The sequence below is a fragment of the Spinacia oleracea genome, unplaced genomic scaffold (genome assembly GCF_020520425.1).
Source record: "Spinacia oleracea cultivar Varoflay unplaced genomic scaffold, BTI_SOV_V1 SOVchr0_001, whole genome shotgun sequence".
NCBI lineage: Eukaryota > Viridiplantae > Streptophyta > Magnoliopsida > Caryophyllales > Amaranthaceae > Spinacia > Spinacia oleracea.
This window is the reverse complement of record NW_026614329.1, coordinates 57,874-202,052: the sequence shown is the minus strand read 5'-3', so window position 1 is coordinate 202,052 and position 144,179 is coordinate 57,874. Positions and strand designations below refer to the sequence as shown.

Here is a 144,179-nt window from a genome sequence, read left to right as displayed (position 1 = left end):
GATCAAGCAAGATCCCTTTGGAGTTATCCATTGATAAGGACGAGCTATAGAGCATCGTGTTTTGAAATGGCAACATGGATTGGAGACCATGAGTTGTTGCGTGGGAAATTAAATATTAATTTCTATGTTCTAAGATACATATGGAAAGTCTTCCACATATCTGTGAACTGCTTGGATAAGTAAATCCAAACAAAGCATCACTAGCAACCTAAACAGTTGAAGTAAAAGTACTTATTGCCTAAGAAGCAATAAAACAGAGTTGTTTATATAAGTTCTTCATTGAACTTGGGAAGATCACATGTATGTTGACTTAATGGTTCTTCATTGCAAAATGCGTAGAACCACTAATGTAGCAAGAAAGACTACATCACAAAATAAACATACTCAAAAGATCTTATCATCATATCTCGAAGAACATTCGATGAAAAGGATGTTAAGATTGGCAAAGTGTGATAACTAAACCTATGCAACAAGTGAGAAGCAACACTCACGTTGTAGCACTGGAAATCAAGCATAGCTTTGAATTCCATGAAATGTTTTAAAGATGGGTTTGAGGCACATGTTTAATTTAGTGCAGACTGACAAGGGCATAACAGACACACTAGCACCTAGATCACACAAAACTTTATCAATAAAAACGGTGCCAATGTTACATGGGATGGAAAAACTCCCGGGGTCTTTAAGTTTAGTTGGAGACTTGTTTTACAATAAAGCACTACATTCCTCAGTAAAACCTATACCTCACAAAAACCACATTTCCTAGTCAAAATATCTTTCATAAACTTAGCATATGCAGGAACCTGTAAAATCAATTCAGTAAAAGGAACCGTTACCTGCAAGTTTTTTACCACATCCAAGAATTTCCAAACTGTTTGGCTAGCTTACTCTTGAGTTGCAAGTTTGGGAAGGGAAGTGCAATATGTGGTACTTGAATACTAGTTCCCTTCTTAACCTCAGGTGTAGCCTCTTTCTCACATACTACCTTCTTAACTACTTTCTCCATTGGACCACTGGTAGACACCCTAGAATCAACATCTACAGACATAGAAGGGCCTTCATGCCCATGCCCACTGCGCAAGGTGATAGCATTTGCAGTTTCTCTATTCTCGGGCAGTGAAGGAAGTTGCCCTTGGGTTCTCTTTGCAAGACTAGTGGCCATCTAGGCCAACTGGTTATCAATGATCTTGTTATGAGCGGCAAGAGCATCAATTTTAACATCCTTTTAATTTAGAGACTTTTGCATCTGGAGCATATATTACGCATATCCACCAACATAAGATCAGACTGAGTGACCTGAGGCTGTGATTGTTGAGGTTGTGTCTGTTGTCTAGAGAACCCAGGTGCTCAACCAGAATGTTGATTATAGTTACTCCATGGTTGGTATTATTGTTGTGGTGGTGGGGGATGTTGAACCTGATGTGGGTTGTGAATATTCATACTCTTGTAAGATAGTAGGGGATTATTTTTGTACCCCTCATTGTAGGAATTGGACTATGGATTATTCTGCTTGTAGGACTGAAATGCGTTACATTGCTCAATGGAGCTTCTACATTCCTGTGCATAATGGCCAAGCATCCCACAACTATCACAAACATTCACAGATTGGGCACTCATTGTAGCTACACTAGCAGGTTGGGCAGATTGAGATGTTGTTGCTTGCATATTATCAAATTTGTAATGTAAAGCAGTCAATTGGGCAGTTAGTTGTTCAATGGAATTTAACTCATGCTTACCACCCTTATTAGATAGACCTCTGGGATTCCCCTACTAGGCATTATGAATGGTCATCTCCTCAATTACTTCCATAGCCCTGGATACATGAAGTTGCATAAACCTCCCACTAGCAGCAGAATCCAGAATGAGCCTAGACTCGTCACCCAGACCATTATAAAACTGTTGGATCAAGAACCACGGTTGTAGACAATGGTGTGGAACTGTGGACACTATCTCTGAAGATCCTTGTGAAGGAAATAATGCCCTTGGTCCAAGTATGCATTCAATGATAAGTCTAATAAATGCGGTTCAGTATTATTTAACAAGTTAATAATTCAGTGAGATCAAGTGAGCTGAATGCCTAGCTAGAGGCCGCTTCAGTTCAAGTGGAATTAATGATATTAATCCACACCTTACTCTTGACTGAACCCGTAGGGTCACACAAATAGTACGTAAACGGATCAAGTATTTAATGGCATTAAATACTCTATGTATGGATATTCGGAATCGACGGATCTTGGTTTCAGTGGGAGCTGAGATCGTCACAGGCAAGTGGATACTCCGGAAACGATGATATTTCCGAAAACGGAAATATGGATCGTATCGGAAATATAAATATTATCCAAGTCGTGGATGTTGCCGGAAACAGAAACATGGTACGTATCGGAAAATATTATCGGAAATGGAAATATTGCCGGAATCGGAAATATTGCCGGAAACGAAAATATTGTCAGAATCGGAAATATTATCGGAATCGGAAAATAATTCCGGAAACGGAAATATTAAATATTTGTTCGAAACGGAAATTAATTCCGGAATCGGAAATATTAAATATTGTTCGTATCGGAAATGAATTCCGGAATCGGGAATTTAATCGGAAGCGTATCGTACGAATTAGCATCGGACGAGGCCCGCTAGACGAAGGCCCAGCACGAAGCCAGGCCATCGCCCAGCAAGCCACACGCACCATCGCACGCCAAGCCTCGACCAGGCCCAGCGCACAGCCAGGCCCAGCCAAGGACTGGGGGCGCGCGCGCGAGAAGCACAGCAGCAATGGGCCGAGCGTTGTGCGCCTAGCGTGGGCCGCAAGGCTTGCGCGGGTGTACGGTGGTCGTGCAATGCTCGTGCGGGAATCCTAAAGCAATCGGGATTCGAAATATGATTAAATCCTAAAACTATTAGATAATGTTTATTTAATAGAGTCCTAGCAGGATTCTAATTAAACTAATTAATATCCTAATAGGATTATAATTCCTTTTCCATACCTCTATAAATAAGTGCCTAGGGTCATAATTTATAGATACGATTGAAGTATTCAAAGGGTAAGTTTTTGAAAGAAAAATCAGCCATACACTTGCAAACACAATAGCCGAATTTCCTAGTAACCTTAAGGGCGATTCTAGTTGGTCTAACTTGAGGCGGATCCGGACGTATTGTGGACTATCTACTGAGGGACGACATTTGGAGTCCTAAAGACTTGTTCTTGTTCGGTTCGGGCGCAGCTAGGGAGGGCACGCTACAAAGTGTATGCTCCTAAATTATGCTAAATGATTATGTAATATTCCTAATATTTTATATTGTAAAATTTGGAATAAAACCTTTTTTATGTATATATATATTTTTTGTTTTTTTTAAGCTTTTGAAGCTATAGTCAAAAAAAAATTTCTAACTTTAAGTTTCGAGACGAAACTTCTTTTAAGGAGGGTAGATTGTAATACCCAAAATTTTATGATTTTATAAAATATACTTTTAGGCAGAATAAGGTTATAGTAGTATTTATCTATTAAGAATATTTTCCTAAATTAAATAGCATAATTATAACTTTTTTTATAAAACCTAGTTTAGTTTTAGTAAGACTCTTTTACTAGCATTATAAATACCCACTAACCCTAATTAGTTTATACGAAAGTAGTTCAATCGTATTATTATTTTTGCCGTCTACCTCTAGTGTAATTGTTGCGTGAGGTTTCATGGAATGGGAATCAAAGTAGCCAAACTTTGATTTATTATCTCCTATACGCATCATCATCAACATCAAACATTTGAGCGCATGGGACTGGAAGTTTTTACTACCCAAATCGTAATAGGCAGTCGTTTTTCTACTTTGTTCGTATGGTGTTAATTTCCGGAAAGGTAATCACACGTACTTAGTCTATTCGAATTATCTGTATATGTAAATTGTAATCACGCACATCTAGCTAGTCCTTTTGAGTTGTTCATATAGTGTAAATTATTATTACTATGTGTAATTATGCGCACGTTTATCTCTCGAAGTTGTATGATATTACGAGACTTTTTACTTTGTAATTGTATTTAAATAGATGATTGAGATTACATGTTTGTTAGTTGAACTCGATATACGAATGTTGTACGAATATATAAGTTGAGTTGATTGTTTGATTTATGTTGGGATCATTAAGAGTAATATTTGGGTATTAGATTCATGCGAGTAAATAGTAAAGTTGATTGTTTGTTGGGATCATTAAGAGTAGTATGTGGGTATCAGATTTATGCGAGCAACTAGTAGAGTTGAAGAAATATTTATGACGAATACTTTGTATTATGTTCAGAGCCACTGCCATTATTTAGAAGTATACAATGGGTTTTGATTATATTATGCGAAGATCAAGATTGAGTTTTATTATATTTTTGGTTTGAGGCTCAGCGTTATACACCTTAATCCTTGGCATGTTAAGTAATGAGATGATAACCATTAGTAGAGAAGCAAGATACAATCTTTATTTTTCTTAATCTTCCCCCAAAGTGGGATTTGGTCCAACAGTGGCCTTGACTCAGAGAGTCTTTCTAGTAGCTATTGAGAGTTTCAAGTTTTTATACTTGTTGGTTTATTTATTCGAATTACCCATGTCCAAGGCTAGGTATAGAACAAAGAGCAAATATGGCACCTATTGGTTTAAGTAAGTTTAGTAGAGGAAAAAGATTATATCAATATATTGAGGTTCAGTTGAAAGGAAGATCTAGAGTATCTATAGGCTATGGAGCTAAGTATTCTTTTGGGACTATACTTGAAATGTAGTTTCATACTACATTGTTTAAATGAGCATTTATTATTCTATATTGGTATGTTTTTATTTCAGGTGATTACTCAGCCTTTTGCTGACGTGTGTGTTTATTTGCTATGTGTGTTTGCGGCCATGTCTTTTTCTTATGGTGGCCCTGCGACGATCCTTTTGGAATTTGTCCTCTATGGTGAGCAGTCAAGATGACTGGAGCAGATTGATCGTGAAGGATTGCAGTTAGAAGTTAAAGGAGCTCAAAGTGTTACCGTTAGTCTTTTATAACAGTTACGTAGTTGTAAATAGATCACCTAGTAATTGAGTTGTAATAGTTTGAGTTTTGTAAGCCTTAGCACTTGACAATGTGGTCAAGTGTGGCGGTGATACCTCCGATTTAGTTATAAGCTTCCGCAAAATTTATTATAAAGCCTTTTATATTCTTATTTATTTATAGTTAGTATATCGGGGGTGTTACAAAATGGTATCAGAGCCTAATCGCTCTCTGGGTTAACACAGGGATCTTCATATCCCAGTGTTTGTTTGAGTTGTCTAGGATTAAAATGACTGATTAAGAGTTAAGTTAAAAGTTATAGGACAAACCGTTTAATTGAAGAGAGTATCTCTTTCTATGTGTTAGTTATGTGTTCCTTGTGATATGACTATGTGACTAGTTTTGAGTTCGGGGGCGAACTCCTTCCTTTTAAGGGGGATAGAATGTAATATTCCTAATATTTTATATTGTAAAATTTGGAATAAAACCTTTTTTATGTATATATATATTTTTTGTTTTTTTTAAGCTTTTGAAGCTATAGTCAAAAAAAAAATTCTAACTTTAAGTTTCGAGACGAAACTTCTTTTAAGGAGGGTAGATTGTAATACCCAAAATTTTATGATTTTATAAAATATACTTTTAGGCAGAATAAGGTTATAGTAGTATTTATCTATTAAGAATATTTTCCTAAATTAAATAGCATAATTATAACTTTTTTTATAAAACCTAGTTTAGTTTTAGTAAGACTCTTTTACTAGCATTATAAATACCCACTAACCCTAATTAGTTTATACGAAAGTAGTTCAATCGTATTATTATTTTTGCCGTCTACCTCTAGTGTAATTGTTGCGTGAGGTTTCATGGAATGGGAATCAAAGTAGCCAAACTTTGATTTATTATCTCCTATACGCATCATCATCAACATCAAACATTTGAGCGCATGGGACTGGAAGTTTTTACTACCCAAATCGTAATAGGCAGTCGTTTTTCTACTTTGTTCGTATGGTGTTAATTTCCGGAAAGGTAATCACACGTACTTAGTCTATTCGAATTATCTGTATATGTAAATTGTAATCACGCACATCTAGTCCTTTTGAGTTGTTCATATAGTGTAAATTATTATTACTATGTGTAATTATGCGCACGTTTATCTCTCGAAGTTGTATGATATTACGAGACTTTTTACTTTGTAATTGTATTTAAATAGATGATTGAGATTACATGTTTGTTAGTTGAACTCGATATACGAATGTTGTACGAATATATAAGTTGAGTTGATTGTTTGATTTATGTTGGGATCATTAAGAGTAATATTTGGGTATTAGATTCATGCGAGTAAATAGTAAAGTTGATTGTTTGTTGGGATCATTAAGAGTAGTATGTGGGTATCAGATTTATGCGAGCAACTAGTAGAGTTGAAGAAATATTTATGACGAATACTTTGTATTATGTTCAGAGCCACTGCCATTATTTAGAAGTATACAATGGGTTTTGATTATATTATGCGAAGATCAAGATTGAGTTTTATTATATTTTTGGTTTGAGGCTCAGCGTTATACACCTTAATCCTTGGCATGTTAAGTAATGAGATGATAACCATTAGTAGAGAAGCAAGATACAATCTTTATTTTTCTTAATCTTCCCCCAAAGTGGGATTTGGTCCAACAGTGGCCTTGACTCAGAGAGTCTTTCTAGTAGCTATTGAGAGTTTCAAGTTTTTATACTTGTTGGTTTATTTATTCGAATTACCCATGTCCAAGGCTAGGTATAGAACAAAGAGCAAATATGGCACCTATTGGTTTAAGTAAGTTTAGTAGAGGAAAAAGATTATATCAATATATTGAGGTTCAGTTGAAAGGAAGATCTAGAGTATCTATAGGCTATGGAGCTAAGTATTCTTTTGGGACTATACTTGAAATGTAGTTTCATACTACATTGTTTAAATGAGCATTTATTATTCTATATTGGTATGTTTTTATTTCAGGTGATTACTCAGCCTTTTGCTGACGTGTGTGTTTATTTGCTATGTGTGTTTGCGGCCATGTCTTTTTCTTATGGTGGCCCTGCGACGATCCTTTTGGAATTTGTCCTCTATGGTGAGCAGTCAAGATGACTGGAGCAGATTGATCGTGAAGGATTGCAGTTAGAAGTTAAAGGAGCTCAAAGTGTTACCGTTAGTCTTTTATAACAGTTACGTAGTTGTAAATAGATCACCTAGTAATTGAGTTGTAATAGTTTGAGTTTTGTAAGCCTTAGCACTTGACAATGTGGTCAAGTGTGGCGGTGATACCTCCGATTTAGTTATAAGCTTCCGCAAAATTTATTATAAAGCCTTTTATATTCTTATTTATTTATAGTTAGTATATCGGGGGTGTTACAGATTATGTGTAAATAATATGTTTCCTGGCATTAAGGTTTTCCACATGATTTATGTTTTGTCATATGTATCATAACCTAACACCTTGAACCTTTCCCAGGCCTCAAAAAAGCTCTCATCTACCAGTTGTGTGATAGCAATAATCTGGCTCCTTAGACGAGCAGTTTTCTCAGTTGGAAAATATTTTACATAGAATGCAAGAGCCAGAGATTCCCAATCAGTGATTTTCATAGCCTCTCGATTGAGCCCATTGATCCACAACTTTGCTTTTCCACTTAGAGAAAATGGGAAAAACATCTCTATGGTCTGCTCTGGTTACATTCTTCTGCTTAATAGTAAAGCAATATTGAATGAAGGACTAAATATGAAGATTAGGGTCCTCACCCTACTCCCCACCGAATTGGTGCCTCTCAATCATATTTATCAAAGCATGCTCAATTTTGAAGCTTTCAGCTGCAATAGAAGGCATAATCGCCTTAGGTAGCAAAGACAGACTTGGCTTGGAATAGTCTGTAAGCCTCGGTTCTACTACTTCCTCACCCATCTCTAATTCTGTATGAAATAGGTCACCAACAAGATGATCAGAGTCAGAGTCAGAATAGTCTCCCAACTATTCAATAAATCTACACCGTCTACGAAAGGTCCGTTCAGGTTCAGGATCTAACGGAGTAAGATCACTAGTATCTACGATCCTGAGCATAGACAAACAAAACTAACAAATAGTTGTGAGATCCGAACTCAAGGAATGGAAGTCCCTTGAGAAGCAACAATAATCTAGAACAAACAAGTAATAACAGAAAATAAAATTGTTTCCCCAGCAACGGCGCAAAAATTTAACAGGCTAAATCGCACTTTAATCAAAGATAAACCCAAAGTTCACCAACTAAAATATAGTAAGGGAAGTAGGGATCGTATCCTCAGGGAAACTGAAGTTCTTTCTACTATTAAAACAAAGGTCTAGACCATTGGGAAACAGGAAAAGTGGTTTGGTTTGAATAACTAAACTACGACAGTAATTAAATAGGAATAAATCAATTAAAAAAAGTCCTGGGTATAGGTTCACCGATGAACAATAATTCGGGATGATAAACAATAAATAATAGTCAATAAAACAGTTAATCAGACTTGCTATGTATTAACCCCAATTCTACCTATTGGCACAAGCCTAAACATCAAATTGCATTTCTCGAATCTTAACTTGATATTTCTAGACTAAAACAATCAAACCTGCGCACATCTAATCGTATAGTAAATAAAATCAATCAACAGGTAACCAACCAACAATACCAACAATTAGCAATAATAGTTCATCCCTTCATATTAGTTCATGGATTCCCAAAACACTAGATTAAAACTACTCACACATGCTAAACATAAATGGACCAAATAATATTAATGAAAGCATAATCAATCTAGAATAATTAGACAAAGAATGAATCAATACCGGAAATATGAACGACGAATTGAACAAAAGCTTTGAACTTTAATTGAAATAATAAATTGTATTTGGAACAAGTTTGAGAGTAAGAATATAACTAAGTAAAACTAAAGTGCTCAATAATAAGATAATAAGATGTCAAAATCTAAGGGCTTATATAGTCTTGCCCAAAAAAAAACGAAAACCGGAAATAAACTTACTGAAAAGTGATGTAATCAGTCCTCGCCCGATCGGGCGCTATGCCCCTGATCGGGCGCTAGGCCGCCCGACGGGCGTGCAGCTCGTAACCCGCCTGGAGGGCATCCATCCGGTGGATTTTCATCCTTCAGAAGTTTTGCGGTGTGGGCGCCTAATGGATATCGGGCGACGGGCGCCCGATCGGGCGCGTGCTGAAAGGGGATTTTTCTCTTTTTGCTCGCCCGATTGGTCTCCCTTCGCCCACCGGTCGTAGGCCGACCGGCTCAACGCATGATTCTTCAATAATAACACCAAGTATAACTCTTAGGGATCAAACATGGACATCCTAGGATGCCATGAGTCGACAATGATCGTCCCAAACCTACTCGGGATCGTGTAGTGGTCCGTAATATCACATAACAAGACTAAAAAGGCCAATTTCTCTTCAAACAACCTGAAATCTCAAGACAAGATACATAACACATATTAGTACTCAAATAGATCCTAAGAGCTCATTTAACGCAGAAAAGTAATAGAGACGGGGGTAAAGCTCTATATAAAATGCACATACCAGTTAGCAATAAAAGTTAAAGTATTCTTTTCCATTTTGAGAGTTTCATAATACTCCAAACTCTAAGTAGTACGCAAGGGATTATTTCTTTTATTATTTTCATACTCAATGTGAATTGTGGATCAATTTAATTGCCACAAAAATAGTAAGTGAGTTGAGTGCATAAAGGAAATGAGGGGCAATCTAGACCCTGATGACCAATATGATTCAAAATGTTATGCCTTATGTGCAGTATGTGGATATTCTTCATGGATGAGTGACAATGATTACTCTTATATTATTGTTGTACTTTCTTAAATAAGTGTTTGTTGATGTGATCTCTATGGTCAAATTAAATATTTCCTTAGTAGAGAATGTCATATAAGTTATGTATCGAACCTAAGGTAGAATCATTAATTTCAGGTCGCGCAATAGAATGGAAAACAACAACAATGAGTTAGCTGCTGCTATTCGCCTTTTGGCTGAAAGACTGACTCAGGAGAGAACTGAGCATCCCGATTCTGTTGGGGACATATTTGAAAGGCTAGATAAAGTCAAGCCACCATACTCTAAGGGGCAAGTAGATCATACTTTCCTACAAAACTATGTTATAGAGTTTGAGAAACTGTTTGGGGCTATAAATTGTCCTGAGAACATGAGAGTGGGCTAAGTTGTATTGTACTTGAAAGATGAAGTTGATTTATGATGGAGGGAAAATGGGGCTAGACTTAGCGCTGCTGAGGGATTCAATTGGGATTCTTTTGTTACTTCTTTAAGGGGGAAATTTTACCCTGCCTTTATGAGGAAACAGAAAGCCCATGAATTTATAAACCTTAGGATAAAGGGTATGACCATCTCATAATATAACAGCAAATTCATAACACTATCTAGGTTTGCACCCGAGGTAGTAGCCACTGTGGAGTTAAAAGCCCAAAGGTTTGAACAAGGGTTGATTGATGAAATCCAACTGGGGTTAGGTGGTGAAACTTTTTCATCATTAGATATCGTTTCTGGGAGAACCGCCCACATTTATGGCCTTCAGACTAGGCGTGATAAGAAGAATGTTGTAGTGGGTGAGAAAAGGAAATAGTTTAATGTTAGGGGAAATCAGGAAAATTTTAAGAGAAACCGGAATGGGAATGGGAATTTCCAAGGGAGAAACAATCAGGGCAACAACTACAACAATAAGAACCAGTATGAGAGGGTGTACCATTGCAAGAGGTGCAAAAATAACCATCCTAGTAAGAAATGCAAGGGAGACTTAGTGAAATGTAACTACTTCCAAAAGAAGGGCCATGTAGAGTATGAGTGCTTCACTAAGAAAAAGGAGGAGCAGGATGTCAATGGGAGTGGTAACCAGGGAAAGTCAGGATTTAAGCATTCTGGGAATCAGGGTTCTAAGCCTGTAGGGGCGCAGAACAATAAGAGAAACCACAATAAGTCTGCTAATGAGAATAACAACCACAACAAAGCTCCGGGTAAACTGTTCGTGATGAATTGAAATGAAGCTGGACGCATTGCAGGCATAGTTTCGGGTACTTTTTCTATTAACTTAGTGCTAGTTAAAAGGTTATTTGATTCGAGGGCGACTTGTTTCCTTTGTTTCGTCATCTGTTGTTAAAACTCTGAAGTTAGTATATTTTCAAGTGATAGATTTTCCTGTTAGTATGCCTACTGGTGTAACCATAAGGTGTATCAAATTGTTTAAGAACCTACCTTTGAAGATAAAAGACTAAAATTTTCCTTCTGATTTGATAGAGTTTAATCTGAGAACCTAGATGTAATTCTGGGGATGAACTGTATAAGTGTGTACAAGGCTAAGTTAGACTGTGAAATTCAGAAAGTAAGTTTAAGGAACCCTATTGGAAATTTGACCTTATATAGACGTTTGAGAAGTCCTAGAACTTTGGGGTTATTTCTACAATGCAAGTGAGGAAATTGATGAAGAAGGAACTATTTTTCTGTAATGTGCTAGATGTGAGTAAAGAAGTCGTAGTGAAGATCGAGGATGTCCCAATTGTGAATGAATTCATGGATGTGTTTCCTAGTGAGATTGCGGTTATGCCACCTGCTAGAGCCGTTTAGTTCACTATAGAATTAAATTCTGGAACGACACTTATTCCTAAAGCACCTTATAGAATGGCACCTCCTGAAATGAGAAAATTGAAGCCACAACCACAATTGCAAGAGTTATTCGACAAGGGTTATATTATGCCTAGTGCATCATCGTGGGGAGCTCTTGTGTTGTTTGTTAAGAAGAGAGATGGGAGTATGATATTGTGTATCGGTTATAGGGAGCTAAACAGTGTAACTATCAAGAACAAGTATCCTTCGCCTAGGATAGATGTTATTTGATCAATTGAATAGGGCAAGTGTATTCTCGAAGATCGATTGGCGTTTGGGGTATCACCAATTGAGGGTAGATGATAAGGATATAACTAAGACCTCATTTAGGGCTCGTTATGGTCATTATATGTTTACAATAATGCCTTTTTGGTTAACCAATGCACCTGCCATATTTATTGATTGGACGAATAGAATTCTCCACAAATTCCTAGATAAGTTTGTTGTTGTATTCATTGATGGTATCCTGATTTATTCAGAGAATGAGAAAGAGTATGAGAACACTTGAGGATTATTTTGGACACGCTTAGGAATAATCAATGGTATGCCAAGTTCTCTAAGTGTAGGTTTCGTTTGGAGAAAGTAGTATTTTTGGGTCACTATGTGTCAAAGGAAGGAGTCTTTGTAGATCTTGCTAAGATCCAAGCTGTGAGTGAGTGGCCTACTCCAAAGAATATGTCTGATATCTGAAGTTTCCTAGGCCTAGCTGGCTATTATAGGAGGTTTGTGAGAGACTTTTCGAAGATAGCAAGACCAATGACCAACCTGATGAAAATGAAATCAAAATTTGAGTGGAGCGAGAAATGTGAGAAAGCTTTCCAGATTTTAAAAGAGCACTTGACCTCCGCACCTGTTGTTGCGTCAGTTGAAATCTTATGAGACTAATTACCCTACCCATGACCTGGAGCTAGCTGCTATTGTGTTCGTTCTGAAGATTTGTAGACATTGCTTTTATGGGGCAAAATGTAAGATCCTTACCGACCATAAAAGTCTGAATATTGGCAAAAGGTCTAGTTGAATCTTGGGGATAACATTGAAAATGAGTATTTCCACCCAACCTACAACAGATGGTCAACCTAAGAGGAATAACCAAACAATGGAAGATATGTTGAGAGCATGTGCTATTGACCTTAAGGGTAGTTGGGAAGACCACCTAGATTTGATTGAATTTTCTTACAACAATAGTTACCATGCGAGCATTAAGATGACACCTTTTGAGGCATTGTATGGAAAGAAGTGTAGAAGTCCCACTTGATGAAATGATTTTAGTGAAAATATAGTATTGGGGACATAATTCGTTGAATGATAAATATTCATAGTTATTCCCTGAGATGAGTTACAAGGGTGTAACTCGTTTTCTCTAGGGGGTAGATTGTGATACAATTTCGCGTTTTTTACTTATTTTTATGGTAATTTTATGCTTATTTTGTAAAATTATACATGTTGATACAAAGTAAATAGATTTTCCGCATAAGAAAATGTGTTCATGAGTAACATAAACAACTTTAAGTTGGGAAAATGTTGCACATGAGTGGCACAAGTACTTCTCCAGTAAGAATGAGTTAAAAGACTTTTGAAAAATGTGTGAGTTCTCGTGTCAAATTTTGGAACGAAACTTCTTTTAAGAGGGGTAGATTGTAATCCTCCGTAAAATTATAAATTTTATTAATATAATTTTGGAAAAATTGATATTATCGGTCCCAACTATGGCCGATTTACTTTAAAAGGTCCCAACTTTTGATTATGTCAGGGTGGTCCCAACTATAGAGAGTGTTTTCCAAAAATGGTCCCTTAGTTAAAATTAAGTGCTAAATAACTTAATTAACACTCATATCTCTCGTACAATAATCATATTTTTTAATTAAATGAAGTAAATGGAACAGTATGATATGCTTAAATCAACTTAATTAATAGTTTAATAAACCAAAGGACCATTCTTGGAAAACACACCTTAAAGTTGAGACCACTCTAGAATAATCAAAAGTTGGGACCTTTAAAAGTTAAACGGCCATAGTTGGAACTGTCAATATCAATTTTTCCTATATTTTAACATATAGTTATTTATATTTGAATAAAACTTATTGAATTCTATATATATATATATATATATATATATATATATATATATATATATATATATATATATATATATATATATATATATATATATATATATATATATATATAATCAGGATCTGGTGAGAACCATCCCTTAAGATGAGAACTGAGAACTAATCTCATCCCTCAATCAATTCAATCCAACGGCCGAGAATCTACCCGACCAAATGAAAATATTAAGGGTAGCATGGTTGTAACACCCTAATAATTCCTTGCTTTTATAAAACCATTTTCCAACTTAAAATAAAGGAATTACTAAAGCATTACCGCCACCGTGATAACGGTTAAGGCTATTACCAGAATTACGCAGCGGGATTAAATGTCAACTAACTTTTAAAAACCATAATTAATGAAATATTGAGGCCTCCTACAATTTGGAACCATAATGGCCCAAAACCCAAAGTATAAATAATTCATACATTTCAAACATGATTAAAATATTAATTAAAATAGTTTCAAAGAACGAAAGCATGCAACTCTCCCAATCATCCCAAGCCACATGATTTCGATCGTACTTGATCTACCAACCTGCTATATAAATCTACTCCACAACAATGCAAGTGCAAATGATGGATCATCATAGGGTCATTAAGGCAAAGGCCATGACCAGAAACACACAAAGCACGTAGTCAGTAAAAGCTGAGTACTTACAAGCATAGAGTAAATGAAACTAAAACATGCATCACTCACTAAGTACTAATCAACATGCAAAAGCCATATAATAACAAATCAAACAATCATGAGATACAAGACTCGACTCTTGACTCGACTCTTGACTCACAATTTAATTAGAATAAGCTTCGAACGGGCCAAAAGAATAATCCACAAAGGGAAAAGGTGATGGGAGCCAACCAAACACCAAATATAATAATAATAATAAAATCGGGCCATACCGAGTGTCGGGCCATACCGACGGAATTCCTGCGCATAATATAAATGAAACGTCTTGTATCATTAGTAGGAGTACGAGCTTCCAGCAAGACTCCCCCCATTGTTCATACTCAAGGTATATACCTTCCAAGAGTTTTGAAGCTTGTTCCGGTTGCACTTTACGTTTATTAATATTTTAATAAAGGCGAACTCAAGACTCGACAACATGCATACATACAATTAATAAACAACAACCAAAATAATCTTATTTTAATGCTTTAAGACTTGTGATCAACCAAGAAAGACACTTGTGATATTACTACCATGTTCCTCCTCACTAAAGTGAGACTCCACATCATGCATATTAACATGAGGGTTGTGCCCTTGCACGACAAATCCTAATTCATTTCATACATAACATTGCCAACTGAACCCTACATGTGTGGTGGCTTACGTGAGCTAACCCTTCACATGTGGTAAAATAAATAGTACAACGAGGTACAAATAAATGGCTCAAAGTATGCTAGACATCCCGTACAATAGCATACAAATAATTAATCCATCCCTTGCATGTGAATCGAACCATACATGCATAAATATTGAACAACATGATTGACAATGAAATCCATACTCATAATAATTTCAACATGCTTTATCAACAATTAATTCAATAAATCCAACATCACAAATCACATGCTCGTTCACCAAAATAAACATGATTCCACATAATGTAATTCACATCATCAACAATCATGTAATATCATTGACAAAAAGGTGTGGTCGCCCTAGACTTGTACGTACCTTGAATACCTAAGCGTAGCGGCCACTTTGCAATAACGAGCACTCAACTAGAAATCACCTCCTACCATCAAAATAATGAAACTTAAATTATTTCCATGTTCATTAAATTTCCAGCAACTTTATAAAAATTAAGACTTCCTTTAGACTTTAGAATTCAATCATTTTTCAATAATAAAGTCTTCTCAATTTGCAAAATCAATCCCTAGTACGAAAACATACTTTTTCCGCCTTTAAAATCAATAAAAATTGACACTTTAAACCTTTATTCAAATCTGAAAATATAATTGATTATCATAATTAAAATCATCACCTAATTATGCTAATCAATTGACTCATTAGGTCTAGGTTAAAATCCTAACTTGAAAATCCCAATAACACTAGTTTAATATCATAAAAATCAATGCTTTATTAAATAAACAAATCTGAAAATTCATCATTTAATAATTAAAACAACCCTAATGAATCACAACACACAAATCCTCAAACCACGGTATTCATAACCGGTTCCCAGCATTTTAATTACTCAAAACATTATTAACATAATAATTTAAAATACGGAATTTAAATAGAATAGGTAAGGAAGAAGATGAAGGAAATAATGCCCTTGGTCCAAGTATGCATTCTATGATAAGTCTAATAAATGCGGTTCAGTATTAATTAACAAGTTAATAATTCAGTGAGATCAAGTGAGCTGAATGCCTAGCTAGAGGCCGCTTCAGTTCAAGTGGAATTAATGATATTAATCCACAGCTTACTCTTGACTGAACCCGTAGGGTCACACAAATAGTACGTAAACGGATCAAGTATTTAATGGCATTAAATACTCTATCTATGGATATTCGGAATCGACGGATCTTGGTTTCAGTGGGAGCTGAGATCGTCACAGGCAAGAAATGAATACTCCGGAAACGATGATATTACCGGAAACGGAAATATGGATCGTATCGGAAATATAAATATTATCCAAGTCGTAGATGTTGCCGGAAACGGAAACATGGTACGTATCGGAAAATATTATCGGAAATGGAAATATTACCAGAATCGGAAATATTGCCGGAAACGGAAATATTGTCAGAATCGGAAATATTACCGGAATCGGAAAATAATTCCGGAAACGGAAATATTAAATATTTGTTCGAAACGGAAATTAATTCCGGAATCGGAAATGTTAAATATTGTTCGTATCGGAAATGAATTCCGGAATCGGAAATTTAATCGGAAGCGTATCGTACGAATAAGCATCGGACGAGGCCTGCCGGACGAGGGCCCAGCACGAAGCCAGGCCATCGCCCAGCAAGCCAAGCGCGCCACACAAACAGCCACGCCAGGCCCAGCGCAAGGCCAGGCCCAGCAGGCCGTGGCAGCGCGCACAGCGCGCGCGGGTGCTTGCGTGGGCTTGTGGCTCGCGCAGGCCTCGCTGCGTGGGCTGCTGCTCGCACGCACGCATGGGCGGCCCATCGAGGCTGCCGTGTGTGTGTGCGTAAGTGTTTGTGTTCGTGCACGTTTCCTAAAACGTGCAGAGTTCGGTTAATGATTAAATTCCTAATTCTATTTGATAAATTAATTAAATTAGAGTTCTTGTAGGATTCTAGGTTTAATTAATTTGTATCTGAATAGGATTCCAATTCCCTTTCCATAACCCTATAAATATGTGGCCTGGGTTCACAATTTATAACGAGTTTCAAAGTATTCAAAGTGAGTTTTTGAGAGAAAAATTCAGCCACACATCTTGCTCAAAAGTGCCGAAAATTCTAGTACCTTAAGGGCGATTCTAGTTGGTCAATCTTAAGGCGGATCCGGACGTGCTGTGGACTATCTACGGAGGGACGACACTTGGAGTCCTAAAGACTTGTTCTTGTTCGGTTCGGGCGCAGCTAGGGAGGGCACGCAACAAAGAGTATGCATCTAAATTATGCTATATGATTATGTGTAAATAATATGTATTCCTGGGTTAATGGTTGTTTCCGCATGATTTATGTAATATCATATGTATCATAACCTAACAGTGGTATCACGAGCCCCTTATTATTTTCATAATCTAAATTGCATAAACATGGTTAAATATTACAAATTTGCAAGAATTAAAAGGGGTGATTAATTTTCGTAATTGTTAATTAATTGCAAATTGCGTTTATTTAATTATACGTACGCAGTTTTTCGGCAGTTTCTTCGTTACTCATCCAAATCGAGTGATTTTTCTGCCGAACCCAGAATTCTCAAATTCGAAGCCTAACTATGACTTTTCGAAGGTTTTAGTTTTTCGAATGCAAAATTTCGTAAATTTAAGATGTTAAATTAAATATTTGCGATTCTTGTTGATAAATCTTGAATTTTTGATTGACCTACTGCATATGTTTAACAAGTTTGAATGCCTAGTCTTGTTAATTATGCAATCTAATTTGTAATTATGATTAATTTGTTGAAAATTAGAATAATTTAGAATTAATTTGATTTTCATAATTAATTGTAATTTAATTAGAAACCTATGATTAAAAACCACCATAAAAATTGTAAATTTATGATAAATTTTAAATTTTTATGACCTAGACTTGAATCCATAACAATCGGAAATCAATTGGATAATAAATTTTCGATTTTTTCGCCCTAAAATTATGAAATTAATAATATTTATTAATTTGTCATTAATTTTATAAATTTTAAATTTTTTATGCGATTCGTTCATATAACTTGCACGCACAAAGCAATGGACGCTTCGTGTTACCCTTAAGGGGTGTTGTATAATGCGGGCATGCGGCGACGAGCAAGGGAGCTCGTCGCCCGTGCGGCACGAATGCAATGAGCAAGGGCGTAGTGCACGAGCACAAGGCAGCAGCCCTGCCTAGTGTCGTGGGCCACGAGCAATGGACGAATGGGCATGGGCGAAGGGCGAGCCAAGGCAGTCGCGTGTGGGCAGCAAGCGAGCTGCGCCACAACGCGCACTGCCTCGCGCAAGAGCGCGCAGCCTCGCGCGCAGCGAGCAGAAGCTCGCGTGCCACGAGCGCTGCGCCCAGCGTTGCTCGCGCGCACAACGAGCGATGTCGCGCGCCCAGCGAGCGATGTCGCGCGCACAGCGAGCGATGGCTCGCGCGCACAGCGAGCTATGGAGCGCGCACAGCGAGCGCTGGCGAGCGCGCACTGCGAGCGATGGCGAGCGTGCGACGAGCGCTGGCGCGCGCGCAGCGAGCACCACAGCGTGCGATGGCTTGCGATGGGAGATGCAGCAGCTATGCGACGAGCGCATGGGCTGCGCGCACATGGCCAGCAATGGCTGTGTGCGTGCGGCCCATGGGCGTGCAATGCGTAGGGTGTTTGCGTTACGATTAGATCGTTTTGAATGTTTAAATTGAAAATTTCAGTTTGCGTAATTTTAATTAATTTTAAAATTAATAATTTAAATTATTTTCTTGGATTTTAATTTTGAATATTGTAATTATAATAAATTTAATTTATTCTAATTATTTTACTAAAATTAAAATCATGAATTAATTTAAATACGACTGAAATTAAATTAAACTTTTTGGATTCAATTATAAATTTATATGAGCTTTAAATTTTAATTAAATTTGTATGTTTCCGGTTAGACTTGAAATACATTTTTATGTTTAAAATTAGTAAAGCATATGAATTTATTGGTTTAAGTGGGAGCGCTTTTTAGTCATAAACTCTTGATTAGGTCTACAAATCCTTAAGGTTAAAACAACTTGATTAGAATTAATAAGGACTGAATAATTGGTAGATTATTGGTGCCCTTGATTAATTGCTGCAAATGTTTACGTGATGCATAATGTGTTTTACTAACCAGCTATGTGGGCCATTCATGATAATGAATTGGTGAATGGTATATATTGTATATGTACTGTTTTGCAGGTTATGAAGTGACTAGTATGGCCCAAATAGGATAGATAATATGGTCTGCGTACCATTAATTTGAATGTAATTGGTCTAAAGTACCAAAGTTATTTTTCAATTCAAATATGGTCTGCGAACCATCAAATAGTTGTAATTAGTTATAGCTTATCCTATTTGAAGAAAATGGTGCCTCCCACGGAGATTTTCAAGACGGACTTTGAAGTCAAAGCTTCAAGATGAAGTCGGGCCATACTAGATCACATTTATCTTATGCATGTTTAAGTTATTTATTGCTTTTAAATATGTCTTAAGATGCATGAGATCAAAAGCTTGATTATGTTGCATGATTAAGGATTTTAGTTCACTTAAAATCTAACCAACATAGTAAGAGCCTTAAGTTCCAAACTTAAAAATTGAGTTAAAAGGTGCCATGCCAAAATATACACTTGCTTGGATATCCTTTACATCAATCTAGTAATAGTTTTCGCTCAGCGAGGTGTTACTTATTGGTCCTAAAGGGGCAAGGTACACAAATAATTGTGAGTACATGTTAGTTTTGGTGAAACTCAACGATATAAGTAAGGAGTCCTTTTATGTCGTGGCAAAATCGATAGGTTTACCTAATAAGTTCTTAGACGTACCTATCAACCAAGAGTAGTTTCTAGACTATTAGCAAAAGGCTTTTGCTTACCTAAAATGTTTTAGAATTGAGTCGACAAACTGTGCTTAATTCTTCAATGGTTTTAGGGTCTTGGAATCATTTTATTCACACCTGCCGGAACAATAAAATCGAATAAAATGCTAATAACTTGATTGAATTACATGGTTGCTTTAATTTCAAGTTATTATTCATGATAAATGTTTAGACTTTGCATGCTTCAATGTATGTTTTAATTATTGTTTATAATTAAATATCTTGCACTGCAGTAAATCCTTTTAGAAAGGTAACAGTAAATTTCCTCGATTGGTAGTCAATCCAAGAACGATTCACGGAAATGAGAGAAAGTGAGCAATTTAAAATGTACGTTTCTTTTAGCGACTTTTATGGTTGTTTTCGAATATCAAAATCGAATGGCAAACCAATTGGTGCTTGTGAATTCAAAATACAATGTAGTTTTGAGATCATAAAGCATTGAGTTTAATACGCTCAGCTTTACCAATGGTTAACAACCTAATATCTTTGTCCATTTAATTCTCGAATGAGTCTAGTCCCTAGACATTCGAATAGATCGATGCTTAGAGAACTTTAGAAGCTTCTGGTAAGATCATCTAGTTGAAACAAAATATTCAACATAAATTAAAATGGTAAAGGACCTTGTTGGTGACATTGGACATGTCTAACAAAGTATAAAAGTCAACACTAAAGACTATAAGAAAGGGTACAAGAAATAGGAAAACGAGGAACAAATGAAAGGAATTTACGATTCCGTTTCTACCTATAAGTTTATGTTTAAAGAGAAGTGACCTAGCAATCAAACTTCCTTGGTATCATATACCACTTGAGGTTCTTACTTCGGTAATAACTCAAACAATGAAAGCTAGGATACACTAATGACCTACAAGTGGGAAATGAAGCATGGCAATGCTACATTAATTGTAGGGTCATCTAAGTTTGTTTTAAGTCCTTTCAAAGGCTGGAACTAAATGGCTATTTTGTTCCATAATCAGCATACCTAAATTTCTGCTTCAAACACAGAAAGACTCACATTCAGAAGAACAAAAACAATGCTTGTTTGTTTGTTTATTTGAATGAAATGGTCAATTACAGGTTGAGTCAATGTGCTTGATTAAAACAAACAACTCTTTAAAGAACTTTACTAGGTTCAAATCAACCCCTTGATTTGAGTTCCACTAATCTTTGGCGTTGTTGCTTAGACCATATCAACAAGTTAACATTCATAAGCTCTATTTTGATGGACTTTTGAAAGTTGGTTGATTTCTAGATCAACTTAAGACAAGCTAGTCTTACTTGTTGAAAGAAACAAAGAATATGAACTATTGTTAGAACGCCTAGACGATAGAGTTCAAAGCTAAAGAAAAGTTTTATGACTTTATTATTTCACATGGATTTGAGTGAATATAGGTTTACTTACTCAAATGTGATATAAGTTGAATCTGTTTGGCTAGTTCAAAGATTCAGAAGTATAAAATCCACTTGGCAAGAAATTATAAAGATCTAGGTTAGATCATGTTGATGATTACTTGAGACCAAATATGATCATCAATGATTGTGTGTTGTAATTTCACAATCTAGCTCCATAAGATATGGCATATCTTAGTTGGAATAATCGAAGTCAATTGGTACTTGATTCGATTAATGATGAATCATAAAAACTTTTCCTATAATTTCTAAAACAAAATGCTCAACTACCACCAAACTAAACCAAATTCGTCAAAGCTATTGAAAAGTAATTTCAGGATATCTTTTCAATTATATATATCTAAAGAGTTGCTAAACTCAGTGGGAGCTTAGTGTTTGTTATTCAACAAACTAAGGCCCAAGTCTAGATATATGTTTCATTGTGATTTATTCAAATGAGACACAAGGGTATTGTTTCTACCACGAATTTTTGAGAACATAATGTTTGTTTGCTCGAAATAATGTCCTTTTGGAGATTCGTTTCCAAAATGACAAGTGGGAGAAAATAGACCTCGAAAGTCTTCGAGGCGAACAACAAACATAAACGGACATTCCGGAGGCTTTTCGAAGTGCTTCAGAAAATCCGAACTTATTCTTTAAGGACTTTAGAAGTGGCTTTAAAGAATAGACATCTCTTAGAAAACTTTACAAGTGCTTCAAGGAGAACAGAATATTCAAAGGACTTTCAAGTGGCTATTGATATTCTATTGTTTGATGTTCTATACCCTAGTAGGCATAGAGTTCAAGTCACTGGAACTATGAGATTCTTCTATTAGATAGTGAAGAAACATGGAGTTCAGGTCACTGAAACTATGCAATTCTTCCATTAGATAGTGAAGAAACCTACAACTTGCAGTCAAACTATTATCATGTAGATTAATGAGTTTGTGACTTGTAAGAAAGCTATGACGAAACCTAGATTCCCTAAAATGGTTAGAGGCCATATATAGACTCAAATGTTTTAAATGGTTAGAGGCCATAAAACATACTCAATGTTTTGATGACAAAATTGAAATTTTGTTGATTTGCAAGAATAGGTTCACACCTATTGGTTGCAAGTTTGTTTTAAGGATAAAAACCATCAAACATGAAATTGTGTTCACACACAAATCTAGATTAGTTGCTAAAGGTTACAAGCAAATTCACGATATGGATTGTGTTGAAACCTCATGCAAAATCGTAATGCTTAAGTCTATAATTCAAGCAATGATTGCATATTGGTACATATGGCAATTGGATGACAAAACATCTTCCTCAGTCAAATATTGGAAGAAACTATGTACATGGCATGTCATAGGATTTGTGGATCCAAATAAATGCTTGAAAAGGAATGCTAACTTATGAAATCTAAGTACAGATTTAAGCAAGCAATTGGGAATTGGAACTGTATTTTAGTGAAGCTAATAAGAATTTTAGTTTCATAAAATGTACATAATTCTTATAGATATATAAGAAGTTTAGTGGGAGTACGTAAAACTTAATTGGTCCTGTGTGTATCACACATATCTCTCTATTGTGAAATAACATTCAAATGCTAATGACTTAGATTTGAAATTATTCATCAATGATGGACCATGGCGAAACTTAGTACATATTGGGTATTAAGATCTATTTACAAAGATCTTATAATATTGTTTTAGATTAAGTAATGGCATTTACTAAATCAAACACGAAAGTCTCCATTGGAGATATTCGACCCATGTGAATAAATCTAAGTAAAGGATGTTTGAACTATGTATAAGCATTTACTAAGTTAAACATCAAAGGATCTAAATAAGATTCTTAACCTATATTATATGTCAAAAGAATTTAGCTGAATTTAGTATCTACTGAAACTAGATAAGCTAAAGTTACATGAATAGAATTCAATTGGGAATTATTCTGCAAAAGAATTTATCATGTATGATATAATATGAGGATCGCCAAAAACGTATCGTATGACTTTAGGCATGACGAACATATACCAATCTCTATTGATCTAAGTGAAGATCAACTAGATTGAGATCAAGAATACTTATGGTACTTGAAAAGGTACATAAGATTAGTTCTTGATTCAAGGAAATAAAGATATGCTAAATATTGATGCTACACGCATAAACACTGGCAAAGGATCAAGCAAGACCCTTTGGAGTTAACCATTGATAAGGACGAGCTATAGAGCATCGTGTTTTGAAATGGCAACATGGATTGGAGACCATGAGTTGTTGCGTGGGAAATTAAAATAATAATTTCTATGTTCTAAGATATAGTTGGAGAGTCTTCCACATATCTATGAACTGCTTGGATAGGTAAAACCAAACAAAGCATCACTAGCAACCTATACAGTTGAAGTAAAAGTAATTATTGCCTAAGAAGCAATAAAACAGGGTTGTTTAAAGTTCTTCACTGAACTTGGGTAGATCACCTATCTGCTGGCTTGATGATTCTTCATTGAAAAATGCGTAGAACCACTCTTGAAGCAAGAAAAACGTCTGCTAACTTGATGGCTCTTCATTGCAAAATGCGTAGAACCACTATCGAAGTAAGAAAGACTAGATCACATAATAAACAAACTCGAAAAGATCTTATCATCATATCTCGAAGAACATTCGATGAAAAGGATATTAAGATTGGCAAAGCATGATAACTAAACCTATGCAACAAGTGAGAAGCAACACTCACATTGTAGCACTGGAAATCAAGCATAGCTTTGAATTCCATGAACTGTTTTAGAAGATGGGTTTGAGGCCCATGGTTGTAAAACATTGGGGTTGAACATTTATCATATATGAAATGTATTTTCATATTCCATTTAATCTTGGTTTAGTATTAAATGATGAGTCCCTTCAATTTGACGATATATTCAAGATAGACTGTCAGGACCAGTCCTGTGACTAAGAAATGTCTATCAAGTGAACTTGAATGTCAAAAGTTGAAAATGGTCCCTAGTTGGAGTTTTCTATAAAATTGGACGCATAGAAAACGTTAGACGATTAGAATGCAAGATGACTAGTAGTTCTGTTTCTTGAACTATGTGGACATGGCAATGTCATAATCATTTGCATAGATACTTACTTTGGGAAGACTAGTATCGGACAAGACCTATGAAACTTTACTGTAAGAGATGAGAATCTGTCATAAGTAAATTTCATTAAAATTATTAGACACTAAATCCTCAATACCTGAGTGATTTGAGATTACTTGTTTGAGAACTGGTTGCTTTGACGTTGACCAACCGTCGCACCGTAAAAGGAGGCTATAAAGGCAACGCTCAGGTAATCGCCTATCAAACGAAGTCTAATCTCAAGATCGCAAGATTGGGATTGTCCTCCCATAAATCGGGATGAGATGCTTAAAAGTTGTACAAGGCCACTCGGAGAGCTAGAAACTGTGAAATGCATGGCCGTGCTCGGATGAATCATAGGCTATGATTATCTGTTTATTTAATCAGTTGAACTCTGAAGCCGAGGAACACCTCTGGACATAATAAGGATGACAACTCTTACCTTATGTTCAAGAGCAAGCATCGAGCGACAAAGGAATTAGGAAATACACACTTGTCCCTAAGGACAAGTGGGAGACTGAAGGAAATAATGCCCTTGGTCCAAGTATGCATTCTATGATAAGTCTAATAAATGCGGTTCAGTATTAATTAACAAGTTAATAATTCAGTGAGATCAAGTGAGCTGAATGCCTAGCTAGCGGCCGCTTCAGTTCAAGTGGAATTAATGATATTAATCCACAGCTTACTCTTGACTGAACCCGTAGGGTCACACAAATAGTACGTAAACGGATCAAGTATTTAATGGCATTAAATACTCTATCTATGGATATTCGGAATCGACGGATCTTGGTTTCAGTGGGAGCTGAGATCGTCACAGGCAAGAAATGAATACTCCGGAAATGATGATATTACCGGAAACGGAAATATGGATCGTATCGGAAATATAAATATTATCCAAGTCGTAGATGTTGCCGGAAACGGAAACATGTTACGTATCGGAAAATATTATCGGAAATGGAAATATTACCAGAATCGGAAATATTGCCGGAAACGGAAATATTGTCAGAATCGGAAATATTACCGGAATCGGAAAATAATTCCGGAAACGGAAATATTAAATATTTGTTCGAAACGGAAATTAATTCCGGAATCGGAAATGTTAAATATTGTTCGTATCGGAAATGAATTCCGGAATCGGAAATTTAATCGGAAGCGTATCGTACGAATAAGCATCGGACGAGGCCTGCCGGACGAGGGCCCAGCACGAAGCCAGGCCATCGCCCAGCAAGCCAAGCGCGCCACACAAACAGCCACGCCAGGCCCAGCGCAAGGCCAGGCCCAGCAGGCCGTGGCAGCGCGCACAGCGCGCGCGGGTGCTTGCGTGGGCTTGTGGCTCGCGCAGGCCTCGCTGCGTGGGCTGCTGCTCGCACGCACGCATGGGCGGCCCATCGAGGCTGCCGTGTGTGTGCGGAAGTGTTTGTGTTCGTGCACGTTTCCTAAAACGTGCAGAGTTCGGTTAATGATTAAATTCCTAATTCTATTTGATAAATTAATTAAATTAGAGTTCTTGTAGGATTCTAGGTTTAATTAATTTGTATCTGAATAGGATTCCAATTCCCTTTCCATAATCCTATAAATATGTGGCCTGGGTTCACAATTTAAAACGAGTTTCAAAGTATTCAAAGTGAGTTTTTGAGAGAAAAATTCAGCCACACATCTTGCTCAAAAGTGCCGAAAATTCTAGTACCTTAAGGGCGATTCTAGTTGGTCAATCTTAAGGCGGATCCGGACGTGCTGTGGACTATCTACGGAGGGACGACACTTGGAGTCCTAAAGACTTGTTCTTGTTCGGTTCGGGCGCAGCTAGGGAGGGCACGCAACAAAGAGTATGCATCTAAATTATGCTATATGATTATGTGTAAATAATATGTATTCCTGGGTTAATAGTTGTTTCCGCATGATTTATGTAATATCATATGTATCATAACCTAACAGAAGAGAATTATACCAATCCGGCCTATAGCACGGAACAACCACGAATTAATTGTGATTGGGCGAAAAGAGATTGGAAAACGAACACGAACAACAACACACACACACACGCGATCATGTGTGTGCGCGCAGCAGCGAAGGGATGAGGCACGGGGCGCGCGCTGCGACGAGGGGACGAGGGCAGCAGGGGCGCGCGCTGTGCGCGAGGAGAGAGCGAGAGAAGGCAAGAGTGTTGCTGGGCGTTGTGCGTGCAGGCACGAGCGAGAGAGCGAGGGAGGTGTGGGCTGGGCGAGGGCAGGCACGAGGGCACGAGGCCGTGCGGGCGTGCGGGCGCAGCACGAGGGCACGAGCCTTGAGGGCGTGCGGGTTCCGAGCAAAAGAGAGAGGAGAGATGGAGTGAGGGGCAAGCAAAGCAAAAAGGGGCTTTATGAAATTTTAGGGGTTCATTTAATGATGGGGGAGCCTATTTATAGGCTCCCTAATCACTTGATGGGCTAGGCTTAGGGTATTTGAATTGGGCTTAGGAATTAAATGAATTGGGCTAGCTTAGGATTTAAATTAAACTGTTTGGATTGGGCTTGATTAATAAAACGAACTGGACTTTTTATTTAAAACCCGAAGCTTTAAAAATCATTTGCAACTCATTTAATTTCCCGACTCAAGAATTAAATTCGTTTCGTAATTAATTAAAATAATAAATATTCTAATTAATTAAAATACATTAAATGAAATACATTTAAATATTATTTAAATGAAAATAAATCGTAAAATGCTTTATAAATATAATAAAATATATTTATAAATAATATAAAAATACGAGGTATTACAATGGTAAATTTACATTGCTGAATGACCTTCCTAACTCAACCCAATTTTCAGATTTTCTTTCTCTCTCTTCCCTCCGATTTCTCTCTCCTCCTCCAAATCCTGTCTATTGCTTCTCTCTTCTTGGAAAATTTCGCTCCCCACGGTCCTCTCACATCTTCAATCGAAGATTCAGCTCAAAATTCAATTCATCAATGGATTTTTCGAATAATTTGGAAGTTTTATCTTTCTCCTTCTACATTTTCTCTTCACAAACCTCAAATTAGGGTTTCCAAATCCCTAATTTTTTGCCCTTTTTCGTTAATCTTCGATTCTACCTTTTGTTTCTAACTTTCGTTACTTAGGTTATCAATTGAATTTTATGCCTTTTTATTTGATTTTTTCGTTTTGATTTTACTAGAATTAGGTTTTGCTTTTGATTTGCTGAAATTCTGTAAATTTATCGAGTTCAGTTAATTTCAACCTACTAAGTTTTTATTTTGTTTTATTTGAATCAGTCTTTAAAGAAATTTCCGCTGTTCTTTCCTTTCGATGAATATGCAAGCAGTTTACAATTGCTAAGTTTCGATTACATGTGTCATTCTCTTGCTATTTTCATATTACAATTGGCGATTACTACCATTCATTTGATTCTAATTGTGACACCATTTCCAGATTATAATTGTGATTACTACCATTCAATCGATTCAACTTCTAACGGGTTTGACAATATTTGTTATTGACAATATTGCTTCAAACTAGGGATTTCCTGTTCTGGGTTTCTGAGTATTCCATTTGAATATATTATATTGGAATATTAGTTATAGATGTTTACCTTAGTGTGGCGTTTCGATTGTGTTTTCGAGCGTTATCCATTGGCCAATTTGGTTTGAATATAACTTGAGGTTTTCAGTTATCAGCACTTGCTTCTGTTGCTTCTGTTGGTTACTGCCTATTGCTTCTGTTGGACTCTTAGAAGAGTTACCTTGAGTGTGGTGTCCTGGTCGTGCATTCGAGCGTTATATAGGTGCATTTGGTTGGGAAAAGCTGCTTTCATTTATTTAGGTCGATTTGTTTTTACACATGAAATATTACGCTTTATGGGTGATGGTAAATTGAGTTAATTTTTATGTTGTTGTTGGTGAAGGAGATGGTGAATACTGAATAGGGCTCATTGACTTCCTTTTGCCTTTACCTAGAAAGGAAGGAAAGATTTTTTTTTTTGCTAGTTTGGGGGTATTCTTTTTTTTCATAAATGGCAATTGAAAAAGACGTAACATGTAGCTTTTCTGACGGCCGAATCTCTGATTTCTTGTGCACATATTCATGTTTATCTATCTCAAAGAGTTCCCTCCAGATGCAAAGCAGTCTTATTTGCCAGAATCCGGGTGCATCGGAAGGTATATGGGAATTTTTTGCCTACTGGAGCCTATGATGTGATCATTGCATTGGAGAAACTATGTAGAATGGCAACAACTGATAGAAAGAATAAGTTGCAATGTTTTGGTTCCGATTCGACAAGGGCAGAATTCCTAGTCGAAGGTCCAAAGTAAGTGGCAGGCGTGTTTGTTTTGGCTCCCGAGCAACCAAAAACTTCTCTTTGCCGCTTGATCATACCAGGGATGCAGAGCAAATACCTCTGGCAAAGAATATGGATTGTGTTGATACTATTTCTCTAAATACTAATACTAATACTTTGTCTTGGTGTTTGCAGACATGTAATAAATCTATTTATGGCGGAGAGACTACTAATTCTGATGTGTTAAATACACCATCCAATTTTGGCTCCTGGGGTTGCTCTATCTTCTCCTCCTCGTTGGATACATCCATTGCCAGTCCAGCGATTCACGTGACCTCCGGTGAGATGTTGAGTGAGGATTTCAAAAAAACAAATCAACCTTTTGTAACACAGAGCTTGTTTACCTCCAAGGCCATTTCACTTCCTGAAAGTCATAAAAACAATTCAAACCCAGGTATTTCAGTTTCATTAGGTATTAAGTCATTTTCTTAGAAAACTGTATTACTGTCAAAGCAGGTTAAGACTACAATGTCCATTTCAAGTTCCATGATTTGACAGACAAGGAAAGTTCTAACTCGTGCGTGAACAAATCCTCTTATATCGATCTTGTTACTAATTTTAAGCTGAAACACAATTGCGGATATCATTAATTCATAGTAAAATGTAAGTAATTTTAACAGGTAGTGTCCGGAGTTGGGGAAGGAAGAACTCGGTCATAAGTCATAACAATGGCATAGATGGGAAGTTAGCTTTTGCTTGCCTGATCTAAAAAATCAGCCTACACAGCTTAAAGAATTTAGTTCACTTTTACAGAAATTTAGTTTACTTTTATAGAAATTTAGTCTACTTTAAGATAAATAGGAATTACAGGAAGTCAAGGTAGCGTTTTGGTTTTTTCTTTACTTTTATTTATTCTATTTAAAAACATTAGCCTACTAGCTCAATTGGCAGAGCATTGTGCAAATGCACAAAAGATGTGGGTTCGAATTCCACGTAGGTTCGTCTTTACTTTTTGTTTTACTTTATTTACTTTTAACTAGAAAACCTTTACTTATGATTTTGATTGATTTTCTTTCACTAAACTTGTGTCTACTTTTAAAAATATGAGGAAAATAATATAAAATAATGTCCAAAAAGCTAACTACGAAAATAATGACAGTTTAGTTTGTGACTACTAGCTTAATATGTTTAGCATTGCGCAAATGCTCACAAGATGTGCATTCGCATTCCGTATAGGTTCGTCTTTGTATGAGTTGGCTAATTAGTTTTCTACCTTTATTATTTATTTTCTATATTGTTTTGTGTATTTTAAATTTAAAAACTTTACTTGTGAATTTACTTTACTTGTTGTACATGTATTCAGAGATACATTTACTTTTTAGTTATTATTATTTACTTTTGAGGTACTTTGATTTATTTTTAGTTTCTTATATTAACTTTCAAGTTTTATTTTTTAATTTAATTTAGACACAACCTATGTAGGAATCGAACCTACATCCCCTATGCATATGCATAGTGCTCTACCATTTGAGCTAATAGGTTTAAGCGAAGAAAAATATTGACGCTTCATTAATATTATTAAGTTTACTTTTAGAGAGATTTAATTAACATTTAGATTACTTTAGTTTACTTTTGGAAAACAAAAGAGGAAATAATAAACTTTGGCCAGGCTACCAAATTTGAATTCAAAACCGAACCACCAGCCCTACACAACAATCCAGAACCCTACTGTTATGATCCATATTCCACCTTCAATGAAGACTTACTGTGTCCCCAAATCTGACAACCAACACCCCCGGCAAGCCAAAACTGACTGCAACAGATCAGCACCGTTAATGCAACAGATCAGCACCGTCAATGCACGCAGAACACAACCACCAAAACTGACCAGCGAGACAATCAACCTAAGTCAACTAATATCAAAAGCATCATGCAATTTCTGCCGTATAAAGAAACCAGCAGCAAATAAGTCATCGGACACCATGCTAGTACGATTTTATTTACTTTTGAGTTTACTTTATTTACTTTTGAGTTTATATTATTTACTTTTTAGATTTTTTTGAATTACTTCTTAACATTTTCATCTACTTATAAATGTCAATGTTTCCAAGAAGTTTCTGGTTCTGTTTGCTTAAGCTTTCATCGTCCTTCAAAACAGCAACACATAAGTAGCAAAATATTCAGTTGCGAGCATTACTAAATTATGCATTCGCATATTAGAAAATCCAATTATAAACAATTACTATTACTATTATGACGATAAATAAAAGATGAGGAGAAACATTTAAACCTTATCATTCTTTTCAAGCTGCTCGTCTTCCTTCCTGTCTTCAGACTTCAAACAGTTTTCTTCATTACTTTATTTACTTTTGAGTTTATATTATTTACTTTTTAGATTTTTTTGAATTACTTCTTAACATTTTCAGCTACTTTTGAATCAGTTATATTTATTTTTACTAGTTTTTTATTTACTTTTAAATTGAACAAAAGGAAAATTACACAAACCTATTTTTCCACGTCTCCTCCCAGGTTTGTGCTACCCATTCTTCAGACCAGATTTCCCAAGCTCCTTAATGCCTTGCCCTTCACTTCCATTATCAAACTCGTCAACTATCTAAGAATCATCAATGTTATCATCCCTAACATTAGAATGGGACATATTCATGGCATCATAACTTTTTCAATCGTCTTCCTAGATCATCTGCTGGAGAAGTTCCTGCCCTGACATTTTCTATCACCTAACCATCTTCCAACTCCTGCCTTTTCTATCACCTAATCATCTCGTGACTCCTGTCCATAACCCGACCAGATAAACATTTACTTTTGAATTGAATTAATTTACCTTTTCTACATTTCTATCTACTTTTAAAACTAAGAGGAAAAAAACACTTCGGATTAAGTATACTTTCATCAAACCCTTTGAACCACTGATTTTTGAAGAAAACAACATAATTACTAGATAATGATATGAAAAATTGTAAAATAAACCTAAGCAAGACTGCAAACTTAGCACCTGAACCCTGTAGTTTGAACAGAATGCAGACAACAACAACATCACCCTCAATTAACAGCTTAAGAAGGAGCTCGAGCAAGCCTAAAAGCAGCAAAAACCATTTAAGTAATTTGATTTTCTAGAGATCTAGGTTTACCTTTAGAGAGATTTAGTTTACTTTTATAGAGATTTAGTTTACTTTTGAGCAGTTTTGAAGATTGAAGGAACACCGCCAATCAACTACCCCAACAACAACATGAGAGTAAAACCTAAAGGTCCACCAACGGTAAATTAAACAGATGGAAAAACAGAAACTGTAGCACAATCAAGCACAGCAAGCAAGCTTTGAACAGACACTATTGACAATTGCCACACCAGCAAGAAGCAACTCCCAATTTTCCCCCTCCAACATAAACCACACACATGATACTACTGACAGTGGCCACACATATTAGATTAACTTCCTAGCAGGAAAAGTAGGTCAACAATGGCAGCAAACCACCCTGGCCTGACCAGCAACAGACTACCAGCCAAACTCAACCCTACAAAAACAACAAGCCACGACAGCTCTAGCCATTTCAGACAACTATAAGATTGTGCACCACCCCCCTAGTCAACTAAGGCAACAATTAGCAGGTAGTGAAACCAACATCACAAAGTCAACCTTGGTCAGCTGACCATAACCCCTCGATCCATAGACTCAAAAGAAAAGAAGACTAGGGAAGTTCAAGCCTATAAAAAGAATTAACTTGTAGGTAAATCTCCATCACCCTCATTCATTTTAGAACACAGATTAAGACTATCAGCAAAAGTAAACACAATATCATCGAAAGTAAACACAACATCGACAAAAAGTAAACAAAAAATCAGCAAAAGTAAACACAACATCAACAAACAAATAAGGTTAGAAAACCTAAATTAACTTGTTCGAAAATAGCTGAGTACCGGATTTTGATCTCGATTTTACAGTGTCGCACAAAAATCTGAAGTAGTTTCCCCAACTTAAACAGTTAGTCTTTGATTTCGCCCCAAAACGTTGACGAACCCCTAAATTGAAGATGGAAATACATGTAAAACGTTAGAAATTTTGAATTTGCGAAGAAATCAAGTGTAATTGCAGCTTTTAGTTGATAGATTATAACTAAATTTGAGACAAATGTTTCGGAAATTCGAAGAAAGCTGGAGCGCGTAAAAATCTCATATTTTTAGAGAGAGAAACAGTCATAACAGTAGTTTTTTTGGGGAGAGAAAGAAGTCAGCATGTTTTGGAGGATTTAGATTAGATTGAATCTCAGCCGTTCGTTTCATCTCAATCTAACGGTTGTTAGAGGTTCTCATCTCAAGGGAGGTTCTCACCAGAACCTATATATATATATATATATATATATATATATATATATATATATATATATATATATGGTTAGGATCCGGTGAGAAGTACTCTTAAGATGAGAAAGGTGAGAAGCATTATGGGCCGTTGGATTGATAAACTTACGGTCAAGATTAAGTACCAAATTTAAGCAAATTCTTTTCACCTCCCACGCCACCTCTTGATGCACACATCAGCATCTTCTTCTTCCCCCTTCTCTCATCCTCCCTTCAACCAACCTCCATTAATACATACTTTAGAATTGTAATACAGATACATTTGATTTTTCCTATAGATACATCAATAATGTATTAGAGGTTCATTGGTGACCTTCCATGGAGGTAATGTAGCACGCTTAATTGTTCCCAGAAATTGTTACCGTTGGTTGACAAGCGATTATCGCGTCGTTATACGAATATCACCTAATCAAACAAAATTTATAAAAACACCTAACTAACCAACTATATTGATTATAGCGGTAAGTTCGGGATCGTCCCAAGAGAACGGTGAGAGCGAGTTTAACAAAACCAAGCTAGCTTAGAAAAGGAGAGTAAATTGGATTATACTATATATCTAGCAATCCTACGCTAATTAACAAGTTGATCAATAGGGAAAGAGCTAGGGGAATTGGGGTTCCGCTTGGGTTCATTAGGGGAGGACAAAGATTCAATCACTAAGATGTTGCAAAGACATGATAATTAGGGGAAAAACTAAAAATGTTGCATTCACCACCTCTCGTATAGAAAGCATTGAGTTGCCTAATCCGAGGGAGAGCTTTCGCATGACCCTTAGACTAGGTGACTACCAATTAGAACTAGTTCATCCACATGCTCACACTAATTCACAATTTCTTGCCAAACTAACATGAAGCATTCCAATCAACCAACTAGAAATAGCATTCGCGACTACTAATCTAACTAGACATGGAAATCCTTATCATCAAATCACAATTTAATCACAACATCAACATGAATTCTCTTCTAAAGTCCCCTAATTCATTCCCAAGCTTCCCCCCTAACCCTAGCAAGTAACTACTCACAAGCCATAAAAAGGATCAACAAGCTAAATTTGAAATTCAAACTAAGAACCATCACAATTGAGCAAAATTCAAAGAAATTTACCAAAATCAAACAAGCATGAAGTGGGAATTATGGGTATGAAAAAGAAAACATCAATAAAAAAAACAAAGAGAAACAAGTTGAAGAACGAAATTCAAAGGACAAGAGTAAAGAGGAAAGAAATTACTTGAAGCTTCAAAGAATTCTACAAATTGAAGTTGGATACCAAAGCAATAAGATTATCTAAGTGTTTCTCTCTCTAAAAACCCTAAAAACTGAAAAACTAAGAGCAATAAATTGAATTCTCTAAAGGTGGGGAAGAGGGGGTATTTATACCCTTTCCCGAAAAAGAACAAAAGAAAAGTAAATACTTCGAATCCGGACAGGGGTGCGGGCGCGCCAAAAAGGTGCGGGCGCACAAACGAGGGTCTTCAAGGGCGCACCCTCATTGGGTGTGGACACACCGATGAGTGAGAGAAAATGGGCACAAAACCAGATCTGACTTGGGTGCGGGCGCACCACATTTTGCGCGGGCGCGCGCCTCTGAGGCGTTTGAGGCGAAGGGAGGCTCAACATGAAGTTGGTTGTGCAAATTTGGTGAAGGTGCAGGCGCAGCCCTTTCTGGTGTGGGCGCACCTTCACAGAAACGTCATTTCACACCTTAGGCAGAATGTCTTGAAAATCTGCTGAAATAGAGCTTCCCTTCAGGTGCGGGCGCGGCTGTTTTTGCGCGGGCGCACCACTCTGTGCGTGCGCGTCTTCATTTGGCGCGGGCGCACCTTTCTGCATTCGTGCTCAACTTGCTTTTTTTCCATTCTCAACTCCATCAAATCCTAGAAAAATCAAACAAAAACGAAATAAAACCAGAGAAAAGTGAACTAAACTAATATACACTACAAATTCAATTAAAACTAAAAAGTAAGCGAAATCATGAAAAAAAAGGGAAAATAAGAACGGAAATTATAAGAAAATAAAGGTTTAGAGCGACATAAATGTCGCTCATCAAACTCCCCCAAGCTAAGCCTTTGCTAGTCCTCTAGCAAATCAATCAAGGAACGGGAGGAGAGTGACGTTATTAAGGGACTAAAGGAATGAACACTAACTCACTGTCGTAGGAATCACGGTTGCATTTAAGCACATGCAACAAGCTCTTTGAACCGCACAATCGCTCATGAGGGCGAGTGGGATCTCGCAAGGGTTTCCAAAGAGTTCAACCCATAACTCTCAAAATGAATCAAGGCAAGGCCTAAAAAAAAAGGAAAGAAAAGAAAAGGAAAGAAAGTAAAATTAAACTACAAAATTCAAGAAGAGGGCCTTTATATTGGAACGAGCACAAAAGAATTCTAATATTACTAACCGATAAACGAATGCACGCTAACAAATATCCTAAGTCGATTGAAGGATTCAAGTGTGAAGCGTAGAGAACTAAGGGTGTTCACTTGCCTATCCCCTTTCAACCGGTCTTACCGCGTCTACTCTCTAGATCCCATCCACCCTCAAAGGTAGCTTCTCAAGACACCGCGAAGGCGACGAAAAATAAGAATTGCAAGAGAGAAGAGAAGGTTACTCGACATCTTGGCATGACAATCCATTCCATAAATTTGCCCAATTCCTCCCTCCACCGACAATGACTCAACTCAAAAGGGTCAAGAGGGCTTTGTGGTGTAACGTAGGCTAGGGGTAAGGTGTGGAACAAATTTGGTGATTGGTGCTCATACCTAAAGTGAAGCGTAATGAGTGGACTCAATCCAAGAAAATCGAACCAAAACAAACTTATACCACTTATTTGGGGCACCCCCAAGCTTATTCAACAACAAAACTAAACTAAAACTCTTTTTGAACTTTTCTTGATTTGATTTTTTTTTTTTTTTTTGTGTTTCAATTGAAACTTTTCTCATGCCTTGTTTTTCTCTATTTTTGGCTTTTTCAAAACTTTACTTTCTCATTTTGTTTTTGCTTCATTTATTCGCTATATACAATATATTTCCCAAACTTTGTCATTCATACCAACAACAATCATTCCTCAACATTGCGTAATCATTCAAAACCATCAAGCATCATGACTCAAAGCTTCACTATCACTTCTAAGGGTGAAAATAAAACAAAGGCTATTAGGCTTGTAATGTGCTCATAAGAAATGAAGGGGCAAGGCTCAAATGGCTAGCAAGGGGGGCAAATGCAAACAAAAATATCAATTAAAAATAAAAATAAAGATGTCCTAAAAATAAAAATAAATAGTCGCCGAAAGAAATGCCTCTATCGTCCCCTAAAGTAGTTCGGTCGCGGTCTCGGGAAGGAAGTAGTCAAATTCGGGAGATAAGAAAGTCAATGCCAAGGATCCATAACACTCAATATATGTATATGTGTTTGGGCTAATTTGAACATGAACCTCACATGGGAGCAAATACTACCCTCTCCGGTTTCAAGTCACTAGAGAGAACGACACCTTCTTACCACAAACCAAGGGTTCAAGGTTAATGCTACCCAAAGTTCTAACCGACTACCTTAACACCCAAATCCTAGACTCGAACTAAGACATTCAAAACCGTGCAAACATCTACCACTTAGGAATAAGAGCATTCTAGTCTACAAGTTCCAATTTTATTATGCCCGAATCAAGAATAAATCCTAAAGAAAGAAATGAAAAAGAAAAAGAAAAAGAAAAAGAAGGAAAAGAAAAAGAAGGAAAAGAAAAGGAAATAAAATTATAAAAAGGAAATAAAGAAACTAAAGAAAATCAATGAAACTTAAACAAGAAATATGCACGAAAATCACAAAATATTCACAAAATCAAGCAATCCATCACATGGAGATCAAAGTAGCAATCCAAACAATAAAATCTCCCCCCAAGCTTGAATTAGGCCATGTCCTCAAGGCCTAAAACGAAACAAGGAGGGGCACAACTACCCATCCAACCAATGCCCCGCAAGAATTATGCCCGATCCCAAAGAATGCATGAGAGTTAGAATGATATTACCGGGAATGACGTGGGAGCAAGTCCCGCAAAGAACCGTAATAAAGAACGAATTCACCAATAAGAGTAGTCGGGCATGGTAGAGGCGGATGCAAAGAGTCCCACATCAAGAAAGCTCGAGGCACAAAACTCAAAATCAAGAAATGTTAGTATACATGGGCCAAATGGCCAAAACCACGGGTTGCCTCCCGGAAGCGCTTCTTTAACGTCACTAGCTTGACGGGTCTCACCCCATATCGAGGGGACACGAGGCAAGGACACACCAGAAACAAAAAAAAATAAAAAAAATTATGGAACAAAGCCACCATGGCCAAAAATAATGTTGAATGTCAAGAAATCATCAAAATTATATACAATTCCACACAATGTGGTCAAGGAAGCATCAACCAAAAGGGAAATGGCGCATCAGACAAACAACTCCCCCAAGCTAGGCATGAAGCAACAAGCAAGCAAAACAAACCTAGTCCCCACGGCGCACTTCTCCCCCAAGCTAATGAAAAGCATACCATCACAATGAAAATGATGGGGGAGAAGTGGAGTGGCTCCTAAGAATCACTCGAGCCGGCTTCCTTCCTTGCCCGATCAAACTCCCTCCAATATTCATCCCGTTCACGGCGAAAGGGCTTGCTCATCGGTGAAAGGGGTGAAGTTGAAGGTGGGGTCCACATCGGGACCCAAGGCATCGGTGTAGGGGGGCCATGAATAAACGGGCTCTAGGGGGTAATTTCCTTGGGGAGGCTCTCCACGAGGACCGTCCCAACCGCCGGTGTAATCCTTGGGCCACCCACCGGTGTAACCCACGGGCCAATCACTAGGCCGCGCATCCGGCATGACCGTGGGATACATGAGGTCTCCGCGATAGTCACTCCCCCCCCCCCCCATTTGGGTGTAATCATAGGGAGGGAACGCGGGGGGAGTGGTACCGGGTTGGGAAGGTCCAGTCCAATATGGGTAGGTGGGTGTATGCGCTTTGTTCCAACTAGGGATGGGCCCTTGTTGGGGTGGATGGTAGGGATAATTGACATAAGGCTCAATATCCCCCTTATCCACGTGGAAGTCATACACTCGCCTACCATAATAGGACGAGTCGAAATCATCATAAGAACCCACCTCGCGGCTCCCTTGAGGGGCAAGAGAAGCCAAAGTACGGGCTTGCTCGGTTTGCCCTTGCAAGATAGCCGCGAGGGTGGATTGCATGGCGTTAAAATCAAACATGGGAGAGGAAGAAGACGTACCACCCTCTTGGAGGGGAGTGGAAACCGGCGGAGCATCAACGGGGAGAGAGTGGCGGGCTTTCCGCTTATGAGCCTTAGCACGAATGGAATCCGGGAAGGAGGCCTGGGGCATGAGCCATGCATCATTGTGGTTGGGGGTCACCTTGGTGATGGTGGGGTTAGGGAGGAGGCACCACTCCTCCTCACTTGGTCCAACGCACCAAATGAATCGAGTCGGATCGTCGGTCCGGTGCAACCACTTGTATCCCTTCATTTCTTGCACGGTGAGGCGAAAGTCCCCCATGGAAGGTAGAGCCAATAGCTCTTCCGTATAATCCTTGTTGAGCCCTTTGACAATCAAGGTGAGCATCCCACCAAGTAATATGTCACCACTAAGAGGGTTTCCATCTCGGGTGTCTACTATGCGGTGCATGAGCAAGGCCCCAAAGTTAAGAGTCCCCTTTTGTCCTCCATTATGGGCCAACCATGTAGCACCCAATTCCAAACTCGAGAGAGCCCCCGCACTATGCTTTGAGAACACGGCAAATACAAGGAGGCGGGAGAGAACTCTCATACCCGGGTGGATGTAGGAGGTAGCCTTGGCGGAGTTTGTGGCAAAGGACGGTAACCCCGTCAAACTCCTCCACCATTGTTGCTCACTATACCCCGGACAAGATGTGTAAAGTTCCGAGTGGTGAGAATATACCACCTCCTTACGGAACCCAAAAATATCATTGACTTGGGATACCGTAAGGGTGTGTGAATCCCCGAACACTTGGAATGACATTTCAAGCACATCATTGACGGTGTTCAAACGGGCCGAGGAAAGGAATTCCAAGGTCAAAGCACGATAAGTTTCGGCCCGCATGCCCATGAATTGCTCCCACCACAAACTCCGGAGCAAATACTCCACTTCCGGTCGGATACCCAATTTATCATCCTCCGGGGCATCATAGAATCTCGTGGGCCGAATTGTTCGGTCTTTGAGACCCATAAAATAGTCCCACGAGGCTTGATCAGAAAATTCGATCCCCAAAGTATCCACATTAGGTGGGTTAACCACCCTCCTCCTTGACCCCGAGGGAGCTTTGGAAGTCTTAGATTTCTTTCGACTCAACATTTTTATGGCAAGGCAACAACAAAACTACAACCAACAAATTCACTCAACAACTTCCACTTCAATCACCCAAGAATCCAACAAACTAACTCCACACTACTCCTCCAAAGATATCAATCACCCAACAACACAAATGAACAAGTAAAAACCAATTTCAAAACACCACAATAATACTACAACAATCCACAACCAACCACTAAACCACCAAAATTTCAATCACCAACAACTAAAAATTGAAATTTCAAAAACAAGGAGCAAAATAGTTAAAGGAGTCGAAGTATACCACCCAATTGATGAATAAACGGCCCTAAGAACAATGTCTAGCTCCCAAATGCTTCCAAAATCCCAAAATGTAGAATTTGAGAAATATGGGTTTCAAACCCTAACCTTGAAAATTTCTGAAAATTTGAGTGGAGAGGTGGTTTTTTTGTGAAAATGGAGTATGGATTATGTATGTGGAGATGGAGGAAAGGTGAATGTTGTGCTTGATTTGAGGTTAAATGGTGAATAAGTGGAGATTTGAGAAGGTGAGAGAGCCAAAAATGGTGAATGAAGAGGTTTTGGGGGTGGGTTTTTTTTTCTGATTTTCGTGGGGGTTTTTGTTTGAGTGAAAGTGAGGAGAGAGAAAACGGACATTCCAAGAAAACCGAAAAAAATATAAGGTGCGGGCGCACCACAATGACGCGGGCGCACCAGCACTGTTACCCCGCGGGCGCACCAAGTCCTGACGCGGGCGCACCTTCACGGAAATGCCAAAAATTTGGGAGATCAGAATGTTTTCTAATTTGATTTCGGCGAGGGTGCGGGCGCGCATAATTTGACCGCGGGCGCACCTTTGCAGAAAATGCCTTTTCCCCTTTTGTAAAAGTATCAGCTATTTTGGCCCATTTGGCGGGGGGTGCGGGCGCAACAAACTGACCGCGGGCGCACCATCATCCAAATTCCGATTTTTTTATTGAAAACATCACACACAAGAGCTACGAAAAACACAACAAAACAAAAGGTTAGTAGCACAATGAAATGAAATAAAGAAAATGTTAGAAACACGGGTTGCCTCCCGGGAGCGCTTCTTTAACGTCACTAGCTTGACGGGTCTCCCCAAATTCATGGGGGGTCAACTAATCCCAAGACGGCAAACGTGCCGCGAGAGTCACCCTCGAAATATTGTTTCAACTTGTGCCCGTTCACTTTGAGGTTCCCGGTTTCCTCACTCCAAATCTCAATGGCACCATGAGGAAAAACCTTCAACACAACAAATGGGCCACTCCATCTTGACTTGAGCTTACCCGGAAATAACTTGAGCCTAGAATTATAGAGGAGCACCTTGTCCTCTTCTTTGAAGTCTCATTTCTCAAGTCGGGCGTCATGATACTTTTTGGACCGTGCCTTGTAGATGCTAGCGGAGTCATAGGCATTCATGCGGAGCTCCTCAAGCTCGTGAAGGTCAAGTAGGCGTTGCTCACCCTCACTAGTGAGCTCAAAATTCAAAGTTTTGATAGCCCACATGGCCTTGTGTTCAAGCTCAGCCGGCAAGTGACAATTCTTACCATAGACTAGCTTGTAAGGAGTCATTCCGATAGGCATTTTGAAGGCCGTCCTATACGCCCGCAGGGCATCGTCAAGCTTGATTGCCCAATCTTTCCGGTTCTTAGCAACCGTCTTTTCAAGAATTGACTTAATCTCCCTATTGGTGACCTCCACTTGGCCACTAGTTTGAGGGTGATAAGCCAACCCGACTTTGTGATGCACTCCATATTTCCGCAAGAGGGCCTCGAACTTCCCATGAGCAAAGTGGGATCCCCCATCACTTATAACGGCTCTAGGAACCCCTAAACGCGGAAAAATGATCTTCTTGAAGAGATTGATAACCACCTTGTGATCATTAGTGGGCGAGGCAATAGCTTCCGCCCACTTTGAAACATAATCAACCGCCACAAGAATATAGAGATTGCCATAAGAAGAAGGGAACGGTCCCATGAAGTCGATACCCCACACATCAAACACCTCTAACTCCAAGATAGGAGTTTGGGGCATCTCGTGCCTCTTAGAAATATTCCCCGTCCTTTGACAACGATCACAAGACTTGACGAATGCCCAAGCATCACGGAAAAGAGTAGGCCACCAAAGTAAACTTTGCAATTGAGGCGGTCTTATCTCCTCCCATGTGCCCTCCACAAGGAGATGAGTGGCACATATGAAGGACACTACCGACCTCATCATTTGGAACGCATTTCCGTAATAGTCCATCGGCTCCTCTCCTATACAAGAGTGGCTCATCCCACACATACTTCTTTGCATCATGCTTCAATTTTCTCTTTTGTTGTGTGGAGAAATCATTGGGAATTTCCCCACAAGCTAAATAGTTCACAAGGTCGGCAAACCAAGGCAAGGAAGTACTTGCAATCGCGTACAAAACATCATCACGTAAGGCATCCTCAATGGGCACATCATCCACCTCCATGTCACAACCCTCAATTCGGGAAAGGTGATCGGCTACAACATTTTCGGCACCCTCCTTGTCCCGAATCTCAATATCAAATTCTTGAAGTAGGAGGACCCATCGGATAAGTCTTGGCTTGGCCTCCTTCTTGGCCATGAGATAGCGGATGGCCGCATGATCGGTGTAGACGATGGTTTTCGAACCAACCAAGTAGGGACGGAACTTCTCAAATGCATGAACTATGGCAAGAAACTCCTTTTCCGTAGTGGTGTAGTTAGATTGAGCTTGATTTAGGGTCTTGGACATGTAATAAATGACATGAAGCTTCTTGTCTTTCCTTTGACCCAAAACTCCCCCAACGGAATAGTCGCTTGCATCACACATGAGTTCAAAAGGGAGGGACCAATCCGGAGCTTGCACAATAGGAGTGGAGATCAAGGCCGATTTGAGCTTGTTGAAAGCATCATGGCAAGCATCATCAAAGTGGAAGTCACACTCCTTTTGAAGGAGGTTAGTAAGAGGCCGAGCAATCAAGGAAAAGTCCTTGATAAACCTCCTATAGAATCTCGCATGCCCAAGAAAAGAACGAACTCCCTTCACATTGACCGGAGGAGGTAGCTTCTCAATCACCTCAATCTTTGCCTTGTCAACCTCAATCCCGAGATTCGAAACCTTGTGCCCAAGAACAATACCCTCTTGTACCATGAAGTGACACTTCTCCCAATTTAAGACCAAGTGAACCTTCTCACACCGCTCAAGACATTTCTCCAAGTTGAGAAGGAACTCATCATATGAGCCACCACCGACCGAGAAGTCATCCATGAAAACCTCCATTTCTTCTTCAAGCATATCTCCGAAAATACTCATCATGCATCGTTGAAACGTCCCCGGAGCATTGCATAGCCCAAACGGCATCCTCCTATAAGCATAAGTTCCATATGGACAAGTGAAAGTGGTTTTCTCTTGGTCTTCCGGGTTTATGGGGATTTGGAAAAACCCGGAATAACCATCAAGAAAACTAAAGTACTTATGCTTAGTAAGTCGTTCAAGCATTTGGTCAATGAAAGGCAATGGAAAATGGTCCTTTTTGGTAGAGGAGTTGAGTTGACGGTAGTCAATACACATTCTCCACCCGGTCACCGTCCGGGTAGAGGTAAGCTCTCCACGACATTAGTTACTACCGTCATCCCACCCTTCTTTGGGACAACATGGACCGGAGACACCCACCTACTATTAGAAATAGGATAGATGATTCCAGCCGCCAAAAGTTTCACAATTTCCTTCTTAACCACCTCATCCATAGGTGGATTAAGTTTTCGTTGCCTTTCACGATGGGGGACGGCATTGTCCTCAAGCTCAATATGATGCATACAAAGTGTTGGGCTAACACCTTTCAAATCACAAATGGTGTAGCCCAAAGCACTTTGATGACGTTTCAAAACATTAGTGAGCTTGAGGACTTGCTCATCATCCAAACAAGAGTTAATAATAACGGGATAAGAAGAATTCGGACCAAGAAAAACATACCTCAAGCTCGAAGGTAGAGGTTTGAGCTCTACCTTGGGAGCTTCCTTACCAGTTCGGCGTTCATGGTCATCCGAAGCTTCTTCCCGATCGAGCACGATGAAACATTGCTCCGATTGAGCAAAAAGTGGGGTGGAATCCAAAAGCTCCTTGTAGTTGGCCGTTTCAACCCCTACATCTCCTAAGCCTTCTCTATTCAAAATAGCAAGCTCAAGCGGATCATTAGTAGTGAGCAAGTGCTCATGCATATCACGCACTAGGGGATCAAAAGAGTCAACCAAGAAACATTTCTCATTAGTAGAACTAGGATAACTCATGGTTTTATTCAAGTCAAAAACCAAACTATCCTTCCCAACTTTCAAAGTGATTTTCCCTTGTTTAACATCAATAATGGCCCCCGCCGTGGCCAAGAAAGGCCGACCAAGAATAATAGGGACATGCACGTCCTCATCTATATCTAGCACCACAAAATGGACGGGGATCACAAATTTACCAACTCTCAAGGGTACATCCTCAATCTTGCCAATAGGATATTTGACCGAACGGTCGGCAAGTTGCAATGTAATGTTGGTTGGGACAAGATCACCAACTTCGAGCTTGGTGAACACCGAATAAGGCATTAAACTAACACTAGCACCCAAATCACATAAGGCATTGCTTATTTCAAGCTTTTTAATAGCACAAGGGATAGAGAAACTACCCGGGTCCTTGAGTTTGGGTGGCATTTGGTTGAGAATAATAGCACTACAATTCTTGGTGAGGTTCACCGTCTCCTTTACGTCACAATCCCTTTTTCCACTTAAGATTTCCTTAAGAAATCGAGAGTAGGTAGGCATTTTCTTGATTGCGTCCGTAAAGGGGATGGTGACATGCAACTTGCTTATCATTTCTAGGAACTTAGCAAAATGAGCATCCATTCTTTGTCTAGCAAATCTTTGAGGAAAGGGGAGCTTAGGAATAATAGGTTGGAGAGGGGTGGCCTCCCTTGGCCTCAAATCACCCATCTCAACCTCCCTTGGGGACATAACATGTTCTTCCTCATTTTCACCTAGGTCCTCAACTACCCTTTTATCACCCACATTAGACTTAGGGATTTCGCTAGACGTAGCACCATCATTCATACCCTTCCCACTTCTTGTCACAATTGCATTCATTTGCTTTTTAGAGTCATGACCTTGAGATGGAAGATTTGGGTATGTTTGATTTTGATTAATGGAGCTAGCTAGTTGAGCCAATTGAGTCTCAATCATTTTTAAATGGGTGTTAGATTGCTTGATTCCATCCTCAAACTCCACATTCTTCTTAGCTTGCGCCCCCACAAACGACTCCATGAGAGTCTCAAGATTAGACTTGGGAGGTAGGAGCGGTGAGGGAGCATTGCCAAGGGAAGAGTTGAGTGGGAGTTGAGTGCCATGTGGCCTAGGTCCATTGAATCCGGGAGGAGGATATTGGGAATTGCCATATTGGTTTCCCGGATTCATTTGATACCCCCCACTAGAGGTTCCTCTATTATGCCCATATCCGTAGTTATAGCCCTCACCACCTTGGTGGTTTGACCCATAACTACCTTGGTTGTATTGCGATTGATGACCATAACCATAGGGTTGACCATAGGAAGCTTGGCCTTGATAGCCTTGTCCCCTATAGTTACCCAGGTTTTGGTGATCAAACCCACCCCCTTGGAAGGTAGGACCTTGATAAGCATTAGTAGAGGGACCTCTAGGACCTTGTTGTCTATTAAAATTAGGATTTTGGGGTCCATCATACCTAGACCTTTCATTCAAGGCATTAGCATACTCAACATCAAATTCATTCTCACAAGAAGGGTCATGTTCAACATAGGACACATTTTGCAACAAATGACACATATTGGGGAGATGATCATGCCCACCACAAACATCACAAAAAGAGGTATTAGGAGGCATAGTGTTGTAGGAACTTACCTTGCCCTTCCCTTTGGTTAGAAAGGTGGCCGATTGTGGAGGCATTGTTGATGGAGATGGCGGTGGAGAGGGAGCATTTTCGAGTTTTTCAAGTCGAGAGGCAAGCCTTTCTATGATATGAGCTTGCTCCAATGCATAAGCCGACCCCCTTCCATCATCTTGACGACCTCTACCTTCGTTGTTCCTTGTCCCCACATGCCAAGCTTGGTAATTTTGTACCACATCTTCTATTATCTCCTCTATTTGGTCCTCCGTCTTGTTCATAATCGGACCCCCCGCTCCCGCATCAAGACTAGTCTTGGAAGCCGGGCTAAGTCCCAAATAGAATGTTTGAAGAAGGAGCCACTTTTGGATGCCGTGATGTGGGCATTCCCTTTGATATTCTTTAAATCGGTCCCATGCCTCAAACAAAGACTCATCTCTCTTTTGCTCGAATGATTGGATCTTGTTTCTATACTCGGCCGTTTTTCCGTGGGAGTAAAATTTGCTTAGAAAAGCGCTTGTAACCTCATTCCACGTCTTAAGAGAGTTGGGTTTGACATCCTTGTCGAGCTAATCACTTGCTCTCCCAAGCAAAGAGAATCGGAACAACTTAAGGCGAACATATTCGGAGCTAACACCTTGGTGCTTAACCGTGTCGCAATAGTTTTCGAATTGCTTAAGGTGTTCATGAGGTGACTCACTCGCTTTGCCACAAAAGGGGTGGCTTTGAACAAGAGTGATCAATGCCGGCCGGATTTCGAAGTTGTTGGCATCCGTTCTTGGAGGGTCGATACCACTAGTGGCTTCAAAGCCTACCGGAATACCAAAGTTCTTGACCGGTTGCGCCATGTCTTCACGAGTGGGGCTAGTAGAATACGAGGGACTTGAAAGGGTTTGATCGGGTGAATTCACCCCACTAGTGGTGTATCCAATGTCACCCAAGGAACGAGTTCGAGTTCTCCGCAAGCCCCTCAATGCTCTTTCTAACTCGTCGTCCAAAGGAAGGAGAGGTCGATGGCGAGTACGGCCCCGGATTGGCATGCAACAACTCAAATGAAAACGTTAGCAATGACAATCCTAACTAAAGCAGGAATGTAAAATGGTAAAACTAGACTTGATAATAAAGCTAAACTCAAAAACAACAACCGCTCCCCGGCAACGGCGCCATTTTGACAAGCGATTTTCGCGTCGTTATACGAATATCACCTAATCAAACAAAATTTATAGAAACACCTAACTAACCAACTATATTGATTATAGCGGTAAGTTCGGGATCGTCCCAAGAGAACGGTGAGAGCGAGTTTAACAAAACCAAGCTAGCTTAGAAAAGGAGAGTAAATTGGATTATACTATCTAGCAATCCTACGCTAATTAACAAGTTGATCAATAGGGAAAGAGCTAGGGGAATTGGGGTTCCGCTTGGGTTCATTAGGGGACGAAAAAGATTCAATCACTAAGATGTTGCAAAGACATGATAATTAGGGGAAAAACTGAAAATGTTGCATTCACCACCTCTCGGATAGAAAGCGTTGAGTTGCCTAATCCGAGGGAGAGCTTTCGCATGACCCTTAGACTAGGTGACTATAAATTAGAACTAGTTCATCCACATGCTCACACTAATTCACAATTTCTTGCCAAACTAACATGAAGCATTCCAATCAACCAACTAGAAATAGCATTCGCGACTACTAATCTAACTAGACATGGAAATCCTTATCATCAAATCAATATTTAATCACAACATCAACATGAATTCTCTTCTAAAGTCCCCTAATTCATTCCCAAGCTTCCCCCCTAACCCTAGCAAGTAACTACTCACAAGCCATAAAAAGGGTCAACAAGCTAAATTTGAAATTCAAACTAAGAACCATCACAATTGAGAAAAATTCAAAGAAATTACCAAAATCAAACAAGCATGAAGTAGGAATTATGGGTATGAAAAAGAAAACATCAATAAAAATAACAAAGAGAAACAAGTTGAAGAACGAAATTCAAAGGACAAGAGTAAAGAGGAAAGAAATTACTTGAAGCTCAAAGAATTCTACAAATTGAAGTTGGATACCAAAGCAATAAGATTATCTAAGTGTTTCTCTCTCTAAAAACCCTAAAAACTTAAAAACTAAGAGCAATAAATTGAATTCTCTAAAGGTGGGGAAGAGGGGGTATTTATACCCTTTCCCGAAAAAGAACAAAAGAAAAGTAAATACTTCGAATCCGGACAGGGGTGCGGGCGCGCCAAAAAGGTGCGGGCGCACAAACGAGGGTCTTCAAGGGCGTACCCTCATTGGGTGTGGACGCACCGATGAGTGAGAGAAAATGGGCACAAAACCAGATCTGACTTGGGTGCGGGCGCACCACATTTTGCGCGGGCGCGCGCCTCTGAGGCGTTTGAGGCGAAGGGAGGCTCAACATGAAGTTGGTTGTGCAAATTTGGTGAAGGTGCGGGCGCAGCCCTTTCTGGTGCGGGCGCACCTTCATAGAAACGTCATTTCACACCTTAGGCAGAATGTCTTGAAAATCTGCTGAAATAGAGCTTCCCTTCAGGTGCGGGCGCGGCTGTTTTTGCGCGGGCGCACCACTCTGTGCGGGCGCGTCTTCATTTGGCGCGGGCGCACCTTTCTACATTCATGCTCAACTTGCTTTTTTCCATTCTCAACTCCATCAAATCCTAGAAAAATCAAACAAAAACGAAATAAAACCAAAGAAAAGTGAACTAAACTAATATACACTACAAATTCAATTAAAACTAAAAAGTAAGCGAAATCATGAAAAAAAAGGGAAAATAAGAACGGAAATTATAAGAAAATAAAGGTTTAGAGCGACATAAATGTCGCTCATCATTGGTCCACAAAAACCAACAACGACTTCAAATTCTAATAAAATGAAGACAAACCGGTATATTACAACCGTGTCATCTCTGTCAATTCCATAATTTTTTTATTGAAATTTATAGGTTGTGGTCTTTGTGTTCATCGCCAGTTCGACCGAGCTCTACAATTTTCAATTTGATTGAAAAATCGAATTCAATAGGCTCGTTTAATTTAAATTTCATTGACAATTTTGTTGTGAGCTCCAGTATTTTTCTCTCCATATTCTTTGTTGTCCTCAAGCTATTATCCATGGCTGTCATGTAGAGGTCATTTAAAGGAAGTATCTAGTGTAGACTATTGATGTATCTGTACTTGTCAATCAATGTATCTCGAATGGAAACTGAATGTATCTCTAACATAAACTTAATGTATATCTTATTTTTAGGTATATTGTAGAGGTGAGAGAAAGAGAAATAAATAACAACAATGGAAGATCAGAAATTAGAGTTGTAAAAACTAATGAACAACAATATTTGTGCTGCTACACCGTAGTGACGGATTTATGGCTTGTTTAGAATCGTGCTCCACATTACCAATTTTGCATTATAGCAACATGAAGTTTACAAGGAATACAGGGGAAGGAGATAGAAAATTGATGCGAGTAGTTTGTAGAGTAGTTGACAGTATATGGGCCAACATGGCCACGTGAGACAGTGAGAGTGAGACTGGTTGATGGGCCGATAATTAATGTTTCCAAATATACAAACACTGCCATTAACGAGACAAGTGTATTATCGCCCGTCGGATTTAGTTAATCCAAGGTTCAAGAATACTTCTCACGCTTCTCACCTTATACATACTTCTCACGTGAGCCTAAACCTATATATATATATATATATATATATATATATATATATATATATATATATATATATATATATATATATATATATATATATTTATATATATATATTTACACTCAAATGAGAAGGGAGCTTAAAATGAGAAGAATGAGAAGAGATCACATGCGTTCGCTCATATTAGATCTAACAGCTCTTGAGAGTTCACCTAGCACATCTCAGTAATGGCAAAATCGTAATATTGCAATAAAAAATCTGGCACTTCTATTTTTCTTTCGCATGACTTCCAGAAACTAATTACTCCATTTTCTCTCTCCTGTCAAGCACTCATCCATTGGAGCACCATCACCCTCCTCATTCTCTCTGCGCCCTCGTCGCTCCGTCTCCTCGCCTGCTGCGAGCCTGCGACCACCGCGCCGCCACCATTTACACGCTGCCATCATCTGCGCGTCGCCTCCTTGTTGTAATTGGTGAGTGAATCTTTGCTGATTTATGTAAATTGTAGGGTTATAATTTGAGTTTTGTTGCAACTTTGTTGAGATTTATGGTTCGTTTCATGATTTATTGTTGTTCGTTCAATTGATCTTTCTCCCTCTAATTGTTTTCTTCGAATTTTAGATACTAAGTTAACTTAGGTCAAATTGCATTTTCCGTCGAATTTTTTGCTGCAATTGAGTAGGTGTTGTGATTGATATTTGTAGTATATTTGAATAATTATGTTTAACTCGAATTGGATAGTAAATTCAAAGTTGTTTTAGATTTATATGATTATAAAGATTTATATTTTTTTTATTTTGTTCAATTTTTGCTCATTTTGAATCAAGGTGTGCCTCAGTGTTGTTTAGTTTAATTGATAATTAAACTACAAACATCATTTTATTTCCTCTTGCTCATTTCGGACTGTTGAATCAAATGAGCAAATAACTTTAAAGTTCAGTTGCTCATTTAGAGAATTGACATAACTGATCCAAACATTTTTGAACTCACTAACTACATCGTACTATCGTTGACAGGAGTTGAGGATGATGTTGAAGCTGACATGTAGAATAAGTTGTCTGGTGAAGAGTTTCGGTACTTTTATGGCTGTTGAGAGTCTGAACGTCAGTGTTGCAGCTGGTGTTCTTTTGCATCATTTGATTGGAGACAATTGCAGTAACCATCAAGTTGTCATGGATACAGATACTTTTGATCAAACTTATTAGCGTCTGACTGTAAGTCATATCAGTTCAATCTTAGCCAAAATTTGTTATTAGGTAGTAGTAGTTCCATGCTGTGCATATACCAAGAAAGCTTCGTGCACAGCAGCAAGTTTCACCTGCAGGACAAGATGAGAAGAGACTACATCTAGTAGTTCCTGGAGGTGGTGGGCCGGGGGTGGTGGATTAGGGCTAGTTTTAGTTGGATATGACGGCATCACGTTGATGCCACAGATTCCACTAACTCCACTGTTACGCTGCATGTGTACAAACCCCTTCATACCCCATGAAGTTCCCCATGAATTCTTAACTATCCAGTAATCAACTCCATTTTCTGAACCATAACCAACAATTAGAACAACATGATCTACAGAGGTGGAACATGGGCCAGTAAAGATTCCCTGCAAGAATTAACACTACACGAGTAAAACTTTCATGTCAAAAAACAAAGCTTTGTAATTGGAAAAGCCAAGAGTATTGAAATCAACCTTAGAGTATAATTGGAATGATCTCTCACTGCCGCATATGCCTACACTTACTGGTTGAGTTGCGACAGCTTTTAGGAGTTCTTTTTCGTTATTAGGAGGGACATCAACATAACCATCAATGGTTACCACATGTCTTGCAAGCTGCAATAGTCAAGAAACAGATTCTTTTGTGTTAATAACTCCAAAATCAGCAACTTCGTTTATAAAAGACAGAAGTTGAAACAGGAAGCATTAGAACAAATATAGAGATTCCGTCATGCCCTTTACCATTAGATTAATCCACACATGCAGAACATTTTAGATTCTGTAGATTTTTTCTTAGACAAAATGTGTAGCAACATTTTTCTCTTTTAACCCAAAGACGAAGTTGTCAAGCTGAACAACTCTTTAGGTAAGAAACGTAAACAAAAATAGCTTCTTCCTCTCATCACTTTTGTTTGTTGTCAACTTGGACCAGCGTTGACTTCTGGCCTTGTTGGTTCTTATGTTGTTGTTGTTGTAAGTTTTCGAATTATTTTGATTTACTTTTTTTGGTTTTTGTTTTACTTTTGTTGATTCTATTTAAAAACACTAGCCTACTAGCTCAATAGGTAGAGCATTGTGCAAATGCACAAAAGATGTGGGTTCGAATCCCACGTAGGTTAATCTTTACTTTTTGCTCATTTTTTATAGTTTTAACAAATAAGAAAATATTTTTGCTCATTTTTAAAATTTTAAAGTCCGGATTTGTTAATATTGAAGACTTTTGCTCGTCGTGTAAGAATGAGAAAATAAATTTGCTCATTTTTTATAGTGTACCCAAATGAGCAAATATTTTTGCTCATTTTTAAAATTTTAAAGTTTGTGTTTGTTAATGTTCAAAACTTTTGTTAATGTTCATAGACTTTACATGTGCTAAAGAGAGGTTATTGAAGGATGATCATGTCGCAGCATCTCAAATTCAAACAATAAAGAGGTCCCTGCAAGTTATAAAAATGCTAGCAAGTACAACAGGTAGCACAGGGAAACAGCTTCGTAAAGAAATTTCAGAGATTGTTTTCACATTCAACAACATCAGAGGCATACTAAGGCATGGAGAGAAGTATCCTGATCTGCAAAACCTCGGGATTAAAATACTGACAAGTTTAGCAATGGAAGATGACGCGATAGAAAGGATCGGAGGCACAGGAGGAATTCTTAAGGAGTTGCTCAATATATTCTTCAAAGATGGGATGCCTATAGCTCAGGTACATGTTAGAACTGCAGCTGTTGAAGCATTAGTCATGCTCGCATTGGAGAACAAGCAAAACTGTAACTATATCTTGAAACTATGCGCACTAAAGAAGTTGTCAAAGAACTAGAAATTCGATCACTGGGAGTTTCTGCAGCAGTACCCTCAGTAAGTTTTATTAATCTAGTCGTCAGAGTTTCTATTAAGTTATGAAGCACCAAACTGAACTTATTTGAGCTTATCAGAACTTAATCAAGCGATATGAATTTATTGAAACTTCATCTCAAATTTTTCATGAAACTTAATTTTTAAGCCTAAAGAAGAAAACAGAACACACAAGAACAAAGACTGATGGGTTCTCTATTAGGATTTGCAAGTTCTTAAGGAAATCCTTTCGACAGAGGACAAGCTACGTGAAGTGATGGTTGGATTAGCAGCACGAGCTTTCAAGTTCACGACTTACTCCGAATCAAACATCATGTTTGAACAAGCTGGAATCATAGAAACTGAAATAGCACACGTGCTAGTACAGATTCTGAAGAAATACACATAGGATACACAGGTTTACAATTGAAAGACAACGAATCAAATGTTCAAGTTTTCAGAAATTAGGGACTCAAAAAGGAGCTGGAGAATGTTTTAGATACAACCTCAGAGCTAGAAAGCTTCAACATATTTTCAGGAACAGTGGGATTAAACAGGTTCAAGACATCAATGCGGTCATTGGTTCAAACTGCACAAAATCTGCTGTCAAATGACTGAGACCATGCATAAGATCGATTTCACATTAGTTTTCTTTTTGTGATTAGTTATGGTAAACTAGATAGGTTCATTATTTTACATCTTTGGTATTGGAATTATACAGATCAACATTCATATACTTCGTACTTATTTATTTGTAAATTGTAATATTTAACGACCTCTTTTATCATTTTGTGAATCTCTCTACACCAAAAACTTTCAAGGTAGGCCAGTTTTAGTCCAACTTTAAATATTAGCTTAACTTTCTTACATACATCCCCCAATTATTTTTTCGGTGAAAAAGGATGCATTGAAAGTTCGAATTGGTCAATATTGAAAACTTTTGCTCATCGTTTCTAAATGAGCAAATAAATTTGCTCATTTCTTATAGTTTACCCAAATGAGCAAATATTTTTGCTCATTTTTAAAATTTTAAAGTTTGTGTTTGTTAATGTTCAAAACTTTTTCTCATTGTGTCTAAATAAGCAAATATTTTAAAATCTCAGATTAATTAACATTCAAAAAATTTGCTCATTTTTTATAGTTTACACAAATGAGCAAATGTTTTTGCTCATTTTTTATAGTTTACACAAATGAGCAAATATTTTTGCTCATTTTTAAAATTTTAAAGTTCGGGTTTGTTAATATTTAAAACTTTTGCTCATTTTGTCTAAATGAGCAAATATTTTAAAATTTCAGATTACTTAACATCCAAATATTTGCTCATTTTTTATACTTTACATAAATGAGCAAATGTTTTTGCTCATTTCTTAAGTTCACACAAAAGAGCGAATACTTTTGCTCATTTTTAGAATTTTAAAGTTCGGATTTGTTAATATTGAAAACTTTTGCTCATTGTGTCTAAATGAGCAAATATTTAAAAATCTCATATTACTTAACATTCAAAAAAAATTCTCATTTTTTATATTTTACTCAAATGAGCAAATATTTTTGCTCATTATTTATAGTTTACACAAATGAGAAAAAATACTTTTGCTCATTTTTTAAATCTTAAAGTTCAGATTTGCTAATATAGAAAACTTTTGCTTATCGTGTCTAAATGAGCAAATAAATTTACTCATTTTTTATAGTTTACACAAATGAGAAAATATTTTTGCTCATTTTATAGTTTACACAAATGAGCAAATGTTTTTGCTCATTTTTTATAGTTTACATAAATGAGCAAATATTTTTGCTCATTTTTGAAATTTTAGAGTTCAAGTTTGTTAATATGCAAAAATTTTGCTCATTAAATCCGAAACAATAATATTTGCTCATTTAAATGCGAACTTTAATATTTGCTCATTTAGACACAATGAGCAAAAATTTCAAATCGAAACTATAATATTTGCTCATTTAGACACAATGAGCAAACGTTTAAAGTTCTGAATTTATTATTTGCTCATTTAGATACAATGAACAAAAGTTTAAAATCCGAACTTTAATATTTGCTCATTTAGACACAATGAGCAAAAATTTAAAATCAAAACTATAATATTTGCTCATTTAAAAACAATGAGCAAATGTTTAAAATCCGAACTTTCATATTTGCTCATTTAGACATAATGAGCAAAAAATTTAAAATCTGAACTTTAATATTTGCTCATTTAGAAACAATGAGCAAAAACTTAAAATCCGAACTTTAATATTTGCTCATTTAGACACAATGAGAAAAAATTTAAAATCGAATCTATAATATTTTCTCATTTAAAAACAATGAGCAAATATTTAAAATCCGAAATTTAATATTTGCTCTTTTAGACACAATGAGAAAAATTTTAAAATCTGAACTTTAATATTTGCTCATTTAGAAATAATGAGAAAAAGTTTAAAGTTCGATTTTTAATATTTACTCATTTAGACACAATGAGCAAAACTTAAAAATCCGAACTTTAATATTTACTCATTTAGACACAATGAGCAAAAATTTAAAATCGAAACTATAATATTTGCTCATTTAGACACAATGAGCACAAATTTAAAATTGAACATTAATATTTGCTCATTTAAAAACAATGAGCAAAAGTTTAAAATCGAACTTTAATATTTGCCCATTTAGACACATTAAGCAAAAATTTAAAATCTAAACTTTAATATTTGTTCATTTAGAAATTTTAAAATCGAAAATATAATATTTTCTCATTTAGAGACAATGAGCAAAATTTTAAAATCGAACTTTAATATTTGCTCATTTAAAAACAATGAGCAAAATTTTAAAATCCGAACTTTAATATTTACTCATTTAGACACAATGAGCAAAAATTTAAAATCGAAACTATAATAGTTGCTCATTTAGACACAATGAGCAATAGTTTAAAGTTCGGATTTTAATATTTACTCATTTAGACACAATGACCAAAACTATCCGAACTTTAATATTTACTAATTTAGACACAATGAGCAAAAATTTAAAATTGAAACTATAATATTTTGTTAATATTCAAAACTTTGCTCAATGAGCAAATATTTTAAAATCTCACATTACTCAACATTCAAAAAATTTGCTCATTTTTATAATTAACACAAATGAGCAAATAATTTTTTAATTGTTTTTTTTGCTCATTTAAGTTTTTTTTGGCTCATTTTTTGTACTTTTTTTTCCCTGATTTGCACAAAATGAGCAAAGTTTTCCTAACCTTTATAATTTTTTTGCTCATTAAAACTTATTTTACCCATTAAATTTTTTTCTCATTTAAATATGAAAAAATTTATTATATTTTGAGTGTAGTAATGTAGTTCAGCCATGGTCATGAACATTTGATTAACCTTCAAAGCTAGATTGACTTATACTCCATTTATGCGCACTTGCTAACTAAATAACTAATTGATTGCAAAGACAAAAATAATAATCTAATGGTTTTGCTTGCTTGAATATAATGTTTCAAAGGAGCCCCCATAAAAACCCCAATTGAATTGAATAGAAATAATGGGCATCTTCTTCACAATATTCAGCTTGTTTCTGCCATTGATGCTACCTTCACACTCTCACCATCTTCCTCCACCATATGCACTGCTTCGCCGTCGTCGCCATTTTCGTTCTCCTCCACCAAACCTGCGAATCAACCTCAATTTGGCCCACGAGAGCCAAACGCCGCCACCACCGGCGACGACCTTACATTCAATAATACAGTCTCACCACAACTCAACACGGCGGTGGCTTTCTTACCGGAACTCATCACACACTCCCTAACCACATCACCGACCTTCAGGCTTAATCCCAACCGCCACTGCCGGAATCATTGACTATCCGCCACCAATTCCTCCCCGCTCGCGGCGGTATTTGCCTGTATCATCCCAACCCGAAATAGTTACAGAGAAGAGGGATGAGAGAGATGAGGAGAGAGAAAGAGTAGTTGAGCATTGAGGGAGTGGGATGAAAGATGGAGGAGAGAGAAATAGTTGGGTGGTGGACTGGTGTCAATTATTATGTGGTTCAATTGGTTTTAAACATTACTCGGTATGTAGTTGTAGTTTTGCGTTAAACATCAACCGTCAGATTAAATGGGTTGGAGGGTCACAATTCCTTCTCATTCTTCTCATTTTAGTGATCTTCTCATATATATATATATATATATATATATATATATATATATATATATATATATATATATATATATATATATATATATATAATATATATATATATATATATATATATATATAATATATATATATATATATATATATATACACACTCAAATGAGAAGACAACTTATAATGGGAAGATTGAGAAGAAATCTGAACCACCCAAATCAATGGTCAAGATAATCTGAGATTTCTTTAATTTTTATTTATGATTTTCGATCTTTTCCTCCCAGCTCCCAACTTTGGTAACATCAATTTTCTCTCTCTTAATTATTCAACCATGGAACCAACAACCCCAACCTCTTTCATTTTTCTCTCTCCTCCCCTCCACTCAACCAACCACCGCACCGCCGCCACCATCACCGCAATTTCGTGAACTTACAAATTTCCATTGAGCTCCTAGCTACTTTCTCTCTCCTATGCCTATCCACACTTAGCTAGCTCTTTATGCGCCACCACCGGTATCTGGTTGTGCGCCACCAACTATTTCGTCATCTGCCCCGCTGTGTTGGCCTTCTACGTACGTAGTTAGTTGGAGCCCTTGTTGTTGTTGTGCGTTGTTGGTGTGTTGACATTGAGCTGCATGTCTAGCTTTATATTCGTTGATTTAATTTGGTGTGAGATATCCAAGATCAAGTTTTGGTTTTCTTTTCCTAAGTATCTAAAGTTTAATTATCTCCCTCAGTTTGAGTTGTAAGTCCAAATAAGTGTTAAAATTTTACATTTGTCCATCTTATTTTAAGAAAGCCTTTCAATTTTTATTTTTTTAATAATAGGCCTCTACGATTATAAGTGTTAGTAATGGGTTAGACTTGAAAGATTTTAATTGGATTATACAATCATTTTACTTATGTTGTTACTGAGCGAGGAAAGGATGAAGAAGATGTGTTTAGGCGATTTAATTTGCTCATTTTAACAAATGAGGAAAACAAATTTGCTCATTTCAACAAAAGAGCAAAAAAAAATTTGCTCATTTGTTAAAATGAGCAAAACAAATTTGCTCATTTCAACAAATGAGCAAAAAAAAAAATTGATCATTTGTCACAAATTTGCTTATTTTAACAAATGAGCAAAACAAATTTGCTCATTTCAACAAATGAGCCAAAAATAATTGCTCATTTGTCACAAATTTGCTTAAAATGAGCAAAAAGATTTTGTTCGTTTGAGAAAAAAATAGGAGAAATGTTGGTCGTTGGATCAGTATATCAACACTACCACCATGTCCCTTTTTTCTACAAGACTACAACCCACCAGGGAAAATGAATCCACCACAACCAAAAAAAATAATGAAAATAGTGAGAGGATTCAGCTACACAAGATCATACACAAAATGACTATTTAGTTACACAATATCATAAATTAACCAAAATGAGCAATTTTTTTGGTTCATTTACACGGAATGAGCACATTGTTTCCTATCTTTTCTCCTTCCTCCTTCCTCTCCCTTTCCTAATTTTATACAAAAATTTCACCCATTTAACATCAACCCAACAACAATAATAATACCATTGCTCAAATAAAATAACAACATTACAATGAAAATGCAGAGAAAATGACAGCGTTAGAGCGAGAAAATCCAGAAAGTGCAGAGAAACAGAGAAAAGAAGAGGAAAGAGAAAATTCATTAGACTGAGAAAAGAGATATCATTGATGAAGCTAAGATCGGTATATTTTGTTGTTGAATCTAAAATTGATGAGGTCTCCTTTTTAAAGAATTGAAGTATTATTTTTGTTTGCTGTTGAATACTAGTATTAAGGAGTAAGGAGCACTGAGACATTAAATATGGAGGAGAGAGAAAGGAGGTGGGGGTATGATTATTGGCTTTTTCAGTCGGTTTGATTGTTGGTACTATGTACACAGGTATTATGTTTTGTAGTGTTTTCACGCGCGAAATATGGGTCGTTGGATCAACTTAATTGCACGGTCGAGATCGTTTCTCATTATTCTTATTATAAGGATCTTCTCATTGGAGGGGGACCCTATATATATATATATATATATATATATATATATATATATATATATATATATATATATATATATATATATATATATATACACATTCTAAGTATTTTAATGTCATTAAACACCTTAAAAAAACAACTTTTGTAATTAAACACCTTATTTATTTTAAATTATATATAAACACCTTAAAAAATACAAAATTTAGAATTCAACACCGGTTGACGGTTTCCGTTCGAAAAAAACGGAGGTGGGGCCCACACTTCATATACCCATCCAAATTTAACCTATATTCCATGATTTAGTTTCCCGCTTCTTATTTCTTCCCTTCCCCTGCTCCCAGTTGTGTGTACTGCTCATGCTTCTCAATCAATTCTCACCCACAATTATTTTTTATATTCGATCTAATTCAAAGCAAAATTCAAAGATTGCCTTTTTCTATTGTGGAAATTCAACTTCAAAATCATTGAAGCTGGTAGACCAACAAGGTATTGGAGGCATCATCATCTCCATCAATGAGGGGACCATAAATTTTGTATTTTCTGACTAGATAAGGTACTTTAATGAACTTTTGCATCTTTTTGGTCCATAATTGTTAAAAGTAGTTGCCCTGTTATAATGTTAATTTTGTCAGTTTTATGGAGAATCTTTAAACCCTATATTCTGATAATTGGGGGAATGTGTCTGTGATTGTGCAATTAATAATAAATTAGGTTAGCAGTAATTGGGATAATCAATAATTGATTAATTAATCTCTTAATTTATTTTTGATTATTCATGCTTATTGTTTAACTGGGGTTGTTTTACACTGTCTGATATAGGGTTAGTTCTTGAATATGATTTATTTGAGTGTTTTTACTTTGATTATTGAACCTTTTCTTGTTTTGTTTACGTTTTTCAACAGGATGGAGAGTGAAGAACATGGTTATATTGATATTCTGATTAGGTTAGGGGGTGGGTTTAAACCTAAAAAATTCAAGAACAGGGAGTTAATTGTGTATGATGGTGGGTGGTATTATTGGAAAAAGAAAGCTAAAAGTTCAGAAATGTGTGTTCAATATCTTAGGGAAGCAGTTATTCACGGGTTTGTGAAGTATAATGTGTCGGTGCCTAGGAAGTTTAACATTTGGTATAAGAAAAAGGGTCTGACTTTTACTACTGGTAAGAGGGAGGTAGTAAATGAGGATGAAGTGCAGGGGTTTTTAGAGACAAAAAATAAAGAGGGATATCTTGAATTGTATTGCACTAGTGAGACAGACCCTTCACCATTAAAAGTACTACCACCACATACGCGAACAAAACAGAAAAACCGTACCCAAAATAATCGAAAACAGCACCCAGAACATAGAACGTGCCCTAGATTGAGTCAATCCATTAGTCCACCACATAGAAGGAGCCATAGGTTGAATGACAACTTTGCTACACCACTGAAAACTCCTAGGGTGAAATCAGTTGCCAGAAAAGGAAGTTCAAAGGGGAAGCGGAAAGAAAAGGTGAAGGAGGTGGGTGAGGGAGAAGGGAAAAGTAAAGCCAAAAAGGTGTTATTTAGGGATGAGGAAAGTGAATTTGGTTCCTCAAGTACGGAGTTCAGCGATCTTGAAATAGATTGGGAAGTAGGTGAAGAAGAGGGCTATTATGATGATGAAGAACAATGGTTTATGCAGTCGAAGCAAGACATTCTGAATGAGGTGAAAGATAGCTTTGTTATTGATGACGAGGGTAACAAAAACCAGAAAAAAATCAGGAACTTGATGAAGACCTAGGCTGCAAGGAAGTACAGATTCAAGAAGAAATCGAAGGAGATTCTGATGAGCTTAAGAGTTTGGATGGATCTGACAGAGATGAGGACAAGAGTCCATGGTTTAATCCAGTTGCTGATTTTACGAAGCCCGTGAAGTTAGCTGAAAAACTGAAATTCACATCTGTTAGTGTTCTTAGGAAGGCTCTAAGAAATCATGCAATAGAGAATAGGTGCGAGTCTTATTTTTTACACAATGACGGTGATAGGATAACCACTTTTTGCAAGAATAGATGCGGGCGTGTGTGGGATCATAAGAGAAGTAAAATGCCTAAGTGTACTTGTGACGAGGGATATATGAAGTGCAAATTTAAGGTTCATGCTAAGAGGTTGCGAAATCAACAAACATGGCAGATTAAGTCTCTTATTCTACAACATCGTTGTATGAGGTCCAAGATTAATTCAATGGTGACGGCAGAATACCTATCTGAAAGGTATTTGGAGGATTGGAGAAGCCAACCTGGAATGAAAATCTCTGACTTCCAGGAGATGGTTTTGAAAGATACCGGGATTCATATTAGTTACACTCTAGCATGGCTAGCTAGAGGAAGGGCAAAGCTCACAATTTATGGTAGTGCAACCGAGCAATATGCTAGGGTATGGGATTATGGGAAGGCAGTTTGGAAATACAACCCTGATAGTCGTTGTATCGTTTTAGTTGATGGTGTTGAGCAACCAGAACCACCATTATTTATGAGGATGTTCGTCAGCCTTGGTCCTCTTAGAGATGGGTTTGTAAGAGGTTGTAGGCCTCTCATAGGTGTGGATGGATGCCACCTTAAAGGGGAACACCCGGGTCAAATCCTTGTGGCAGTTGGCAAGGACGGAAATAACAACTTTTTTCCATTTGCATGGGCCATAGTTGAGATTGAGAACAAGGAGACTTGGGTTTGGTTCTTGGACATTCTAATGATGGACTTAGGAACTGATAAAGGTGCTGGATTCACATTTATGTCTGACCGGCAAAAGGTATTTTTTTTACTTTGTATGCTGCTGTTATGTGTGTGTTATGTTACAAATTTGTTGATGAATCTGTAATTTTTGTGTAAATGTGTCAGGGTTTGTTGGAAGCTTTCAAAGAAGTGGTTCCGAAGGCCGAGACAAGATATTGTGTGAGGCATATTTGGGCTAACTTTAAGCTTCAATATTGTGGGTCAACTTTCAAGGAGTTATTTTGGAGTGCAGCTAGGGCTACTACTTTGGTTAGTTTTCTTGTTTTTTTTGTTTTTCTTCTGTTTTTATTCTACTATTTTTTTTTTGTGATTCTACTTCTTTTGACATTCTTCTGTTTTTATTCTACTGTTTGTTTTGTGTGATTCTACTGCTATTTTTATTCTACTGTTTTTCGTCTACTGTTTTTCTTCTGTTTTGACCACCAACTGGAGTTTATTTTTAGTAACATCCACAACTGCTTTCAAATACCTTAGTTTTGTTCTTGTTGTCGTGTCTAACTTAGTATATACGTTGTATGATCAGCTTGACTTTGAGGTAGCAATGGAGTGCATCAAATTCTTATCAGAAGATGCATATTATTACCTTGATGATATCCCCCCGAAACATTGGTCTAGACATGCTTTTACCCCTAATTGCAAGTCCAACATGTTGTTGAACAATGTGTGCGAGACTTTCAACGCTGTTATTAAAGAAGCTAGGGATAAACCTATTATTACCCAAATGGAGTGGATGAGAAGATACATGATGAAAAGAAACCAGGAGAAATGGGAATCTGGCCAGAAAATGCAAGGGAAGTTAGTCCCTTTTGTGAGCACAGTGTTCGATGGATTGGAAAAAACGGCTAGGTCTTGTAAAGTAGTTGCATCAAGAGGGGACACTTATGAGGTGCAGTTGAAGGATGATCAGGTTGTTGTTGACTTGGATGAAAAGACTTGTAGTTGTTATCAATGGGAGCTAACTGGAATACCTTGTGTACATGCCTTTGCATGTATTCTAGACAAAAGAGTTGACCCCGAGTTGTTTGTTCACCCTTATTACTTCACCTCCACCTATCGGTTAGCTTATGAAGCTCATATTAAGCCTATGCCTGGACCTAAACATTGGGAAAAGATGAATTTGAGAGAGCCACACCCACCAGCCTACAAAGTACAACCTGGAAGACCCAAATCCACGAAGAGGAAGCTTGAAAAGGGAGAGGGTACTTCACATGGAGGTGATCAGCAACCCAAGAAACAAAAAAGGAAGAATCAATGCAAAAATTGTGCTGGCTTTGGCATTATGCCAAAACTTGTGGGCTCCAACCAACAACAATGAAGGGGGAAGCAGCCACAAAATCTGCAGGCAGACCTCCACTACAAACACCATGGGTTTGTACGCAGAGGAAGAAAAAGGAAGAGAGGAATGCGAGAAAGGTTAGTGCAATTCTATTATATTTTGTGTGCACTGTTGTTTTGTTTTACACCTTAACCGATAACTTGCTTTCATTTATGAAAGGCTTCAGCAAGGGCAGGCCCTAATAGCATTGCGAATAGGACATTTCCTCAAGAAAGGAATCAAACCCAACCAACAGAAGAAACAACACCTTCATGGAGCCAAGCTTCCACAAGCAATGCACCTCCCCGCAAAAAGTTGTCAGTTTCTAGGAAAAACAACCTGACTCAGTGATTAGGTTCTAATTTGTGTACATTGGAATCATTATGATTCAACAAGTTGCACTTTTGTAAGACTTGTTTGCAAAAACTTAGGATTTTTTGTGAAAAACTTATTTTGGTGTCCGGTTGTAAGTGTCTATTTAACACAACTTACGATATTTGAACTACGATGTAAGTGCCTATTTAAGAGGCATTTTATATTAATTAATCCATTTATGGAAGTCTTTATTTGGGGCATATTTCTATTTGTGTTGTTCCCTGTAATTCTGGTCTGCTGCATGACTGCATCATCAGTATACATTAGTTACTGCGTTCAATTATTCTGTAAGATGTAGTAGGAGTGAAGTAGATAGAATGTACTTTCTGATGCAGCTTCTAGAGTCCAAGCAATGGGAGATTGTCGTCATACGGAAGAGCCTCTGCTGATTCTTTACAGGCGATCACGAACCAGTGACTATTAATATCAGCTGTCACAGGAGTTTGTAGCTGGACACAAGAAGACCTGCTAAGTAACAAAAGCCAAAACTACTAACTATTTCTTACTCATGTTGACTTTGTTAGTTATGTTGTGGAGACACAATAGGTTTTTCTTTTACAACCTATGTAGGATTCGAACCTACATCTATGTGCAATCGCACATTGCTCTACCATTGAGCTAATAGGCTTCCAAAAACTATTATAGTAGTATTGTTTTTGTTTTTGAGTAACAACCAGACAAAATCATAATCATTGACTATGGTTCATAAGGATATGTAAATGGCATAAAGGTAAGAGTCCCAACAATGTCTTCAACTAGCTTATTCTTTGAAAGGAGTTGTGAGCACAATCATGTCCTGTCACGAACACTGAAGTGCAAAAGAAAAACAGGGATCCAAAAACATAATAGAATATAATTGTGCAAGTAAAGTAATATACAATAATGATAATTTACACAGAAACTCAAAGAGTTGAGTTAAAGGGGAACTGACCCCTGTGATTAAACCGTGAGTAGCGGCATTTTTTCTCTTTGAGCTGAACTTATGAATTGCATATTCCCTACAATTGTCAAATAAAACGGTATGTATTAGGTGATAATCAAGGTAATTACCACTCAATAAGCTTAATTTGACAAACCAACTAACATTCAAAAAATCCCAAATTCGATTTTCATATGAACCCTAATTTTTCACTAATTCAAATTAGGGGTTATTTCACCAATTACAATAGAATTTCAGCAACTCAAGCATTATAAATCATAAATTCGGAAGAATTATACAAAAAAAGCCGTTTAATTTTCACTGAATAACACCTCAATTTCATTTTCAATTTCCAAATTATCAATATTTATAAGCAATTGATAACTAGATACTCTTAAATCATACCTGACTGTAGCTTGATTATTCTCTTTCTTCCCTTGATTGATTTGAAACGTAATCCCCTCTTTCAATTTCAGGAACTTGAAGGCAACTATTTTATGGAGATGTTGAAACAGGAGAGTGAAGGAGCATAAAGAAGCGCAGGAGAAGAAATTAGAAAAAGAGGACGAAAATAAAATAAGAATCGTGGAAGGAAACTAAAGTTGGATTGGGTATATGAAGTGTGGGCCCCACCTCCGTTTTTCTCTAACGGAAATCGTTAACCGGTGTTGAATTCTAAATTTTGTATTTTTTAAGGTGTTTATATATAATTTAAAATAAGTAAGGTGTTTAATTACAAAAGTTGTTTTTTTAAGGTGTTTAATGACAAAAAAATCCTTTTTAGAATCATACTTTAAAAATGATTTGAAATATGGAAACACTTTTGGATTTGAAAAATACATCTAATCGAGTTTGGACTAAAACACTCCAAAATTAGAAAAAAAAAATTCTAATTCTAATCCAAATATTAAATCCCACAAAGTATATAAACCCCATAAACCCCAAAAATAACCCACACAATTAATTCTCTCTCCTTCTTCAAAGACCCACAACATTTTTCTTCTTTCTTTCACATAATTCCTTCTTCTGTTCTTTCTCTTTCACGTGCATCCCTTTCCTCCTCTTTTCTTTTCTCTCAAACACCAGGCACCACCACCTAATCCACGTTGTTGATGCGCCACCTCCTTGCCGCGCCACCGCCGTCCACCGCCCGCACTAGCCGTCGTTATTTCCCAGTCAGGTCGGCACCCTTCTTCCTCCCTCTCGTTCTTTCCATCTCTTTTTCCTCCTCTTTACTCCCTGCGCAAGTCAGCCACCACCACCACCAGAGCACGCCACCACCTCTGCGCCACCCGCCGCACCGTGCCACCAGCCGTCGACCGCCCTGCTGCTGCGCCTCCCTGCCCGCCGGCCAGCACTTCTCCCCCTCTTTTTTTGGTTATTTCTTAAACCCTTAAACTAATTAATTTTTTAATTATGTTTTAATTATATAATTCATGTTTTATAGTTTTTATGATTTAATTGTGAATTTCAGATTACATGTTGTGCATAATTAAGTTATTAATTTCTAGATTCTATAATTTGATTGAAATAAGGCTTTAATTATTAAAGCATGAATTTTTAAGGTTTTAATAGTTTTAAATCATGGTAGGATGACTATAAGTTATTGAATGTAAATGGCATATTTTATTGGAGTTTATGGTGATTTGTGATCATAAGTATAGTAATCACTATGCTAGGAGGCTTAGTAATTAAGTTTGGACATTGGGGAATGGTCTAAATATGTTTAGAAGGGTTTAAAGTACCCTAATGTTGCTGTAAATTTATGGAGATTTGATAGGAATTTATATTGATTGTTTTTAGGTGGAGAATTAGCTATAGGCGACTTTTGAGATTGTGAAAGTGGCCTCCCAATTTGTTTACACAAGGTACGTACATACCTATGTGTTTGTGGATGTGGTACTATGAGTAGAAACCATGTTGAATTTATTCATGAACTTGACTATTTAGAAAATTGCATGTTGATGCCTTTGAATAAACATGTTGAGCATGAGAATTATATTATGAGATTTATATTATGTTGGCGTGATTGATTTATGCAAGAATGTTGGTTGGGAACTTATATTATTTATATATTGGCATGGATCATGATTGATCGTTGTTGTGATCCCCCGTAAATTTAAAAGTTTATTATTATATTTCAACATATAGTTAATTATATTTAAATGAAATTGGTGAATTTTAGTAATACATATTTAACGTATATTAATTTTATTTAAATGTATTTTAAATATTTAAATGATTTGAAATCAAACATTTTTAGAATCATAATTCAAAAAGATTTGAAACATAGAGACATTTCAGTTTTGGAAAAGTATTTCTAATCGGGTTTGAACTCAAACACTCTCAAATTGGAAAGGGAATCCTAATCCTAACCTAATTATTAAATCCCACAAAGTAAATAAACCCCCTAAACCCCAAAGTTTACCCACACAACAAATTCTCTCTCCTCACTCCTCTCAAGTTCATGTGAAAACCTCCCTCCTACTTTCTGTACTTCTCCTCCCTCTTTCACGACACTTTGCTACTCCCTCTTCTTGCTGCAGCCACCGTCGACCAGCCACCACCCTTACTGCATCTCTGCCGCCGACCAACCAGCACAAGTCGGTGCCCTTCTTCCTCTATTTCCCTCGCCCGTGGAACCCTTTCCTCTTCGATTCTTTCCTGCTCGCTCGCGCCGCCCAGCCGCATGACCACCTGCCGCCTCCAGCCGCGTCGCCCATCCCCACAACCACCTGCACGCTGCCGTGCCACCCCTATCCACCGGCCAACCTCCCTCCTCTCTTGTTTTTGGTTAATTCTTAAACCCTAAACTAATTAATATATTAATTACGTTTTATTAATCTAATTCATATTTTCTTGAATTAAATTTATAATTTTTATGATTAAATTATGAATTTCAAATTACATGTTTTGCATAACTAAATTACTAATTTTCAGATTCTACGAGTTGATTGAAATAAGGGTTTTAAATTATTAAAGCATGAATTTTTAAGGTTTTAATAGTTTCAAATCATGGTAGGATGATTATAGATTATTAAAGTTATTGTTTTTATGATTTTAAGCATCTATTACTATATACTAAAAGAGACACCAGGAATGACACGTGTCATTTCCTGCTGCGATTTTTTCTCGCCAAAATGTTTTTTTATTTTTTTGCTTTAAAATAAATAAATTACATTACGTTTTTTTAGGAAACTAAGATAAAAATGTTTTTAAATACCATAGATGTGTACTGCATAATATATTATTGGAGGAAAGCTAAATCAATATTATTTTTTCCTTTATGATATAATTTTATTCATGTATTTTTATTACTTTTTAATCTGATAAGAAATATAAAAAATATTGATAAATGAACCTCTAATGTTAATCTACTATTAATTATATAATACATGGTAACTGACTAACTGGTAAGTAAGAATGTTAATTAAAATAATAATACATGGTAAGTAGACTAACATATAAGTTTGTTTATCAAGATTTTACTCAATTCAAAATATGTTGTATTTGACTAACTCGCTTATGCTCAGATCTTTTCGAAAATTAGTCTTGAGTCATTTGGGTTTGGTTAACGTTGTTAGATCGTTCTACATACAAGTAAACGACTATAATTTTTAACTTTGCATAGTAATATGCAAATTTAGTTCATTTGAATGTTTTTCTTACACAACTTTGAATTTATACTTTTTCATATATCCTTTTTACTCTCATGTTTTCCTAATATCACAAGTCTTTTAGTTACTATTAAAATAATAAATTGTTTTAGTAGTAGCCGTGCGTTGCACGGGCCCTAAACTAGTGTTGAATATATTTTGGAGTAGTTTTAAATTATCTTATATTGCTGGAAATTTGTAAAGGCAATGTTTATTGGAGTTTATGATGATTTGTGACCATTAGTGTAGTAATCACTATGCTAGGAGGTTTAGTGATTAAGTTTTGATATTGGGGAATGTTCTAAATATGTTTAGGAAGGGTTTTGAATTACTCTAATGTTGTTGTAAATTCAAGGAGAATTGATATGAATTTGTATTGGTTGTTTTTAGGTGGAGAATTCTCCGTAGGCGACTTTTGAGTTGTTATAGTGGCCTCGCAATTTGTTTACACAAAGTACGTACATACCTATGTGATTTATGGAATTAGTATCATGTATAGAAACTATGTTAAACCTCTATGTTTACTATTATGTTGGATATTGCATGATGGATGTGGATTGCAAATTTGTTAAGTATGGAATTTATATTATTGAGAATTATATTATGTTTATATGGAGGATTGGTGCAAGCATGTTGGTTGGGAACTTTATATTATTAATTCACATGGGGAAATTATTATATATGTGTTAGTATTTTTTTGCTAAGCAAGTGAAAATAATATTAAAGCTCAAACAATTACAATCTAGAACAACTTCAAGAGAAATAAACCAACTATAGGTTGGACCATTTCAACAAGAAGCTAGCTAACACATCACACCAACTAGGCTTACAAAGCTTACAAATTCACAAACCAACTACTATCACTTCTGTTTACATATTTAGGCAAATCTGCCTGTCTTCTACTCTTCACATTTTGCTTCAGAGTACCAATTGTAGTCTTAACAGCAGGAATGGAATACTCCCACAAACTTGTATTCCTTCATCTCCAGATCAGATACACCATTGCCACTATTGCTGCATAATACACCCGCTTCCTGAATTTAGTGAGTCTGCCATGCTTGATACTTCTGTATAGATGGTGCAAATCAACAACAGTAGTGTTGATCCCCAACCATAATAGCACTCAAAGAAGAGATGATGATGATTTTCATCACCCTGACCACAAATTAAGAAACTTGCAGAGTTACGTACTGATGCCAATTTTAGCCAGCTTGGCTGTAGTTTGCAATCTGGATTGAATTGCAAGCCAAGAGATAAACCTATGCTTTGGGGGTGTTAAGCCTATTCCACACTAATTTATCCCAATGAACCTTAGGTCTGCTACCAGCCAGTTTGTTATAGACTTGCTTCACAGAATACTTAGGCATTGCTCTTAATTCTGCTTCAGTATACACCATTTTCAGCTTCTCTTTAGTTAGTACTACAGACCTGCTTCCAATACCAGCTAGCTGTAATACTAGGCTAATAATCCCACCTGACCCCATCCTTTAGATACACAGAAGTAACCCATTTGATCCAAACATTTTCTTGCTTATTGACCAAGGCCCACACATATTTGCCTATATTGGCAATATTCCATTATAGGACATCTCTAAATCCCAATCCACCACTTATCACAACAAGTCCTCTCCCATGAAATGCTACTTGGCCTATTACTATAAGCATGCCCACTACAAAGAAAGGCCCTACAATTCTTCACAATATCCTGAAGAACACTCTTTGGAAGCACATAAATATGAGCCCAGTACATATGTAAGCTAAGCAAGACAAAGTTAACTAATTGCATTCTAGCTATGTAAGAGAGATTCCTAGAACTCCACACTTTAATCATATCAGTCATCTTATCTACCAACACCGCACATTGAGCTGTAGATATCTTTTTGGAACAAATGGGAACTCCTAGATATCTAAATGGTAAAGTACTTCTGATAAAACCAGAAGCATCCACCACCTTTGAACATCACTATCAGACATTCCATGACAATAAATGTAAGATTTCTGGTGATTGGCTTTCAAACCTGAAGAGTTAGAGAACAAATTGAAGGCTTGCAGTAAGAGATAAATTGAGGGATATTCACCTTTACAGCAGAGAATCAAGTCATCAACAAAACATAAATGAGTGAGCCTAATATCTTTGTATCTTGGATGGAACTGAAACTGTGATAAATCACTCATCTTATGCAGAGTCCTTGACAAATACTCCATGCATATGACTAAAAGAAGAGGAGAAATGGGGTCACCCTGCCTCAAACCTCTATGAGATTTAAAAAATCCATGCATTGAGCCATTGATCATCAAATAAAACATTGGTGTAGTGACACATTCCATAACTATACTCACAAACTGCACTGGGAATTCCAGATACTCCATCGTTTCTCTCAGAAACTGCCAATCCACAGTATCATAGGCTTTCTGCAAATCTATTTTCATCGGGCAGCTAGGCTTCACTCCCGTCCTCCCATAATGCCTCACTAGATCTTGTACCACCATTATATTGTCAACAATATATCTACCATGAACAAAACCTCCTTGGTTCTCCAGAATAAGATCAGGAAGCACCTGTCTCAATCTGCCACATAGAACTTTAGTAATACACTTATATAGAATGTTACAGCAAGATATTGGCCTGAAATTACTGACATTCCTTGGACACTAGCTTGGTCTTAGGAATTAGAGTGACAACTGTGTGATTCACTTCCTTTAGCAGCTTACCATGTTTTAAGACATCTAAGACAACAACAATAATTTCCTCACCAACAATATGCCAAGCATCCTTGTAAAAGTAAGAACCAAACCCATCAGGTCCTGGTGCCTTAACACCTGGAATAGAAAAGAGAGCTGCCTTCACCTCATCTACAGTATATGGTGCAGTAAGAATTTCCTTGTGATTCTCCTGACAGACAGGTCCGGTTTGAACAAACTGGAGTTCTAGACTCTTGAACACTTCCCAACAATAGCTTATAATATTCAATAAATGCCTCTGAAACATCAGTGGGCTTGTCTCTCCATCTCCTCCCCATATCATGAATGATATACACCTGATTTTGAATATTCCTGCTTTTAATACTTTGATGGGAATGAGCTGTATTCTTATCACCAGCTTTAATCCATGCCAGCTTGGCCTTCTAACTCAAAAAATCCAAATATGCCTTATGTTTGATCTTATAATCCAGAATAGCTTCTAACTCCTTATCAGCAAGGCCCTGATCATTAGGGTTAGAATGCATGACCTCTTGAGAAACAATCATAGCATGATAGGCACACAGGTCAGCAGCTTGAACATCAGAAAATCCATTTTTATTAAGGTCCTTAAGAGCAACCTTAACTTTCTTCAGTTTACTAACCATCAGAAACATTTTATTCCCACTTATTTGAGCATTCCAAGCTTCCTGGATAGTATCATTGAAAGCAGGAGAACTCTTGCACATTGTAAAGTACTTAAAAGGCTTCCTTCCTCCACTAGTTCCAGGGTACACAGTCAGCAAACCAGGGGAGTGATCAAACTGACCTTCAGGCATAAAGCAAGCTTCTGCTGTTGGATAACACCCCTTCCAAGCTTGATTATCTAGAACTATATATAGCTTTGAGAAGACCCTATCAGACCCCTATTGTTTATTATTCCAAGTGTACAGATTACCCACACACTTAACATCCTCCATTCCACACAAATGCATACAGTTGTTGATGTCAACAATATCTGCATGCCTAACAGGAGACCCTATCCTTTTATCCACAGCCATACCACAATTGAAATCCCCACATAGAATCCAAGGGCCCTGAGTATTAAGAACACCCAAATCTCTTCATAACTCCTTTCTCATACCATGATCATTGAAGGCATAAATGAAAGTGCAATGAAAACTAGGCATATCACTAATAGGAGTGATATGACAATGAAGAAACTGACCAGATGTAACAACAACATTCACTGTAAAACAACCAGATTTCCAAGCAACAACAATCCTCCCCCCAGAATGATAACTAGAGTTACTAGTAAAACATCATTTTGTAAACACCTTTTGATAACGCTTACCTAAGTTGGGAAGCTTTACCTTATGTTCTAGAAGTCCCACCAGGCCCACCTCATACTTATGAATGAAATGCTTGACTTCATTCTGCTTTTGAAGTGAGTTGAGACCCCTGAAATTCCATGCCAAGATCCTATCTATTAGGGTGGGAAGAGTCCTCCCTTCCAGCTGCATTTCTCCCATGATCTCTACCAATATCTCCATTAGCTCCAATTTCACCTCTTCTCTCAGTCTAACCTTCAATCCCCAATATCTGGAAAGCATTGATAGTTCGAGTTGGGATCACTAATGAAGGCCTTACTCTAATTGGCCTAAGTGATATTTGAAATCATTCTGTATCCAAGTTTGACTCATTCTCAACAAGTACAAACTCAGTTGCAGCACTCTCAGTGTGTGCCACACTTGGTTGTTTCCTGACCCATACCCTCTTAGTGTTCCCCAACCTACACTCAGTAGACATATGACCAACCATTCTGCAGTTTGCACACACAGTTCGCCTCCATTCATAGTGCACCATGACCCTAGTCATTTCTCCATTCTCATTTCTGAAAGATATTTCCTTAGGAAACTTCTATGACATTGGAACATCCACCATGACCCTTGCATATTGTAATTGATCTCTTCATGATGTGGCAAAATCCCTCTTGATAGGCTTACCTATCTGGCTCACAACAATTTTAAACAGGGATTTCTCTCCCCAATATTTAAAATTGAGCTTCAATTGCACCCATATAGGCACAAGTTTCACATCTTCTCTCTCCATGTCCATATCAACAATCCAAGGCTTAAGAATCAAGGGCTTGCTATCAAAGAAGTAGGGTCCTGCTAAAACTTTATCCCTTGAATCCATAGTCTTAAATCGAACTAGGAAAATACCGTTTTTTCACCATGACTACCTTATCTACGTTCAATTGCTTCCATATCCTCCTAATAAATCCTTCCATGACATTAATAGGGGGGTTAGCTCCCACAACATAGCATACAACAACAGAATTCCAGAAATCAACCTCCTCTTGAATATCATCAAAATCAATTTCAATAGGAAAAACAGAGTTATCAGGCAATTCAGTCGACTCCATTATCGGTTCTAATTCATGTTCAATCAAATCATTAGTATCCACAATATGATTAGACTCATCATCAGATTCATTATCAGTTACATTATCATCTTCGTCATTCATCTGATGCAAAATAGGAATTGTACCCACTTCCAAATTGTTTCGGGTTTGAGTTCTACCTGCATTTCCTATTAATTTGTGAATATGCTGCGTAAATTCATTGAACGAATGCCTCATTTCGGATCGAACTTGAAGATGTTGCAAACCCGATTTTGGAGTGAGAATCTCATTCTCATTCCCAAAATCTAATGCCTCCACGCCAAGAACTTCATCAATCGATCGAGTTTTAAGCGCTTGCGAATCCGATGAAGGTCCCCGAGGTTTCGATGCTCCATTTCCATGCTTACTTCCCTGAGTTTTTGACCTACACTTCCTTGCCATGGCGAAGGTGCACGGTAAGTTACCATACACCCGAGATAAAACGTAGAGAGAAAGTCAGGAGAGTTTTTTAATGCACGAAATATTTTATATATATGTTAGTATGGATCGTGATTGATCATTGTTGCCATTTTAGTATTTCACTACTACTTTATGAGGACCGTGGGCCTTATTTGGTAAGTTGATATTTTATGCCTATGAAAGGTAGTTTGACAATTGGTTAAGGAAAGGCTAAACTAAAGTTGAAATTAATCTTCGATTGAATGTTGCGTGATCATTTATTTAATCCTAAGATAAAAAAGGTTGCGATTATTTGTTGATGTTGTTACTTATGTTGTTGGTGTGTCATAACATAGTAATAATGGGTAAATCATGTAAAGTAAAACCGGATAACAATAGCTTTAGACTGTGCACGTCTGAAGTAACGGGCAATTAGGAGTTGAAGTTCATGGTGGTAGCCCATAGCTTTTTCTGGGACCAGATTGATCACAGTGTTCTATTTTAATTAAAAGTTTCCTCGATATCGTAGGTCATACGAATACAGAGTCGCGCCCGTATTCTGTCTTCCAAAAGCGAGGTTATTTTAGTTAGACATCTCAGTCCATTGACTAATCCTTTAAAGTGAACCGTTAAATCTTGTCTAGTAAAAGTTAGATGTGAGTCTTTATTTGTTAATTATTATGGTTTATTATTTATTAGTATCATGTTAGGTTTGTTCATTTATTAGTATCATGTTAGGATCATTATTTAGTATGTAGTACTCAGCTTTGCTGATTACGTGCTTTTGTTTGTGTGGGTTGATCATGGCTATGCCTTATTGATCATGTGATGACCAATTTCGGTGAGCAGTCTCTAGGGATCAATAAGCATTGTCCATTTACAAGTTTGAAGATGATGTATCATTGGGTTCGGGATTGGAGAGTTTGTGTAGTTATTTATAATTTTCTAAGTTGACCTTGGTTTTGATTTTCTAAGTTGACATTGGTTTTGATTTATTTAAGTTGACTTTGGTTTGTTCTAAGTTGACCTTCGTTTGTTAAGTTGACTTTAGATTTTATTGGTTGGTTTTGAAAGTTAAATTATGATGGACTATTTATTCTATAAGCTTATTTATTATATTTTGCGCTGCAAAATTCTGAATAAGCCGATACGTTTTCACACAGGAGATAATGCTTTGATAATTATCTATATTTATATTAAAAATTTATTTTAGAAAAGAGAGAATTGTCGGGGTGTTACAGGGGGAGTTGATTGCTGTGATAACATTGTTGTTCTCCATCAAAGTAGGAGAAGTTGTTTCTTTTACATGGTAGTTTCTTTTACGTGTGTTTCATTAAGTTTTTTGATCCTGTATAAAAATCCATTTGAATTTTTGGATATTAGGGTGATTTGATTGGATTTGGCGGGAGTGCATGAGGTTGTTGGATTGGAGTTTTAGGGGCCTCACAATAGCCACTGACATCTAATAAATAATAATAAATGATTAGTGTGAAAGTCAAACGGTTACAATTAACTTCGAATAGATTCACAAAGTTTAGCCCTCAAAAAATAATGATCCAATTGTTATTTTGTAAAGATTATCTTCGAAAAGAATTAAAGTCAACAGTAATGAATGTTTTCTCAAATTTTTACTCCCTCCGTCCCTTAATACTCGCACCGTTTTGACTGGACACGCTTGTCAATGCACAACTTTGACCACCAATATCTTTAACTACATATTATAAAAACTTATAAAAATATTAATATTTTGAAAATATATATTATGATGAAGCCATCAATATGTTATATACTAATATTTGTCTTCATATACTAGAAATAAAATAGGGTTAAAGTGAATTATGTAAATAGTGTAAAAAGACAAAACGGTGCGAGTACTAAGGGATTACTGCATGAAGACCGCGAGTCCGGAATCAGAACCTATAATGTCATGCATTCCATAAAATGACAAAAATAAACAACTCGTAAATCCTACCGAATTTTTGAAAACTCTTTAATGCAAATTAGGGTAATTATTCTTGATTATACGGAGTAAAAAGAAATAAATTCGTATAAGAGAGGTTTAACAGAGGTTTTTGCAGTTGCGCACACCCGCCCAGAAATACCAGAAGAGATTCTCACTTTCGCAGTTCCGAAGGTTTTTGATTCACGCAAGTTTTCCGTACAATCATGGGGTTAACTCGTGATTCTAAACAAGACCATAAGTAATCATTTTTCTTTGATTAATTTTTGATTAACCATGTTGTTTTTCCCTCAAATTTTATCATTGTTCAAGGAAGAGTTTTGATTTTGTTGCAATTTTCTGTGATTGGTATATTATGCAATTCAGGATGGACAAGGAATTTCTGGCAAGCCCAATAAAATCAACTGTTAATAAATTTCAACTCATTCCTGAGTTTTTGAAGGTATACTTTTTAATTTTTATTTTGATGATTAATTAGACATTTTTGTTGAATGTGGTGTTTAAGGTTTTTGAATTTTGGATGATTACATCGACATTAATTCGACATTTTTTTTGAGTTGTTGATAAATGAATGTGCTTTTTTGGGTTTTTGATGATTAATTCGACATTTTTGTTGAGTTGTTGATAAATGAATGTGGTGTTTTTGGTTTTTGAGTTTTTGATGATTAATTCGACATTTCTGTTGATTTGAATGAATGTGGTTTTTGAGTTTTCTGTTTTTAGAGCTTGATGAGTATTTTTTTCTTCTTCTTTTGTTGGTATTTTTGTACTGTATAGATGAGAGGGTTAGTGAAGGAACATTTGGATTCTTACAATTACTTTTTGAATACCGGGATGAAGAAGATGGTTCGAGTTAACAATGAAATTCGGTCATCTGTTGACCGTGGTATCTATCTCAAGTACTTATCTCAACTTCTTGGTTTTTTATTATGCTATGTGTTTTTACATATTATGTAACTGCTAAAATCTATACTATTTTGGAGTAGACCAAGTATTATTTCTTTCATGTATTTGTTTGATCACTTTAATGAAACGTGTGCTGTTCTTTGGTTTATTTTATCTTTACAGGTTTATTGATATAAAAGTTGGTGAACCATCTGTTGTGTTGGACGGTGTCGCTGAGAAGATCAACCCTCAGTCGTGCAGACTATCATCTATGACGTTCGTAACTGTACCCTTTCTACCTTATTGGTTTTAGATCATGTTCATCCTTAGGGTAGCGTAGTTGCCATTGCTTTTTACTTTACTTGCTGCAATTATACTATGTACATACATAACATTCTTTGTTGGCTTACCTTACACTGGTTATGCGCGTATGATCCATTTTTATATTTTATCAAGTTATCAACTCATATGACGGAGTTCCGGAACTATCTTGAATCATTTGGCTACAATTTTTGCATGTTACCTACATTTCCATTTCCATTTCCATTTCCTTATCCGTGCTTTGTGTGATGGTGGTGGTGGGGGGTCTTTGACTCTCTATCAGTCTTGGAAGTTTGTTATTAGAGAGCAACAGTAAGATGAACCATACAACCCTCTTTGTAGATTATGTTTGATTCCCTTTTAACTAATGCCTATGCAAGTGCATAAGTGGTATCTTTGACATATCTTTTAGGAGTCTTCATGGCATTCCACCTCCTCATTCTTGGCTGTCGCTTTTAGGTAAGATTTTTGGATAGATTCTTGAATGCTAGGGGTGAGGGCCGTGAGGCTACAAGCCTACAACAGAAGATGTTTATATTCCAGAACTCTTTTGATGGAAATATTTGCATTGTATTGTTGATGCAGTACATTATCCAATGTTTCATCTTGGAGTAATTTGCACTTGAAAATTGTGGTCAATGCCCGTTTTCCGACAAAAGGTCCCAGTAAAAAGAAGTTGTCATTTTGCTTATAAAAGGTCCTTTCTCAAAGATCCTTTTTCACAAAGTCGACCTTATAAATGGCCATTTCTACAAATTTTCCTTTTTTTGCGCGTGTGTGTATGTGTGTTTTATTTATTTATTAAAAGCAGTTTAGCATTTCAACATCCATCTATTCTATTGAGTGTCTTGACGTGTAAAGGTGGGATCTATATGGTGGTTGTATTAGAAGGTTACTTGACAAAAAAGCCCAAACTTCACATTGGAAATGGGATAAGGAGGAGAAGATCCTTCCCTGAGATATTATCTGAATTGTTGTCTCCATAATGTGGCAGGTATGCAGCACCTATAGAAGCTCATATAGAGTATGTCACTGAAAGTGCTGGTCAAAAGGAATTACGTACTAAGGTATGTATGTGTTATTGGGCATGAGTGTTACATAAGCAAATACAAATTATTACATCGCCTCTCACGTCTATATATTCCATAATTGGCAGAAAGATGTAATTATAGGAAAAATGCCTATCATGTTACGAAGTCATCGCTGTGTGTTATATGGGAAGGATGAGACAGAGCTAGCCAAACCTGGTTTGTCACTGCCCTACCTGAAGCATATTCTTTCATTTTCTACCTCAGTGACTCTTGTAATACTGATTTTTTTTTTTCATCAAGTGAATGCCCCCTTGATCCTGGAGGGTATTTTGTCGTGAAAGGAAATGAAAAGGTGCTTTTTAGGCTGCTTTATCTTCAGCATTCATTCAGTTAATACATACTTAGTAAACTTAGTCTTTCTTTTTTCTGCTGCTTCATCTTTGTCCATCTTATGCATGGTGCGATAGCTATATAGTTGGTTTCTTTTCTTTTAGAGGGTGTTGCATAGCTAGAGTCCAGTGATGAAATTTATATTTGAGTGGAAGTTTCTCTTGATTTTGTTAACAACATTACGCTTCATTAGCCAAGGGCCCTTCTTTACATAGAAGAAACCCCCTTACTGCTGTCAACACTATCCCAATGAATCTAGAGAGATTCCCGTCCCAAACGAGGCAAGGGAGGTTGTATGTACCTAGCTTTTATCCCTATGATAAGAGAGAGGCTTCTTAATTTGGAGAAAAGAGATTGGGTTCGTGCAGCAAAAAAAAACTCTTAGCCTCATGGCGTTGGTGTATGGAAAGATATTTTATGAATTTCACCAGGTTTAGATGTTTAAGTGCATGACTCTGTGGTGGGTTTTAGGGTAAAGAGTGGCTTAAGAGTATTCTTTCGGAATGAGGTTTGGTCAGATGAATGACCCTTGAATACTAAATCTATACTAATATATTAAAAGGTGTTTATGAAAGCGTATATGTGTCACGTATGCCTCATCCTTACTACGCCACGTCATCACTAATATGCATCATGGCATGTTATTGACAACCAAAAAAATCATGTAGCATGGATCGAACATCAAACCTCATGGATTAAAGTTTCACTTCCTACCATCTTAACTAGCTACAATTTATGTTATATTTTCCCATATAAATGTAAAATACAGTCTTTAAAAATGGGCACATTTTTACAAAAAGTAAACCCCACTAAAAGTAAAATCCGGAGCAACGCCCGGGCCACACACTAGTTTCCAGATCTTTAAAGGGTGGCAGACATCCACGAAAGACGCTACGCCGCTACGGTGAATGGCGTAGTGTCATGGAATGACTCTCAAATGTCTTGGTACTTGTCCTTCTCCATGCGTAATGACTAGAAGATGCTATCTGCAGTTTCTCGAGTCCTGAATTAGCTATCTAGTGGAGCATATTGAACCTAGTGGAGCATATTTTATGATTTGTCTGCGTGGTGTAGGATTTTAGAAGTGTTTTCTTATAAATTTCTGCAATATGCTTAAGGAGCTGATAATTAAATTTCTGAGGCTGTCTGAGGTCCGAGGCTCCTCTAAAAGCATGTCTCAATTCACTGGAAAGATCTTACTGAGAAAATGTGCTCAAATGGAGGATTTTCAGTCTTCCAAGCATCTGGAATTTCCACTGGTACACAACGTGTAGTTAGTCGCAGTTTGAATTTCATTGGATCCAAAAATGGAAAGGCGTTCTTATAAGTTGGAAGAGGAGGTCGGAGGAAAATTTTATTTCGGATTTGTGTATGCTAGTTTTGTTGGCTTTTTGATTTTGTACTTTAAAGGAAAAGAATCAGCAGAATTTTTATGGGGAAAACCTTACCACTTTGCCCTCCTTTGTGCACAGGGTTGACACTTCCTTTCTGTCTTGTTTAATACTATTCTAGGTTAATGAAAAGTTTCTGTATCAAAATGTTGATCATAGAATGCTAATCCAATAAGCTAAAATTTTTCTTTTGCCTTACTTTTTATTTGCAGGTGATTCAGATTCAAGAGCAACTGTTGAATAACAGAATAATCATAGAAGTTGATAAGAAGGGAAAGTGAGTTTAGTACTTGACTTTGTTTCTTTATCATTTTCTAAGCTTTTCCGGCTCCCAATTTGACCTTAATGGATATACATTACTGCATTAGGAATTTGGAGCCCCTTAGCTGTACATGCACCTCCAACTGTTTTTTCAGACAGAAGAAAAAATGAAAGAGGCTGAACCTCTGAAGTGGGTGCTTCATCATGTCCCTCCCACAATAGCAGACTGGACTAATTGCAACACCCAAGAATTAATTCAACTATCTAACTTAAAATATAAATAATAAAATAAATAATTTATAATATAATCATCAACAAAATCACTAAAACTATTTATAACATTTTGAGGAACTATAGTGTACACCATGCATCATATATCAATGCAGGGAGGTAGGTAGAGAATACTTGGGCGAACGACAAGAAACAAGCAAAAAAAGTGGATAATCCTTGCAATGGTACCTATATAGCATGTGGATTGTGATAAAGGAAAATGATTGTATGAAAATCATACACCTCCGGTTCCCGTCAATAAATTTCGATGTCAATAGCTCGAACATTTTGTGTGATGTTAGGATCTTAGGAACCATCGTTTGAGGACGCAGGTTGAACATATCAACCACAGTATTCTTGATGCATTTTTATTATGTTACTGTTTGAATCAGTATTACAGATGCTATTAGTAGACAAACATCCACTAATTTCATTCCTAAGTGAACTCTTTGTTTAACATAGTATCAAGTATAGGTGCTTTACATGCTCTAACTAATGAAAGCTTTTTTTTTAAATGTAAATGATTAAGCCATTCTCCTGAACATAAAGATTGCTTGCTTTTGAAAATCAGGCCTTCGATTTTGTTTGGGGATTTGTTTGACTGGTTGAGTAAATTGTAAATAGTGTTTATCAAGCACTCTGCATATTATTAAATTACCAAAGCAGAAAAAGGGAAGAGCCTTGAGTGAAGGATGCTGTGTCTAACATATCTCAATTCGACCTGTATGAGTTATAACAATAAGTAACTTGTAGATCAAATGTAGAATGACGCTGTGAAGTTGGACTGCCAATCATACGTCATCAATCTTTGCTGATACTTTGGTAAAATCTGGACATCCATCGTTACTTTTCAATCTCCCCCAAGTTTTGAATATAATTAGAAAGATGTGGTTTACCTTCTCACCGCATTTCTCTGATCTGCTGATTATTTCATTATTCTGACATTGCCTAATAACTAAAGATTATTGGCCTATTAGGTTGAGCAGCCTTTCTAATTTCAATTTTGTGTTTCAGTTTGGTTGCATCTGTCACATGCAGCACTGCAACATTAAGGACCAAAAGTATCATAGTGATGGAAAAAGAGAAAATATATCTACAACTCAATTCATTTCAGACTAAGGTATTGTTTTCATGTTACACGAGTCTTACATTTAATAGTTATTGTTTTCTCATTATTTGATGTTAATTGGAAGTAGCTTTTGCCTTCTACTTTCAGGTTCCCATTATGGTGGTGATGAAGGCAATGGGAATGCAGAGTGACCAAGAAGTTGTGCAAATGATTGGACGAGATCCACGCTACAGTTCTTTACTCTTGCCTTCTATTGAGGTAACTTACATAGTACTCCCTTCTGCATTATTTCTTTTTACCTGTTTTCCTTATCAGGATGCGAAGTATTTTATATCTTATCTACGGAGTACTGAAACACACTTATTTGGACATAATTTTATCCCACTGTTACTCTACTTTGCCTAGGTGTGCCCATCTTTTAATCATTGGCGCAGGAAGAATTTTTATCTGGTTATTGACATTATAATTACATGCTGCAAAGAGGATATTTTTAAGGATTGTTTTTCTTTGGGGGTGTCGGTGGGCACCCATTCACCTCATTGGCGCCACTACTGCTTTTAGACAAATCTACCCATCCAATTTATTGGACCCACATCCACCTTTTCAAATCCAGATTCTCTCTCTTGTTGAGTTGTTGGCCAACAAATCACCCTCTTGTGTTAATCTATTCTTCTCTTACTCTCTCCTTTTCTTAGTTCTTATGCCATATACCAAAGGGGTATGTAGTAGACAAATTAAATACAGAGGGAGTATAAAATAACATACCGACATAATGTTTGATCCGAGGGATGAAAGCATCCTTAACTCCATAAAAATAACCCAGATTCATCCAATAGTCTACTTGATTAAATAAGAAGTGGATCTGTGAAGTAAACTTTGGTTATGTGTTAGTCTTAAAATCCTACACACACGTAGCCCACATGCACCCACGCACAAGCACACGAGGGTACACATTCACAACCACACACACACACACATAGCCTTACTGCCATAGCACAATATCAATGTAGATTATATGTTTGCTGGGCCAAGGGAGACCAGGTTTGTTTCTCATTTTAGTTACGAACAATGATTACTTTGTCCAACGACACCAATTACTATCAATACTATCAAATGAAGCTACGGATTTTTTTGGAGTGGGAAAATAATATTGAGTATTGAATAGTCATGTAAAGTTGTAAACTATGGGTAAGGAACTTTTTTTCTTTCGATAGGTAATAAGTCAGTACACTTTTTAGGCATGAAAGGGATGTCATCTTTATATTAAAAAAATTGTATAAAATTTTCTCTTCCTTTAGCTTGTCATGTATCAATTTATACCCAATTTCAAGGATGAGAAGTCCAACACAAATTCTTATTTAAAGGTGGTGTAAAACAAATATTGTACATCGGAGTAAAAGTTAAGTTTAAATTCTTATTTAAAGGTGGTGTAAAACAAATATTGTACATCGGAGTAAAAGTTAAGTCAAAATGTTGAAAACTTATTTATTTTTTAGTAATAAATTTTTTCTCTTTAATAAAATTTATCCTTCAAAATCATTAATAATGTAGAAAAGTAACTATATAACCCTTTAAAATGTTTATCCATCAAAAATTAATTGATAATATAAAAGTTAATCAAAACATGTTAAAAGATACCAAAAACTGGGTACCTCGATGTACAATAAATTTATTGTGCACCTAGCGCATGCAAGACCTTTTGGAAGTCCAATTTCTATTCTTTAGTACCTTTTTCATCTTATATATGTTCACTCTTTGGCTGGTGAATGGTTAGATTTTGATGCCTATTTGGTAGTTGCTTATGGGTTAGAGACTGGTTTCAAATTGTTTATTGTTTTTGATGTTAAATTGATATCTGGCTAGTCATTTGTTACAAAAGGGAATTTCTCATGATAGGTGTTCAGCCTAGGGATGATTGATGATGACCAGTTCCTCCTTGACTCTTGTATTAAATTGATATCTGGCTAGTCATTTGTTACAAAAGGGAATTTCTCATGATAGGTGTTCAGCCTAGGGATGATCGATGATGACCAGTTCCTCCTTGACTCTTGTACATATCTTATGGATGTTCTGTTGTCTTCTTAAGCTGGCTAGCTGATGATCTTAGCTTGTAGGTCTTGAGATGGCGTGATGGTAGTTCCTAGCTGGATGTGTTATCATACTGAATATTTATAGACTTATAGCTCATAGTACTCACAATGTTTGCCCCCCTCCATCCCCAAATAAATAGGCAAACCGATTTTTTCATTCTTACATAGTTACATGTATGTCCCCTTCAACCTCTCTCAGGAAACTTGCTTAGAAGTTAGAAATGAGGAGCGCTTGAAGTCCACTCCTCTTTACTAGAAGTCTGGAGCACACAAGTTTTTTAATCACGAGTTCTTTGTAATGACAATTGTTCTCATCAAATATTATTTGAAGTTGCAGATTGTTTTAAACTCCTCTAGCTCCTGTTTGTTTGTGTTTTTTACTGTTTGATAATTCAATTTTGAAAAGTTTAAATTTGTGTTTTTAGGAATGTGCAACTCTTGGTGTGCACTCAAAACAACAGGCGCTTGAATTTCTAGATAACAAGGTATGCAACATGTTTGTACTTGAATAACCTGATTCTTTTTCTTGCATTTTTTTTATATTCTGGGAGTTTCCCTTAGAAGTTACAAAATCTTGCGTTGAATGGTTCATTTTCTTACACTATCTTGTGACTGACACTACAGTGAATGTGTGAGGAGTCGATGATGCTGATTAGCACTCATCTTGTGTGTTTTTATTAGTTTAGTTATTGGTTTTAGTTGAGCTTGTTTGTTTATCCTTTTGCAGAGTGCTTGTTACGCACAGCATTTGTGCAGGGCTTTGTATAGCCATAGGAAATGAAAAAGGATGATTTCAGATTTAAAACGTTATATTTTGAAGAAGTTAAATATTGTATTCAGTTGCTTTCTTAATTATTTATTCTGAAATCTAGGCTACTAATTGATATGACTATAAACACGTCTACGTCACGTCGTCAACGCCTAAATTTGTTCAGTGTACTTAACTACCCTCTGTTGCATATTTTTTGTTTTACCTTTTGCCAACAAGTTTCCCCATTGTCGCCATGTTTGTAACATGGTTTTGAACTTTGCTATATCAGCTTGACTGCTTGAGTCATGTGGTTGACTGCACCAGGATCGGACCTTATACGAAAACTCGAAAAGAATGTTATTGTTGCATTGCAACGCATGCTTTATTTTTTAACCACAGAGTGCAATTATATTATCTGATTGAGATTTGAGCAATTGGGCGTTGTGCGAGTTGGTTAAATATATCTTTATTAAGCCTCTTGAGTATACTATTCTGACCCAAGCATCTATGATGCCATGACGGTATGACCCCATTATCTTGGATCTTAATTTAGCTAATTGCTTGTTTCAGGTAAAAAAATCACAATTTGCAAGTGCTCAACCTGAAAAGGTGTTGTTCTGTCTCTCTTAACCAGTTAACTGTTTGAATTATGACATCCTTCTGCACTATTCCTGACAAAGAGTAAATATTTTTTCAGGAAGATAGAGCTTTGCCAATACTGCGTGATGTATTTCTTGCGCATGTTCCGGTTAGTTAAGCTTATTTTTATGTTCAAGATATGCATTTCTTCTCAGCTTCACCTTCACCTTCAGGATGATTTTTCGGTTGAGAGGTTTAAAGGAAAATTTCAAAACTTCATATATTAACCTCTAGTCCTGGCTTTGCAGGTGCGTGAGAACAACTTTCGTGCCAAGTGTATATATGCTGCTGTGATGTTGAGGCGCTTGTTGGAGGCATTCTTAAATAAAGCTGCAGTAGATGACAAGGTTTACTAATTTACTTTAACATACATTTGTTACTACTGAAGTGTGAACTTCTTTCTTGTTTGTTGTAAGAATATCGAGTCTGATGTATTAAGTCTAATTGACATACCATATTGTTGTGATATGTGCTAGGATTATGTGGGAAACAAGCGGTTTGAACTCTCTGGACAGTTACTCTCACTCCTTTTTGAGGTACTGTTTAATATGCATTTTACAGTCTTTCTTATGAACTTTATAAAGTTCCTATCTTTTTTCTGTTTCAAATTACAATGTGATGATAAATTTAGGACTTGTTCAAGACGATGATCACTGAAGTCAAAAGAAAGGTGGATGCTATATTAATTAAAAAAAGTCGATCTAGCAGATTCGATTTTTCTCAGGTAAAAGCTCATGGACAGTTAAGCTCGACCTTTTCTTAACTATTTTTTCTCATGGACTGTTAAGTATGGACTGTGATAACTAGTGTGTAGACCCGGGGCATCCTCGGGTCTTTACTTTGAATAATATAATGAGTTTGGCTTGAACAATGATTACTTTGAACTATTTACTCTCCTTAAACGTTTTTTGGTACCAAAATTATAATGTCTTGTCATCAATACCTTAGTAAAAGTATATGAATAATTGAAAAAGTTAGTACACAATAAGCATTCGTTGTTCCAAGTTAATAATATATTTATGTGGAGTAAAGATCATATCAAGTAGTTGACTAAGATGGCAAAACTTCTACCTTACATCTTGTTGGTCTCGTGTTCGAGTCTTACTATGCGAAGTTTTTGTACGAGAGTTCCACGCATGGCGCATATACATTGTCATGAACGCTTTTTAATATGTTAGTGTAGATTTAAATTGGACCACTGTTGAGACAGCAGGGCGTCATCGTGGAAAAAGAGTTTCTTCCAAGGGGGATTAGCTCTTCAAGTAGGTGTGATGAAAACTAATTTTAGATTAGTGGTGTTTGCAGTATCTGCGCCATTCGGCAGGGTGTGAGATCAATAGGATCAAGGGCATGCTTTAACTTTTAACTTATTCTTTCAGACTTTCACCAATTCGTCTCACGAGATGTAGATCTAGAGGTAGTGATGTCATTATAGGGAAGAACTTTCGAATATCACATATCGTGAAGGTAATTTAAGCTGTGCGAGTGAGGAAAAGCTTGTGAGAATACAATTCTTTTGGAAAGCGATTTTTCAAAATAGCTCTTTGTTTGGATGCCCATTTTGTATTTTACAATTTTTATCCATAGATCCACTTGACATTAGAGCTCCCTATGTTGTAGGGACCTGTTTCAAAGGCATTAATTCCTGGTGTAGTATCCCACCCATTGGGATGCCCTCATGTTTGATAAGTAAGGTGCTTAAGGGTATCTGCTTATACGAAAATGATAAAGGTCGCAACATGCGACCTTTAAGCCGTGTCACAATGATGACATGTCATGCTTATGTGTCATGATTTAAATTGGAATCTAAAATATTTAACTTATATATCCTATTATACATGTTTAAAATAAAGGTAGGAAAATCTTAATATTCTAATTTGTTTCTTTCTTTATATCGATTACCTTATTTACATGTTTTCATACTAAAAATTTTGCATTGATAGTAAAAATATTATGATGACTCATAGCCTACGTGGCGCCTATATGTACCAATTAAACTCCGACACGTGAAATTGCGACAACTAAATGTTGTCACAACTTGCGACCTCTATCATCACCCCTGCTTATAATGGAAATTGACACAACCATTTCCCCATTATGGCATGTTTTTGACCCGATTTGCATGACCCAGACAACTTTTTTCCCAGCCTACAACTATTCTTCCAACCTATCAAGTGCTGGGCCGTAGAATTTTCAGGTCCAACAGTGGTTTGACCAGTCTTTCACTTGGGCCTTCAGGTTTCTAGTAATCCTACAATTGCATAATCAGAGAAGCATAGAACTCCTAGACATTGAGCAACGCATGTTTATTGTTCAGGGTTTCTGAAAGCCAAGGATTTCCTCCGTTTTTTCAGTGCCTTATACATGTTTAGGAATTTAAAATTTGAGGGGATTCACCATGTCTTTACATCTATCTTCAAAGGTTGTTATTTGTGTTATTGGAAACTACGTGCATCCACAGAAGACCACATTTCTCTAAACTTTTCATGCACTCAGTGGTGACTGCATTTTTGGTTAATGTCCTTTTACATCTTTTTGGCGGCATGGCTCTTATTGCAGATCTAAAGAAAATTTAGTTGTATGTTGATCAACCACTTTCTGGTGTGAATGGAGGACATGCTATTATATTATGCATTCAACTTTGTTTGATGCAGACTCTTTTATGGATCTAATCTTCTGTATTTTTGTGATGTAAAGTTCAGTGTGCATCACTTTTATATTTATGTCTTTCTTAAGCATCTTCATAACATTTGATAAAAGAACACATCTTCATAGCGAATAGTTCTTTTTTTTCTGATGTTGCTCGATTAATACCTAATATTTTGTCTTATTTGAGTGACTATGTTGGTATGTCCCCCTGCTTGAGTTCCTGTTCATCTTTTCAGCACATAATTGCCGATACTATTAGCTTTGGTTTAGAAAGAGTTCTTTCAACTGGCAACTGGTTAATCAAACGTTTCAAGGTGGACAGGAAAGGTGTAACACAGGTTTACATTCTCTTTCTCAACTTCTTCATTTATTTTTTAATATTACAGTACTTTCTACTCTTTGCATATGTTGAAGCTAGCTTTTAGTGATTTAACCATTGGATATGGCAGGTACTTGGCAGGCTTTCTTACATTCAAGCATTGGGCTTTCTTACAAAAATTCAACCCCAGTTTGAGAAATCGAGGAAAGTTAGTGGACCCAGAGCTTTGCAACCTAGCCAGGTCATGCACTGTTTCTTTGAGGTTTTTAGTTCTGCAAGCCTTTTCATGTTCCAGATCTTGATTTGAAAAAGTATTTTCCTGTTGCAGTGGGGAATGCTTTGCCCATGTGATACACCAGAAGGTGAATCTTGTGGATTGGTAAAGAACTTGGCACTGATGACTCATGTTACTACCGATGAGGAGGAAGGCCCATTAATATCTTTGGTATGTATTTATTCTGTGGAAATCCATAACCTTTCACTGATACTGTAGTCTAGACCACTCTCTCAATGTCAAACACACAAGTTGGTCAGGTTGAGTTCAGATAACTTTCAGTTTGGGTTATTTACGGGCGTTGACATTTTTGTTCAGGTAAGGAAATGGTTGTTTTTGACCCTAGCTCATTTGTTTCAGGTTGACCGAACATGCTAAGAGCATCTTTTTACTTATATTACAAATACATACAATAATTTGTTTTAATCCTTTATTATACCCTTCGTTCTTTTTTGTTCTACCCAATTAATGTAGATTCAAAGACTAAGGAATATAAGAGGCAGGGACCATCCATTTGGGGTATTTCTACTTTTTGAAGAGCCGAGTATTCTTAAAAGGTATAAATGGGTCTCATGTAGTGGGCTAAAGGAGGGAACACAAGGGATATTAGTTTACTAAATAAAAATATCAAGTCAAAGTGGGTAGAACTTAGAAGAACAGATGAAAATGGAAAGTGGGTAGAACAAAAAGAACAGAGGGAGACATGGAGTATTATGGTACTACAATTAATAAAAATCAGTTTTAGAAGCACCGTAAGGTCATGTTTTATTTTTGTTTCAAATGGGATTACATTTTATGGAAGAGGCAACAATAAGTACTCCCTCCGTCCCAGATTTGTTTTTACATTTTCCATTTTCATTCGTCCCAGATTAGTTTTTACATTTCTATTTTAGGAAATACCCCCTCAATTATTTTAATACCTCTCTCTTTCCACTACCAAACACTGGCGGACCCAGTGTATTACCAGGGGTTGCACGTGCCCCCCCCCCCCAAAAAAAAAAAAAATTGTTCTGCTTTTTTAAAAAAATCCCGCTGTTATTAGGTATAAGTATATTACCATACACCAGACATCACAAATAAATGTGTGCTCTAGTGGTCAATGCTTGCCTTGAGATTTACTTCTTCAGACCTAATGGTCACAGGTTCGAGCTTGTCTAGGTGCAATTTTGCTTCCGTAGTCTTTTCTTTTTAATTTTTCAACGATAATATTAAAACATCATTACAAATTAAATTACAAAATATTTATTGTATTTCTTTTATTCATTACATGGGGTAGTACCAAATTTTGGATAACTTTGCTTCATTTTTTAATAAATTATTTCCTTTGTAAACAATATTTAGCTTAAATTAAAGTATATAAGTGGTTGTAGGTGTCTTGATGATTTGAAAAACAACAGTAGCTTTTTTTTTTCAAAGAATGTTGTGTGCTTTAACGTTGTTTAATGATTGGTGACCCCCCTGACTGAAAATCCTGGGTCCGCCACTGCTACCAAAAAGTAAGGGTCCCACACCCTCTCACATTCAATTAAAAAAAATACCCCATTATATTCTATCACATCTATTTTCCAATAAAAATACCCCAATATCTCATTTCACATCTACTTTTCCAATAAATTAATATTTAATAACCAAACAACAACTTCTAACCTAAAACTGTGTCATGATAAGTGTGAAGACTAATTTGGAACGGAGGGAGTAATAGGTTTATCTAATTGAAAAGAGAGAAAAATCTCAACCAAAAGACTGCAACAAGAGAAAGAGTACAAGACGGTAGAGGGAGTATATAAGGAAAAAGGGGAAAAAAATCTGAGGTTCTTGAAGTTTTTCCTAATTCACTGAGGTGCCCTCTGACAAGTGTTAATGTCTAGTGAAGCTGTAGGATAAGCAATCTCATTGTAACTTGATGCGGGTTTAAAGTGTCTACTGAAGATTAGTTTCCAAATCATTCTTTATTTATAATATTTGAGTTTTAATTTCAAATAAATAAAACAATGGGTTATTTCATCTGTTTATTATAAAGTTCAAAGCTAGAATTATATTTGCAATTTTTTGGGACATTAATTAATATATAGAATGTTGTCATATGCATTAACTGAGATTAACTAGATTGTGTGTTATGATATTTTTACTTAAAAAAATTTTGTTAGGATATCTATTCGGTTTACTGAGAAGATATTTAACATGTAAATTAGGGTAATTATATTTTAAGTATATAATAGAGTTTAATAATGCCTACAAGGGGCTAGTTGGTACTTTAATTTTAATGAAAAGTTGAGTAAATTGAGTTTTGAGTTTTTGTAAGAACTTGCGTGAGCTTGTGGGACGCATGTTCATGAATCATTAGAATTATAGTAAGATATGTTCTTATTCACCCCAAATTAGGAGAGTAAACAAATTGGTTGCATAGTTTTAGTTGATTACGAGATAAGATAAGCTAATTTCTTTGTTATTAGAAACTGAGGCCACCTTAAATAGGGAAAACTTCAAGACAACTCTTTGAAAAATTTCCAAGAAGAAAAATGACAGGTTCAAGGATTTTGTCAACCAACTATTCTAATGAATATATGCCAATATTGAAGGCCTCTACCCAATAGGTAGAGCAGATGAGGTTCACCTTTACTAGGTTATGTTTAAGACTTTTTCCATGTCTAACTAGTAACTACTATCGACGCAATTTCCATTCAAATTGGCATTCCAAAACAAAGAACAGAAGTATATGCATGGAACAACTACAACTCTCTTTTGCTAAGTTTTTCTCTTACCTTTTTTTAAATTTTTTCCCTTTTTGACCCCGACAAAACAAATTAATTGTGGGCAAGAAAAGAAATATAGAGTACAAAGCAGAAGGCATGATTTAACAATCTACTAGATTTTAAAAATCATATCCTATAGAAAAAATGTTGCCGTGTACTTTCCCGCTCATTATATTTTAGGTGTTAACTATTAAGTCCTTTACTCACTTTTGTGGTTCTTTTTCCTAGAATAAACTTGACATTATTCTTAATTTTTTCTCTTTGTATAAATCATATTCAAGCTCCATTTATTTTTCCCCTTTTTTGTTATATGATTGCCTATATTTTTCTGTTGCTTATCTGAAATTTTGTGTTCAGTGTTACTGTCTGGGTGTTGAGGATCTGGAACTACTCTCTGGAGAAGAACTGCACTCGCCAAATTCATTCCTTGTGATTTTTAATGGGCTCATTCTTGGCAAGCACAGAATGCCACAGGTAACTATGAGTACTAATATGATAGAATGATAAGACACTAAACACTGTTAATGTGCGAGAGGCTGAGCATATGTGGAACTATGATTAGTGAACATCACTTCTGTAGTATTTCAGCTGCTATTAATGTGTAGCTAGAATTGACTCTTTTTTTTTTCTCTTTTTGGGATCAGCATTTTGCCACTTCGCTGAGAAGATTGCGGAGATCTGGAAAGATTGGCGAGTTTGTCAGTGTGTTCGTGAATGAGAAGCAGGTACTTCTGTTTCTAGACAGATGATATTTACACTATGATCAGCCTCTTTTAACCATTGAACTTATTATTATTCGGTTCACGTCATATAAGGTTGGCTTGGGTTAGTAATATAACACTAAGTAATCACTATTCCTTCTTATATAAAGTAATCAACTAATTACTACAGTATTCCTTTTTGTATGATGTAGTGTTTGCCTTCAGCTTGTGTCTAAAAAATCAACTTTGTATGCTTATCATTTAAAAGCATCTAGGTGAACTATCAATTACTGCATATGGCTTCTTGTCAGATGTGCTAAGCATCTATATGCGAAATAGACCCCGTAAACTAAATGCAGCAGCCATATGCTTACCGTTTGTAGATAACTAGACATCTTGAAGATATTAGCATTTCGGCTGCAAATGACTCAACTCCTTGTGAATTGAATTGTATTATAAATTACGAAAGAGAAACTTTACTTCATTACTTGAATCTATCATAGGCAATAGAGGGTTCTTCATTGTTACAGTTATTTTATGGACAAATTATTCTTGAAATATTTACATTTTATGTAGTTTGTTCGTTCTGGTGTGTTGTTATTTGCTTTAATCATGTACCTTGTGCTTTGTAAACCTAGTATTCTTTATCATTTTTGCAGCGTTGTGTGTATATTGCATCTGATGGAGGTCGTGTCTGCCGCCCTCTTGTTATCGCTGATAAAGGTGTATCAAGGATCAAACAACATCATATGAAGGAGTTACAAGTAAGTAAGTTGCAATGTTAACATGGCACTGAAGGAATCAGTTTTATGATAACCAATTGATCATGTTTCTGTAGGATGGAGTGCGCACCTTTGATGACTTTTTGCGTGAGGGTTTGATTGAGTATCTTGATGTTAATGAGGAAAACAATACCCTGGTTAGTCTCTTTTTACTTAGTTGCATTATGTGCCTGTTTGGCTTTTCCATGCAATGCAGAACTGATATGCTTGTGGATGCTTGTTAGATCGCATTGTACGAAGACCAAGCCCAACTGCAGACAACTCACATCGAAATTGAGCCTTTTACAATCTTGGGTGTTATTTCTGGCTTAATCCCTTTTCCCCATCACAACCAGTCACCTCGAAATACTTATCAGGCATTGATATCTTCTTTTCTTATTGTAGCTCGTATTTTTTCCTGGAAATTTGAGTAGTACCTGCTCACTTCCTTTTCTCTTCTTTTGCTGAAATATGTACTTTATTTTTGCTCTCTAGTGTGCGATGGGAAAGCAAGCCATGGGGAATATTGCTTATAATCAGGCAAGTGTTCATCTCATCATGTTCTGTCCATTGCAGACCTGATCAACATGAGTACGGCTGGGCAGAAACTTTTAAGCCCGAAATTTTTTGAAAATTTAACGGGTTTTGGCAACATAAAAACTACACTTTTAGTTATAAATTTGGCCCGAACCGAAAGTGGCCCGAAATAGCAGGGTTGGGCACAAAGAAACCGACCCAAATCTTGGCCCAACCCGGCCCGACACACGAACCGATTTTTATGATTCGACCTGAACCCGGCCCTGCCTGCCTTTTGATCAGGTCTAGTCCAATAGTCCATTGTTAAATCATTATTTTGTGATACAGATTCTTCTTCTACTCTTCTGTGGTCAATAATTGTTTATATTGTTTTATCTCTGAGCTGGTACGCTAATCTTATGTTAGCCAGTTGGCATGCAGTAATTTATTGTCAAGACTGACCAAATGCGTGGCAACCTTGAGACTTTTATGTACGAGTGTGATTGTTGTGATGAGTATTCCCTACTCCATCAACAAGATATCCATTGAGTTGTCATTTTAAGTGTATTACGGCAACATTTGTTTGAATGTGGTACTGATTGAATCATGTGTGATGATAGTCATACTATAACTTGTATTTGAAGGGTGATATGGAACTTAACTGAATTACTAGTAGTCGGTTTTAGGAAGTGCACTAAGTATTTGAGAGTAATGTTACTCCTCTTTGGATACCCGATTTTAATTTGGTTTACTTTTTTGAAAAGAGTAATTTAAGTGCTGTGTTGTACTCTCTTTTTTAAGAAATTCTATATCCTACATTTTTACTGCCTATAATAAACTGATATTGTGATAGACCCGATTTTTTTTAATTGCATTAATTTCTCTTGTAACTGTCAAAGACGGCCTGGGACAAATTGGTAAGATACTAGATGCTGAATATTTGCACCATGCTGCTTTTACATGGTTGATCAACTTTTCATTTATCATTCATCATCATTATCATTACCCCATTGCCTCAAAGAGGCTCCCGCAAGAAGCGGGGTAAGGGGGGGTCCGGTGTACGCAACCTTACCCTTGCAATTGCAGAGAGGTTGTTTCCAATTGACCCAAAAGCGATAACTGGACGACAAGGGGACGACCATCTTCTACTTCATGGAAAGGAAGTTAAGAGGTTTTAAGAGCCATTTTGATTTATGTCTATATAAATTAAAATATATAAAGTTTGTAAACAAAACATTTAATAAAAATTATTTTCAAGTCGATTACTGAAGCCCTGGTTTCAACGTTTCCATGAGTGATCTTCTATGTAGCCATGTTTCCTTGTTTACATAAAGTTGTAATCTTTATTTTAAGATACAACCTTACTTTTTGGCTCTTTCTTATTTTATTTTTGACTTTTCTACAATCTGGAGTTTCTCAATTAAATTCTTTTGCTTTTATTGGTTTATTATAAGCTAATTGTACATTATGTTAATTTGTTGTCAATGCTTTAGCTTTTCCGCATGGACACATTACTGTATCTCTTAGTATATCCTCAAAGGCCTCTGCTGACGACAAAAACAATCGAATTGGTACGCTACTGTTTTTTTTGTTTTCCCGTTGTCCTTTTTCTGTTCCTTATTCCTGAGAGGAGGGTTCATCATAGTGTGAGCTATGAATGAGAAAGAATCCACTTTCTAACCTTTTATTTGCCTTTGAACATGAATAAGATGATAATTCACCAAATGGTGATTGATAATTGGAAAAGCTAAATAGACGCAACCTTGTTTGTTAAAACTATAGCCTTTTTCTGAGCATGGGTCTTCGTACTTCTTTTACAGGTGAAGTACGACAAGCTTGGTGTTGGGCAGAATGCAACGGTTGCTGTAATGAGCTATAGTGGATACGATATAGAGGATGCTATAGTCATGAATAAATCATCATTAGACCGTGGTTTTGGACGTTGTATAGTGATGAAGAAGTATTTTTCAATTCTTAGGACGTGACTAATTTATTTTCCTCATCTTTGTACTATTGCTGATATCTTGGCTTCTGTCTGCAACTTGATAGGAAGAATGCAATCATGCAGAGGTATGAGAATAATGCATCTGAAAGAATAGTTCCACCAATAAGAGAAGGATTTTCTGCAGAAAGAATGCAGGTAGTATCTTTTTGTTCCATGTGCCACATTGTGGAAGGCCTATTGTTCGTGATACCTAGTATTGCATTTTGTCTATATGTTTAAGGGTGTGTGCATGCTTGTGTGCCCTTGACAGGGGCGATGTGGGGTTAGGGAAGGAATAATTTCATAGGCAATGGATGAACCAGTATTCTGTGTCTTAAAGTTATTTTTTCCCACTTATCTATTCTACAAAATGCGACTATGTCCCCATGGTTTGCATAGGTAAACAAAAAATGCCTATCAATAGTAGTGGTCGGTTCCCCTCGTGCGGAGGGTTCCTAAGCTTTTCTTCTTACCTTATTAAAAAAAAAAAATAGTAGTAACCTTCAAAATTTTGAGGTAATTAAAGATTTGCGATAACTTAAAACCATTTCTGCATACCCTTAATTTTAATAGCATTGGAAATGTATATACGAATTATTTTGTTTGTTTTACATTACACTAAACGTGAATTCAGTTTATGTTTTACGGAGATATGGTATGATTATGACAGGCACTATGTGAAAACAAATTATTTGATGGTATAAATGTAGAGCGATTAACGTTTCAGGGAATCACAAGAACTGGTATAACGAATAACTAACATATGTTATAGGATTGACTGATGGAGTAACATATGTTAAGGGATGATGTTTGTGTTTCTGATTATTTTTGTCCTCTTTTACTAATGTGGTCACGAAATTGTAAGATTAGAGTATCCCGTATTGTTGGCGTGGGTCCTCTTCCCTCGAAAATGAAGGCAACAAGTGTGCAACAACTCTTTTTTATTGTCCAACAATGTAGTTTGCTGAAAGCAAGGGACACAATTGGGCAGGAAGGGCATGTTCAATACTTCAATTGTTGGATTTGCTTTTGTCGATTGTGAAAAATGTCAACATGGTGTGGCTATGTGCTATATGTCAAATTCCTTTCAATGCGAGACTTTTTGGCAGAAACCTGATTATAAATTGGGATAAATAGTAGCATCGTTTCTCACCCCTCAGTTGAAAGTAACGGAGAATAGCTACTTCTGCGGTCCTTCTATTTCACTGTTTTTGTTTAGAGTGGGTATACTATTTTTAGGTCCCTATATTGGTGAGAATGGGAAAGTTTGCGGAATTCGCAAATTAAGCGGGAGTGTGATATATCCATTTCTTGTTGTATTCTTCATATGTGATCAGTATTAATTAATTCTATATTTTATTTCTTGATCTCATTATTAGTGCAACACAATAGACCGGGAACCGCCATTGCATGAGATTTTGGTTATATGTTTGGATTCGGGAGCAACCTTTTTTTGTCCATTTCCCTCCGTTATATACGTTTTCCACTGTTCTTGACACTCCCATTTTTTCATTCCAGCTTGCACTGTTTGGGACCTTCGTTTATGGAGGCATCCCCATGACAGGGATATAGATGAGTTCACCTTGATTTTCAAGGTTATGTTTCCCCAATTGTTGTCCGTAGACTCGTAGAGGATTCTAGGAGGTGGTTGGGAAATTCATCGGGGAACTTTACTTGCAAGTTATTTTTTTGTTTTTTTTTTTTTTTTTTAACTTCCAAGGTACCCCCTCTTCCTTGTTGACAAATAATTTGTTTGATATCATGCTGTCAATTGCCAACAGCGCATCTTGCTCGCATGTGTTCCTTCATTGTGAGATGGCTAGTAATATTTTGAGGCAGCTGTTTGCTGTGTATGGAGAGTCCTAGGTTTTTCCTCGTACTGTTTTCGAACTTTTGCAAGTTTGTTTCGTGGGCTTTGGAAGGACAAAGCAGAAGATATTGTGGCGTAATGCTTTTGTGTCAATTATTTGGTGCCTGTGTCTAGAATGGATTGCACAAATCTTCCTGGGACGTTTTAACTAGTGATCTACTGTGGAATAGAATAACTTATTTACTATATTTGTGGGCTAAGAAACCACTTAACTAGGCTAATTTATAATCTGTTTCTGCTTCTATGTGGACAACTTTTCCTCTGTTTGTATTTTCTGATTGCTAGTATATGTAAAAGTTTCTTTCTCAAAATAACTGATACAGCTTGTATAGTATTTTACGCTAAGCTATTTGTGTGACTTGTTTAGGCATTGGATGACGATGGTATCGCTGCTCCAGGGCAAATTATTCGACAAGATGACTTCTTAGTTAACAAGCACACACCAACGGTTACGAGGGGACCAATCCCATCAGAGAGGTTGTTTAAACTTTCTTGTATGGCCTCTAGATTCACTTTCTGTCTCTGTCCCAAAATGATGTGCGACTTGGTTAATGGTTCATTTTTTCAGAGAAACTATCTCCTGGAAATAAGTTTTGGATGGTTTAGGTATAGAGTGGTGAGCAAGCGCTTGGTTTTAATTTATCACTTGCTCTTCTTTCTCTTTACCCACTCTTAAATCTTCTTATGCCAAAATTTGTCCTATGTTAACTAAGTGGAGCATCATTATGGGACACCTAAAATGTGTAAGTAGTCTCTGGAGTCTGGTTATGGTAACATTCTGAAGTAACTTCGTATTGATCCTCCAGTCAATATAGGCCTACGCCTTTCAAACTAAGTGGTCTTGCTGGAGATAATTCAGTGATAGATCGAGTGGCACTCTTCTCTGACAAGAATAGTAATCTGTGTATAAATTTCATAATTCGCCAAACTCGTCGTCCAGAGGTAATTGCAATTATGCTCATCTTTTCAATACCATGAGTCCACATTAATTGGTCAATTTAAACAATTGACTCATTATGTGTTGCAGGTTGGCGACAAGTTTAGCAGCAGACATGGGCAGAAAGGTGTATGTGGTACCATTGTTCAGCAGGAGGATTTCGTTTTCTCTGAGCGTGGCATTTGTCCAGATCTGATTATGAATCCTCATGGGTTTCCAAGGTCTTCTTATGTGCTTTTTAACTTTTTATTTTATAATCACCTCTTAGATCAGTTGAATGCTGTTAATAATTGATACTAATTAACATAGCTTGATCACCATTAATAGCAGAAAATAGGGAAGAAGAGGATGATTTTTGATTAATAAACTGGTTTACAGCACAATTTAAAGGTACTCAAAATTTCAAGAGGCTTGATTGTCTCCCAATGAACTCTTAAAAGCTCACTAAATACTGATATTGAACATAACGTTCTCTCTCTAATATGCTCTATATTGTAGTGATAAACTGCCTAACTTATTCCCCAAGCTACCAATAATTAAGATATCACCTAGAGTGCCCCTGCCCTTATATCAGTTCATTGCAATCATCTGGCTTAGTGCGATAGAGGACTTGCAGAAGTGTGAATAATGCTTCTGTCTCACTTTGCCCTAGTTTGTGTAGAAAGAGCCACAAGGGGTAGTGATGTAGACCAATGTATAAAAGGTTAAGGTGCGCCGAGGCGACAGGGGTTCTGCTGCACCTGGACACGCCTTTGGTGCACCTCAATTAAGTGAGGTGCACAATATAAAAATCTAAAAAATCGCGTTAGGTGCGCCTCTTTGAAGTGGCCTCGCTTGGGCAATAAACCCAGTGTGCCATTTTATTCACTGATGTAGATAAGATTCCATGTCCATTTCCGATGGAGCCAAACATTCATTTGTTCTTTTGGTTGTGGGATGTAATTGACTAAATTAAAATGGCTTTTAAAACCTCTTCGCTTCCTTTCCATGAAGTGGAAGATGGTCTTCCCGTTGTCCCGTTATCGCTTTGGGTCAATTGGAAACAACCTCTCTGCAATTGAAGGGGTAAGATTGCGTACACCAGACCCCCCCTTACCCCGCTTCTTGCGGGAGCCTATTTGAGGCAATGGGGTAATGATAATGATGAATGATGTAGATGGGATTCCACCTCCCATACCTAATTTTGCTTTTCACTTCGCCACCCTTCTAGCCTCCTAACAGGGGCATCACTTGATCTTCTGCTTACATGCCCAATCCATCTTAAACGATTTTCCATCATCTTAAACTCAATCGGTGCAACCCCTACTTTCTTCCTAATAATCTCATTCCTCAAACGATCCTTTCTTGTATGCCCACACATCCTACGTAACATGCGCATCTCCGCCACATTCATCTTATGAGCATGACAATGTTTCACTGCCCAGCATTCCGTGACGTATAAAGACGACGGTCGAATTGCCTTGCGGTAAAATTTTTCCTTCAATCTTTGGGTCATTCCTGGATCATATAGGAACCCCATGATACTTTTCCACTTCAACCAACCTGCTTTGATTCTATGAGCCACATCACCATCCGATTCCCATCCTTCTCGATAATAAATCCTAAATAACGGAACATTTCAGAGCCTTGGACAATTTTCCCATCTAAGGTAATCTCCCCTGTCTCTCTGTCTTGGACTCCATCAAACTTACACTCCATATATTCCGTCTTGCTTCTACTCAGCCTAAAACCCCGAGATTCCAAAGTTTTTCTCCATAACTCCAACTTACTCCACTCCTTTTGTTTCATCAATCAATACAATATCATCTCCAAACATCATGCGCCAGGGTATACCATCTTGAATTGACCTTGTCAAATTCGTCCATGACTATAGTAAAATCATGAAAGTTTTCACAAAATAGCAGAGTCGGACACTAGTCACACTAGGAAATGTACCCAAGTCTGAGTAACATAGTTGTTGAGCACCTAACTTTTCTGATATGGCCGTGGAGGGATCATTTGTATGCAACTTCAGGAGTACGTGCTTTCACTAACTATCTTTTTTTATTTTTTATCAGTATTAGTTCTTTTTTCTATCATGTCTCTTCTTTATACATTACCCCATTTTATAAATGTCGACATTTTTATTCTTTTCCGTGATTGTCATTGTAAGAGGAATCCTTTTGATCAGGAGATGAGGAACAACAAATGTTTATATTTTCTTCACTTAATCTGTAGCATTTCCTTTGTCAAGAACTTGCTAGAGTTCCCAAGTCCTCAGAATACCTTTTGATTAGGAGATGAGGGAGCTACAAATCTATTTTTGTATTTATGCATATCTTGAATGTATATGGTGCACTTGGGAAAATAATGCATTAACATCTTTTGTTGGAGAGCATGGACATAAATGTTCTATGGTACAAATTTTAGTTTTTCTATTGTCTTTCATGTCATGCTATATTAGGGTGACAGATGTTCCAAGTCTCTTACTATACATGTATAGACGGGCATCTTATGCATATTGGATGTATTATATATTGAATGTAATATGCCGATATGATTTTGTTTTATTCAGTCGAATGACTGTGGGGAAGATGATCGAGCTTCTGGGAGGTAAAGCTGGAGTTTCATGTGGCAGATTCCATTATGGAAGTGCCTTTGGAGAACCAAGTGGCCATGCCGACAAAGTTGAAGATATAAGGTTTTGAAAACTCGTTAAATGATAATTGTTTCTGTTTTCCCAAGATGTTTTCTGAATGCAGTTCTTGCTTTTTCACAGTGAGACCTTGGTGAAGCATGGATTCAGCTACAATGGCAAAGATTTCCTTTATTCAGGTTTTCATTGCCCTTTAAACCATTTTCACTTTGAGATATGCATTTCCGATTCTTCCTCGTTGTCAACAATGTGCTTATATTTTGTCAAGTATTTTCTTTTAACCAATTCTATGATCGTCTTCTTTATTTGGAAATTCTCTATGGATAGCATCATACTTTTTCAAATTCTCATTGGTAACAAAATGTTTGCCACTTTCTCTAAAGTAGCATTATTAATCTAAGTTTTCTCTAATCTAACATTATTTCACTACATTTGGCTTAATTAACCAATCTACTACCAAGTATGGTTAATTATCAAATTTCTAATATGATTTAGTTAGTTTATGTTTTAGGCGTTTGTTTAATCTGATTGTAATTACTGTTTCATCATTTTTGTTCCCTTTCGTGATTGGATTTTGGGACGAGGATAATTAGTTAGGATTTATCCTATCTTAGAGTTTTTTGTAACAAGTGCGTACGATTTCAATGGAAAACAGTCTCTGTAACTGACATTTTTATATATCATCATAAAATTACAGAAATAAGTTGCTTCGAGTGTCAGAAACTCAAACATCATCATACTAGTAATGGCAGTTGCATACCTTGAACTTTACCCACTTATCCACCATTGTTCACCGGCCCAAAAAAAAAAAGAACAGATGAAGGGGGTGAGAATAAAAAATAACCAAGAAGACAAAGGGGGAAAATGAGGGGCTGTTATGATTTTGATTATAAGAGCCTTTGGAGGCGGAATTGGTGATTAATGTTTTGGAGGAAAATGACTCAAATGAGTTACCATGGTTAACTTTTATTAGATTAATTAGGCGAAATTAGTGAAATAATGTTAGATTAGAGAGAACTTACATTACTAATGCTATTATAGGGAAAGTAGCAAATACCAATGAGAATTTGCAAAAATATGATGCTACCATAGAGAATTTCCCTTCTTTATTTAGTCCAAGTGTTAAGATAAATTTTCATTACCTCTCTTACATCTGTTTTGGAAAATATCTTTGATGTTCTCCAAGAACTGGACTAAATAGGTAAATATTATGTCTAACACAATTGTAATCTCTCAATATTGAGTTTTCACTTACATCCAACGAGGACTCTGTTGCCTCCGGTCCATGAGTAACATGTCTGCAAATTTTTAATTATACTGCTTTTCCTTCAGGCATAACTGGAGAACCACTTCAAGCATATATATTCATGGGGCCAATTTACTACCAGAAATTAAAACACATGGTGAGATTATGTGAACATTTTGACAACTATTTACTGTGAATGTCACAGCTGAAACTGTCTGCTGCCCCAACCCCTTTGATACACTTTATTTCGATGTTCTCCATGAAATGGAGGCTTAAAGTCTAATTATGATGCCTGGCATCAGGGTGACTTACATTGAGCTTTCTTAATGAAGGGGATAAAATACGGAGTAGGGTTGTGAAATAGTTGGTTGCAGTAAATAAGATTGTTTGGGGTATTAATATTAGATGCAGGTCGGTTTTGTGCTATTACATCGTTGCTTTGGTTTGAGCGGAATGATAGAGTTTATTGTTGCTGGTTGGTTCTTTGACTTATCTTTGGGCTCACACTCTTGTGGTTTAACCTGGTGTCCCTCTCTTACTTAAATGCATGATGCAGTTTTTCTTTCTTACTTGAGTTTGAGGGACTCTGCCACTCTGGTTCCCCTCATTGCAGTTTTCTTATCTGTTCTAAGTTCAATTACTCTAAGTTCAATTACTGAATATTACTCCTAGTAGTATGTACCTAATGATACTCCCGCGTCAAATAAATGTGATAAGCATAAAAATAAATAACGTAAGCATAAAAAATAACATGAAATCCGGTTAGAACTTAGAACGTATAAACAGATCTGAAATAAAATTAAAATCATAATCACGCCATTTCTTTACTTTCTCTCTCCTCTCCATTTTCTCTCCCGGTTTCACTTTCTCTGTGAGAATCACCATTTTTATTTTTCGTAATCTCTCCATTTTTCTCTCATATCTGCTTTCTCTCTCTTCTCCACTTGTTGCAAAAATTCAATTGATTCTATTAAAGTTATAATTCTTGTTTCAATGATTCCAAATGGAAGGAAGAAAAAAAAACAAAAATACGCAACAAAATTAAACGTAAAGATTATATTATGTTGCTTTATCATATATTTAATAAACACATTCATGGATTTAACATGTTAGATTAATTAAAAGTACATTTTTTTTTATATACTGAAATTGTTTACTATTTTATTATTTTCCATTCAAATCATGTTAGTTTTCACTACACTCGTGTTTTTTTATTAGTAAACGTGTTATTTTTTTACTCATGCAATGTTATTTTATTTAACTCCTATTTTACTTATTAAAAAAATTACCAAACAAGAGAACATGTAAGAAAAACAAAAAATAGTACTCTCTCCGTCCCATTTTATAGTCCCGTTTGACCATTTTCATGGGTTTTAAAAAAAAGTTGAATATAGTACATTGAAAAGTGAAATATAGGACATTGGTAATTGATATGTATGGGAAAGGGGAATATAGTACATTGAAAAGTGGAATATAGTATATAGGGAATTGTAATATAGTACATGTTTTGTTGTGTTTTCAATGCATTTTTAATTAATATAGTACATGGAAAAGTGGGAAATTTAATTGCCAAAAATAGAAACTGGACTATAATTTTGGGATCCCCGAATAGAAACAAGACTATAAAAATGGGACGGAGGGAGTACATAACAACAATTGAAATTATTCTCAAAACTACATTTTATTCCATTAATTCAGAATTGCTACGAATTTGCTACATAAGCTGTTTAAAATTTAGAGACAAAACACTTTTAAAACCTATGTTATTCTTCTTGACTTATGTTGTTTTCCTATAAATATATGTTATTTTCTCCTTCATGTTATTTTTTATAAAGCTAATGTTATTTTTTTTTTATCAAAAGCCCAAAGCACATCGTTTGTATGGGGAGTACCAGGAGACTCCCGAGAGTACCTAACAATTTGCGTTCTCCGTTCTAACCCATACCCCCCACCCCCCTTGGAGAAAATAGAATAGAGTATTGTTTATTGTTTTATTTGCTTGACCATACATCTAGGTGTATTCTATTCAGGATGTTTTCTTCCTTCATAGATCTTTGTTGGATACTATTTTCCAGAAGTGAAGTTGGTTCTCAAGATCAATTCCAGTTTCTTGTGGCGTTTTCTGGTGGTATAACAAAAATCCTTGTATTTCTCTTCTTCTAACTGTTCCATCTTTCTTGATACACAGGTGTTGGATAAAATGCATGCACGAGGCTTCGGTCCTCGTGCTATCTTAACTAGGCAGCCAACTGAGGGGAAGGCTAGAAATGGAGGTACTAATCTGACTGATCTGTATAAACTGCAAAAAGTTAAGAAAAAAAAACAAAAATACGCAGCAAAATTAAACGTAAAGATTATATTATGTTGCTTTATCATATATTTAATAAACACATTCATGGATTTAACATGTTAGATTAATTAAAAGTACATTTTTTTTATATACTGAAATTGTTTACTATTTTATTATTTTCCATTCAAATCATGTTAGTTTTCACTACACTCGTGTTTTTTTATTAGTAAACGTGTTATTTTTTTACTCATGCAATGTTATTTTATTTAACTCCTATTTTACTTATTAAAACAATTACCAAACAAGAGAACATGTAAGAAAAACAAAAAATAGTACTCTCTCCGTCCCATTTTATAGTCCCGTTTGACCATTTTCATGGGTTTTAAAAAAAAGTTGAATATAGTACATTGAAAAGTGAAATATAGGACATTGGTAATTGATATGTATGGGAAAGGGGAATATAGTACATTGAAAAGTGGAATATAGTATATAGGGAATTGTAATATAGTACATGTTTTGTTGTGTTTTCAATGCATTTTTAATTAATATAGTACATGGAAAAGTGGGAAATTTAATTGCCAAAAATAGAAACTGGACTATAATTTTGGGATCCCCGAATAGAAACAAGACTATAAAAATGGGACGGAGGGAGTACATAACAACAATTGAAATTATTCTCAAAACTACATTTTATTCCATTAATTCAGAATTGCTACGAATTTGCTACATAAGCTGTTTAAAATTTAGAGACAAAACACTTTTAAAACCTATGTTATTCTTCTTGACTTATGTTGTTTTCCTATAAATATATGTTATTTTCTCCTTCATGTTATTTTTTATAAAGCTAATGTTATTTTTTTTTTTATCAAAAGCCCAAAGCACATCGTTTGTATGGGGAGTACCAGGAGACTCCCGAGAGTACCTAACAATTTGCGTTCTCCGTTCTAACCCATACCCCCCACCCCCCTTGGAAAAAATAGAATAGATTATTGTTTATTGTTTTATTTGCTTGACCATACATCTAGGTGTATTCTATTCAGGATGTTTTCTTCCTTCATAGATCTTTGTTGGATACTATTTTCCAGAAGTGAAGTTGGTTCTCAAGATCAATTCCAGTTGCTTGTGGCGTTTTCTGGTGGTATAACAAAAATCCTTGTATTTCTCTTCTTCTAACTGTTCCATCTTTCTTGATACACAGGTCTTGGATAAAATGCATGCACGAGGCTTCGGTCCTCGTGCTATCTTAACTAGGCAGCCAACTGAGGGGAAGGCTAGAAATGGAGGTACTAATCTGACTGATCTGTATAAACTGCAAAAAGTTTATTTTCCTTGACACTACATTTTTGTTCAGGATTAAGGGTTGGTGAAATGGAGCGTGATTGTTTGATAGCTTATGGTGCTAGCAATTTGATTTATGAACGCTTGATGATCTCAAGTGACCCCTTTCAAGTTCAGGCAAGTGCATGTGTTTACTTTGTATACCGTATCTTTTTCATGTTCCTCTCTCTCCTAGTAACAGTTGGATTCTATCTTACGTTCTTTTTCATGTTCTTCTCTCTCCTAGTTACAGTTGGATGCTATCTTGTTAGCCTATGGTGTAATAATATTGTGAGGGAACTATCTTAGTTCCAAATTCTTGCTTCGTGCATGGACAAAGCATAGCTCTCCTCTTGCATGTTCCTAAATATACTCTTAAGTTTTGAGACTTAGGGGCTTCCATATATTGACTGTTCTATCAAAACAACATTGTGTGATTGAAAAGCTTAAACAAGTACTTTTAGGACTTCGGAAGGCATGACATATTTGTGTAGCATCGATGTCTTTGTGGGGCACATATTTGTCTGCCTTGTTTCAAGGAATGATCCTTCTTAGAAATTTTTTGGGACTGATAGCACATGCATGGAGAAATTGGTGATACTCTTGCAGGCACTATGCCCAGAAATTGGGACTTGAAAATTCAAGGAACGATCCTTCTTAGAACAAGAGTAATAAAATATTGTAAGTTAAGTCTGTTAATGTGACCACAATTTATTGTCTTATCTGCTTTTCAGTTTGCTAACTTGTCTTGTGATATATTGCCACTCATGCCTAGGCTCCTGAACTCTCCTTGCTTAGGTGCATCATGAGCCTTTTGAATTACTGAACCAGACCAAATGTAAATCTCCCGTCAGATTTTTTTGCTACATCTATACAAGTGTTAAAATGACTCATCTGCTTTGTTGAGTACCCTTCCACATACCTATGTTACACTGAACACCAAAAACCTCAATCTATCAGTTTTAGCCTTTTAGGTATGTGGGGAAAATCAGAATACCAATATCTATACCTTAAATAGAAAATGAAGTTTGGCACAGCTTTTTGCTATCAACAGAAGATTATGTTGCAATCATCTGGCAAGATTAAGCTGGCTAACAGCTTAAGCTCCTCCCTTTCCATCCAATAACTCTTCCATGATGTCTTTTACTCTTTTATATCAATGGTAACAAGGTGCAACTTCTTTGCAATTGCAATACTTAGTGTTTTTCCCTCTCCCTCATGGATCATGGTTGCCAAAGTCCTTGTTGGGAACGATTTGGTCACAACAATGTTGCCTGTCCTAGAAAAGGCTGCTATTCAGAAAATGTATTTAGCTAAAATTTTTGAAAGAGGGTTGTTCTGAAATTGTGACTAGGAGAGTCCTTTGTTTTTAGTCTTAATCAATGAGAACACGGTATCCACGTGCAATGTAGAAATCAGCTGTCTTTTATTTTGTATAGTTTGCTTCTTGAAGTACTCAGTAAATTGCGATTGTTCTCAAAAAAAAGAAAGCCCCACAGAAATAGATAGTTAAAATTTTATTTTGATTTTACTTTATATAAATTGGAATAATTCCAAAGTCGGTTGTTACCAGGATTTCATTGATACATTTCTACTGACTCTCATGTACCTTATTCTCTGCAGGTTTGTAGATTATGCGGATTGTTGGGGTACTACAACCATAAACTGAAGGCTGGTATTTGTAGTTCTTGTAAAAATGGGGATAATATATCTACCATGAAATTGCCGTATGCTTGCAAGCTCTTGTTACAGGTATATTTCACTCTTCCATTCCCTCGTGCCCCAAAAATAATAAATTAAAAAGAAATCCTGAGTCGTCTTGATATTTGTAACTATGCTTTCTTCTAGTAGTTTATGTTTGACAAATTATATGCTCCTCTCCTTCGCAGGAACTCCAGTCAATGAACATTGTTCCTCGTTTGAAGTTGGCTGATGTTTGATTCATTTAGTGTTTATGAAAAGGCTTGTTGTTTGAGATGCAACATCGTGATGATATTGACAAGGCATTTAGGCATATTTCCACCAGATAATTGTGCGGGTTTTAATGGACAAAAGAAACGTAACAAAGTGCAGGAAAAATGGTGGATATTATGGAATGGTGTTTGAATGTTGACCTAGGTCATCAATCTTGGGAATTGGGGAGCCATTTTTGAAGATCAAATGATGCCTGCTCATGAGAGTAAAGAGAGCAAGGACTCAAGTAACACAACGGCTCCTGTTTGCTACTACGTGTTACTTGGGGGTTGGTGCGTTCGTGTTGGACAGGGTTGAGTAGGCTATTTTTTTTTTGACCAATGATCGTATGATAGTTTGTGGAAACGGATTTTGAAGTAATTGTACATGTATACTAGTTTGTGCCCATTGCTAATGCACGGATATTTATAAAATTAAAAAGCTAATAAAAAAAAGCATTAATTTTAGTTTCTTCTTTATCATATTACTAGATTTTAGCCCGTGCGATGCATGGTTTCTATTAAATTGTTATGTTAAAATAAAACTCCTATGTATATACCAATTTTATATACTTCCTCCGTATTTATTTAAGGGATACACTTGTCTTTTCCGGCCGTATTAATTTAAGAGATACATTTTCCATTTTTAGTAAACTTATCAACCTCACCATCTAATTAAATAATAAATCTAATTTACTCTATGACCCACCATCCTATTAAACAAATAATTCCATTAACCCACCCCACTGCTCACCCACCAAAATGACATCGTCTCCATTTGTTTAATTATTAAAATATCTATCCAGCCCCACTTGGTTTATTATTTTATTTCATTCAATTCTTTTTCTTAATACCCGTGCCCTGCCAAGTGTATCTCTTAAATAAATACGGAGGGAGTACTTAGTATTAGATTAAGCTAGTTTTTCATTTTAGATTTCTTTTTTCTTTTTTAATTATGAGAGTGTTTGTTTATGGATGAAATTATGTATGCGTAATATTAATAATTAATTAATATAAATATCTACGTGGCACTTAATTATTTATCTACGTGGCACCCGACTTTTTAATTCAAAATTAATTTTGAAATCTTATTTTTCATTGGCAGAAACCATTAGATTTCCTATGTGGCGCTCTAATATTGGATTAATATTTTATTTTAAATTGAATTTTATTTCTTTTATTTTAGATTAGTGTTTGATTTTTGATGAATTTAATTTTAGATTTATTTTTTAATTATCAGAGTTTTTGATTTTAGATGGAGTTGTATATATTAGTAAGTAATTAATTAAAATATCTACGTGGCACCAATTAATTATCTACATGGCAATCAATTTTTTAATTCAAAATAAATCAGAAATCTTATTTTTCATTGGCCGAAACCATTGATAATTCTACGTGGTGCTCTAATAATTCAACAAATATGCCTATTGGATTAATGTTTGATTTTAAATTGAATTTTATTTATTTTATTTTAGATTAATCTCCATCACCCTCATTCATTTTAGAACACAGATTAAGACTATCAGCAAAAGTAAACACAATATCATCGAAAGTAAACACAACATTGACAAAAAGTAAACAAAAAATTAGCAAAAGTAAACACAACATCAACAAACGAATAAGATTAGAAAACCTAATTTAACTTGTTCAAAAATAGCTGAGTACCTGATTTTGATCTCGATTTTACAGTGTCGCACAAAAATCTGAAGTAGTTTCCCCAACTTAAACAGTTAGTCTTTGATTTCGCCCCAAAACGTTGACGAACCCCTAAATTGAAGATGGAAATACATGTAAAACGTTAGAAATTTTGAATTTGCGAAGAAATCAACTGTAATTGCAGCTTTTAGTTGACAGATTATAACTAAATTTGAGACAAATGTTTCGGAAATTCGAAGAAAACTGGAGCGCGTAGAAATCTCATATTTTTAGAGAGAGAAACAGTCATAACAGTAGTTTTTTTGGGGAGAGAAAGAAGTCAGCATGTTTTGGAGGATTTAGATTAGATTGAATCTCAGCCGTTCGTTTCATCTCAATCTAACGGTTGTTAGAGGTTCTCATTATAGTAGAGGTTCTCATCTTAAGGGAGGTTCTCACCAGAACCTGGTCCTATATATATACATATATATACATATATAAACATACTTTGAAAATGATTTAAAATATGGAAACACTTTTGGATTTGAAAAATACTTCTAATCGAATTTGGACTAAAACACTCCAAAATTGGAAAAAAAATTCTAATCCTAGCCCTATTATTAAATCCCACAAAGTACATAAACCCCAAAGATAACCCACACAATTAATTCTCTCTCCTTCTTCACTCAAGACCCACAACATTTTTTTCTTTCTCTTCCTCTTTCACGTAATTCCTTCTTCTCTTCTTTCTCTTTCACGTGCATCCCTTTCCTCCTCTTTTCTTTTCTCTCGAACACCAGCCACCACCACCTAATCCACGTTGTTGATGCGCCACCCCCTTGCCGCGCCACCGCTGTCCACCGCCCGCACTAGCCGTCGTTGTTTCCCAGTCAGGTCGGCACCCTTCTTCCTCCCTCTCGTTCTTTCCATCTCTTTTTCCTCCTCTTTACTCCCTGCGCAAGTCAGCCACCACCACCACCAGCGCACGCCACCACCTCTGCGCCACCCGCCACACCGTGCCATCAGCCGTCGACCGCCCTGCTGCTGCGCCTCCCTGCCCGCCGGCCAGCACTTCTCCCCCTCTTTTTTTTGGTTATTTCTTAAACCCTTAAACTAATTAATTTTTTAATTATGTTTTAATTATATAATTCATGTTTTATAGTTTTTATGATTTAATTGTGAATTTCAGATTACATGTTGTGCATAATTAAGTTATTAATTTCTAGATTCTATAATTTGATTGAAATAAGGCTTTAATTATTAAAGCATGAATTTTTAAGGTTTTAATAGTTTTAAAATCATGGTAGGATGACTATAAGTTATTAAACTTATTATTTTTATGATTTTAAGCAGGTTGGATATATTTTGGAGCAGTTTGAAGTTATTTTATATTGCTGAAAATTGTAAATGGCATATTTTATTGGAGTTTATGGTGATTTGTGATCATTAGTGTAGTAATCACTATGCTGGGAGGCTTAGTAATTAAGTTTGGACATTGGGGAATGGTCTAAATATGTTTAGAAGGGTTTGAAGTACCGTAATGTTGCTGTAAATTCATGGAGATTTGATAGGAATTTATATTGATTGTTTTTAGGTGGAGAATTAGCTATAGGCGACTTTTGAGATTGTGAAAGTGGCCTCCCAATTTGTTTACACAAGGTACGTACATACCTATGTGTTTGTGGATGTGGTACTATGAGTAGAAACCATGTTGAATTTATTCATGAACTTGACTATGTGGAAAATTGCATGTTGATGCCTTTGAATAAACACGTTGAGCATGAGAATTATATTATGAGATTTATATTATGTTGGCGTGATTGATTTATGCAAGAATGTTGGTTGGGAACTTATATTATTTATATATTGGCATGGATCATGATTGATCGTTATTGTGATCCCCCGTAAATTTAAAAGTTTATTATTATATTTTAACATATAGTTAATTATATTTAAATGAAATTGGTGAATTTTAGTAATACATATTTAACGTATATTAATTTTATTTAAATGTATTTTAAATATTTAAATGATTTGAAATCAAACATTTTTAGAATCATAATTCAAAAAGATTTGAAACATAGAGACATTTCAGTTTTGGAAAAGTATTTCTAATCGGGTTTGAACTCAAACACTCTCAAATCGGAAAGGGAATCCTAATCCTAACCCAATTATTAAATCCCACAAAGTAAATAAACCCCCTAAACCCCAAAGTTTACCCACACAACAAATTCTCTCTCCTCACTCCTCTCAAGTTCACGTGAAAACCTCCCTCCTACTTTCTGTTCTTCTCCTCCCTCTTTCACGACACTTTGCTACTCCCTCTTCTTGCTGTAGCCACCGTCGACCAGCCACCACCCTTACTGCATCGCCGCCGCCGACCAACCAGCACAAGTCGGTGCCCTTCTTCATCTATTTCCCTCGCCCGTGGAACCCTTTCCTCTTCGTTTCTTTCCTGCTCGCTCGCGCCGCCCAGCCGCACGACCACCTGCCGCCTCCAGCCGCGTCGCCCAGCCCCACAAGCCCCACAACCACCTGCACGCTGCCGTGCCACGCCTATCCACCGGCCAACAACCCTAAACTAATTAATATTTTAATTACGTTTTATTAATCTAATTCATATTTTCTTGAATTACATTTATAATTTTTATGATTAAATTATGAATTTCAGATTACATGTTTTGCATAACTAAATTATTAATTTTCAGATTCTACGAGTTGATTGAAATAAGGGTTTTAAATTATTAAAGCATGAATTTTTAAGGTTTTAATAGTTTTATATCATGGTAGGATGATTATAGATTATTAAAGTTATTGTTTTTATGATTTTAAGCATCTATTACTATATAATAAAAGAGACACCAAGAATGACACGTGTCATTTCCTGGTGCGATTTTTTCCCGCCACGCAAACTACTCCGTTTCAGCTTGAATTCAACTTTTTCGAACTTGGAGCCTTAGACATGCACAACATCAAACGTCCAAACCGTAAAATACCCTCTTCTCACCTCTCTAACACCAAAAACTACAATGAAACACACACTTGCTCAAAAATATTCATTAAAAATGGCATACTACACCCTCTTAACTCAATTGACCCATTTAAAAATTTATCTTATTCATCAACTTTTAAATCTAACTTAATATAAATCGTAAAATACGAAATTAAAATTTTACTAAGTTATATGTATGTCTATTGCCTTACCTTGTTATATCACAAATTAATGTTTTCGTAATACAAAAAGTCTTGCGCGCACAAGGTGTACAATAAATTTATTGTACACCAAGATAACTTTTAGGAAATTTTGTTATTTGCTACCTTAAAAATACACCACTTTTGTATTTACTACCTTATGAAATTTTTATTTTAAATTACTACCTTAAACTTCCAATTTTTTATTATTTACTACCACTTTACAATTTTCTCATTTAAAAATTAAGATATCTCTTTGGTTTCTTAATCCTTTAATGTGATTCAAAGTTCATTATCCTCCTTGCTCTATAGGGATTTCATTGAGAACGACATTTCAAAACAATTCGTTTGATAATTCATATATATTTTAAACTTTTACGTATAATATTTAATTCGTTTTACCTTTTGCAAAATTTTAAAAGCAAGATCTCAATGGAATCCTTACACATAAATCAGAAAAATGGGATTTAAATCACTTAAAATGATTAAGAAACGAAAGAGATATCTCAATTTTAAAATGAGAAAACTGTAAAGTGGTAATAAATAAAAATAAATTGGAACTTTAAGGTAGTAATTTAAAATAAAATTTTCATAAGGTAGTAAATACAAAAGTGGTGTATTTTCAAGGTAGTAAATACCAAAATATCCTAACTTTTATGCAGTTTTTTGTAACTTTAATCTATTTTTCTGTAACTTTTATATTATAAAATTAAAAAGTTGATAGATAAACATTTTAAAGGGTTAAATGATTAATTTATACATTATTAGTGATTTTGAAGAAATAATTTTTATTCAAATGAAAAAATTTATCATTAAAAAATAGATAACTTTTACATATATATAAATGTAACTTTTAAACATTTTGAGTCAACTTTTACTCCGGTGTACAATATTTATTGTACACCCATTATAAATAAGAATTTGTGTTCGTAATATCTAGTTTTGCATGTACAATTGCATGGACATAATATGAAGCATATCAGTTGCGTTGACACATAATCCGTATGCCGTAGTAATTCCATATGTTTACTAATTACTAATACATAAATTATAAATATATTTTTTAGTTTAGCAACAATTCTTTTAAAAATATACTTCGTAATAAGGTGTTGAACTGAAGTAAATCCTCCGTATAATTTATTTGTTTAATTAGGAAGGGGAAAAGAGCAGGAAAATATTTTTAGTATGGTTATTATCAACAGAATCTTTAGATTTATAATGAAAATCAATAATATTTTTCCTAAATTTAAGTGTTTTAATTATTATTTTTTAATTAAAAGAGAGGCGAATCAATGAGTGACATTTGTCATCACCACATTGATTTCCTCTCTTTTAGTATAATATATAGATAGATAGATGATACCGATAGATAAGAGTTACATAAAAGTAGAAACCCATATCGGTTCCGGCAGTAAGTAGTTCCGGACTTCCGGTACTGAACCGCGTTTCTTACTGGTTCCGGGTTTGGAGCCAAGTAGTACCCAACACTTTTGCTTACCCCAAACGGGCACTGATTGATTGATTTGGTGTGGCTTGCTCGCAACCTTACAATCCTCAATAGAATTATTCCCCACTTTCGTTTTCTCTATCTCTGTTAAGCTGTTGCTGCAATTTCACAATTTGAACACAACTACAAAATTCACCCAAAATTCTAAAATCATATTCTTTTCTCCCAACAATCAGGGCAAACACATAGACATTCAAAAAAAAAAAAAAAAATTCAAAACTTATGTAGAACACCAATGATTCTCACTGCAAATTCAAATTCTTTGAAACCATAAAAAAACTATGAAATCAGCGTCACGCCTGAATGCTTTTCCCTCTGGCATCATTATCGTGGCTGGGAATTTCAAGAAATCTCAATCTCAATCTTCTAAGGTACATGTTTTTGTTTATGGGTGGTTTTTTCTTTTTATTATGTTAATTATATTGACTATCCGCTTAATTTTAGAGGTTTAGTAGGTTATATGCATATGTATGCGGAATGTCGATAACATTTGTTGGTTAACACCCTCAAATCTATTATCTATTACTATATACTAAAAAAGACACCAGGAATTGACACGTGTCAATTCCTGCGATTTTTTCCCGCCAAAACCACTTTACCAAAAAAAAGTGCATTTGTTTTATTTTGTTTTTATTCTCTACCTTTTATTATAAACTATTTATGTATGGAAACAACTTTTAGTTTATAAATTATGGCAATAATAGATATGTAATAATACTTATTTTAAATTAGTAATATTTTAGTCAAATCACTATATTATTAATGAAAAATATATCACTCAATATTTTGGTCTAATTGTTATATTAACATTTTAAATATGCATTAGATGAATAAATTTAAACGAGTATGTTAAAAATGTTATAACTATGCAGTATGTTAAAATATTTTGTGAAAAAATATATCAAAATCCGTGCGTGCACGGGATCTAATCTAGTTTGGTTATATAACCTGGTGTACCGTGCATCCTGCGCAAAACGACCTAGTTTTAAGCATTACTCTATCCGTTTCGAAATAATGGGACGGTTTCCTTAAGCGGGTGTTTCGAAATAATAGGGACAATGTGCTTTATTCTAATTTTGGTATATGACTCGTCATTTTTAATGAATTCACACTACTCTTTTCCACTTCACTTACAATTTTCCACTCAATCTACTTTTATATTATCTTTTTACTCATAACTTTCCACCCAACCTATTTTTGTAATCTTCTTTTTTTACCCCACTCCATTCAACCTAATTTTTTTTATTATTATTTTCTTACAAACATTTCACTTTTCCCACATTTATTTCTTACATTTCGATCATTTATCTTGGTTATTGTGAAATGCGTAAGTGTTCCAATTATTTCGAAACGGAGGTAATATTTACCTTCCAAATAATTAAAAAAATTAGATTTTTAGATATCCTTTTTTTGGGTAAGGAAGTTGAATAGAATCTTTTCAAAATATTTTAGTTGGAAGTTAAAAATAAAAGGCATTTATAATAATTATCTATCCTAAATTAGAGGATTTGATTTTCTATACATTTAAACGTCTTTATCATTCCATGTTTGTTGTTGAAAGAAAACATATTTCTTATTTTTTCAAGTGTTTTGGTATTTATTTTTTCTTAATTTTTTTCATGTGTTATGGTATTTACTTTTCTAATTTTGTGTTTTGTATGAGCTTAAAGCGATGACGTTTATTAGATTATAATGTAGGTAATTTTGTTAGTATGTTTTATTTGAGTTTGTGTTATAAGTTCTTTGGGATTGAATTATATGTTTTTTGGGTTTGAACTACATGTTCTATGGGTGTATATGTTCTATGAGTTTGAACTAAGTTCTTTCTACTTTAGTCTGGAATGCTCTTACACTTGTTTACGAATTCTTTGTTTTTATTCACTAAGTTGATGATAAGTTTGAAGATTTGTTTGTATTTTGCCTTTATGTTCTTACTATTGTTTATGTTCTTTGTAATTATCCCTTATGTTCTTTCATTTAAAAATAGGGTGCACGGTGAGCACTGTGCACCCGGGTGCATAGACCACATATTGGGTGAACACCCCTTTGCTTCCGGAAAAAAAAGTCACATGTACGCTTTTAAGGTGTCCGGAAAAAATGTCACATATTGTAACTCAAAATGTTTTCTGTTAGTAAGGTCAAATTATTGTATACAAAGTATAATTTTTGAGTAATATTGATTCATTTACGTAATTACAAGTATGATTTTGGAACCGGAGGGAGTAACTATGTGGTGAATTCTATGTTGGTTGGTATTTTTTAATTTTTTTTGATATTTGTATACTTGTATGAATACTGATACTCAGTTTGTTTCAACATAAACAATTTTCACGGGAAAACATCATGGGGAAAGTAGGTATCTTTTGGTTGTTTCAATATGAGAAAAGTTATAAAGAAAATAGAAATGAAATGGAGAGATGGATAGGAGGGGAGAAAATAAATGTAAGGGGATAAAGAGGAAAACATGACATTCCATTTTTTTTTAAAGGAAAGTTGTTTTTCACCTTAGAAAAATTATTTTCCACCTCTAACAAAGGAAAATGGGAAAATCGTTTTCCGGGAAAGTATTTTCCGTCAAAACAAAAACTAATTGGAACAATGTTTCTAAGATGGAAAAGTACAACCAACACGATTTCTTTGTCTGTAGATTGAAATGATTTGTATTGCAACAGTTTAAATGTTTCTTGTACAAGATCCACAACGTTTGAGATTTATGTCACAAATTTCAGTCTTCTTGTTATCTTCAATGGAGGAATGTTAAGCTTGCTTGTTGTTGAATACTGTGAAAAGTGATTAAAGGGTCAAAGCCTGACCTTGATTGATATTCATGCATGCATATATATATAGACAATATAGTACATCAAACTATCCTAATTAAGGTAACTCTATGTTTAGGAAACAATCCTAAACAATAGCAATTACGTTCTTAAAACATATCATCCTTAATCCTAAACTCTAAGTATAGGAAACAATCCTAAACAATAACAACTATTTTCCTAAAACATATTATTACATCTCAACACCCTCCCTCAAGTTGGAGCACGAGGTTAAAAAATGCCCAACTTGGCAAGAAGATAATCAAATTGTTTCTTTCCAAGAGCTTTTGTAAAAATATCCGCCAATTGTGTAACAGTAGGAACATATGATGGAGCAATCAAACTATCTGTTATCGCATCCCGAACAAACTGACAATTAACCTCAATATGTTTGGTGCGTTCATGAAACACTGGATTTTTGGCCATATGAAGGGCTGATTAACTATCACAAAAGAGCTTCATTGCCTTTGGGTGGTGCACACCCAAGCTCATAAACAACTCCTTTAGAGCTCACATGTAACTGCTGCCATAGCTCGGTATTTCGCTTCTGTAGACGAACGTGGCCAAAGTACGCCACCTCTGTTTTCCCGAATTCACATTTTGTTTCATTAGCAAATAACGGGTGCTTCTCCAGCAGTGATAAGACTAGACTCATTTGCTCAACATGTTCGGTCTCACATGTACTGTAAACCAAAATGTCGTCAAAGAAAACAAGAACATACTTTCGTAAATAAAAGTGAAATACCTCATTCATGAGAGATTGAAAAGTTGCGGGTGTGTTCGTGAGTCCGAATGACATCACCAATAATTCATAATGACCCTCATGAGTTCAGAATGTCGTCTTATGTACGTATTCTAGTTTGACCCGAATTTGATGGTAGCCCGCGCGAAGGTCCAACTTTGAAAACACACGTGCCCCATGGAGCTCATCAAGTAACTCGTCAATTACCGGGATGAGATATTTATCCGGCCCTGTTTCCTTGTTAAGGGCACGTTAATTCATGCAAAACCTCCACGACCCATCTTTCTTCTTCACCAACAACACCGAACTAGAGAACGCACTAGTTGAGGGCCTTATAATTCCTGCCTCTAACATCTTACGAATCAGTTTCTCAGGGTACCTATACTGTCTCACTCCCACGGGGTGCCGCCCTCCCTCAAAAAAATGGAATGTTCATGACCGCGCGAGGAGGTAAATTGGCAGGAAGCTCGAACACTTGCTGGAAATTAGCCAAAATATGGCACAAAAAGGTGGGGTAATCCTATTGAATGCCAGTATTACATAATAATTCCCTAACTCCAGGGGCAAAAAGTCCTCCTACACCTCCACTTCATTGTTTAATTTCAGCTTCATTCCCTTGCATATCCCCTTCCCCTTTACTACCTCCTCGTTCCCCAAAGATACCCCGAACCCAACCGACTTTGTAACTGGCACCTGTAATTCTTTCACAACCCGGAGTGAAATGAAATTATGTGTTGCTCCAGGATCAACCATGACCACCACTTCACCCCCTCCTACTCCCCCTATCATTTTGAGGGTCTTGGGATTAGTCAGCCCCACAATTGAATTAATCGATAGTGTGGCTGGAAATTTTGTATCTTCCGGCGCCTCCAGCAACTGGAACTCGGTGGTATCAACCCCTCCATCATCTTCCTCCTCTTCTACTAACAACACGCTCGCCTCCCTATTTTTGCAGATGTGACCAATTCCCCATCTCTCATTGCACCGAAAACATAGGCCTCTCTCCTTCTTATCCTGAAGTTTCGCTCGGACAGTCGCTGTACCTCGCCGTAGAACCGGGAATTTGATGCAGTTGATCCGGGTGGTTGGTGGTTGGTGTTGGATCCTTGAGATCTTGTTGTCGAGGTCAGTTTAGAGTTTGTTTGAGGGAGTGGGTTGTTAGAGTATAGTGGTTGGAGGCTAGATTGTGGGTTTGGGTTGAGGGTTGGTTTGTGTTTTGGGCTGAGTTGATTGGGCATTTGTTAAAATATGAAAAGGGTCCGTTTCGGTTGAATCCAAATCCCCCTTCTTTACCTGGTTCCTCTCTTCTACCCTAGGAGCTAAGTCCATGGCTTGGTATAAGGTGTACGGGTTCATCTCCTCCTTTAGGCCATTCACATACTGTTCCATCACAATGCTCTACGACACGTCTTCAAGCGCGACACCAAATCGATGAACCGACGAGTATAGTCGGCCATAGTGGTGGTTTGGGTGGTGGCCAACCATTGTTCGTGCAAGGTGCCAACATTGGTGGGTCAAAATTTCAACAAGACTCGTATCTTTAGCTCCGCCCAAGACCTGATCGAGTTCCTCCGTCTCTCAAAAGAGAAAGGCGCCTCCCCTTCCATTGATACAACCGCCACGTCGAGCTTCTCCTCCTCCGGCAACTTATAAAAAGGCAAAATATTTCTCTTCCCTCAATATCCACCCGTCGAGGTCGAGTTCTTCGAAGAATGGCATGTCTAGTTTCCTATACTTCTAATGGCCCCCTTTCCCACCGCCATCATCGTCCTTCCCATTCCCGCGGTGTAGATGGGCACTAGATGGTACCCAGAAGAATCTACTTCCTATTTCATGCTTCCTATTCCACGACGAGTCTGTTGGCCAATGAACGTTTCTTGGTTCATTTTCGTCAACTCCATTTGTGCACTTTGATCTTCCTTGTAAACGAACGACTGCTGCTTCCACCTGTTGCGTGTCTTTGGCTCTCTTGGCCGAAATTTTTTCGGCCACGGCCTTCTGGAAGTCTGCCCGAGCCTTTTGGAGATTACTCTCTAAACTCCCTATCCGTTGTGTCACCTCGGCCATACCCGTCTCTAGGGCTTCGACCCTCTGTGTGTTTGATGAAACCATTGATGAAACCATGGTGACATATTTATCTCTCTCTGGGTTCGTACCGCTCTGATACCAAGTGCAATACCCTTGCTGCCTACACCTGAAAATACCAAGCAAACAACCACTACTACAAAAATGGGCAAAGAGACCTCTATGCAAAGAACCGTTAATCGACATAACGGGTCTCTTTTATATAAGAGATCCAATATTAGAGATAACGGGTCTCTAATTTGTACTAGGGCCCGCTAATTTACCACAAGAAAATAATAAGAGATCCCCTAACTGTTGTGACGGGTCTCATACTCTCATATATACGCTGGGGCTTACTAGTTTGCCACAATAAAAAAACAAAAGATCTCCCAACTCACCTAACGGATCTCTAGAATTCAGCGGCCCACTACTTTGTGATATGAGGAAAAACAAAGACCCATCAATTGACTTCACGGGTCTCTTCTCTAGCCCATTTTTTTACTTAAAAATAAATTACAAAAGCCTCTCTCTTCTCACAACTATGCTTCTTTTGATTATTTACATTCCCATCTCATCTTCTCCCTCCTCGCATAAAATCGCCAGTTAGCCATGGTAGTTTTTTCTTCACCTTATATCTCTTTGTTCCTCACATTTCAATCTCCTGTAAATCGATTTTTCATGTTTTAATTAACAAGCGAGTGGACGGCGATGTCGCAGCAGTTGTAGCTTGTAGGAGACACCGTGTCGAAGAGATCCAATAATCGAGAATCGATCTTGATGCTTTGCTTGACTTCTCTATTGGTGAACTTGTCAAGATTTTCCCTGCTTTATTCGTAGAAAGCTAAGTGTAATGGTTTTCTTCTTCTTTTCTTTTGTTTCATCGATTAATGCCTAGATTTAATTGATCTAGTTCTTTAGAAACTAGGGTTTTAATTGTGTTGAAATTGAATTGATTTGAGGCTAGAGACAGTTTATATGTGCTTGGTTAAAGTTAAGAAATCTTTGAAGCCTTTAGATTCGTGCTCCATGCCTGTTCTTTTTGGTACATTGTTGATTTTGCCCTGTTGATTGTATTGCTTGCTTTTTATGGAATCCAGATTTTGATCTGCTAATGCTCAAATTAGAGAGTTTGGGGAAATTGTTTATTGAATCCATTATTCATGTGGAGATGTGAAATTATCAGGTGTTTATGATAATTCGAGTAGGTTAGGTTTTGGTCTATAATTATCTAAATTTGCAATTGTGGCCTTGTGAGGGGTTTCGTGGAATTAGAAATTTAGAAGTGTATTAGCTTAGCTACACACCAATTGTTCGAAAAATTCCTAAATGAAATTTATGATATCATGTGAATTTTCACAACCACATAAACTACATTGCACACCCGATTGTCACGAAATACGATTATGCCTTAACAGAAACTTTGAGATTTTTCTAGTTGAAATTTGTTTCTAATGATTAATGACTATCACAAAACATAAATTCTTGACATTTTTGAAGTTAAAATCAGAACTTTAGGCTAACATAGTTGTTAATTTGGACCATTCATTCTTCTTTCATTACCTTTGACAAACTAGTGGATTTGACTCATAGTAATTGATTCCAACTTTGGCGTAACTAGTAGGTTGGGATGCATATTTCATATGATCCTCATGCACATATATACATGGATTCTGAATGCCCGTTTCAGGATATTTTTAAAGCTTGCAAATGTTAAATGTCTGCTACATTATTGGTAAGTCAAACCATTCTATGCAATATCTTACAAAAAACACACGCAAGATGATGCATCTCTCAAATTTATTTGACTATAGTCTTTGTCGTGTCTTCAATTTTATTAATTTTACAATTATACATGAAGAAAGTATCTTTTGGAACTATCTGTAACGGGGAACTGTTGAGTTCATTTTGTTTTAGATTTTGACCATAGCTTTTTAAATGGATGATTTCCCCTTGATGTCTTTTTGTCAATCGTAAAACTGATTACCAACATGTTGTACAGTCTGTTTCAGTGTTTCTTTTTCCATCTTTAACTGCCAGCAGGGTCTGAAGGTCAATAGATTCAACACTTAAGATAATGTTTTACATAATTGAAGTGGGGGGTTAGAAAGAGAGCATTCTTGTCAGTTTATCCTCAATTTCTTTTGTTTTATCTCTCACTCAGCTTGTTTGTCAAGGAAACATCCCTCCCCTTTCTAAGCTTGTTTTTATATAAATATCTTTAAAAACTAAGTAGAACTTTTTATGATCTGAACCCTTGAAACTGCCAGTAAGTGGATATGTAACAGATTTACATTGTCTCAGCACATTAGTGAGTACTATTTAATTTCTTATGCTTACCACTTATACCATGTTGGATGATAATATTTCTTATTTAGAAAGATCAGAGTAGTATTTGCAGCGCGTCGTAATTGAGAGTGCAGTAACCGTACCTAATGCTTAAGCGCTGAAACATTAGATGGTCTGAAAACTAAGGCAGACATATAGTGTGGGCTAAGCCATAGATGTTTGGTTATATGCTTCATTATATGTTCTTTGTTTCTCTCATTCTTTTCCTTCAGCGACATTGATTTTTTCCCTTTTCTGTTCCCATAATAGTTATGTTAGTAACCATTTGCTCTTCTATCTATTTTGTTTTTACTACTGTCAACATATTCTCTTACAGTTACCCAATTCTAATTGTTGTTTATAATAATTCACATTATTATGTGTGAATATAATTACCAAGTAAGATTGTAAAGTAAGGATTTTTTTTTGACAAATTTGCCTCTTTTTACTATCTAATATTGTCAAAATTTACGCAGGGGGCTTATAAAATTTAGCATTCTCAACTGAAACGATGTTAAGAAAATAGAAAAGAATCCAAAAGTTGGGTAGAAGTAACCACATTATTTCATTTGTATACTATGGCTGTTACAGTCTCAAAGGTTATACATAGTTTTATCTAGACTAACGTGTTTTGTTTTCGAATGAGTATAACATAAGTAGGAAAATGTTATTCCCTTGTCAGTGTAATTAAAGAATTATAGAGTTTTGATTGTTGTTACTGTAATTACACTCTTGTCATGCTGTTAGATTTTTGTCTAAAGGTGGTTTTAGATTGTAGGCAATTAAGTAAGATCACTCTCTTAAATTATAATAACATGGTCTATTCAATGATAGATTAGGCAGGACAACCTTAGTTGGGTGTGCGTGTTTTGAGTTAATTGAGTTTGACCTGTCATGTGAATTGTGGGAGAGATTGATTCCAATTGAAGAACTTAGGCTGCTTTGGTAAACTGGTAGCTGTTGTTTGTTTTTTGTAGTGTGGTGGGTCTCTTCCTTTGTAAATCATCTTTGTTACAATTGTATATATATTACTTATATAAAAAAAAGGAGTGGAACTTAAAAAGAACTCAAACATAAACTAGCAACTTGAGGCTACCTATCTTGGAGATAGTGACTTTACGTCATAAGTGTCAATAAGGCAGTTTGTTCTTTGTTGAGGCTTTACCTGTTTTGTTAACAATTATAGAACAATGCATTTGTTTAACTACTAATTTTTCTACTTATTACAGTTTTTTGAAGAAACTTATTCATCGGAAAATGTGGATGAGGTTAGAAACCTGCGGGTCGAGTATTTGCTCAAGCAAGAAGCGGATGAAGAAAACAAAGTTGATGGTATGAAAATAACTCCATAGTTTCGGTTTCAATTGTTAGTAAATTGGTGTGAATGATTATATTTTGGGACTGGTTTTGTTTTACATTTTCGGAAACTGCGACGTAAAGCTTTGACGTTTATGGATCTTTGACGTTATGGAAATTACAATTAATGTAAAAGCTTTTGTGTTTTGAGCATTACTTTTTTTTTGGTAATATATGAATTATTATGAAATTGTTCTCAAATTATTACAAATTATATATTATAGCAGCAGGTTTGGTTTTATGGGTTTAATGCCTTCTAGTATCTATAGCATTGCAACCCAGCAGGTGTAATTTCAGGTTATATATGATGGTGTACGTATTTCGCAGCTCTTGAAGGTGTAATATATATTAATGTTGAATTGGTACATCTGGTGTATTCGCAGGTTCAAACCTGCTATTATTGATTATTTTTTTTGATTTTTTTTTTTGCAAAGAGACCCGTTAGGTATAAAAATGGCTCTTTAGTTATAATAATAAAAAAATTCAAAGAGACCTCATATCTAACATATGGGGTCTTAATTTGTAAAATATTAAAATATTAAAAGTAACAAAGAGACCCCCTATCCTATATACGAGGTCTTAATTTTTTGAATTAAAAGAATAAAAAATTCAAAGAGACCTCTTATCTTACATATGAGATCTCAATATTTTTAACAAACAGATCCCATATCTCTAAAAAGGGGTCTCTTTCCCTTCTAAATTATTTTCGACCAAGTTTATATAAGAGACCTTCTTTCTAACGTGAGGGGTCTCTAGCTTTTAACAAACAGACCCCCTCTAAATGAGGGGGTCTCTTTATCAAAGAGACCTTTGATATAGAGACCCCTTGAAAGGAGGTCTCTTATGCCATTTTGGAAGGGTCTCTTTGCCGTTTTTTGTAGTAGTGAACACAACAAGAGATAGAAAGATGGAAGCTTTGATTACTGAATTCCCAGAAAGGTAAAGTTGGTTACAAAACAGTAGCTTGAGGCTACTACTATCCATAGCAGTAACTTTAGGTTACAAATCTCACTTTACTTCTCAATACACAATACCCTTCTCTATCCCTTTCATTCTACTTATATGCTCAAGGCATTTAGGCAAGTACATTACATTAATTAGGTTGTTTGTCCTCATGCTGCTAATGGCTTCTACCCCTGCTCCTACATATTGTTGTTGTTGGTTCCCTGCAGTGCTGTTGCTGATTCTTCTTGTCTTTTCATGTGTCTTCTGTTGTAGACCAAGTGTATAGCTGGCTTGGAGGTACTGTCCATTACACCTAACCACTTCTCTACTTATTCCCTGAAGCTACCCATAGCCGTATTTATATAGTCATTCCTCGAATCCCTGCAGTGCCCTTCCATTAGTCTGTTCATTGTAGTTTCACTTTCTATTTTTGGGAATAATATCCAAGACTGTATTCAAGTTTTCTATTGTCAGATAGTTTGCAACTTTGCTTCGACTGATCACTAATGTGAATGCACCTTTCTTGAGGAATATTGAGTTGAAGTTGACCTAATTTTCCCTTATGTAGGACTCTGACCCACCTCCAAGGATCACAACAAATGTTCAGCAGAATTTGCAATTTTTGAAGTTGTGGAAGGTACTTATGTTTCCAGCGTATGAACAGATCTGGTTTGTTATGACGATCAGATCTCCAATCTCCAGGTAATTATTTTTGTAGGAATTCCAGAAAAGCAAATCCTGCACACCTAAGCCAGCTACTAGCTATCGTCGGAAGAAGGTGGAGAAGGAGGACCTTCCCCCAGATGCAGAGCTTTATAAGGATCCAACCTTGTCACTCTATTAGTAAGTTTCCCCGTGGATATAACCTAGAGTTATTTTAGCCCCCGTGGATATAACCTATAGTTATTTAGCTTTTGCTTCTCATCTGATGAAGATACTTCGGTTCTAAAATTCAATGCAGTACAAGTCAGGTTGTTGATAGTGCTGTACCTGTCTTGCTTGTTGATGGTTATAATGTTTGTGGCTACTGGGTGAAACTAAAGAAGTATTTCATGGGTGGACGACTTGATGTAGCTCGGCAAAAGCTAGTTGATGAACTTGTCCAGTTCAGCTTGGTAAGAGGTTTGTGCTTTGCTTCTCAGATTTGTTATTTGCTGCATATCAATAATAATTTATTAGTCACATTATTAAGGGTGTTTTAATTTCGAAATCAACAAGCTTAATGCAAAAAGTTCCAAAATTGTTCCTTGATGTTGTACATCGAATTTTGGTTTCTAAAGAACAAATACCTACCTTTAGCTGTCTGCTGTATATGTTATCTCTAGTTTGCATGTATTTGTGTAATGTATCAACTTATGCATAGTAGTTTCGAATGGAATGGCTTGCTTTGGTTGCAACTTTTCAATTAATTCTTCATAGCCACCATTTATTTCGTAATTTTGAAAACTTAACAGAAGTTAAGGTGGTGGCTGTATTTGATGCTATGCTGTCTGGACTACCTACCCACAAGGAAACTTTTGCTGGGTACGTTCTTCTAAAGCTCAATTGGTTTTGCTCTTTTTATTAGTTTGTTGTAGTTTTTCTAATCATTGGTAAAATTCAAGATATTGGGCATTCTCAAGCATCGTTATTATTATTATTTTGGATAAATAGTTGTAATAAGCTTGAACATCTAGGCTTGAAGCTGCTCTTTTGTATATTGATACCCCTTTAATCTGAAATAGGTTATAAGTATTATATCAGAATAATTCAAGTGTGTGAATGATAGCTCTGTTACTTGAAGGAAAACAGTAGAGCTAGAAAGCAACCAGTAGTGTTGCCTGTGGTGTTTGTCATGAATGCGCTGCTGAGTCTCTGTTAGATCCTATAGAGGTTATAGAGTTAGATCCTATGTTATTACGATTTAGCCACTGTATCAGCTGTGATATTGCTCCCAGCACAATAAAGATAGATTTTTCCTCCTCTTTTTTTTCTAACAGCATGTAGCCACTGTCAATGGCGGATCCAAGTTCTTTTCATTGAGTAGGCTGTAACTAATATATACTCCGTAATCTTTGTTCAATTGTTTTTTCTACTTAACTAAACGACTTAAGAAAATGCAATAATAGAATAAGTCCTGTATGATAAGGTGGCGTGCATATATATATTAACAGAACGATAAGTTGATATAATTTTAGTTCTCCAAAAAGCCAAACAAAGTCAAATCGGATAGAATTAGATTTTCAAAAAGGAAGGAAGGAGATAGAAAAACATGAAAAGGCCAAAACTGGAGCCAGAAAATTAATTACAGTGCTAATGCAAATGATGAAAAATGGGCAAATTGGCAAATTGGCAAATGCTTATGCAAACTGTACTTCATTTATTTTATTAACTTAACAAATGCAAGAAAGGGAAGAAAAAGTGAAGGCTAAAAACTAAAAACATTATGACAAGAGTCTTGTCATTGGTATCGAACACAGAATCAAGGAAATATAGTTGCTGCATTAAAATCAACCGAGCTGGCTCAATTATCAGTATCATATCGTGAAAACTGAAACGTTAATGGATTCGTGGGGAAGGTCATGGCCACTGTGATATTGCTCCCAGCCTCATATCACCTCTGGGCTACCCCTGCATTGATATTCTGCACTTTATCTTTTCAAAAATATTATTGTTAAATTGTTTAAAAAAAAAAAAAGCCCCGGTATAACCATCGGGAGTGGTCCTATAGTGGGAATAGATTCATATGACATAGGGGGGTGGCTAGTTAAATAAAAACTACAGTTATTAGTAAGGGAAATGGAGAAGCTTTTTGTCGTGGGAATGAGTGGGACTTGCATTTCAGAAGACCATCCCAGACCCAGAGTTAAGGAGCTTGCTTCTATGTGTGATCACTTGAGTTTTCAGATAAAGGATGTAGAGGACTCCAGGGTGTGGATGGGGGTTCTTTAGGTGAGTTTTTTTGCAAACCCTTTCTTAGGTTGTTTGAATAGACCCCCGAAATATTTAGCCTATCCGTTAGTCAATTTTATATGGTAGGTGGAGGTCTCTCTTAATTTTTAAGGTGAGAGCATTCGTGCGAAGAATTGGAGGTTATTGGTAAGGATCAACACGAATTATATGCTCCAAAAATAAATGCTGAGAATGACTGTCTCACCAGACATTTGCTTGCTTTTCTGAGCTAGTGGGGAGTCTTGTTCATATGTTTTACTTCATTACGAGTTAGCAAGTTTGGGTTCGTCCTATGCATACAAAAGAGTGGTTGCAAATTTGTTTTGGGGAAGGAGAAGGTTCTGTCAAAGTTGCACTTGGCTGGAAATGCTGGAATGGGATGGGACGCTCTTATCTTTTCTACAGTTTGCTTTCCCTTCTTATTTATTATGGAATAAAATAACTTTGTTTGCGTCCCTTATGGCTAAGGCACCTGGAACTTTCAAAGGAATTAGAAAGTAATTGGGCTAACTTGTAAATATTTTGTCATTCACTGTGAGGACACCTTGTCCTCCAGCTGTATCTCTCTCTTTGTCATCATATATTTTCTGTTTTGAAGGCATCTTGAGGATGTATCCTTCTTGACTTTGACTCTATTTTGTTTGTGTCTCCTATGTTCAGTTTGCCTTCCCTACAATTGTTAATTTTTCATTTTGCAGGGTGGACATAGTTTTCTCTGGGGATTCGTGTGCTGATTCATGGATAGAAAAAGAGGTACATAGATTGTTTGCATACTCTTTGCCTCAGCCTTTCGAAAATTTTAACGATTAACCATCCTGGCCGAGTTTCCCCTCTTCCTCTTTCTTTTTGTGTTTTCCTTTTATGTTGTATTTGGATATTTTGGTTAAGCTCTTCCTTTGATCACCGTTCCTGTTCTGTATACAACCAAATAACCTGTGTTTAGAAGAGAAGTCAAGTCAGAATCGTCAGTGTGCTACACGTTAGATAACTACTTCCATGATCAGAAATGATGTACTAAAGCCCCAATCCCATTCACATAAATATATGAGTCTTACATGTCAATCTGAGTAAAATTGTAATTTTCTTTTTAAAGCTACAGGGTCCTATCTATGTGGATCTGAGCTTGTACTTTCATTCTATGAATTATCGTTTTAAACAAATCTACCTTTCCAAAATGATATCTATCGTCCATGCTACATCATAATTCTAGCTTCCTTTATAAGTGTTATTTAGTGTTTTTAAGCGAGGAAGAATTAGCAAAGTATTTAAACCCGTACTTATTTTTCGTTGTACTCCGAGGCTAAATTCAATTGACCAGATGCACTACCTGGAATTGTTACTTCTCAGTTCCCTGTGCTTAGCATAATTTTCCATGTTGTGTATTCCTTATTCGTGAAAACAGGTTGTTGCGTTGAGGGAAGATGGCTGTCCAAAGGTTTGGGTAGTGACATCTGATCATGCCCAACAACATGCAGCTCATGGAGCGGTATGCATTCTTCTCTGTCTAAATTCTAAGCAATAAGGGTGTGAAATGTGTAGAAAAAGAATGACAGAAAAACGAAGCTATAGTATTAAGAAAAGGTTTATCATATTCTATAACGTCCTCCAATCATACCTGTCCCTGGTAGAACCGTAAGGCTTAAACTGTATGTAGGAAATAAAATAGATGATATCTAAGGCCGGGTGTTTTATTTTCTAAAGCACACTGGCAGTTCCTTTTACTTAATTTTGACCAATATCTACTGAAGGGAATCTGACTTGTTATGTCTTGTCAAGAACATTTTTGTTGACATCATATCATTTTATGTTATCTTAATAACTAACAAACTATCTCCCCAAACCCTCACACATCAGGATTAATAATGGACACCAACTGAAGAAAAAATAAACTACAATTGTCAGACTTCAACTTCAACCTTTGCTAACTTCTCAACTTTCCTATATAGGAATGAAAACCGCAGACTTAATTAATCAATCGATCAGTACCCAAATTGTGTCTAAGCCGGTTCGGGGTTTTGGTAAAGCAATAACAAGTCCATTGTTATCGAATCCTACTTCCATAATGGGACATCTAAAGGTTGAATCTTTCCTCGAGGCCTTTTGTTCTCATGCTTGACACAACATGTCAAACAACGAGAAACAACTTATGCTACTTCCTTTTTCATTTTGGGCACCAAAACATGTTCTTTAAGTCTATACAAAGCTTATCTCCTCCAGGATGTACCAAGTACGGCGTACTATGGGCTTCTTCCATGACCTTCTTTTTTATCTCTTCACATTTATGGGATACACACCATCTACCCTTATATCCAACACTACCATCATCATGGATAAAAAACGTGTGGGAGAGGGAAGAGAAGAAAGACGAGGAGAGGAGAGGAGAGGAGAGGAGATACACACGGTGGTGGTAGCGGCGATTGACCACAAAGCAGGGTAAGCACGAGCAACGCAAATAGCATCGGCAATACTAGTACGATGGAGCACGAGGAGGAAGAAAAGAATAAGGGTTTTGTTTTGTTTGATAAAGTCAAGATTATTTTCTTAATTTAAATAACTAAGAAATATTAACTTAAAATCTTTTTTCAAATTGTTTTCGGTTTTCCTTCTTAATACATGTAAACGGTTTGTTTCCTTGTTTTTCTTGAAATAAAACACTTCGTTCTCTTTGAGACCAAAATAACTTTTATAATATTTATACCTTTGTTTAAAACGTAACATTATCTCTGAATATTTAAAATATGAAACTAGGTATATTTCCAACATAAAATAAAACGACACAAAAATATAGAGTATCTTTAGGTGCGGGAGATGAAGCCTTTTTTTTGGGTTTATACTCGTAATTTTGATCTCTCATTAGCTTCAACATAATAAGGAAAAATTAAAAAAACAAAACTTATAATGGTAGCGTGCCACGTAGTCAGGTTACATGTTGCACCAAGTATTTTACCGGTTCGGTGCATTATAAGCGAATGGGGTGTAAAGGTTGGATTATCAGATAATAATAGATAGGTTGGATTACTAGATAATAATAGATAAGTTGGATTATTAAAAGCGAACCGCTCAAATGTTGGATTATTAAAATCAATTTTTCCTAATTTGTTTTTCCTTTCTAAATTGATTCGCAGCAGGGGACAGGTTATAATCTTTACCATTTTTACCTTCTTTTCTCTTATCCCAGCAGTTAACTTCCATAATATGTTTTTCCCCTCTGAACTGAGTCAATGTAGAAGCGTGTAGCACGACCTCTGATGAAAATTTGTGTTGAAATAGACTATACATGCAACCCAATTTCAACATCATTCTTATTCTTTGGGAAAAGTTAACATTTAATGCTCTGAGTGGTTTGTACATATCTCATGATGCTGAATTATCTCTCTTGTCTATATGGAGATTAGAGGAGAAAATTAGGACGACAAGTAGGAGAAAGTTCCACATTTTTAGAGATCAATAGCAGATGGTCATTGTCCTTTTCACAAAATATTTTAGTATATTCTGATCCTGTCAAGAGGCTGGGTGCATGTCAGCTGATTAAATTTCCCCTCTGAACTGAAAAGGGATGGGCAATTCATGACTTTCACGTGGGGCAAAAACTGTCGAGGTTCTTTGAGTCATGTATGAAAACTGACCTGATTTATTAAAAGAAAGGAAAAATGTGGTTTGTCTCAAGTAGCATTTTTTTGGGGTTCACAATATATGCATGCTGAAATATGGTATGAAGGACTAGAAAGATCTGGTGAGAAAAATGTGAACCAGAGTGAATTTCAGATTGAATGACTTGACTGCTGATTTTAATCGCGAGACAAAGTGGTCTTTGGTATCTCGTTCATGACCAATTAGGTTTATTCGTAGATAATTTTCCTACCCTGGGTTAGGATTAATCCTTTCTCTTCTTGAGATTTCTTTGTCAGAGTTTTCATGTAATTTCTTTGATCCAAGCAGTGTTCAGTTGTCCATACAAATATGTGAGCTGAAGACCAAGGCCAAAATCAGTTCTCAGTTGAGTCTTAGAGAAAATTGAACCTTATGCAGAAGCTACGTTAAGCTTTTGCTGTTAAAGGATGAGCTAGTTCGAGATCAGATATGCATGTTTGTATCCTTAGCTAAAAAACTTTGAGCTTTTATTACTATTTTAGTTTAAAGCTAGTATTTTTTAACATTAAACATAAAAAAAAAACCCACTTTCTTTTTACACCTTAGTTAATTTTATTTTAATTTACCACCTTAAAAATTAAAAAATTTAATCCGGTTAACAGTTTCCGTCTAATGATCCGTTAGTTGGCCAAACTATTCTTTTACCCTCTTTTTTCCCACGATTGCCATTTTTTCTCTACTCCATTTTTCTCCTAGCTCCATTTATCATCTTCTTCATACCCATCTGCCCAGAAACAACTGCGCTAAAAACAATTAAGGAAGCGTGAGAGGCGGTGGCGGTGGTGAGAGGTTGGATGACGAGGGTGAGAACTAGAGTAAGGGCTTTGAGGGCGGAGGATTTACCGGATTTTTGAAGCCAGCTGATCGGAGGATTTAAGCGATGGCGTGTTTTGTGATGGTGTGGTTGAATTTGGAGGGGGTAAGGGTGGTGGAGACTGGAGAGGGTGGTACGATTTTGGGGGATTTGGAGCTGATGAGCTCACAAGGTCGGCGACAGAGACTGACTGGAACTCGGCGGTGATCAGGGCTCACCAAATAGAGTCGACGGCCATGCTTGAGTGGGTGTTGTTGAGGTCAAATTTCATGAAGACATCTCGCACTAGTCGGATGATTTGGATATCCATATCATATCATTAAATAAGCTAAAGTTAATAATTTTACAGATTACTCAGTAAAATGCTCAAAATAGAGGAGATATACGTGACACCATTGTTGTGAAAGAGGAATGAAGGTAGTAGGAAAAAATGGAAGTAGACAAAAAAAAAAGGAAAATCATGGGAAAAAGGAGGGTAAAAGAATAGGTTGCCAACTGACAGATTCTTGGACGGCATCCGTCAACCAGTGTCAAAAACCAATTCTTTTAAATTTTTAAGGTGGTAATATATAATAAAATTTAACAAAGGTGTTAAAAAACAAAAGTGGGTTTTTTTAAGGTGTTACAAGGCAAAGTATCCTTTAAGGAATAACACAAACTTGTATGTGCATGCATGCATTTGAAGAAGAATTACATTTTCTTGCTTCTATAATAATTGATGTTGATTTCGCTCATTTTCAGGGAGCATTTGTTTGGAGCAGCAAAGCACTGGTTACTGAGGTTAGCTATCAAACTGTCATCTCTTAATGCTATTTGGCTATTTGCTCTTGTTTGCTCCATGTTATTTGTCCACATCTATTAACAATGAAAACCGCCACATCTACACTGTTACCGTCTAGTATTCTCATCAATGCAGTCCCATCCATGCAACTCATTCAAGGCCATCTTCATCCCTGACAAAGACTCTTCTAAGCCTCTCACCTCCTCCAGCTTCCTTTTGGCACATTGACTTACATTCTTCCTCTTCCACTAAGATCAAGCTCAAATTCTCCTAGATGGCAACAAAACCCCAAAGACTACAACCTCTAGTTGGTTGGAAAAGGCTACTGCATCGTATTGGATTGTCTTCACCGACGTTGCTGGGAAAAGTGTTAGAATATTTGCATTGTTTTTGTAGATGGTTCGGGGATTATTAGGGTTGTGGGGATAGAGTTGCTGTTAGCGTTCAAATTTATAAATTTTGTACCTTGACTTAAGGTTTGATAAAAATGAGAAGAATTGGCAGCAAGTGGGACAAACGGGAACCTGGCGGCTGGCGCGCAACGCCAGAACCAGCGCGTGTCAAACAGATTCCATAGATCTTGACAAGAAGATCAAGGTATTGTGTGTTTCGGAGATTCATCCATACTAGAAGTTTCGAGAAAGGAAAAATAAATATATTTTCCAGGAATGAGTGTGAAAAGTAACATACTTGTTATTAGGAAACACCTAAGAATGAATATAGCTTGCACATGGAAATTAATTATCTTCTTCCTAAAGGCAACAATGAACGATTTATTTCAAATTGCATAGGATTGAGGAAAATATTTGCTTTTGCGATGTCATAGAGAACAAGTCATGGACATGGCATATATGTTTTGGGCATTTGAATTTCGCTGGCCTAAAAAAATTTCCATGGATGAACAGGTGGCATGGATTCCAAGTCATTGAAAACCCTACACAAAATTTGTGAATGTTGTACAGTTTCCTTTGAAAAATGTTTCTGTGTCCGGAAGAGCAAACTGGTACATAGGACATTTGTGGACTATCAATGTAATCCTTTTTACATTATTTTTATTGAACATTGTAGCATAAATTTGTTAGTGTATACGCTGAATGAAAATCAGCAGCAGTTTATAGAACTAGAAGGCAGATGTAAGTTGATAGTCTCAGAGCTAAGCCTTGTTTAAGACATAGGAAGAGAGAATCAAAAAAGCATGAGTGTGTGGTTACTCATAATGTCGTTCAACTAGTTGTTGAACAAATGTCCTTTTAATTTGCATATTCAGTTGCCATTATGCATCAGCTAGGTTGTTTAACAGTAAGAGTAAGATTAGACCAGGGAATCTTAATGTAAGAGTAAGATTAGACCAGGGAATCTTAATGTATGTGTTTTAGATGATCCGGTTATTCCATGAGGTGTAAATAATAACTAAGCGATCAGTCCTGCATATATGCTTCCAAATGCCTTTTTTTTAGATGAAATTAAAGCCTTTTGCTTTAAAGATACTGAAGGTGCTTTTCTTTTTATGCATAATAGTATCTACTTCTAATAATGTGTTTTCAATTATGTCTCACTTTAGAAATTGTTATGGTTTACAGATTAAGGCTTCAAAGAAGGAGATGGAGAAAATGCTTCAAGAGCAAAGGTAAAAGCAGTGTATTTTAACCTTTTTAGTGACTAGAAGTATTTGTGGTCCTCTCAGCGTTAGTTGTGCATAGTGTTGATGCTAACAACAATGCAATAGCACCTTATCTTGTAGGTGATCAAGGTGCCTAGGTGTATGTGCTTATGACCTTATCTGCGGATTTAGGCTTGATACATGTAGTAATGTTGGGCAAAATAAAAAATGTGTGTTAGATACTTGTTTTTCTACATTATCGACGTACAATCTCATTCCTAAGTTATTTCTCAGATCGACTTCCATGCAAGGGAAATTGCTAAAACACAACCTGGACATAGAGGTTGTAGATGCTTTGAAGGACCTTAAGATGAAGTTGTCCCAGAATGGATAATAACATCCTGTTAGGATTAAAGCTGTAAGTATTTCCTTTGATACATGCTTTGAATTATCGTAAATAGTTATCATTTTTCAAGGATGAAATAAATAATCTTACAGTTGATCATTTTGAACTTAATGTACATAGTCATGGACAAAAGAATGTGATAAGTCTATGATTCCAATCAATTTTATTCATTTTTATTTCTTTTGAATACTTAGAACTCAAAGATCGACTTTTGTACCTCTCAAATTAAATCGTCTCTAGATACAACTTTTATGTATATTATTGGTGTTAGAAACAGCAGATTGTCATTGTTGTAAGTGTGGCCACGAAAGGGCATTCGTTGTGTTATTGCTTTCCCCTTCTCGTTTCATCGTTTGTTTCCCCCTCCTCTATTTTCGCAGCGCATCGAATAAGTAAAAAGGGTATACGTGGTAATATGTTTTGGAAGTTGCATCTTGATGCTATGGGTTACAACTTACAACTGGTACATACATGAATTGTTGCAACCAACATTCTTATGCATAAGTATTTCAAAAGTCTCTGCATGGAGGTTGGAAAGTACATTTCGTCATATTATGCTATGGGTGTAATTAAGCATCTTCCATTAACCTGCTTTGGTAAATAGAATTTACACAACCCTGTTCGATGGCATAATAGTTTTTCGACAAAGAAATTTTGGACAAAAAGAGGGACGGTGTAAAACTGGGAGCTCAAAGACCTGGTATACCCGAGAACTGGTCTCTTAGGTAAAACTGGGAGCTAAAAGACCAAGTATACCCGAGAACTGGTCTCTTAGGTAATAATAAAATACGCACACAACAGACCAGAGATAACAATCACATTTTTTTATTAAACCTAAGAGACCAGTCTCGTGAAATATCTGGTCTCAGGATTTTGAATAAGTGACCACCTACATCTTTAAATTTAAATATAAACCCTAAGAGCTAGTTATTTGAGAACTTTATCTCTTAAATTGAGTTATTTTCCACCACCCACATGAAACTCGTAGAGAATAATTGTACGATGTGTTTGGATACCAAAATTTCATTTGAAATTCTGTAATTTGTCAGATTCGTTGTTTGGGAACTATACAATTTGAAATGATGGAAGTGGCCCAATTGGGGAACTATTAATAAAAAGCACAAAGTAAATTGGAAATGAAATATTTTAGGTTGTCATTTGAAATTACTCATGGGACAACCGGTCACTTTCTTAGCGTTCCCTAAAACTTTGTAGCTCTTCCTCTCTCCTCCCAACCTTCAGTAGTTATCTCTCCTCGCAGTTGGTTCTCCTCCACCGCCGCCTCAACCACCAAGCCACCACCGTTCTCTTTCAGTTCTCCACCACCACCACCTTAATGTTGCTCATTTTATTCATCTCTCGATACGGTCATCATTCCTTCACCATTGAAGGAAGCGCCAAATTAAAGCTCAAGGTGGTTGTTTCAAAAATTGCATGGGAGTTTCAGCGGCGAATTTTTTTTTCCAGACTTTAAATTCTATGAAGGCCCGCTATAAGGCTCCGCTCTATTGGACTTCTTTTGACATAATTTATATTATCCGAACTTAACTGAACTTATATTATCTAAACTTATCTGAACTTAACATTATATTTGGAATTGAATGTCAACCTTTCAAATTCAGAATTTCAAATGAAGTATCAGTTCCCAAACACAACCGTAATAAATTTGTAAGCATTTGATTGCAAAATGGATATTTTATTACTTTTGGACGACCTTTACTTTTATGTTTTTCTTAATATATGTTATGTATTGTGATCGATGGTGACATAGCACCCAAAAAATCCTAGTGTATTAGTGTAAAACTGGGTAAAATTAGTTATGCTAGTGTATACTAAATTTATTGTACGCCTTGTACGTGCAAGACATTTTGTATGATTAATATTTTCTTCAGTATGCAAGTATTTACATATTTTAAGTTGCTAGGTAATTCTTTTATAATATACTCAAAGGGTAAGTCTATGTTATATTTTCCTTATTTAGATCATTATCAATCTCAGAGAAATTCCGAGTTAATCTCAGTGATTGGGAAAACTTCTAATTGCAAATTCGTAAATATTTTGCTGGAAATTATAAGAGGTATAATCTTAATTGTTGTCCGTATAATTGTAGTTCTTTATTGTAAATTAATTGGTCTTGACGGTATAGTATTAGTCGTTGACAGTATATTCCATGAGTGATGATGTATTACTAAAATGCAATATTGTTCATTTATAAGTGATTGACTGTATATTTATAGTGTAACGCCCCGACTTCTAATTCAATTATTAAAGCATAATTAGCAGCGGAATTAACCTAATTGGTCGGGACATTACCTGTCGTAACTTCCTTTTCGGAAATTACAAGGCAAACATCGATCATAAGTCTTTAAATACTCCAAAATATATATAATAATCCTTTATATTATCAAAATAAAAGTGCATAACTTACTAAAAGTCTTTAATTAAAACTATTAAAACTTTAAGCATAACTAGGTGAATATTATTAACGTGAAATTCCTCGCCACTACTCGTGTCCATCGTCCCCATCGGTACCTAAAACAGAAAACAAAAACGGTGAGCCGAAGACTCAGTAACGAACTATTCTAGCAGCGTAAATTCATTTCAATTCATTTTATTTAATAACACAGGGAGAATAGAATGGTTAAAACATTTAATAAACGGAAATTTCATGAAATGCCCCCGAGTTTTGCTGTAATTCATCAAACACCCATCAAGTTTCAACAATTCATAAAATACCCCTCACAATCCGTACAAATGCCCACCATACCCTTACTACTAACGTGCCGTTAGTTAAGTTTCTAATTCACCAAATACCCCTATTTCTAAATTTAATGCACCAAATGCCCCTAATCTCAAACTTATTTCACCAAATGCCCTAACATTAAATTTAGCTAGTTTTGGTGTTCCAATGGCTAGTTTTTATATATGAAAAGTAGCTGTAGGTTCTGGTAGGCTATAGTTTTTCTATGCTTCATATTTGACACATGAAAAGCTTCAATTACTATATGAGCTGAAAGAATAGTGTGACAAAATTTGCGCAGCAATAAAATTTTCCTAGATACACAGATTCTCAACAGTCAAAACATTCAGTCAAGCTAGCTGCAAGAAATCCCCTTCAAGGCGTATAACCACAAAATTCAGACCTAAATTTTGCTCTTCCCAGTAACGATTTTTGGCACTGTAATGTGCATCAGTTACAGGCAACAGAAACAAATGGGAATCCTCTGAACTTAAAAGGAATCTGAAAATACTAGTTCGGGTTTATAAGTTCTGGTGCATCCTCTTCTCCCCATCAAGTAGTGAGACTTGGCAAGTTTTGTACTATCTTCACTATCGGGTCGAGATCTTTTCAGAGAATTCTTGGCACTTTGAGCTTCTTCAACCTCATCATCATCACTATCGAGCACTTTACATCCTGACTGAATTATCATGCTGATGCGCTTCGGAAGATATACGTTGAGATACGTTGAGATAATAACTGTACCACAATAACTATCGAACCCGCAATTTAATTGAATTGAATTATCGCAAGATTCTCATACAGTCAGCTCAAAAAAGATCCAAAATCAGATTATATAATTTGAAGTCATACAATAAACTCACTAATCTTTCTAGGTTAAATCCAAGCTACCCAATTAGTGCTTTGAGCTAAATAACAATGGAAAAAATTACAAAACCCAGTTCAAAACTATAAAGAACAAGAGACCCATAAAAAAATACCTTGCTTTGTTTCTCAGTGCACCGGAGCTCCAGTTCTCGTTGAACTCGTCTCCCTCGATTAAACAGAAGAGATATAGAAAAGAGGAGAACGAACGAAATGGTTTTTCGAAGTGGGTTGAAAAAGGTAAGGAGGAGGAAGGAGGAGTTGCGGCGGAGATGTTGGTGGAGGCGGTGGCGGTGGTTGTGGTGGTGGTGGAGGCTAGCTGCCTAAACTGGTTGAGGAGGAGAAAGTAGGGAGAGAGAGCCCATATAAGAACCCAGAAACTGGTGGAAGAAGGAGGAAGAACAGGGGAGAGAGAGAAACAAAGCAGTGGTCGTGATTTTTTTGGAATGAGTAACCAGGGGTAGGGAAGGGTTATGGAGCCCAAAAGGAAAATAAGGGCAAAATGGTAAACTCCCTCTAACGGAGAGTTAACGTCTGTTAACAGTAAGGGTATGGTGGGCATTTGGAAGGATTGTGAGGGGTATTTTATGAATTGTTGAAACTTGATGGGCGTTTGGTGAATTACAACAAAACTCGGGGGCATTTCATGAAATAACCGTTTAATAAAACATCATATTTAATTCAATCATAAACTTTGCAATTTAACATGCTAGTTGTCGGCAAGTACGAACCGTGAAGGAATTCTCCACTGGGCCTGGGCCCATAAGAGCCTGGGCTCATCATCGTAACATGGAGCCTGGGCCTTGAGCCTGAGCTCATAAACCATGGGAGCCTGGGCTCGTGATCCATGGGTGGACAGGTGTCCGTGGTGCATGCATGACCGATAGATAGGAAGATGGTAGTTTATATACCGCCAGACAAACCAGGTCTTTCACTTTCATTTATCATGTTTTATGTATTTTTACCAAGCCTTGGCTTGTATTTCAGTTGAAATAACATAACTCATTTTATATCATAAATCATCATTTAGATCCTGGGATCCATAAAACATCGTTTCATTCAACGCATCATATAAACATCATTTTATGAGAAAACAAAATCAAATCATATTATAAAGAATAATTCAAACAGATCATAATTCATTCCCACAATCCATAAAACATGTCAAACATTTAATTCATAAATTCAATCATAACGTCATATTTTCATAATACATTTATAAGGGGATTGCGGGTACTAGCAATAGCCGTTACCTCACTTCCACGACTTTGCTAAGGATTTTCGTTGGTTCGTTCGTCCTGAGCTCCGAGTCCAATTTCTTTCATAATAATAAATTACCGAATTAGTACTAGATCGATAAATAATTTAAAATCAATATTTTATAAATCATAAATTTTATAAGTAATAAATTTATAAATAAAGAATTTTAACAAAATTATAATTTCGAAATTTAACGAAAATGTTATTCTTAACCGAATTTTCAATCGAAATACATATATATATTTTATTAATCGATTTTTCATGTAAATAATATTTAAATTCCATTTTGATAAATAAAAACTAGAATCTTTATTCTCATAAAATTGATAATAAAATCTGAAAATAATAAATAATTTATTAGTAATTATATTAGATTATCGAAACTATTTATTAAAACGTAAATATTATAGAAATTCTGAAAATAATAAACAATTTTTATTAGTAATTATGTATTTTGTAAAAATTATTAAACCATAAGTATTGACAAATTAAAAATCTAAAAATTCAGATTTAGCCTTACCAAAGGCCCAAATGGAATTTGGCCCAATTGTATGAGGGTTTGAGGAGAATAAAAACAAGGCCAAAAAGAATTTGATTTTTATTTGTTTTGGTTTTGGTTGAGGCACGAGCAAAACAGAGAAGGAAGGGAGGAGAGGAAGCACGACACAGGGGAGGAGAGGAAGGAAGGGTGGTGGCTGGGCTGGCTTCTCCGGGGATTTCGACGTTGATGGTTACGGTGGTTGGCCGGCGGTGGAACGGTGAGAGGAGGTGGTGCGTTGTGCGAAAAAAGGGAGATTTGTGTGGTGTTTTGCGGTGGTTCTGGGAGGAGTAGAGGGGGTGGCTCGTTGGTGAAAGTTGGCGGCGGGGTTAGTGTGCGGGTTGGTGATGTTGGTCGTCGGTGGAGTGTGGTAGGGGTGGTGCGGGGCGGCAGGGAAAGAAGAAAACAGGGGAGGGGGACAGGGGATTGGGGCAGGGGACGCGAGAGGAGGAGAGAGCAGGGGAGGGGATACGGTGAGGTGGTGGTGTTTGGTGGTTAGGTGGTGTTGGATGGTGGTGAAAATGGTGGTGCACGGTGGTGGCTGCGGTGGTGGCAGACAGTAATTGATGGTGGTGGGTTTGAATCACAGAAAATTGAGATTGAAATTGAAATCGTGCTTGGTTTGTTGTTGAAATTCCATCCAAAAATTCTAATTATGTACATGAGAAGTGTGATGAACAAGCTAGGAATTGTGCTTGGGGTCCAAGTATCTGCACTTGGACTGAATTATGGGAAGGAAGGAAGTTTTTGACTTCCTAGTTTGAGCGTGGGGAGCAAGGAAATAAAGTAGAAAATGATTTTTCCTTTTTTTTTAAATAAATTCACAATTTTGGCAAAAATTCAGATATTGTTTGTAATTTTCAGAAATTGCTAAAAATAGAAATGTTTATTTAAAATAATTTCTTAAAAATTATCGTTAACGAAAAATAAAAATTTCAGTTTATAAATTTATCGTTGAAAATAAATCGTAAAAACGATTAAAATAACGAATTTCGATTATTCGTAATTATTTAAAACAAAATTATGTTAATAAATATTTTTAATTTTAATAAATCGAATTTAAAATTTCGGGGTATTACATCCTTACCCCTTTAGAAAAAGTTCCGTCCTCGAAACTGGAGCTCAGTAGAACTAGCCATTCGTAGAAATCATACAATTCATACTTATTCGTTCTATTAGCTATACAAACATGGCAGAATAGCATTATAACGTAATCATTCAAATAACATATTAAAATTCATACATCTTATCGTTTCTAAACGAATAACTGGGGATATTTCGATCTCATTTGCGCTTCGACTTCCCATGTAGCTTCAGATGTCAAGTGATTGGCCCACAACACTTTAACCATTGGAATTACTTTGCTTCTAAGTCGTTTCTCTCTTCGTTCTAGAATTTCAATTGGTTTCTCCTTGTAAGTCAAATCGTTTCGCAATAACAAGGGTTCGTGCGTAATCAAATGGCTAGGATCAGGAACATATTTTCTTAACATCGACACGTGGAACACATTATGCACCTTTTCCAAGTCGGTTGGTAAAGCTAGTCGATATGCTACTGCACCTACTCTTTCTAGTATCTCATATGGCCCGATGTATCTTGGGCTCAACTTCCCTTTTTGACCAAATCTCATTATTCCTTTCGTTGGCGAAATTTTCAAGAACACGTGATCTCCAACCTCAAACTCTAGTGGTCTTCTTCGTTGGTCCGCATAACTCTTTTACCTACTTTGTGCTGCCATCATTCGTGATTGGATTAAACGAATCTTGTCAGTAGTTTCTTGAATCAATTCTGGTCCTATAACACGTGCCTCATCGATATCACTCCAACATAATGGTGTTCAACATTTCCTTCCATAAAGTGCTTCGTAAGGTGCCATACCAATGGTGGCCTGATAACTGTTGTTGTACAAAAATTCAACCATAGGTAGAAACTTTTCCCAGGTTCCTTAGAAATCTAAAACACATGCTCTCAACATATCCTCAACAATTTGATTAGTGCGTTCTGTTTGTCCATCAGTCGTTGGATGAAATGCAGTACTGAAGTTAAGTTTCGTCCCAAGAGCTCTCTGCAATTTTTTCCAATAGGTTGATTGATACCTCGTATCACGATCAGAAACAATCGAACTAGGCACTCCATGAAATCGCACAATAGTGTTCACATATAGTTCAGCAAGTTGATCTAAACTCGAATTGCTCTTCATTGCTAAGAAATGCGCTGACTTTGTTAATCGATCAACAATGACCCAAATAGCATTCATTCCCTTGGTTGATCTTGGTAAACCTATGATAAAATCCATTGAAACTGAATCCCATTTCCACTCTGGCACATCCAGAGGTTGTAACAAACCTGCTGGTCTTTGATGCTCGATCTTGATTCTCTGACATGTCAAACATTTAGCCACATATTCTGCCACTTCTTGCTTCATGTTGCTCCACCAATACACTTGCCTTAAATCCTTATACATCTTATTTCTTCCAGGGTGAATCGAGTATGGTGAACTATGAGCTTCTTCTAAGATTCTCTTTTTCAACTTCTCATCATTAGGCACACATATTCTTCCCTGAAACCTTAACGTGCCATCCTCTTGAATGACAAAATCAGGTGACTTCCCATTTTCCACTTCACTCCTTATTCTTTCTAATTGTGAGTCCTTACATTGCCCTTCCCTAATCTCATCAATCAAAGTTGGCTTCATTACCAACACATTCAAGCAAGCATCTCCTTTGATAAACTCAATTTCCATCTTTTGTAGATCATCTCGGTTGACCCGGGAAAAAGTTAGGATAGAATTTAAGTGAGACTTCCGACTTAATGCATCTGCAACAACGTTAGCCTTTCCGGGATGGTATTGAATATCAAGGTCATAATCTTTAAGAAGTTCTAACCACCTAAGTTGCCTCATGTTGAGTTCTTTTTGGGTGAAAATATACTTAAGACTCTTATGGTCGGTGAAAATTTGACACGAAACTCCATACAAATAATGTCTCCAAATTTTGAGGGCAAAAACAACAGCCGCAAGTTCGAGGTCATGGGTAGGGTAATTTTGTTCATGAATTTTGGGTTGGCGTGAAGCATAAGCTATAACTTTTCCGTTTTGCATCAAGATACATCCTAACCCATTCTTGGAAGCATCACTATAGATTACAAATCCGTCAGTTCCAGAGGGAAGGGTAAGAATAGGGGCAGTGGTGAGACGTTTCTTAAGTTCTTGAAATGCACATTCACAATCATCATTCCACACAAATTTGGTATTCTTTCTAACTAATCGGGTTATGGGTAAGGCAACCTTAGAAAAATCTTGAAAGAATCTTCGATAGTATCCAGCTAAACCCATAAAACTCCGTACTTCGGGTACATTAGTTGGTCTAGACCATTCCACAATTGCTTTTATTTTCTCAGGATCAACAGATACACCTTCCTCAGAGATAATATGACCTAAAAATGATATTTCCTTAAGCCAGAATTCACATTTCGACAACTTAGCATATAACTGGTTTTTAATCAACATATCTAACACTTTTCTCAGATGCTCCTCATGTTCCTCATTACTCTTAGAATATACCAAAATATCATCAATGAAAACAACTACAAACTTATCAAGGTATGGTTTAAAAATACGGTTCATCAAATCCATAAATACAGCTGGCGCATTGGTTAATCCAAAAGGCATCACAACAAACTCATAGTGACCATATCTGGTTCTAAAGGCTGTCTTTGGAATATCCTCAGGTTTAATTCGAAGTTGATGGTAACCTGACCTCAAATCAATCTTAGAAAACACTTTTGCACCTCGAAGTTGGTCAAACAAATCATCAATACGGGGTAAAGGATACTTATTCTTAATGGTAATCTTGTTTAACTCTCGATAATCTATGCATAACCTCATAGTTCCGTCCTTTTTCTTCACAAACAAGACAGGGGCTCCCCAAGGTGAAACACTAGGTCGAATATATCCTTTTTCAAGTAACTCATCTAATTGTTTCTTTAATTCTTGTAACTTAGCTGGTGCCATTCTATATGGTGCCTTAGAAATAGGGGTGGATCCTGGAGTTAATTCAATGCTGAAATCTAGTTCTCTTGGTGGGGGCATACTAGGTATTTCTTCTGGAAAAACATGTGGGTACTCACAAACAACAGGTATGTCGGTAATGGAAGGTCCAGAGGTATTTAAGTCAATAACACTACACAGATAACCAGATAAACCACTCTCAATCATTTTACGTGCTCTCAAAGCATGGACAATTTGAATCGTTGGTTTTCTTACTAACTTATGGAATGAAACTCTATCTCCATCTGGCGTTATAAGGTTCACACTTTGCCTCGAACAATTTAGGTTAGCTTCATACTTAGTCAACCAATTCATTCCCAAGATTACATCAAATTCAGATAGGTCAAAAGCTATTAAGTCTGCTCGAAACTCAACTTTCTCTATTACAATAGGGCAATCCTTATACATGGTTCTACATTTCACAATTTCTACACTAGGAAGGGAAACACTCATAGCATGAAAGTCACAACATGGTTTCAAATTTAAATATTTTGCAAACAATGGAGAAATAAAGGAATGTGAAGCTCCAGAATCAAAAAGAACATGGGCTGGTAAAGAATGGATAGAGAAGGTACCGGTGATAACATTATCATCCTCATCTGCCTCATCCTGTCTCATCACAAAAACTCTTCCAGCTGGCGGTGGTCGGGGTGGGTTGCGGCTTGAACCTCCTGTGTTGTTGTTGTTCCGACCACGATCGTTGTTAGTTGAAACTGGTCCTCTCGTGGTTGGGGTTACCTGCTTCGGACAATCTCTGATGTAATGATCATGGCTCCCACATCGAAAACAAGTGTTCGATCCTACACGACATTCACTCTCGATGTGGCCTCTTCTCCCACACTTGGCACATTCTTGTGTCCTATTATTCTGGTTTCCACGATAACCTTGTCCTTTGTTTCCAACATCGTTCCTCCTTTGATTTCCCTGATAGACTTGGTTAGGCTTCTTTGCTCTTCCTTGACTCTGGTTTTCATTTCTCCTTTTATACCCAACATTCTTAGCTTCTCGAAGCAGTACCACTCTCTCTACATTAGCTGCAATATCAACCATATCCTGGTATGAAGTAAACCTCTGAGTGGACAACCTGAAGGAAATAATGCCCTTGGTCCAAGTATGCATTTTATGTTAAGTCTAATAAATGCGGTTCAGTATTAATTAACAAGTTAATAATTCAGTGAGATCAAGTGAGCTGAATGCCTAGCTAGAGGTCGCTTCAGTTCAAGTAGAATTAATGATATTAATCCACAGCTTACTCTTGACTGAACCCGTAGGGTCACACAAATAGTACGTAAACGGATCAAGTATCTAATGGCATTAGATACTCCATCTATGGATATTCGGAATCGACGGATCTTTGTTTCAGTGGGAGCTGAGATCGTCACATGCAAGAAATGAATACCCCGGAAACGATGATATTGCCGGAAACGGAAATATGGATCGTATCGGAAATATAAATATTATCCAAGTCGTAGATGTTGCCGGAAACGGAAACATGGTACGTATCGGAAAATATTATCGGAAATGGAAATATTGCCGGAATCGGAAATATTGCTGTAAACGGAAATATTGTCAGAAACGGAAATATTATCGGAATCGGAAAATAATTCCGGAAACGGAAATATTAAATATTTGTTCGAAACGGAAATTAATTCCGGAATCGGAAATATTAAATATTGTTCGTATCGGAAATAAATTCCGGAATCGGGAATTTAATCGGAAGCGTATCGTACGAATTAGCATCGGACGAGGCTCGCTAGACGAAGGCCCAGCACAAAGCCAGGCCATCGCCCAGCAAGCCACACGCATCACCAACACACGCCAAAGCCTCGACCAGGCCCAGCGCAAGCTAGGCCCAGCCGAAGCCATGGGCGCGCGCGGACAGTAGCATGGGCCGAGCGCTGTGCGCTCAGCGTGGGCCGCAAGGCCTGCGCGGGTGTACGGTGCTCGTGCGAT

General features: G+C 36.5%; 3 protein-coding genes and 1 non-coding gene across 15 annotated transcripts; 3 read left to right on the top strand and 1 right to left on the bottom strand.

Moving 5' to 3' along the window:
- Positions 1-45,726: 45,726 nt before the first annotated feature.
- Positions 45,727-45,833, top strand: LOC130464796 (small nucleolar RNA R71). Its single transcript, XR_008925134.1, has one exon. It is a non-coding gene; the product is annotated as a small nucleolar RNA R71 (small nucleolar RNA).
- A 4,264-nt stretch (positions 45,834-50,097) lies between these two features.
- LOC110779027 (low-temperature-induced cysteine proteinase-like) lies at positions 50,098-50,942 on the bottom strand. The gene is made up of 3 exons (XM_021983557.2): positions 50,922-50,942; positions 50,711-50,851; positions 50,098-50,623 (listed from the first exon to the last, which is right to left on the bottom strand). Exons 1-3 carry the CDS (start codon positions 50,940-50,942, stop codon positions 50,276-50,278), a joined length of 510 nt encoding a protein of 169 aa, XP_021839249.2. The 3' UTR covers positions 50,098-50,275.
- Positions 50,943-64,581: 13,639 nt separating this feature from the next.
- LOC110775894 (DNA-directed RNA polymerase III subunit 2-like) lies at positions 64,582-106,507 on the top strand. The gene is made up of 40 exons (XM_056834009.1): positions 64,582-64,946; positions 65,373-65,437; positions 74,828-74,950; positions 75,076-75,151; positions 75,487-75,608; positions 75,778-75,870; positions 76,910-76,982; positions 77,072-77,166; positions 77,247-77,298; positions 78,940-79,004; positions 80,273-80,378; positions 80,475-80,585; positions 82,843-82,902; positions 83,739-83,777; positions 83,866-83,916; positions 84,056-84,154; positions 84,284-84,343; positions 84,439-84,531; positions 86,693-86,794; positions 86,906-87,016; positions 87,104-87,220; positions 90,160-90,276; positions 90,447-90,527; positions 91,163-91,267; positions 91,342-91,422; positions 91,510-91,641; positions 91,760-91,804; positions 93,274-93,351; positions 93,601-93,740; positions 93,830-93,920; positions 96,002-96,111; positions 96,441-96,576; positions 96,662-96,792; positions 99,126-99,251; positions 99,330-99,385; positions 100,539-100,609; positions 102,641-102,725; positions 104,094-104,197; positions 105,683-105,811; positions 105,949-106,507. The coding sequence occupies exons 3-40, from the start codon at positions 74,916-74,918 to the stop codon at positions 105,997-105,999; spliced, it is 3,429 nt and encodes a 1,142-aa protein (XP_056689987.1). The 5' UTR covers positions 64,582-64,946; positions 65,373-65,437; positions 74,828-74,915; the 3' UTR covers positions 106,000-106,507.
- Positions 106,508-108,300: 1,793 nt separating this feature from the next.
- Positions 108,301-133,103, top strand: LOC110775896 (uncharacterized). 12 transcript variants are annotated; one of them, XM_056834021.1, is made up of 14 exons: positions 108,304-108,540; positions 109,241-109,305; positions 119,589-119,699; positions 121,522-121,624; positions 123,162-123,230; positions 123,312-123,436; positions 123,555-123,715; positions 124,048-124,117; positions 126,223-126,277; positions 126,927-127,010; positions 130,731-130,769; positions 131,266-131,367; positions 132,351-132,397; positions 132,665-133,103. In XM_056834021.1, exons 3-14 carry the CDS (start codon positions 119,608-119,610, stop codon positions 132,762-132,764), a joined length of 1,047 nt encoding a protein of 348 aa, XP_056689999.1. In that variant the 5' UTR covers positions 108,304-108,540; positions 109,241-109,305; positions 119,589-119,607; the 3' UTR covers positions 132,765-133,103. The 12 variants fall into 12 exon arrangements, 9 of the variants coding, with proteins under 9 accessions (XP_056689997.1, XP_056689996.1, XP_056689998.1 ...); XM_056834023.1 differs by lacking the exon at positions 119,589-119,699 and adding an exon at positions 112,637-112,716; XM_056834022.1 differs by lacking the exon at positions 108,304-108,540 and adding an exon at positions 108,665-108,738.
- The last annotated feature ends 11,076 nt before the right edge of the window (positions 133,104-144,179 follow it).

Bases quoted from the DNA above. Each gene is read 5' to 3' on its own strand.
- LOC110779027 (XM_021983557.2), bottom strand. From the start codon at position 50,942: ATGCTTCCTGTTTCAACTTCT. The intron at 50,852-50,921 runs GTCTTTTATAAA...TGACTATTGCAG, and splicing joins TGCTTCCTGTTTCAACTTCT to CTTGCAAGACATGTGGTAAC. The intron at 50,624-50,710 runs GTTGATTTCAAT...TAATTCTTGCAG, and splicing joins CATTCCAATTATACTCTAAG to GGAATCTTTACTGGCCCATG.
- LOC110775894 (XM_056834009.1), top strand. From the start codon at position 74,916: ATGGGGTTAACTCGTGATTCTAAACAAGACCATAA. The intron at 79,005-80,272 runs GTGAGTTTAGTA...TTTGTGTTTCAG, and splicing joins GAAGTTGATAAGAAGGGAAA to TTTGGTTGCATCTGTCACAT. The intron at 104,198-105,682 runs GCAAGTGCATGT...TATTCTCTGCAG, and splicing joins GTGACCCCTTTCAAGTTCAG to GTTTGTAGATTATGCGGATT.
- LOC110775896 (XM_056834018.1), top strand. From the start codon at position 108,473: ATGCGCCACCCCCTTGCCGCGCCACCGCTGTCCACCGCCCGCACTAGC. The intron at 123,231-123,311 runs GTACTTATGTTT...TTATTTTTGTAG, and splicing joins AATTTTTGAAGTTGTGGAAG to GAATTCCAGAAAAGCAAATC. The intron at 123,716-124,047 runs GTTTGTGCTTTG...AAAACTTAACAG, and splicing joins CCAGTTCAGCTTGGTAAGAG to AAGTTAAGGTGGTGGCTGTA.